Here is a 144,179-nt window from a genome sequence, read left to right as displayed (position 1 = left end):
GGCAGGAGGTGGTCCGCCTTCCGGTGAAAAGTAATCTCCCAACAGAATCGTCACCCACTCAGCAGCCTTGTGGCTTGTCTAAATAACATATACACATAAAAACATATATTATAATGAATATTTTTAACAAGACATGGGAATATTTCCCAGCTGTGTCAGCAGCAACACGACTGAATATTTTTGATGAGGCGAACCAAGTCCAAAACATGATCTTTATTGTGTGTTTTTTGTGCCTCAACCTAACCAGACCATAAGCATAGTTTTGTCAAATTGAAAATTGAAATTAACAAAACATAAAGTTCCAACATATATATAAAACATATCAATGGTTTGCAGAAATAGCCAACATTTATTCTGGTGATTGAGACGCCCTAAACATACCTCAAAGTCCTGCCTGGCCTGTTTGATGTCCAGAGAAGAGCAAGGAGTGCTGACCTGTGTGGCTCTACCTCCACAGTCTTAAGACTTCAAACCCACCAAATCACTCTGGGACCTTTTAAAAACATCACAGGACAGTGTCTGAGCTGCTCGCAGAGAGTGCTGGAATAATGTTGTTGTTGTCAAATTCTGCAGGAGAAGTCAGGAGGATGTTGACAAAAAATGATATATACCTACCTTTAGTGAATAGGAACTTTTTCTGCTTGTAGTGTATTTTTGTTACTATATGAAAGAGAGGAGTTTTTTTATAGAGGGCTCTCTAACAGTGCACTATAACAAACAAATGCTGAAGCCGGTCCATTAATTTCCCCCCTCTACTCCCACCTAAAGTGGTTTTAAAAGAGTTTTATTTATAGTTTGATCAACGACTTTTTACAGGAAACAAATTCATTCCTTCCATTATCTACGAGAGTGGGCAGCGGAAATCTTCTTGGAAGAATGCATCGCTTGCAGAACATTATTTCTGCGTGGGTGAAAAGAAAAAAGCTTATAGGGCCAAAGATGGCACATTCAGATGGATGAACGGTTGATGCAGAATGACCATCGCAATCACAGCTAGCAATGGTTATCAGAAACATTGGTGTAGAAACAGCCGTCTGTTTAGGACCTGTTAAGAAAGAAAACAGAGCTTGTAATTTACAGAGTGTCTCGTAAAGGCCTGATGATCAGATGAGGGTAACTGATATGAATGCCTGCGAGGAACGTTGGTGTTTAAAGCTTAAAAGAGTACCTGGAACCTTTTATGCACAATGTAAAGTGTTCATGTTGGCGTATTGGGGAAAAAATATTGACACCGTGGATCTAAAGAGATGATAAAACATGAGTGTTTTTTTTTATGTAGATGGTCAAAAAAGGGTAAAAGTGAACGGCTTTGCAGCACGAGGATATCTAAAGTTATGAAAATCATCATTTTAAGTGACAAGTAACCATCAGTCTTACCAGCTAACCTGCAGTCTTGGGGTCCATCGCCCCATTGAACACGCTAAGGAGCTCGTGAAAACAATAAAAAAACCTTAAAAAGCACAACCCATCATTATCAAGCAAAGAAAAACAGGCTATCCCCCAGTGGATAGAGTGTCATCCCTGGCAGAGCGATCTTGTCACTGATGCAGAGGGACACATGACCCCCCACGCCCCCGTCTCAGACCACGCTGATCTGACTGTACCAGATGGGAGTGACTTTCCCCCCGCCCCTCTCTCTAGGCCCTGTCACGGACAGCTGCAGGGACAAAGCAGCAGGGAGAGCGGGGGCGGGCTGGTCACCCCACAGGATACGTGGGCGCGGGGGGGAGATGAGCCACCGGAGAGCGGCACACGACTGTGACCCCCACTGTTTATCTCCATCACCCGTCTCCTCCCTGTTCGCTACTCCGAGCTCCGTAAATGATGTGAATGTTTAGGTGCTGGGACTCTGCTGGGGGGGTGCCGGAGTGTCTTTTCATGCCTCAGGCTGTCTGGAGGTCGCTGGTGTGGCGTTCTACCCCTTCGCCAAGGTTGTGGAAGTCACGCTCACACCCTCGGAGACAATTTTTTTGTTCTATTTCACACTCTCGTTTTCGCTCTAAGCCTCACGGTAGCACGTGTACAGTAGCAGGCGGCGGAGAAGGTCGAGCTCCTACCGGTACTCGAGGAAGGGAGTTCATTTGTGGACTGGAAAAATACAGCAGAAGTAATTTCAGCTCCGAGCTTAATAACATTCCATCTCCTCCAAGTCATTTCTCATGCACCCCCGCCCATTCTGATAAATATTAACAAATGAATCAGAGTTAATGCTTTAAATTAAGTGTCTGTGACCAGTCATCATTAATAAGTTCTATGGGGCTTCTCTCTTGCAGGCTCATTACAGTATTGTTCATAATTTATTACTGTTGACTCCCTAATGGCTTCTTAAAGGACTATTACAGAAAGCCATTGCTATTTTTTTCCTATAATAGCCACAAGTCAATCTATTTAAGAGGCTGGAGTGCCAAATATAACAAATTCTTAGAAGTCCATTTAGGACTCAGTTCCTGTAAGGAGGAAGATTAAATACCTGTAAAAAAATCACAATAGCTGGACACAATATGCAGCCTCCATGACACAGCACAACACAGCACAGCACACACAACTTTATGTTTCTTTAGGTCCAATTTGATGTTGTGGCAACACTGCTTATGGTCCAGTTAGGTTCACACACCCCCAAAAAAATTGGTTAAGGTAAGAAAAATATCATGTTTTGGCTCAAAATCCTGTTTTGGTCGCCTCAAACACAGCTGGAGATGTTATAAGGACTTGTCAAAAACACCCGGGTTTGTCGACACAAATTTGGCTGGATTTTATCCCAAGGTTCAAATTCTCACATTTATGTGGTTACACTGCTGTGGCTATGCTAATCCCACTTGGTTAAAATACCTGCTTTGATTGCCAAAAACACAGCTGGAAATGTACAGACCTCTCTCTTCAAAAATATCTGACTTCTGTCGCCAAAAGCACATCAGGAAATAAGGTTAAGGCACAAAACCCACATGGTTAGGGTTAGGAAAAGATAATGTTTTGCCTTGAAATACCTGTTTTGGCAGCCAAAAACACAGCTGGAGATGTCCAGACTCCCCGTCTCAAATATTTAGTACCTTATACTCCCAAAGTCTCCTGAAAAATATCCTGTGCTGTCATGCTAGAAAATGTTGAATGTTAAAATAACTCTACGTCCATCCCCTCCGTCTCCAGATACGTATGAAAGTCAGGTCATAAATGTGTAATGTGAATGTGATGTGACACGTATTGTAAAAATGTCAACATGGTTTGTACAAAAAATGTGAATGTATCAGCGGTTTGCAGCAACATTAAGTGCCAACGTTTTATCCTGGCAACTGGGCTGGGATGTGTTTGTTCATTCTGCAGCAGAACTAAATTGTGTTGGTAGTAACACAATTACAAGTGTCTGTGAACAAACAGACCATGTATTTCTAACAATTAAAGGAAGGGAAACTCTGATTTTTCTTTTCCAAATAAAATACAGACTATATCTCCACTGCGCAAAGTTAATACTGAGTCCAGATTCCAGGAAAAGTTTCAGCAAACGAGCAATCACACACTGAACTTCAGGATGAATGCGCAACCAAGAAGTCACTCAAATCAGAATGTGAATTAAAAAATATATATAAATTATTAAAGTTAGAACCTGCAGTCCTGTTTTCAAAGGAGAGTCTAATTCATCATCCTGGATGTTTCAAAGTGGGATTATAAAAGAAAAAATGCTGCAGAGAAAATCCAGTCTGTCCTGCTTCAGCAGTCTCCGTCTACCTGAGAGAAAAACTAGATCAAGCAGAGAAAGCGAAGGTGAACGTTTGTCCTTGCCTTCCCTGTCAGTGAGAGAGGATGCCTTAGATAATGAGAGGGGATAAATGGCTTAGTGGAGCCAACCCCAAACTGAACAAATGACTATTCAGTTTGTTTGCAGAGAGCTTTTTACATAATAAAGCACAGAAAGGAGGTGGGTGCTGCATTTGGGGATTAGATTGTATCTGAATGATATTACTCATCCTTGTGTTATCTTTTCTAATACCCCAAACCTTTATTTGTATAGGCTATATCGAAACCTGTGCATCTCCAAGTGTGGTTTTCATTTTCAAAGTGTTGAGACTGATTGAAAGTTGACATGCGTCACTGCAGGTCAACAAGACTACACGTCTACAGACATGCTAGCAGTTCTGTGAGTTACATGCTGATGTTAATATGCTAACATGCTCACGATGACAATGCGCACAGGCTGATGTTTAGCACTTATAAAGTTTACCGTGGCATGTTTACCATCTTAGTTTAGCCTGTTAGCAGTGCACATTTAGTCAGCTGTTTTTGATTCAGTCTTAGTCTTTAGATATTAGTTTTAGTAACATGTTTTAGTCTACATTTTAGGGCATTTAGCAGACGCTTTTGTCCAAAGCGACTTACAGTAATTCATACACTGATGGCGGTGGCTGCCATGCAAGGTGTCAACCAGCACATCGGGAGCAGTTTGGGGTTCAGTTTCTTGCCCAAGGACACTTCCGCATTCAGACCAGGGGAATCAATCCAACGACCTTCCAATAACAAGACGCTGGCTCAACCCCTGAGCCACAGCCGCCCACAGTCTAGTTTTTGTCCACAAAAAGTCCAAACTTTTTGCTCTGTAAAAGAATTCGATTGGGCTAATAAGCCTCAGGCTGTTATACTTAACAAACACTATTAAATACAATTAAAGTCCCACTAGTGTTGAAACGAATGTTAATTTCATGCTCTTACCTTGCCTTAGAGCTAAGAAATTAGACCCAGTATCCTCTGAATAAATTGCTGTGTAACCTGCTGTGTGACAGTTTGACTGGATAGTTCTTGCAATGCATTTTTGTTTCCCGACAACAACTGTCTGTTAAAGTCATAATGATGTCAGCGGTTGGACAGCATCACCTGGGATTCTGCGGCTCAATCAATGAAAGTTTATGTTTTGACAGACTAGACACACAATTGTGAGAAAACATTTAGTCCTGTCTCTTCTCATCAACTCAAACAACATACAACATCATAAGTTTTATTATAGAGGATCTATTTGCAGCTTGTCATCGTCTCGTCTAAGTCATGGAAGACAGTTGTTGGCAGAAATAGTTTTCATTAAAGAAATTAACGCTGCCTTTCAGCATGCTAACATCAGCATCAAACACATAATACGACAGCTGCCAAAGTCAGAAAAATGTAGGGGAACATTTGTACAAACTTTTACAGCATTTCAACAAAAAGTTGTTTATATGGATGACAATGTCAGTCTGCTGGTTAGTTAGTCCACTGGCTTGGCCCACACTGAAATATCTGGTCATGCCACTAGCACGGTTTAAACCTTTCAAAACCCATCTGATGACTTCAAAACTACAATGTTGTCAGGCTCAAAACAAAAACAGGCTGTTTTTCTCCTGAAACGCTGAAATTTTGGAGACACAAGGTTTCCAACTAACAACAGCAATATGTTCTGTGTATTAATCCGATATTTGTATGAATCTTCATTTTCCGGTAAGACCTTGCAGCATTGGCGTGGTATGTCTGAGTTTGATACGTGTCCTGCTTTCCATCTATTCAGATATCCAACCCAACGCTCAATCAATCATTTTAATGGATCTCCACAGCCGTTGCCAAGAGGCAGGAAAAATGTTTAGGACAGAGAAAAAAATTGCAGCCGTCAGCAGCACCCATAAAATCCCATAACATATTACGTTAAAATACACAATGAAGCAGAAGAAAACCATAGATTACAGTTAGCCAACAGAGTTTTCATTTTTCACTCAGCTGTTTGTCAAAGACCTCCCACTGTGACGCCACAAAACTGTTGTTGGGCCCTCATGTATCAGAGCCTGGGCATGTCAATACATTATCTGCCGGTGCCCCAGGCTGTTGTTATTTATAATTAACCAATTTTAGCACACACCTTTCTTTCCGTGAGGTAAACTACTGAGAGGTAACCAATAATGTGAGTGGAGGCGACAGTGTTGCTGGGGTGCAATAGATCTGAGACAGACACAGCGAGCCTCAGAGTCTGACAACATAACAGATGAGCAGCAAGCTTGTGCACACGCACTAGTTTGTCATGAGTGACATCTTCATTTTGCCATCAATTCCTTAAAGAATAACGGCTATGTCCTTAACTAAGACGTTTGAGGCGCCGCTCAAGCATGCCAGCTCATAGAGAGATTCCTCTGCTTTCTCAGTCCTGTAAAGCTTCAGGCCTGGATTAGAAACCAGGAGGGTTTTCTCAGGGGAGGGGCAGATACACCGCTCTCTTTGTTTAGAGACTTCCCATCCACGTAAAGACTTTACATTATTATTTTCATCTTTCTCACAGCCAGGGAAGGGACCGTGATTGAATCCAAATCAATCTGTCAGATCTTGAGAAAAGCCAATTGCATTTTTAGCGACACACTGAGGAGCGCTGCATTCACTCACCAGGCAAATCAGGAGGCCTTGAGGAGATTATATATTGGAGAGAGCAAGATTTCCATTCAATTCTAGTTTAATTAGATCTCTAGCCTCTAATTGACTTTCTAATTTTTCAATTAGCAATCAACATTAGATTTTTTTTTTTTTTTTTCCGGAGACCACATCACATTCAGACTTGCTAATCTGCTTGAGTGAGAGAGGAGACAGCAGTAATTGTAATGAGCGAAAGAGGAAAACATTTGAGAATCCTTTAGAAATGTTTCAGTGTGTGATCTTTGGGGTAATTATCAGTCACTCTGACGGGACGACATGATTTATTAAACATACATCTTAGCGAGCGACGGGCCACGCAGCATTAGCCAGCCCGCACATCAGTCACGAACTCTCCTCCGCTGCCTGAATGCATTGCTTATTGTGGTGTAAACACTGGCTCTCAATTAGCATCTCAGAAGTCATCAACACATGTTAATTAACTCATGATTATGGAACAGAAAAAGATTTCAATCAACATCAGCTTTACGAGTAAGAACCATAAATACGGGCAATTCTGAAGCATCTGCTGGAAACCGTTTTGAAGTTGGAGCATGTTGCACTTACCAGCCTCTCGACGAGTGGAGTTACAGCCAGACCTCATCTGTGTTACAGCCTCCACCTGGACCAGAAGAGCCTCATCCAGTCAGATCAGCTGGAGCAGGGCACCTCCTATGGGACTGGAGGGCCAATTACACCACATAATAATTCATAGCAAGCCGGTAATGAAGTCCCCATCCTCATCAGCTCCAATTAGAAAGAATGGATCTCTGCAGGAGGAAAAAAATGAAGAGGAGAGGGAGAATAAACGGAGGAATCGGAAGTGGATAAATAGTGCAAAAGATATTTAGGATGATTGTGGAGAGAGTTCTCCGTCCCCTCTCAGGATTCTCACATGGGTTTTTCCATTAGAGATTGTAATTGATGTTTTGTTGGAGAATTAACTTGGACTGCAGTTGTGACAGCGATAACAGCTCATTTTTAGGGGAGATGGGGGCAAAAGGGAACGGTGTAAACTGCAGGAAGAACATGTCAACAGCAGTAAAATTTGTGTCCAGGTCCCAGCAAAAACATTATTTGTGTCAAACCAGAATTATTTCTCTCATTAGCTGTGGGAAATGTTACTGGTCCAGAGGGTAATGAAGGCACAGTATAATATTTCTTCTGATGGGGGTCTGGCTGTCTCTTTGTGGCAAACCACCCACAGTGAGTAATACATGCTTAACAACCCCCCACATCGCTGATCTGGTGCTAGTGCTGAGGGAAAGACCCTCATTTGAATCAGGCTAAAGAATAATTTTAATTGGATTACTGAACAGTGGGACGATTTCAGTGCTGTTGACAGAAAATTACAGACTTTGCAGTTTCCTTGTGCCACATTCAAGGACATACAAATGGATTATGATCTCACTGTGGACAAAAACTATGCTAATACAGGGCAGAAGTGGAGCAGGGGGTGTGTGAGTCAAAAGGGAGGGAAGTAGATAAATCCCTCATTAGTCTGTTTGCACTTCGCCGTCCCGTGTTTGGAAAAGGCTTCGGTCCACAGGGGATTGAAGCGTGAGGAGCAGACACAGGTGGTGTGATCTCCTCAGGGAGTAGCAAGTTCTGAAATAACACAATTTAAATATTTTGGCAGGAATAGTAATGCCAATAATTATCCCAAAGTCACCATTAGGGCCAGTCTAGCCAATCCTTGGGGACATTGTGCCAGTGCTCACAACAGAAGTTAAAGGCAGTTCTAGCTCGTGATGTACACAGAAATATGACTGAGACACATCATGTTATGATGGTAATAAGAGTAACCTTTACGTATCAAGAGGAGACACCACAGGTGGCTGGTCAGGAAGTGTTGCTTGCTGAACATGTTTCCTTTCAGACTTGTGGTTAAAAAACATCCAAAACATACATTCAGGTGTTTAGTCTCTAGATTTATGGAGATTAGCACATAATTTAACTGCCCAATTTGCATAATTAGACATAAAATATCATCATCATCATCATTACTATTATTTAAACAGGAAAGGCCATTAAGAGAAGGCTCTGTTTTGCAACAACGCCTGAAAGCAACACATATAAAAACAATACATAAAGAGATTACAGCACATTTTTATTCCCGTCTATTCTGGAGGATTTTAATGGAAGGTTTTGTTCATATGTTATTCATAGGTTGATTTATATAACATTTTATTGACACCAATATGTGATCCAATTAAAACAAGGATTTTAAACCTGCTATACAATGTTCAGATTTTTGTTCTAGTTATTAACGCAGATAAATTAGTATTTGATTAGATAATGTGTCATTTGCGTACCTAAACACAACATTTCAGAAAATTTGTAATTCAGAGGAAATAATGTTCTTAATATAAGTAATCAGTTGGGAAAGTTTCATGGTGATATATATCAAAAAGTTTAATTTTTTAGCCCACTCACCTGCAAGTTCACCCAGAAATGAAATATCAGTCATTAAATACCATCATGCGGATGGAAAGTCAAGTGAAATGTTCTGTGGACTACGAAACCTCACCTGACTTTCCATCAGCATGTTCTTGAATGGATGGATGGATATTGACTGTATTTTTATGTTTCTTCAGTTGATTTACCCACTTTACTTTGGGGACTATCTATTAGCAAACTGAATAAAGCATAGGCAAATGTTCTGATCACTTCACGACTGTTTTTCTTTCCACTCTGATCCTCTTTCGCGTTATTACATAATATTTTTTACTTATCCTTTACACTAATTACTAGGAGATATGAAATAAACGCAGTGTATACTAACTCCTGACTTTCTTCCTTCTAGTCGACGGTGCATCTCGTTTCTCTTATTTCATTTCTCCTTTGTCCTCCACCTGACCTGGAAATCGATGCTGGTCCGCCATCGTTACCGATCGGACATCTCAATTCCTCTTAATGCTGTTCAGAGGAGCAAGTAAGAGACACAAGCAAGGGTACGAAGGAGACTAAATAAGACGCACCTGCTTTCACTGAAAGTAATGGGTACACATGACCTGAATGAAAAATGGAGTGTAAAATTAATCACTCTTCTTCTCCTTATTCATCAAGGCATTGATTCATTCTAATGTGATTTTAGTGGTTGGTAGTGTTTACGCTCAACCGCACATACAATACAATACTGTGGCCTGTGTGTGATTTGTTGTCAGGGAGCAAATACACAGAGAAACTGAATTTCCAAGCAGAAAATAATATAAAACTTAGACCAGTTCATCAAATACTTTCTCAATTCCAACGACTTAGATTTCCTTCCGGGGCCAATTTAGGGCCCTTCTTCGTTTAGAGAGCGATATTGCGCGGCATTATTCATATACAGTAATTATATTGGAGCGCCATAACATGACAGTAATATGTGGAGGAGTGATGGTGATGTGTCCCAGTCATATCATTCTCAACAAACATATTCCCAGTTGGTCTAGTTAGATGCAGGGAAATTGCCTGGAAATTGTTACCTCATTGCAAATAACAGTAATAAGGTGGAGGAGATGAATAAGTGTAGTCGCACCACGGCTTTTAACTGTAAACAAAGCCATATATTACGGTAATGTTACTTTGTGGGATTTGCCACACAAGCACTGAGGAGGCCCGAACTGAGGTTATTAAAGGGTGAACGCTGCGTCGCTGCTATGCTAGCCTGGTCATTAGTGGGGAACAATTATTTGCAGCATGTGGTCTGCATGTTGTATGTTACATTTAATAGTTTGTTTGTCATATCAAGTGAAGATACTGTTTCACCATTAGGCTTTTTTGAGAGTGCTGTGCAGGGGAAAAAGGAGGAGAGTCGATAATGAACACCTGAATCTGCACATTAAGTGAATTGACTTTATTGTCTCATTTCAGGGCGTGCTTGTTAAGGAATTTGCGTCTAGATGTTGTGTGGGTTTAAGAAGATGCACTGTAGAAAAAATCAATGACTATAAAATAAAAGTAACCACAGTATGCAGCCTTTCTTTTCATTCCTGTAAAACAGTTAAATGCACTGTCAAGGAGGCTAATAATCCTGACACGGAGAGCTGCATGGTCAATTTGCTGAATTCAGACTTTCAGTGACTTTTACACTCACTTTTACTTCAACCGCCACATACGTCTCGAGTGCCAGTGGGAGGTGAGGAGGTGCGATGAACATAACTACCTCCTCAATGTCAGACCACAGCTGCTTTAATGTGCTGCTTAACTCTTTTGTCGCCAGCTGCACACTGCAAATACTGACCAGCAGGACTTTAAACAACATTAGAGAACATCTACTCCCCATCGACATCCAAGCCAGCATTATACTGTACGTATTACAACAACAGAAATTCTAGTGCATGATGTAATGTGATCAGAAAAAGAGAATATAAAATGTATTTTGCAGGAAAGAAACATAGGTCTAAGGATGAGATTTGTGATGTTATAAGGAGATTTAGAATGATAGAGAAATCATTGAATCATAGATGACAGGACTCTAGACTTCAAGTCCAATATCCACACTCCTGCTTCTCAACAGACATTTTTTATCTCTTAAGCTGAAAAAGGAGAAAGTGTTGGTTTAAAAATGTTCATTTCAAAGCTGGTGAGAGGAACACAGCAAGTGTTATCTTTGTTCGGACAAAACGATGCTGTGAGGTTTGAATCAGCCCCAGAAAGGAGAGAATGATTTTTTAATTTCCTCACGTAGAGTTGTGTGAAAATGTTCACATTTTGTACCTAATTAAAATAAAACAGATTATGTATACCTCGTATGTGTTGGGCGCAGACCAGCTCTAGCTTGTTTGGCAACCAGATCATAAGCAAAACCTGACTCACAGGCTGTGATCAGAATACTAACTGCATGTGGGTTTTGTGTATACGAGAAAAACGCCCGGATGTCGACTACATTAGCAAGAATTTCTGAATATGCGCCACGAGCACATACTCAGCAGCCCCAGAATGCATTGCTTCTCTTCAGACTGTCCAATAGGCAGTGAGTTCAAGCATCACACTAAAGTTTTATTATCAATTTCCATGTGCTACTCTGAGAACATCCTCAAAATATCATCAAATATTATCAGATATTTTCAAATATGGGCAGTTTTACCAAAATTGAAAATATGCTGCAATGTGTTTGGAGTTGAGTAGCTGTCCTATGGTCACACAGACGACTGCAGCAATATTCCTGTCTGCTAAATCACATTTACTCTGTTTATTTTCCATTATTATAGCTAAGCGTTGCTCGAGGTGAACCATATAAGATAAGACATAAGACACAGCGAGAGACAAATCCTCGTCCTCCTGGCTCTTTTCACTTGCAGTGGCCTCCCTCAGCTCAGCAGCTGCTCTTCTGCTTCTCGTTAAATTTACTGACGGTAGCTGCTAGCATCGCTTGATCCATCTTTGCAGGTGTGAGAGAAAAATATAAAGGTCCAGGACATTCTGACAATAATATCTCATAAGATAGGATGTCGTACGTACCCTATATGAACGTCAGGCCCGATAAGGTATGGATGAGGGCAAAGTGACATCTGATCTATGAGTTCATATTTCTCATGGTCTTTGCAAACTTAGCAGTATGAAGCTGCTGTAGATATGTCTACAGAACAGATCCCCGACAAACCAAAGCTGATCGTTTGTGTAAACTCGTAGGATGGCCTTCGATCTATCGATGGTAGCAGATTTACTGTCTTCTACCCATTTTCTTTCTATTCCTCACTAGGCCAGAGGTGAGAAGCTCTGCAGTAACTTACTTATTTGTTATTAAACAGATAACCATGTATGTGAGGGATGCTTTAAGAGCTGTAGATATGATCTGAACATTTGAGAGACTCGGGAGGATTAACATGACATCGCACTGTGCAGACAGATGTGCTGTCATTTTGTTCCTCCTTGCAAGTTTGTATAAACTACTTCAACATAAGTCATCGGTGTCTCTGAGTCTTCTTCATCTCTCCTGAATGGTCAAGCGAGCCGAAATTCCACAACAGGAAAGAGACATTGCTTGAGTATACTTCATTTAGTAGGCAGGCAGTACATTAATGTGCAATTTCAAACACAGTCATTGTTTGCTTGAAGTGTTGGTGTTGAAGAGAACACTGCACCATTCAGTGGTTGGGAAATCAATCCTTCACTCAGCAGGAGTTGAATGGATGACGATCATCTTTGCATCCCTTTATTTGTTTATGGTGACGAACATGAGTGATGAGTTTATCCATCGAAGTACAAACATCCACAGTGTTGTTACTCAGCTGGTTTTATCGTGTTTAATATGATTAAATATGACAGTGTTACCATGTTCACAGCTCCCCGCAACACTTTTCCACAGACCGTGACAACCGCAGGTCATCAACAAACCCAACAAAGACCTGAGAAGCTAAAAGGTTACGGAGTGATGCTGCAGCTCCGGCCCACATCTTTGAATAGATCACACCTCGCTCTCAGCCATCTGACCTTTAAACGGACGGGGAAGTTGTAGACACGCGACGGAGGCGCCTTAAATCTGCTTTTATGATCTTCAGAAATGTTTCACTTTTTTTTTCTTTTTTGTTTTTTTCCAGTGGGCACGCTGTCGAGGGTCTGGTGAGGGTGTGTCTTCTAATTTGAATGCCGAGCAGGAAACATCTGCCTGGAGTCAGGAAGATTCATCTCTCTGTCATTTTCGATCACGCACAGCATCCAATCCAGCCCTCCTCCTCGCAAAGTGGGAGGGAGGCTGTGAGGGAAAAAAAATTAAAAAAACAACAAATATTAATGAGGTGTTACACTGAGAAATAACGATGTGTGCACTCCCTGATAGCATCTGTACTTCCTTAATGGCATGCACAATTATGTGGGCTTCCATTAATATCAAGGCTGGAACTGTCACCGCTAAGGGCTTCACTTCAATCACTGCTGTGCCTCCACTGCATGTCTCTATAAGTACACAGAAAAAGAAATATATGTGAAATACAGCTTCAGTGCCTGGCTATTAAGGCACATAAATAGCTGCTGGGGGGACCATAGCCAGCAGCGGCCCCAACTCATATTTGTAATGGAAAAAATAAAAATGATTTAAATTTACAGTAATGTTCTCAAACATCTTGGGGAACATCTTGTACAGGGCCGGGTAATATCTGCAGAGCCAAAAAATCAAGACTTCTATGAAATTCCAGCAGTAATGAGGACCTGTGAGACTGTCAAGGTTTATGTGTAAAAGAAAAAGACAGAAAATTTGATTATGTCACATCAACTTAAAGATACACAGCTCACACAAACAATCTCTAAGCAGTATAGAGGCCACATGTGACTCAGTGGGTGGAAAATGTAAACGTTGTTTTCTTAAATATGTTAATTTAAACAATATATTCTTAGAAATATGAGCACATTGGAAAGCGGTGTACTGACAGCTTGAGCAGTTACATATAATCAAGCTAATTGATATGCATTAATTACACTCGGGGTTATTTTATCAGGTAATGGTGTCAAACTGAGTGTATTTCAAGACAGCATCAAGACACCCATTGCACACAGCATCGAGATGGCGGCATAATTACACCTCTAACTGTGAAATGATTGCATGTCAGCTATATAACCTTATCTTGATGTAAAACTGCAGATGCATATTTTTGTTCCTTAAACCACATATACAGTGTTTTAACATCCATAAAGCCTCATAATGCAGCACAATGTACATCTTAAATATATAGCAAACTGACAGTTAAACGCCCGTCTGTCACCTGTGTAAGGAGTTATCTGCGTTAATCAATTATACTGCACTGCACTCTGCTTTAAAACAGCACATCCCCAAGTGTTTGAAAGGAGCCAGTGTGACCCTTAATTGCTGAGTTAAGTAGAAAAGTACAGTATTTGCTGGTGGGATTGGGATAAGCTGAGCGAATGTGCCAGAGGGGGTGATAATGCTGGTGACATATTCAGGTGTCAGCTCCCCGGAGTTTTTACTGTTCGGGCCGGTGTGAGTCTTTTACTTTCACTCACACTGACTGACAGGGACGGAGTCAGGAGGTAATTTAGAGGACCACACTGACATACTCAGTCCATTTACTGCAAATCATGTCTACTGCATGTACTATATTGTTAATATGTTTCAAATCAGCATGTTTTTAAAATAGCCAAATGTATGTTTTCCTTCTTGATGTTGGTTCCTGTCTGTACATACTGTTAGTAGTTATCACAGCGAACATCATGTTGCCTCTTTGGATGTCATATTTACTGTAAATAACAGCAGGATGGAGTTGACAGCAGGGTTACAGCATATTTTTTTGAAGGTGCGTTCAAGTACTTGTGGGAACGTCCGATATTTGATTCTTTTTAGCTTATAAATGGTAAATATACAGTTAGATAAACTTTAGTTTAGAGTAATGTGACAGTTAATAAACAACAAAATGCTTTATAATGCATTTATTAAGCAATTAGTTGTTATGAAGTTGTGTTTATAATACTTTTATATGGTTAATATATACTGTCATATAAACATTATTTTGATGGCCTTTATAAAGTTCCAACTGATGTTCTTAAATCTTTACAATTGCTCAATAAATGGTTTATAAAGCATTTAATTGCTTGTTACGATTACATAACTAATTTACCATTTATTAAAGGTGCAGTTTGTAGTTTTGGGGAAGAAAAATCTTCATTGACTTGAATAAACAAACTGTTGACAGCCAACCCAATCGCCAGAGTAAATGTTAGCTTAGCACGCTTCTGCAAAGCCACAGAGGTTAAATTTGACACTTCTTTGTGAATTTTCTATTTCTCTGTCATCACAACACTGTGCTCGGTTTGCTTAGGTGTCGGCACATAGAGCTGGTTAGGGTTCAGAACACATCATGGTTTGGCTTGAGATAGCCGACCTGTTTTGGTCGGCACAAAAAAGGCTGGAAATCTCTCCACAGAGTTGAACTGCGGTGCCCTGCTTGGCAGCCTTGTGGATTGTAATAATCATAGTTAAGTTATGGAAATCTATTTATCAAGTAAATATGTCTGAGTTTGTATTATAACCTTATTAATATTGTAATTATTATCTTTTTGTATTTGAATTTATTTTCCAAAAATACATATTGCACCTTTAATGGTGGTATTATTAAGTGTTACCAAAGCAATTGTTATTCAAAAAGGTGTAATGTGAGAAAGGTTGCTGATGACTCAGTGATTCCTGAAAAACTGAATGGAGGAAAAAAATTGTCAGCAGTGATATAACAGGCAAAAAACATTTAAGAGCAGTGTCGGTTCAATTCTGAAAGGGAATATTTGTTCAGTGAAAATATTAAGCACATCATAATTTAACTCCTTCCACACATTATCTTCAACACAAGTTCTTGAATCTGTAAATTTAGTTGCACTGTTGGAATAATAATGTTTGAAATTGAATCATTTTTAATGTCTGTGGAAGAACAAATGTTAACACAGAACTGAAGATGAATATTAGCAAACATACAGACTCTGATCCCAGGAGGTTTTTTTCTTCAGCTACCTTCAGAGGTTTTAGTGTTATTATAGTATTTAAATCTTCAGGCGTTTGCACTAAGCTTCAACAGTACAATCATCGTACCCAATTCACGTGTGCAGGAGGATGAATTCTGAATACAGCAGATTATTTTTCAATAAAAACTCATTTGATAAGTGATAATTGAAAATTGTGTTTGTCTGCTGAAGGATCAGATGAGACTGAGATATCATCCAGTCATACAAAAGACAGATGTATAGAAAGTCTTTGCTTTATGTATTGTTTACACTACAGCCAGCCCAAGGACTGCTACTCCACTCAAGCACAATATCTTTATGAGTAGCGAGACAGAAGCACATCCCTCACTGTGATCTTAATTAACTTCTACTCTCCTGTGAGGACACCAGCTGAATAAATCTCAAGGACAATAGACGGGATTAATTCATTTATTTACCAAGCAAGTGCAGCTCATCAAACTCTGATACGGGCACGTCTCCCTCATGCAAATGGGCTCTTTACTGGAACGCCACCCTCACTGCGCGGCGTGATACCATGATCCCTCTTTGACCTTATGTTTATTTAAAAAGGACTAATCAACCTGGATGAGTGTGGAAGGGATTTAACATTGTTTGACGCCTGATGCTAAAACTAAATTAGCAAAGCAGATATGGAGAAAAGGAAAAAAAAGTCTTGTGAAATCCATTTTATATTGATGTCAATGCCGAATGTACTTAAAAAACACAAATCTATTCTGAAATATTAAGTGTTATCTGCACTGTAAGGGGTTATATTTTATACATAGACATGCTTTTTTCTCATTTTTCCAAGGCCAGAATTTTAAACCTGCCTGCAACAAAAGTAAAAGAAAAAAATGTCTTCCCTTTCCTTCTGCCGCTTCCACAGCCTTGCCGCTATCCTCAGTATACAGTATATATATATACTACTGTGTTGTAATCAAACAACCATTTAAAAATGCTTATCAAGGACAACCACAAAGTTTTATGTCAACAAATAGCTCAGGATATATGAATATGCTAATAAGCCAATCCAAGGATTTGCTGTGGCTATGATTACATACCCCAGGGGTGTAAACCAAATAAAGAGTTTAAAAAAAAAATGTCAGCCTCCTCAGTAATTTAATACTCCCCCAATCTGTTCTACCCTCGCTGTAAGCTTCAGCAGAAGTAGAGTCGCTCGCTGCTCTGTGTGGAGGAACATCAGAGAAATGTGTTATTTTCCTCTACATAGGAAATAGACATGGGCATGATGGAAATTGCCTCCTTCACAGACCCCTGTGAAGAGCATTTTCATATTTTCATGCCTTCATCGTTGCCTTTGAAAGCCGTGAAGGGAGGGGTATTCGGATCCTGCGTGGCACGCGGCGTTTGATGCGTTCACCACTGTGTGTTAAAATGGATCAATGGAACAAGACAAGAAAGCTGTTGGCAGAGCCGCGCTGTACCCCAGGGTGAGATGACAGTTGGGTAGGCCAATGGGACAGGAGGTGGGTGGGGGTTAACAGCAAGAGTGAGTCTGTGGTGGTCCCCTTTATCTCCTCCCTCTCTTCTTCCCCCCCGTCCTCTTTGATTTCTGTTGACCAAAAATCGACTTGGGGACATTTGCTCATTGATGGGTCCTTTTTTTATTTCCACTTTGCTCTAAAGAAAGATACGAGAAGTTGCCCCACAGCTATGGATTAGCTTTGATTATGTGACAGAAGTTATCACTGCCCACAGCTGTCTCGGGGCCATCCTATAGGGCCCAGACTATATACGTACATACAGGAACTGGAGGTGCATTACATGGAATACTAATGTTATCAGCACTGAAGTCGCTGTTTTTTGCATAAGAATACAAAAAAAAAAAAAAAATCACACTTTTTGATGATCAACAAGACGGATAAAGGGAAGTGTGAAGTTTTTGTTACGGTGTGATATTTTCCTATTTTTTAAAGGGTTAATGCAAATAATCGTCTGCACACAATTACTGTGAAACTGTGGCACCGAATGCCAAAAAAACAAACAGAGTAGGTGACAAAATCATCAGACGACAAAAAGCACTTCGAAAGGAGCCAACTGACCAAGCTGTCTCAGTCCTGAGACAGAGGAGGAGGGTGGTGGGGGTGTATGGAGAGGGACAGAGAGCCCAGAAAAGTCTCCGAGGGTGCGAATGTGATTTAGAGATGGTGTGCACTGTTTACACGGACCTGCCTGGAGGGATGCGCTTCTGTTTGGCGGGAGAATATTGTTAGCATGGGAGGCACGTCGCTTCGACCCCACTTCCCTCTCTGTGTCTCACTCTCCCTCTTCCTCCAGCTGCTCAGGGGCATGCGATGGTCTGGGAAAGATTAATGCATCTTCAACGGCATGCCGTGAAATCAAATTAGTGTACCCTGATCCAGAGACGTGGAGGGCTTAGGCCAGGGCTGCAGTGAGGGACAATTCCTAAATAACCTACAGCTTTTCGTCGCCCCGTGAAAGCTACAGCTACTGTTGATTATTCGAATAGGTGATGTGCATTTTTGTTTAGACTTTTTAATGTCAGACTGTGTTATTGATTTACAGATTTATCCACAGAATTATCACAACCTGTTGGCTTCTGTGTGTTTTTTCTTAACCACGTAGATCTTCTAACTCAGCAACGGGTCATTAAATTACATCAGGAGAGAAATGTGGAAAAACAAAGCCACTCAGGGCAATGTCACTCTGCATTATCTCAGGCATGCCCACATGTTATTGCAGGTTTCCATCAAATTCAGTCAAGGATGAACACCTATCCGGACACAATATGCTGTTAAAATTGGATTTGCTGGGGGAAATAAGGGGATTATTACTACTCCAGTGTTCCTGTTGCTGTACACTGCTTTTTGTCACTCTTGTATTTGATCATGTAATCAGGCAAGAAAAGATGGAGTCATTCAACAGAGCTTACAGAGTAATAACCTGAAGATGTTACCTGTGGTGGTGTGTGAGGAGTGTGTGGATCAGTGTGGAAGGCTGCCCTTGGATATGGAAATTCCCAATTATCCCATGTGAGCTGCCAAACCAAGCAAGGTCAAGTTGTCCCACCTTTAACCTGTATCGCTCTGCGCTGAATACTTTTCATCGCTCCGCTCACACTGGCTCATCTGTATTGATCATCGCCATGCTGTGTAGCTCCTGCTTACAAATGTATCCAACATTATTAGCCTTGTGATTAGTATTGCGTGACCTGTACTCTCCCACTGAGAAAGAGGTGAAGTGATGAGATTATTTAGCACGTTAGATTTATTCTCGTGGCGCATGGAAAAAATGTAATCATCCCTGCTCCTCTTAGGGAGGGAAGAAACGTATGAGGGAAATGCATTTATAAGAGGGTTGACAGTGTACAGTGAATCATCATACAGTACGAACTCCTGACCTGCAGAGTGAGATCGGATTATGCCTAATTGATTTTACAGCTCGGGGGATAATCAAGACAAGATAAGCAATAATGACTATTGACATCCTGATAAAGTTAACAACTAGTCAATATAGAGGAGCTTTATGTTTAAACAATGAGGAGCAGCTAATGTATGATTCATTCAGATGTAATCGTATAATTCAATGAAGAGATATCAGAGCCTGAGACAGATTACTGTTGCTGTGTGACAACTTTTTAACGACAGTTTTGTCGTGTTGTGTTTTATGTAAAAAGTATTTTTGGTTCAACAAAACATGGTTTCAAATCCTAGAGGATAAACTAAGAGAGTTTTTCTCCAGCTCTTTTGGTATTTTAAAGATATACATTTTTCACCCAACAGTAAAACAGCAGGGATTACAGACAGATTTTAAAATGTTTAACATTGATTAGTGGTGGGAAATGAATACTCATGGTGAAATTACTCTATAACAAGCCTGCATTAAGATTTAAACTTACAAAAACAGATTTTTGTCCACTTGGAGGAAGCAGACACAAGTTTTTGGATATATTTTCACCTTTTAAGTTGTTATGGCGCGCTCGTTAGCAAAAACTTCAGCCCAGTCTCACGCCAATGTGCAGTAGACCCACTGATCCACTAGAGGACGGCATGTGAGAGTGACAGTTTGGCTCGCCAAGGCACAAAAACTACATGCATGTATGAAGGTGAAGTAGCAGCAGGGGGCCATTAAGATAGGAACAATGCACGGATGCAATTCAATGAGCCAGAAAGTCCTCGTCTGGAAGAGGTCGGGGATGATTAGGACTTTCATCAGAGTTCAAATACCATGTGAAGCAAACAGCCAGGGGTGTGTATGGTGTTTTGCATGTTTTTGTTTTGTTTTGTTTTTTAAATGTAACAGGATGTAGCAGGTTTGTTATTCATTACAGTACCACAGAGGATACTGTGATTTCTTTTTAGTTTGGTGTGATACCTGATTTAACAGCTGCCTGTTTGCATATCCAACAGATACAGAACAAGCATTCATGGAGTCATGTTTTTGTCGAAATTAGGTCCAAACTTCACCCTCCTTTTTGCTCTGTTTTTGGTTTCCACCAACTATTGGGAAACACATGCCTCTTGTCTTTAACTACTAAATGCTCCTCTGTGTTCACCAGCTAGTTGTTAACTTTTGTCAACGCCATTTGGGTCAGGCCAGTCAGCATAAAATAGAGGTTGTTGCACCATATGAATTATTGAGCAAATAAAATGTCATTGAGCAAAGTCGCAGCATAAAGCTAAACACTGGATAAATATTTAGGGTGGTAGCACAGACAACTTATCCGGAGGTTTGTTGGGAGAGGATAGTCTGGGTGTTGTACATGCTGCTTCTCCGTCACACTGTCATGACTCACCAGACAGAACTGAGCCATCATTATTATTAACACCTGTGCAATTCCAGGTGTGACGCATGTATGTCAAAATGTCTGCTGTGAAAAAAGTAACATCGAGGACAGAAATAAAAGTCTTATAAACTCAAATTAGTCGAATTAAGTACTTCATGTACAGTGCTTTCTCAACAACCTGTGTATTTAACACGTATTGTATGCAAAACATCTCAAATTTGCTTTATTATTTCAATTTCAGCAGATTTTGTGAAGGTGGGGGTTGTCACTATACGCAAGGGACAGACTTAAAGTGCCACTTGGTGACAATTACAAAGTGCATGTGAATTGTTTTATTAGCTGCAGCTGCACAGGCTGGTGGAGATGGCGGTGATCAGTCTTAACCAAGGCAGGTGCGATAGGCCGCGCAGCATGCCTAACAAAGACAGATTGGGACCTGGAGGGCACATCGCTATAACCAGCAGATCCTCTCACACACTCCAGCTTAAAGCTCTGAAATGTGACTGTGCATGGATCACCGCCGACAGGACAGAGATACCACACACATAAAACACGGGTCCAACGCGAGGCAATAGATATCTGTGAATGTTCAGAGGGATTGCATGGGAAAGTTACAAGGTTGAGTACAGAAAGTTACCCTGATGGTGAAGTGAATTAACTGTTAGCAGAATGGTATTTCTTAACTCTTAATAATTATTCTTTTCTTTACATTTTCAGTCCAATAAGTTGTGTTGTCACGTTTAAAGTCTAGAAATTTAGAGAGCTCGGATGAAATTGCGAAACAAATCAAAGCCGAGCCCTATTTACAAAACATTTGTCAATCCCTCCTTCAATACCCTTCACTCGAGGTGAGCTCCAGTTTAACATTCGGAGCATGTGCGCTCGGACCAGCCTTTGGACAACTGCACACATCCCTCGCATGAGCTTCTCTTTACCCTATTGACTGAGGATGAGCCTGTCACTGGATCCGGATTAAAGTCTTAAGACTATCTATAAAAGGGGGTCGGGCAATGAGGGGGGACTTGTCAAAGATTTGTTTGCTGTCAGGGGCTTGTTAGTGCCAGGAGAAGGTATGGCTGCAGAATAGCAAAAGCCTCGATTTTTCTTCCTGCTCCCAAAGTCACTTCAAGATCAAACCTCTCTCTTGCCACAGTAATAATGAAAATCAGGCTCTTAATTAATCATTAGCATCCTGTCATTATATTAACAAGTCAGGAACCTGGTGCCACCAGAGACTTTATATCAAATCTATAAAACCCATGAGTTCTAATTTAGCCGTCCCCCAGATGCTCGGCAGCCTGCTCCGTGTGCTTGTCTGCTCTTATGCAACACGCGATTTTTCAACAGTGAGACCAGAGAACATCTGAAAAATTATAAACCTGGAGTGTGAATGCACAAACTATGCTGTGTGTACCTCCTGCTGATAAGATGGACTCCCCTGTTTGTCGCATAACTCAAACTTGTTTGGGTTTAGTGTGCTGAGCTATGTGTGGCAACTAGCATAAAAAGCCTAGTCAAAAAACCAAGGATGCCCAGAAGTCATAGCATCTATTTGCCAGTCATTCCCCTCTTCATATAAGGTCTAATCTCCTTTAAAAGCAATTAGAAATTACATCTATTCTGTTTGCCTTGATAAGAGATCAAACGTTACCTGCGTCTCTGTGTAAACAAAATGCTAATGGAAGGCCCACCCAAATGGATGCCTAGCGGGCTAGCACGCCTCTGGAACCCACATGCAGATTTACCTGCCCGTCGACCTGTTCCTAATTATTATTCATGTTTACAAACTTTCATCTCTTGGGATGGGCTGCAGAACCAGCTGCATACGAGATGAGCAAACAGAGGCTGCAGCGGCACACAGGAGTGGACATGAATTTATTCATGGTGAAAAAAGAGCCCATCCATGCAAGGGCCCCGCGTCTCCCCTCTGCCTCCCCAGAGAGCAGACATTTATGAAGACATTCCCTCAAAATCATTATAACAGCATTACCATTCCAAGCAGCCACTACCTGCGTCATCAGTGCATTTGTTGCTCTGCCAACCCTCCACCCGACCAACCGAGCCACACGCCGCACCAACACCACCTCGATCCCCTATATCCTACGGATGTAACCAAGCAAGGTGAGGGAGAGTGCAGCGTCTGCATTTCCTTTGGGACGTGTGGAGAGGCGCTTAGCGGAAGCACGTTTTACACCTGCTCTTCACAGTCAGAGTGCCTCCATCCACCACCCGGCATCGGGGGAGCAGACGGCTGACTTGCAGCTATGGCACAGCAATCTGTAGGGGGGAAAGGATGAATTGTTAAAAAGAAAAGGAGGGGAAAAAACGTACAGTCCCAGTAGACCGTGCTATCTCTCACACACACATATCAGGTACACAGTGAGAGGTGCAAAGACAAATGATGCATAGACACACATTCACATAAACTGTAGAAAAGTATGAGCTTTGTGAGGCTTCTTTAAAAATGTAATTTGTAAGAAATGGCTCTCTGGATTTGTAAAGTTGCTCCAAAACTATACTGAACTTTCTGTCTTTGGCTGCAGCCACCAGCTGCTAATTCTGTTAGCCATGGAGCTAAGTAGTAACAGACCATATTCACATGATGGGAGACTGCTGGCACTGCAACCTCGTTGACCGGGGGTGTTAAGGAAGCACAAGACTGGGACCGACGGATGTCAGTTTGAAGATGGGGGATAAAGTATGGAGGCGATTTACTGCAGTTCTGATCAGGGCTATGACTTTAAGGACAAGAAGTCATGACAGGAGGGGCATGAAGCAGCAGAGGGGCCGAGAGAGTCCATGCGTAGAGTCAAAATATTTTCACATCTTCCTCTGTGAATTAAGGATTTGTTCTGACCAAATTGTGGAAAAACAAACGAAGATTGTTGGTGAGTTTTATTTTGTTTGTCAAGTGTGAATGAAATGTGTTTTACAATGAGTTAACAAGGCAATAAAGCTCATCTTGAAAGAGAAAATTTAATTTAGACAGTGCATGATTGTATTTTTCTGCTTACTAAAGAAAATAGGTGTAAAAATAGTTCCTTTCTTGGCATTTTGTGAATTTAATTATGTTACTTAACATTGACGTTGACTTTTGTTTCACACGGGACACAGATAAGCAATCTCCTGGGTGAAGTTCCTGTTTTTGACCCATCTATGGTGACTTTATTTTACATCACCTGACTTCCTCTTTTGCTCCCGTCAAAATGAATATGGCCACCAGAGGTTGCCACCTTTCAAGTAATGGAAAATATCATAATAAGCTTCTTGCACAGACAACCTATACAGCCGAACTCTACTTTGATATCTCCCAGCTGAACCTATTGGACTATCATCTCTTGAGTGTGTGAGACAGGACGGGCCGGGGCTAGCTGGTTAGCAAGCTAACTTATCTGCAACACAGTGCATAGACGTCTTTGACATAAAGTCAACACTGTTGTTTCTTCACACTGTTGATCATTGGAGGTCTTTTTCTTAATGTTTCCTCCTAAAAGTCTGGTCCTATCTCACAAATTGCCCCTTTAACTTCTTTCATATCTACATTAAACATCAAACATTTGAGATTTTCTAAAGTTTTCATACACCACATTTTTGTGCCGATGGTTTTCATGTTGCTTTAACGCATCTTTAAAGCAACAATGGTTAAAGATGCCTTTTTTCCTCTGCTTTTGTTTGATACATTTCAGGTGTCCCCGAATCAGTTCAGCCCTATGAACATGTAGACAATGTCGGTGGCTTCATAACTGATGACAGCCGTGTGTGCTGTCAGCTTCGTGTCAGTCAGCTCTATCAAAACAAGAAGCTCGGTCCACAATTACGGCTTGCTGTCACTGTTTGATGAGGCATTAAGACAACAGAACGAGTTGTCAGATTCGAGCTCACGCTGCTCCGATATTGTCTTCATGACATGAAATACATGACGCCTGCTTTTGCTTTCCTCCATACAGCACCACACATCTTGATATAAACAAATAATAAAAGGCGAAGGACATTTTGTGTGGAAAAATTAATCAACAATTGTGTCGCAGCATATTAAATAGAAGCTGTTGCTATACTACGTGATCCAGCTATTCAGAAGTTGTGAGGTGGTCTCCCACACACCAAGGCAAATTATTTTTTGTTTGTATTAGCTATTAAAAGAGAGTAATTCCCATTAGCTAAATGGGTGATTAATGCACTAATGAATCATTAGAGAAGATCATTCCGGGTTAGAGAATGCCATCTCATGAAGTAATTGAGCTCAATTAAGCCAATCTCCGTAGGGCTCGCCTTGTTCTCCCTACGTCTGACCACTGTCTGTGCTCCGACCTCCAGACAGCAGCTGAAGTTGTCCAGCCAGGGCAGCACCAGAGGCCCAGTGTGAGCAGATAAAAACCCCAAAGAGAGACAGAGAGAGGAGGATAAAGAAGGAAGGAAGGGGAGTGAACGTCTCCAAAATAATCCGATGCTCCCAAAACAAATTGGCACTCGTCTCCAGTCTAAGTGCTGCAAGGATGTACCACGGGGAAAAGAATCAATTCCACCTGACCTTCCAACTTAATCACCGCTCGCTCCTCCACTGCTCTGTTTAGACCTCCAGCACTGTGAGATGATGCGGAGGGCGAGGCCTGCGGTGGGCCAGGAGTCACTGGAGAGAGCTACAGTAAGCATTTTTGATTCCTTGAAGAGCAATGTTCATATTTCCACTCAGTTTTAAAACTTTTAATTAGATGAACTAACTTAAAAAACATGTTGATTTGTACAATATTTTAATAATGGACTGCTTTGATGCAGTACATTTTGCATTACCCAAAGTTAATTCATTTATTATATACTTATTTAATGGAAATTAAGCTGCTTTGTTTGTATGCATGTAAACACTGGAACAAATATTACTTGTCTCCTTTACCATATAATGTCATTTTTAATCATTAATGCATGTATAATTATAAAAAACATATACATTTCAGTTGTGGAAAGCCTGGACATTTCTGGATCTTCACAGCAAAACAGTGTTACAGTATCCTGCTAAACAACTGAGGTAGATGGGGACTTGTTTTAAAATGTAAAAAACATAATATGGCTCATGTCATCTGGCCTAATCCAAGTCTCGGGAAGCCCAAGATGCAAAAATTCATTTGAAAAGATGTTATACAGTACACGCCTTTTTTCATTTGCCAAAAAGAAACAGAAGTTTCTAAGCTAAAAGCATTAGCCTGAAGTGCCCGCACAAACTTGCACAACCTCACGTCTTGATGGTGTAAATACGGTCTTTGTTTTCATGTCTATTCCTAATAATTAGTTTTTCGTTTCCCCTTACTCTCTTCCCTTACTTTGATAAAGTACTGCCATTTTTGACAAACCCAAGCAGTATTTTTTTTTTACTTTATTTCAATTACACTGCAAAATGTTCCTGATGCAAATCAAAAAGACAAAATATTGCAGAAACCTGTCTCGACCAAGGATAGCTGTGTGCTCGATCCCATTTAAAAAGACGGTTCCACGGCCAAACTATTTCTCATCTCTGCTTTATACGACAAGAATCTCATCCCGTGTCCCCTTCAATACCACACTTTGCAGTATATTTGTGACCCCCAAGAAAGCGCCTCAAGGCTCCACTCGGTTACCTTCAGGTGCATCCCTAAAACCCTGTACTCCAGCAGCATTAGATAAAACTGAAAACAACCACAGAATCATAAAGTTTTTGAAAACTAAGACCAGGACACAATGTACAGTTTTATTAATTATGGAGCCTAGTGCTCTCCCTGCTGAGTCTGCCAATGCTTTTCCTCTCTCTGAAAAACTCGTATTTTCATTACAGACAAAACTAAAATACTTATGAGAAGTGATGTACTTCAACCTAGACCAAAACAAATCATTCTAAAGTGTATAACAAGTTTCCGTTTTGCATTTTGCATATTCATTTATTTTAATTTCTTCTCTCTTTCTGTAGTCCTGGTAGCCACATGGACTTATAAAGCTAATCCTACCTGTGCTGGAGCCTCTCCAGGTGCCCTTCATTGAAGGATAGGGGGAAAATAGCTTCTCTCTTCCGCTTGCTGATAAGCACACCCAGGCGCAGGCATGCCTCCAGAGACCACACTGCTTTTCTTCCACAACACACGAGCGGCAGCCTGCCCTGCAGAAGGTCAACGAGAGAGAAATCTGCCTCTGCCTGCCTGGGGACTGGGATGTGGAGGAGACTCAATGACCTGACACCACAGACCAGTGGGCTGCACGAGTCCATCGAGGCAGAGAAGTAAATTATGTATGATCTGGTTTGCAGACAGCAAATTTATCTTTGTTTAGCTTCATACACCTGAGAACACAAGCTGTACGATAGAAGGAATGTGGACTTGTTAAGTCAAACATATGGCAAAAGAAATTGAAGTTATGCTGCAGATTGCCTCAGGAGTTCGCAGGGACTATGGCTCCCCACTACATTTCACAGGTCAATATTTGCTGGATGTATTGGCCTCTGTAAATACAGCAGTCCACACACACACACACGCTCATTCCAGCAGAGTCTGGGAATATAGTTCTCAAACCAGCTGTACAGTATGAAATTTGTTGTGTCCCAGTAATGACACAACACAAAGCCAGGCAGGTGGTAATAAAAGATTCTCCTTCTGCGGAGATACCTCATCCCCTCACTCTCCCTCACCCTTAATTTATTCCCCGAGGTGCTATGAGTGATTTTGTCTTTTCTCTCCCTTATATTAAACATCGCACACTATTAGCTCTCAATAATCATTTGCTGCAGCCCAGGACACAATGATTTCCCATGACACATAAAACTGCAATAACGTCAACTCGGTTTCAGAAATAATATTGCCAGCGTTCTTTTTTTATGTGTCTCCGTCGGCTGGAGAAAATACCTCCGCATGACTCCCCCACACTCATATGGAGAAAAGAGATTGCAGAAACCATTTGTAACTTTCAAAAGTTACAAAAAATCTAGTTTCTGCACATTTCACTGAAAATTCATATCAGAGTTCCAGAAGCAAAGGAAACATTCAGGAGGGAAAACAGGCTCGGCGCTGAGAGAGACTGATAGTGAAATAGTCTCATCCATTGCTTATGAAGAAAGAAAGTACATGAACATACCAGAGTATTCAAAAGTTCTCTAATCCTAAATAATTACTACAAACATTTTCTCTGATTGTATACAGGAACCTTCCTGAACTACTGTGCAGCGTGCGATAAAATCTATAACAGATTATATTTCATATTGTGATGTTGTTGATTATTGTTTATCCAAGACATTTCCTCTGAATTGAGAGACAAAAGGTTTCTTTCTCCTCTGTTTGGTGAAAATAATGAGGATCCTCCGTTAAAGCTTTGGTGTGAAATCACAGGGCTGGATCCTGCTGTACTCAGACTCTGTGTCAAGTGTGTATTAGAGGGAGCTAAAGAGCAAAATTAAATTAGATGTCAGAAAAAAAAGGAAGAAATAGTTGGAACCTTTTAAACAGGAGCCGGGTGGGCTGTTCACTTCACTTCTCTCCAGGCGCGCAGTGTGGACACACCATGAATTTCTATGGTAATCAAACGAAAGTTCAAGTGAGGCCTCAGACAGTCGGGGTAAGAAAAGGTCCGAGAGAGTTTCTCACATTAAATCAGAGTGGAAAAGAGCAATTCACACAGAAGTTCAGGTTGCTAATAAGCTGTTATTGCAGTGGCCCGTCCAGTGATGGAAAGTAACTCAAGTGCTGTACTTAAGGACAATTTCTGAGGTACATGTACTCCACTATGACATCTATAGTTACCTGATATTTTTAAGATTTCAGATGACTAAATAGAGCCTCAAGAGCTCCAGCATCTCAGAGCAAAACAAATGTGCACATCTGCTCAGAAAACTCAGATCAAACTGTAATATTAGGCATTGCTGATCAAATATGAATCATGATTTTGATGCTGCATGTGACTGCATAGTCTATTTCTTGCTTCAAATGTTGTCTGAACCATATTTCAGTATACTGGAATATACAGCTGTAATATGAGGAAGTTGTAACCCTTTACAATGATGTACAAAAAATATGCATAGTAACTGAGGAACGAGTGAGGAATGAACCAGGAATGACCTAATAATTAATCAATAGTTAATGAGTAATTCCTGAATAATTGTGATTCAAGGGCTATATAGTAGATAATGATGAATTACTAGAAAACAGACTACTGTGTGAATCATTAGGTAATGATTAGTTCATAAATATCTGAATTGACAAATTGAACAATTTCTTTATGAGTCATAAAGAAGTGATTACTCCTTAATTAGTAATTCATTAATCATTAGTTACTCTTCCCTCCCGCTTCTCTTTCTGTTCTGGTTGGAGCCAGTTTGTTCTGTTCTTTGACAACATTGTGAGAACTTTAGTTTCTTGGCAATTTCTCATACAGCCTTCATCTCTCAAAACAAAGAATATACTAATGAGTTTCAGAAGAAAGTTTTTTGAGGCCATTTTGAGACCCACAAATGCTGACGCTACAAAAAACTCAACTAGCCTAAGTAAGGCCAATTTACAACAGTTTTTCAGCTGTGCCGACATAATTGCAGGATTTTTCTTAGGATCAATTAGCCTTTTAACTTGACAAATTTACATTAGCTAACGCAATGTGCCACTGGACCACAGGAGGGATGGTCTGCTGAAAATGGTCCTGTACTCCCATATAGATATTCCATTAACATTTACCACATTAAAAATGTCTAGACTGTATTCTGATTTATTCAAATTATTTTATTTGAAAGAAATTTGCTTTCAGGGAAACTGAAAGCACACTGATCATTTATGTAGTTAAGCTTTTGCCCCCTCACACTTCCCTCTCTGCTTCAGTAGATGGCGCACAAGTGCATTTTCAGTCCGAGTTGGTCAGGCAAACCTTACACTTGATGATTTTCCTGCAGGTCATCAGTGTAGGTCTGCTGCTGAGATTGTTTTTGTCCTTTTTGTAACACACTTTGTTTCATTTCCCACTGGAATAAATTGGCCAACTCCAGGATGAGTCTTCACTAAGTATTTTTCCTATTAAAGGACATTGCGGTCATGTTTGCCTAATTCAGAAATCTCCCTTAATCTTGATCAGCATCGAGGCAGATAATGGTCAAGCGTTGCTGGTGTTAAAGCTTAACTACCCTGGCAAAATGAGGTTTCAAATTGTACATCATTATCAGGGACTCGGATCCCATTACCTCCACGGAGATGTGTTGCACTGATGCATTTTGATGGTACTCCCACATAATAGAGAGAGTCAAGAAGCCTCAAACTGTTATCTACGCTCGAGGCAGGCAAACTGTATTACCTTTCCATTTCAAAGAAAATCTCACAACTGGATCAGGTTTCAGAGGCAGGCAGGTCCAGTGACTTAACCAGAGCTGATCACAGAGGACGAGAAGCTTTACAAAGCTGCGGCTCATGTTGCCCTGTGTCAGCATCGTTCGGGAAAAAAGTAAAGGCATCCTCCACTCTGTCACATTCCTGCAGTAACCTCAGTAGGATACTTCAGCGTGCGAGGAATGAAGGTGGAGGAGGAGGTGAAAGCAAAACAGTCAGTTGTGAGTCAGCCTGAAGCTTTGCTTTGAGTTTTTTTGATAAAAACCTCGGCCTGAAACTTTTCCTCCTTCACAGCCGCGTGAAGTATATCTGTCACTTTAGCTCAGAAATACATCAGAGACTTGAAGTAACCAATCAGCACAGCAGCAGATGATGTCATGTGGTGAAGTTTCAGTAAAAATTCTGAGAACTTCGTCTTTCTCTGTATTTATGCACATCAATCTACTATCACCACCACGATCCCTGAACCGTCAGTGTTTGTGCTAGTATACAACTTGTTCACTTGCTAGAAAGTGAACTTTTTTTTTATGTCTTGTGTGTTTTTATGTCAGAGCATGCACAGACACTTGAGGACATGCTGCGTATATTCTGCAGATAGTCACGAACCGGAGACATGCTCCATCCTGTCAGCATTCCTCAGTCCTGCAGAAACACTCCTGGAAAATTCCTGCCTGAGAGATGACAGAAAAAAAATGGGGGTGGAGAATTTAAAAGCACAGTAAGAAGGATAAAATGCATCCTTAACATGTTTCACTAAGTGTAAAATAAATCTTTCATTGTGGGTCATTCCTTACGACTAACTTCAGCTTTATTCCATGGAATCTGTGTGGTTTTGTTCTGCTGCAGGTCACAATAAGGTGAATAAAAACCTCGCCCTCCCGAGTATGAAGGCGTCTCCACACAGCAGATGTCCAAATGTCATGAATCTCAAGCGCATCTCCGAGTTGACCACATAAATTCCCATTAATTCTGTGCACCGCAACAATTGAATACAAAAGGCCATGGGATGAATATTTATCACAGATTAGATAGCGGCGCTTTCAATCAAACCCCGAACCCAAACACTATTCTTATCCACATGTAAAGTAGGAAGTATTTATTCTGTCTCGGCGTTCTTCAGCAGGATAAATAGGCACTTGCAGAGCCATACGTCTGCCATCCATGTTGCCCTCTCCTCATCCAGAGAGCTTGGCCTATGGAGAGGAATCAGCATTAGATGTTGATACATAATTTAGTTTCCCAGCTGCGTTATCCAACCTTTGCTACCAAATAAATATGTAAAGCCGACGTCTCTGGCTCCTATTTTCCAAAAGTCAGAAAATCATTCTGATCCTCATGTTCTATTCAGATAAGCAGAGGCTGGGAAATAACCAGTGCCAGATTACAAACTCCAGATTTAGTGCCAGTGTCTTCTTGAAATAGAGTTATGTAGGAATCGTCTCTGGGCTAAACAGCAACCTGTGTTTCTCAGGCAGGACCGTGTTGATGATAAAACATTTTCAATAAGTTTTGGATGATTCAATATCCTGACAGAAGTCTTTCTGATAAGTTTCCAAATTTTATTTCCTGTTGTTTTCTTTCAAAGTTGGATGATATCCACAGCATATCCATAAAAATGAACAATCACCACTTTGCAGAAATTTAGGGATTTAAATCACTGGCACACTCATAGCAAATGTAAGTGTCAGTGCCAGAATAAAAGTCTTCAATGTACGTTCCTGCAAACCACTGATAAGTTGAAACTTACAACTTTGTTAAGGCTCAGATTATATTATATAAAATACATTTTATGTTGCGACAACACTGTGATTTGGTTCATTTAGGAACAAAAACAACTTGGTTAGGGTTAGGAAAAGACACACAAACAAACACAGCTGGAAATCGTACTGAGGTCTCTTTAGAAATATCCAGTTATAGCACACTTACAAATGTTGAAACACAGTCTTGAACTGCAGTCACTGGCTTCACAGCCTTCTTGCCTGACTCCACCATCATCACATCTGCAATGTGTCCCATTTACGTACACATCTCCCTCTTACTACACTTTCCCCTCCAATGGGAACCAAACAGTCCCAGCAAAATATTCTGAACGAAAACCTTCCGTCACACATTCACAACAATTCACACCTCCCCCCATGGGAACCAACATTACACCTGTTAGTCCAGGGAACAAACACATAATTATCACCTGATCAGTTCTCGTAAGATTGGATCTATAAATAAAGCTTCTCCGGCCCTCCAGTCGTTCTGTGGTAGTACAACATTGAATAAGTGACAGAGTGTCAAAGAGGTGTTTGGTCACATGTCGGCCGTGATGACGATGAGAAACTTGGGGAAGTGTTGGAAGAAGAAACATCTGAGATGATCCACTGATCTGTACAGGCCTTTTTCACATTTTCACATTTTGAGTTGTCATAGTAGGAAAAGCACAGGTGTTACTAATAACATTAATGCTGGCTCTGTTCTGTTCAGGTGCTTCTGAAACCAAAGCAGTGTAAAGGCCATCATTAATATCATTATTTACACTTGTGCTTCTCCTACTGTGAAAAAAGCCAATTGATCTGCCACTCGAGGGCATCGCACGAAGCTGTAGAATAAACACTGACATGTCACCACCCTATTGGCTTAAGATGATATGATAACCGGGTTGGCAAACATGGCTTATTCAGACATCAGGCAAACATGTAGCAACATTAGCATCAATTCGGAGCCGCTTTTATGTCGAACCGGTGAATGTAAATGTATATTTATTCTAATTTTAGATCTGCTTTGGATCATCTTCTGAGGGGAATATCTGTTGTTTCAGCTGCTAAATGCTCCACCAGCTATTCACTAATCTTGTCTTTTTGCGGCTCAGAGGGTTTTAAGAGACTTTCCATTGAAATCAGCCTCCTTTTTGAAGCTGAAAACAACAGCAGTAAGAGCGAACCAAAACAACGAGCCCCAAGAAGCTAAAACGCTCAAAAACAAATTTCACTATCATGCATAGAGTGATAATTCTTTGTGGGTTTGTCATTACATAACACCCTCTACATGTTACACATAGTTATTTGATGTACTGTTAATGTAAAAAACATTGATTATAGCAGTAGTAGTAGGCATACACACATTTAAATGAATGACAGCCTTGGCTTGGTGTGTTGTTCTGTGAGATCATACTGGCCCACAATGCCTTGTGCCGTGTTGGGTGAAATAAACCCCGTCTCAACTAAGGGAGGCTCCTCATGAAGAAGATCTCATGAGATGACAGCACCTTCCCACACACACCAGCCTCAGCTCTGCCTCTGCGGCAGCTCCACTCGTCAAAAGGGGAAAAAAATATATATAATAACGAAAAGATGGCAGCTGAGCACCCCAAGAAATGTGAAATCAACATCAAGTGCCACAAATACAACAAGTTAATTTGAAAGTGCATGCCAAGTCTAGCAGATACTGCAACTCATATCCACACTCACAAACTTGAGGCAATATGACTAAATTGGGCTCCAGGTTCAAGAAGTTAAATGGGACTTTTGTTTGTGTTTATCATCATAACAATTTGAGAGATTCAATGATGGGATTTTTTTTAATTAAAAATATCATAATGCTGATGTCAAAACACTTTTAATAGACTGGAAATAGACATATAATTAACCAGAAATGTAAAATTCTACATTCCTTGGCACATCTGAAATGATCACAAGTATTTGGTAACAACTATCAAAGAAATAAAGGCACCGTTTGTCCAATTTCTACAAATTGAGACCTGTAAGAACAAAAATACAAAAAATGTATAGAACTAAATGTTTTTGTCAAATGTAAAAACATTATAACGTCTCATTATTCTTTTGTAAAGGTGGAAAATTCTGGCACAAACAGCTTAAACATAACAAAGTTGAATCACTTTCTGGTGTTCAATTGTTACAATACTGATTATTAAACTTCTAATGGTGACAAATCGAATAGAGAGCAAAGACGAACGCTTACAAATAAAGAAATAAATGTTCCAACTCTTCTGAGGTTGTTACGGAGCATATAACAGTCGACATCCACAGGGTATCTGTGTGTTTTCGTCTGAGGATCATCTCCTCTTAACTGGCTCACCACTAAACATTTGTTGTCCCCACTAATGTGCTCTCTCTGGCTCAGCTTGGATAATCCTTTAACTCTATATAGAACTGAAATGTGGAGACTTTGAGGGAAAACAGCTCCATGAGGGCTAGTTTCCTTGACAGTAGCCTTGACATCCTAAAAGCTGTGCAGGTCCACCACCAATCCTTTCAGAGATCATGAGCTTCAGAGTGACGTCTGAAGGGTTTTTTTTGTTACAAGTTTGAAGCTGCTGCTGACCTTTTGCCAGAACATCTTTCTCAGGTTGTTAACAGCCTTGTTATCAGTTTTTTTTCTTGACTATGTGAAGTCACTTTCACTGTAACTGACCACTCACTAAATCTCGCCCCTGAACAGAGATTGTCAAGTAATAGCAATTATAACGAGGCGCAGCAGGCCTGTCAAGCGTTGGATTTCTCCACATGCCACACTGCGAGTGCACAGATAGCCTTTTTCTCAGCCTTTAGAAAACCAAAAAAAAACACAACAGCAAAAGAGTAAGAAATGGATCAAACTTTGTATTTATCTCAGTCGTAACCTTGCAGTTCCTCCAAAGGCAGTCTGGAACATATTGTGCTGGAGCAAAGAACCTAGTATTTCAAAGTCTAGCCACTCTGCCCTGCTCTTTATTAAATTCACACTTAAGCTGCCCCAGCCAAACAAGCATGAGACTGCATTACACTGCTGTTGGTCGTCCAAGTGTATCTTCTAAGTATTTAAACAGTTATATTAGCTCTCCGATACAAGAGCCGAGCTGCAGTATACTGTATTTCTGTGTCTTTTTTTGTGTCCTTTTACATCAACTGCTGTCTTTTTTCTTGGGACGTGTAGCTTTAGCCTCAGTCTTTAAGGATTACATCTGTGTTGCCATCATGTGCATATTCAAAACAGGTAGTGGTCTGAAGATATAAAGCAGGAAAGGTTGTTTGACTTCTGCTAACCCCTTTAACGCTAGCCCAGCTAAAGCTTCTAAAAATCAATTGTCCGTTGTGCTCACAAAATCCACAGTAGCTGGCAAAAATTAGAAGCCTGTTTGTTATCTTCTGTAGAAAATGTAAGACATTGTTTTTTGTTTTGGTGTTTTTTGGGTGTTTTCTTTCAGAATTGCAAATTTTGAGTTGTACATCTGCAATTATTGGCATTTTAAACTCCACTGAGCATATTCTCACACGGTGGCCATTTTTCTCTGATGTCATATGCAGGGTGGTAAGATCAAATGTTGTGGCCCTACCACTGTTTTCCAATTAGCACGTCGTTTAAAAGCAGAGAATCTGACAAATTGTTATCATTTCAATACTTCCTGATTGATTTACAACTGAGAAGACATGGATAGTGAAAATTCAGAGACATCGAGCCATTAAAACAACATATTTGATAACTTATCAAAGTACCAGTAATGTTAGCGAGGAAGTGGTGAAATGCTAAAGTTAGCTAATGGGTTGTTTTGCCCTGGAAACATGGTGCAAGTCCCTCAGGATCAAAAGGAAGTTGAGAAATGTCAATGATTTGTCAGATTCCCCACTTTAAAAACGATTTGAAACCTGATACGCAACATCAGGACATTTGAGCTCACCGCCCTGTGACCTCGGCATGACTGCAGTAAGGAAGGGCCTCAGGTAGGCTAACTTAAGACAGTAACAAAGGCACAAATGACCCTTAGTCAAGGGTCATAATTATTCACTATTCACTTATCTAAGAGAACAAGAGGCTTTTATTTATCATATTAAAAATAAAAGTATGGGTCACACACAGAAGCCTGTTGTTGACGTGGATCATTACAAATCCAGCACATTATTATACTGTTCACAGTACTACAAGAGTTATTATATATTTTTTTTCTTTTTCACACCATTGCCTATATAATCACACAGACACTTTCTCACATGATATTTTCCTGCTGCTTTATGACAAAGCTTTAAATACCCTCAGGTGAGATCATGCTGTGCGCTTGAGAAAAGTCTGGCATTATTTACCGTCTCCGCTTCTGTTCTGTCAAGGCAGCTTTAAAAAAAAAATGAAAAGAAAAGAAAAAAAATCTTGCTGCTGAATTGTTGTTTTCTATGGCTTCACAATCACACCTCCTACACATTTCACAGAATCTGTGCGCTTTGATTCAATTAAGAAATGAATGGCTACCATCAACAGTACAGCATCATTATTTCTCGTGAACACACACAAGTATGGAAGTATTCTGCACATCAAAACCTGGCAACACGATGAGAGGAGGTGACATTTCATCAACATTGTCGAAATAGTTTTTGATCACAGACGAGTGATGCGACACAGAAGAAGCCTCCCCACTGACTGGACATCCATGACAGAAACTTTGTTTACTCAAACTCCAACATATCTGTTGGATAAATATGAAGCTCCAACAGCTTAGCTTTGCATAAAGACTGAAAACGGGGTGAAATAGCTAGCCTGGCTACAAAGATCGCAGCCTACCATCACCTCTAAATCTGCAATGAAACAAGAAAGATGCTACATGTTATGTTACGAGTTCACGCTACACACATGTAGCTCTGAAAAACACCAGAATGGAAGCAAATCAGCTTTTGCTTGGTGCTTGATCACTGTTGATGCGGTCTGAGAGCTCCCTTGAGTTCTCTGAAACCACATATAAACATAAAATATATATATTTATGGGGAAACTGATGTAAAAAACTGAAAACTGAGGTGTATAGAGAGGCTTGGATCTCAAGGGGTTCAGTTAAATTGAAAGGCAAGCAGCTTGATTGCACAAATAAGAACAGCCCTGATGCAGGTAGGCTAGGCTTGACTTCTGATGGTCACTTAACTGGGTTGTATAATGCACACAACTCTCCTTAACTAAAAAGAATAAGGGCAGCAGAAAGTCTCAACAGGGCCTAAACAGAGCAGAGTTTCTGGCTGACAATCTGTTTGGATCAGGTCTGCAGTGTGTCAAGGACAGAATCAGAATGAGAAACAGATCAGACTGACCTGGGTGTCGTTCCCCACCTCTCTTAAGCCTACACAAAAGGGCGTTGTCACACCCTGATTGGCTAAGAGGGGGAACGCCTCAAGCTGCTCTCACTCATTAATTAGGAGCCAGTCTCCACACCCCTGCACACAGGTGATCTGAATCCACTGCAATCAGTCCAGAGAGATTTGGACATTCAGCTTAAAATAAATAAAAAAAGATAGCAATACCACACAATGGGACTGCTACACTCCTGTAGGGGAGACAGAAGTGCACTGACGCAGAAGCCATGAAATATGACAACTGCAACATGGCTACAAGAAAAGTTCTGCAGACTTCTTAGACCAGGCCATCCCTAAAACCCAAATCTCACTGTTTTTGAAACCTAACCAAGTGTTATTAGTACTTAAACGTAACCAAACTCAAGCGTACTATATGACTTAGGTCCGGTACGCCTGTTGCTGCTACGATGCAGCGGTCATGTTGTTTTGGGAAGGCTTATATGTCATTTGGGGAGCCGCTGGCCATCCACCTATTCAGTCATTACGGTGTGAGGATGTGTTGTTTTGGACCCTAACTTGGCAAGAGCCAAAAAATACTGTCTGGTGCATGGTATTATGTCTCTTTGCATGTGTTTTTGTGACAAAACATGGTTTAGAGAACATACAGCCTCTTTTGGGACTCCTCTTGGGGAAAGATCTTGTACTGTGTGACCCCCTGTTGCTGACAATGATGACTTCAAGATTCCTGATTACAACACAGAAAGTTGTGTAGTGTGAAGAGCACAGCGATATAAAGACTGAAAGTTACACAGCGTGACTAAGGCATTTATTAGTGAGGACTGGCCGGGGGATTTTATTGCCTTTGGACAAATTCAGGCTTGTTGTTTCCCAGTTGTTTCCAGTCCAGTCTTTGAGTACCTGAATTTTACCACCTGTCAACAGCCATTATTATACAGCTCATTTATAGCTGGTGCTTTGTTGAGAGACCAGTTTGCTATCTTTTTAAGATGGATGTTCAGCGAGAACAGACCACCGACTGATTCTCTGTGTAGTTTGTTGCCTTCCTGCAGAATTTGACCAAACGACCTTTGCAACAGGGACAAAACAGAGCAGTGTGCACCCAGTCACACCTTGCTCACTTTGTATTCTGCCTGTTTTTGTCTCTACATTAACTTTTGACTGTAGAGGCTAAGGAATCTAAATTGCCTCTCTGTGACCCCTCTCAGTCCCTTTGGACAGTGTATTGACTGTTTACGTCAAGGTAACCAAACCCTGTGATCTGAGGTTAGCGGGAAAAGGGAAGAAAAAAAATCAATTCTTCTGTGTACCTGTGTATTTGAAAACAAGGATTCAGGAAATACACCTCGAACCTTTGCTTTATTATATGACCTGGGGATTCAGATCTGGAGTTACGTCTGAATAGACGAGCGGAGCTGCACATGAATGTTAGATATAAGTTATTTCCATATCCTTCAGACAGCACAGCTCAGCTCGATATACAATGTAATCACATGCACGACACACACACACACACACACACACACAGACAGACAGGAAGCCTGAATCCTCGCCCAGATCACGATTAGACCTTTTAAAGAGACAAAACGAAATCTGACCCAGGCGCTCCATGTCTGTTCTGTTGTGTGACCAGGTTAACTAATGGACTAGCTAATCAAAGGGTGTTGGTCATGTCTGTCTCACCTTTGTCAATAGATGAGTGTTGACCTCTCGACTACGCCTGCCCCCCGCTTCCCTCCCCACAACACAGACACAGAAGCCCCCGTACGCTCTCTTTCAAAACAAACCAGGACTAATCAGCACCTGCAAGCCAGCTGGAATGTCCCCAGTTTCAATAGAAGTAAAGGCTTAGTGAAAAACCAGACAGGTATTCTGAACAGAAGACAAGCCCAGACTCATTCACTGATGAGGCTGCAGTGCACTATTATAAAAAAAACATGGGAGTGTTTTGTTGTCTCACTGAGAGAGAAACACACTCCTGGCAGAGGAAATGTTGCAAATTCTGCAAAATGTGACGACCAGTGCAGCCAAACATAATGAAACAATGCCTCTGATTATGACTTAATGTGTTCAATCCCCATGGCAACAGAGGTGATGTGTTTTTCTTGATGGTTTCGGACATAAGAAAATAATTAATCCGGTTTTTCTGTGGCGTCTTGCACCGCAGAGATTGGGGACTGACTGAGCCATTCACTCACCAGTAATATTCAGATAAGGCGCAATGTTGCAGCAAAATGGAGCGTTTTCAATGATTCCCGCTGCGATGCCGTCCCTCCACTGTTATTACTGCACGTTCCATTACACCATGTCAGCGAGAGAAGTACATAAACACAGGGTACTGACAGACCCCCTGTCTCACACATGAATGGGGGAATTATCCAGTTCCCTCCTGCCCCAATACGTTCATTTATGGGAAGCAACTTTTGACAAGAACGATTTTCAAATCATTTTGAGGTATTTTTTGATGTGCGGTCACTCAAAAGTGGCCACTAGATGGCACTGGAGAGCACCTGGCCTATATCTTAAATTTGTGTTTAAGAAAAAGAAGTTTCCCTTTTACTTAAAGTAGCTATATTCAAGTTTATAATGAAGACAATGGGTCAAATGACTGTGTTCAATGTAAAAGGTTTCTTCAGCTCATTTAGTTTTCCTGTTCGCACCTTTACTGTTTTTTGTTCACTTTCGATGCTCTGGTAGTGTAGTTTCAGGCTCCGGCTGCGGAAAAGCTCTCAAAAGCTTACTTACCTACCTACTTATGCTACTTATGCTACCTTTCCAGCACCAAACAGCAGAGTTAGCCACTAGCTGGTGAACATAGTGGAGCATTTAGTAGCTTAAGAGACAAATATTTTCCTCAGGAGGTGGTGGAGACCAAAACAGAGCTAAAATGAGAATGAAATATGGCTCCAAATATCCTAGTCGCCAGGATAAAATGGTGGCAGTTAACGTTTCTACAAATCACTGATGCATTCACATTTGTATGTGTCATAGGCTATGTGCCATGTTGACATTTCTACAATACACGTCATATCATGTTCACATTACATGTTTAAGACCTGGCTCTTATATCAATTTATAACTATGTTGGTGCTAGGTATGTATGCTGCTTTTTAAGCCAAAACTAGATGTTTTCCTAACCCTAACCAAATGTTGTTTGTGTCTCAACCTAACCACAGCATAAGCACAGCATCATCACATAAAAAGCTGCCACATATTTATGGTTGGCAGAAACGTACATTGCCGACATTTATTCTGGCGATTGGGTTGCACCGAATGAATGCATATGTTGCTCCACATGTGCTAGATGTTTAAAAAAAGCAACTGTTTGCTCGCTTGCTATAACTCTAACTCTTAGAAGATGATGTTGTGTTAAAACAGCTTGTTTCTGCTGCCTCCAAATCGTAATTTACGATAATTGATGCATTAGCATTTTAATGTTTTATCTGGTTGATGTGAAGCTGATCATTTGTTTGGTATTTAAAATGTTGATCTTCAAAGTAATTTTAATGGAGTCAAGTTGGAGTAAAACCATCCAGGTTCTGTACCTCTGATATATTGTGAGTAACTGAATAAGTACAGTACTTGAGTGGTTTATACTTACTGTCTTCACCAGTATAACATGGAACTAGTTCTAGATCTATATGTAAAATGTAATCTGCTACAGTTAGAGAGTTAATCACCAAATGCATGTTGAACTCACGTATTCACGTACAAGAAGACATTCAAAATGATGACAAACAACTTTTAAGGAAAGTTGAGTTCACTGAAAACTACCTGAAACTGTAAACTTTCAAGATCTCCATTCGGTGTTGTTTTCATCACTTTTGAAGTGAAAGGAAAAACATTTAAAAAGTGATTTATAAAAACTGTTGGACATTCAATAATTGCTTCTCCTGGCTGCTGCCAATACTTGAAAATGTTGAATTTGATTACGATTCACACTCTTTATTTATTATTTTTGTTGTTTTTTTTACAGTGACAGTGATTCTCAATAAGACCTAATCGCATTCCACCATATTTGTCCAGAGCGCACACAAATCATATTCGCACTGTGCCGCCGTTATTTTCCACGGGAGAGACAGCCCATTTGTATTCTGGGCGTGACAGCTCAAATCTGCATCCAAATGGGGAATGAAATATTTATGCTGCAAAATGATGGTGCTCTTCATTGTCAAATTGCTTGAACATAAAAGTGCATTAGAAAGGTAGGTGCATTCCTGCCCAGGCAAGTCTGAACATAATCAGCCAATGAGGCATCGGCGAGAGAGGGAGAGAAAGAGATGAGGGGAGTATCAAGGTAGGGAGACAACCTCTGGGCGGCCTCGGGCTAAAGTGCCTGCAGACGAGGCCGACACCCAGGAATCTCATAGAAAATCATTCAAATTGCAGTAAATGTCAAAAGCCTCTGAAGCAAACACCCTCATTTAAACATGAAAAGGAGCCTTTGTTTAATTATTTAAAAAGAGGGGATTATTATATACATTTATTCTTGTACTGAAGAGCGGGAGTAGAAGATGGAGAACATAAATATGAAGCAAACGACAGCATGAACGATGAAGTGTGCTCATCGCGCCGCATGTTTCATGCTATATACATGAATAAAGAATAAGCATCCGTGACACAGCTGTGATATGTTTATTTAACGCTAACGTGTGTCATTAGTGAACAAATTTCTGAATTAGTGTTATCGCCCAACATGCCGCAATTTGCATTTTAATGCAGATGCAGATTGATGCAAATTTGATGGTACACTCCCACATCATACAGTAGCTTTGCCATTTATGATGAATGTAACATTTTGATCAGAATTATGTGTTTCATTTGTAAAAGTTATACGATAGACAACCGAGGTTAGCACTTAACATGTAATCCAAAACCCAGTTTCTTCAAATATTATAATTGTTAACAAACAAAACAATTAGAGAGCAACTACAGAAAAATATGAATTAGATTACTTTTATTTAATCTTGATAATGTGTCTTATACTAGTTAAGGACTACTATATCATTCTTATTTTAAAGTTGTAATCCTGTTAGTAATCCTCCTCTTTTACTGAATGTATCTGTAATCTAATTACATCTTTTTTTTCCTTTAACGTTACCAGAATACAGTTACCTCTATTTGTATCCTGATTACATAATCCCTTTACATGTATTCTGTTACTCCCCAAGCCTGTTTGTATCTTACACAAACAGCAAGTCAGGTAATTTCATAGATCCAGCAAACAAAGTAGCAGGCACTTACATTGGTAACAGAAGAATATGTAACAACACCAACTGAAGAAAAGGAAAAAAACACACAAAACAAATAAAAATGAATATCTAACTAATCGAGGGAAAGTAAATAAACAGGATTGTGAGTCTCTGCAGCTCATAAACGCACGACTGCAGCGAGTGCATTAGTCCAACTGCATATTTTATTAAAACACTAAATATTTATTTAGTAGCTATCCCATCTGTTGTCTTCAGGATGTTGCAGCTAAGAAGGGTGACCATATTGTGTTATACTCATCTAGACAGCCTATATTCATGAGATTTACTTTTTCAAGCTTGGCTATTTGCAGTGCATCAGCCCTGTCTTTTATAGGTGGAGCATTCTCCACTTACAAAAAAATAAACAACTGTTTGGCAGCAGCATGGCCACATTATAATGATGTTTGCATTCAGCTATCTGTTGAGGATCAAACTGATGACATGTTTCCACATTGACATGCATGTGCCATGACGGAGGCCTTCTACAATTGTGAATTGTGTGTTGAAGTTCACATTCCTCACAGTGACGTGTTGCAACGGAGCCTTCGCTCTGTGTGCCGCTGCCTTCAGGGGCTGGAGTGCTGAAATTCAGCACCTCTTCATTCAACAAACCTCTCTGTCTGAGGGTCAGCGCTCTGCCCAAAGCGTCTCTGAGTGACTGAGTTTCCTAAACGGTAACCTTGCTTGTTCATTCCAGCAAAAAAAAGATGAAGGTGGCCAACATGTCAATATCGAGGTTTGTCTCCCACTGGGACAGAAATACAAGTTTCAGCTCAAACGAAGACTTTTATTCTGAACAATTGAACTCTGTGAGACACCCAGGCTTTCAAACTTTGAGCAAACATATAGATTATTTCCCAGAAACCCTGACGAATATTAAATGTATAAAACATATACAACAAGAAATGATGTAAGACGAGATCTGTTGTGAGGCACAGTCATAAACCAGCAGCATTTAAATCCACTCAGCAGAGCTTGTTAAAGAGGCGAACACACTTTGTGGACTGCTTGTTGTCATCCGGTGTTTGATGCTTACATTTTTGCTATATTGTTTGAACAATATCAATAAAAAATATATTGTAAACAAGGTGCCTTTTTGTGGATAGCAGTTGCTGTTTATCAGTCGGCCTTTTCATCTTATCTGAGGCAGCTTCCCCAAAACAGCACACACCTTTTGTCAGAGACTTCAAGGAGACATCAGTTGACTGATACGTGCTGCCAGTGTGGTATTAATCTAAGCTGTGAAATAGGCTTTATTATGCAGTTATTTGCATACACATTTAAAACAAAGCGACCCTACGAGTTCAGACAGTTCAGAGGTGCGAGGCGACATGGCCAGTGGAGCTCAGAAAAATCCTCCTGCAGAGTCGTTTTCTGTGTGGTTAGTAAGCCAGACGCGGAGCTGCCTTCGAGTGTTTTTAGAGGCTCGTTTTTCAGCTGTCACCTTCCAGAGGTCCAAAAGATTACCTCGAACAAGTCACACTGTCCAGAGCTATCTGGCCCACACAGAACACAGAAGTAAAGCAGCGTCTGTCTCTGGAGAACAACAGCTCATAACTCATAGATATTGGTGTCCTTGTCAATAAAATCACATATAAAGAAGATTGGGCTCAAATGAATGTGCTCTCGAGAGAAATATCTTGTCAGGTGAGGGCTGGTGCAGCTCTCTACCTCTGGAATGTGTCTGCGCTGTTCCTCCTCACCCATCCACCCACCCACCCCCCAACCCTGCCATTGTGAGGGGAAGGAATGCTTTTCAAAAAGTCGCTCCTTTCACGGTGAAGGATGTCGGGTGTCGCCCCATTTTTCATTTAAGGCTGAAAGGAGGAGAGAGCAGAGCTGCAAAGTTTCTTGTTAAGAAAAATGCACGGATGTGTTTGGGATTTTCTTTCAGCATAAATCAAGGTACAAAATCCGGTTTAACAGATGACAGCTCAATCAACTGCACTGTTATTTTGAGTTACTTTGATAATGTTACACAACACGGATTGTAGTGATTTTACAGCTACGTGATGAGGCAGAATATGCTATTAAACAATCCGCAAATGCATAGTTGTCCTTGTCACATTTGCAAATTATCATTGGAATATTTTATGAAAATGGCTTTGAAGGGCTTCTGAAATGCTTCAGAGATGCTCCGGCCTAATGAAGAATGTGCTTTACCCCAGAGACAGAAATGAGCAAATTACAGCAAAGACTCATCAAATAATGAACAGGAGGCCCTTATTAGATGAATATTACATGAAACTCTCTTATTTCATTTGTGAGTTTATGGCTTCCTTGGAGTGTTTCAAAGCCTTTGAAGTGAAAAAGATGTTGTGTCTGTTAATAAGAGACTTAAGAAACTGACGATTTTACTAAAGCTGTTGTGTGTTCACGGCGGTTTGGGGAATACTACCTTTACTTTGATTCCAGTTCTTGTTTATTATTTCTTTCTCTTAGTACTTGGCAGTAAAAACCCACTGACGCCACATGGCAGGGTGTGGCAGCTTTTTTGGGGGCTGAAAAATGGGTGGTCCTCCTCAGGGCCAGCTCGTATCTCATTGGACGACAGGGTGCTCTAAAACACCAATACCTGACTCAGGTAGAGAAAAAAGTCAGAGAGAAGACAGATAGCACATTGTCAGTTGTCCCCTCAGTGTCCTTCTGAAGACTGCTTTGAGCGTTTTTGTAGTTTGATTTGCATCGAATTCACAGAGTCACCAGGGAACTAGAGGGAGGAAATAAGGTGAGTAATGCATTTTAAGCAAGGTAAGGCATTCATCTTTGCACAGACAGTCTTCTTCAGAGAACAGATTTATCCAGAGCTACAACTGTAACTAATATTCTGTTAGAAAAGTACTTGTAACCAATTTATTTAGATGATAAGATCAGCTGGAGAAACCATGTGCTTGAAGCAGCATTTGTATTAAGATTCAGCAGGACACACAGAGATTTGTGGGGCGTAGTAGGGTGGCAGCTGTGTGGAGAAGTGTGGTCTGAGTGCATAAAAGTTGGGGAAAGCACGATTATCAAAAAGCTTCAGGTGTGGGGAGTGAGCAGTGTGTCGAGTTGGTGTTGTGTTTCCCCCTAGGAGCGTGACTCTGAGGCGGACAGATAGCGAAGGCTGGCTGCGGAGTCTGGTGGCAACGGTGGGATCGAGCAGGGCTGCGGTGGGAGTTGCATCACTGATGACTAAACAGTCATTCAGCTCAGGCCTGTGATAACGTGCCAGAGCCCAGGATTTCAACAGCAGCCCTGAAAGCCCGGAGCCACAGAGCAGGGGCAGGCCTGGTCTCGCTCAGGCTCAGGCTCAAACTTAAACTCAAGAAAAAAGGGAGAGGCCAACATTCAGTTCCTCGCCTCCCCCTCAACCTCGAAGGCTTTCTCATAAATCATACAGTCCCAATCGCCTGCTCTGCACCAGGTGCCGGGGTTGGCCTCCATCCTGAAGCTTAACATTGAAAGTAGAGCTTAAACGCTCAGAGTTAGGACTCAGTGTTGCTGCAATAAACACACTTATTGCAGTGCATCATTTTTGGGGGGAAAACTGCGTCTATCACATTTCGTGTCTTGTGTTTCAGAGTCTCTCTGCAAGAATATTCCATGTGTTCTATCCTTCATTCCACCGGAGTCTGTATGTGTATTTAACCAGATTTCAGTGGTGTGAAGTGTAAGAGACATGGGGATACGACTCCACAGACAGTCAGAAAGCCAGGAGGCGAAAGTCAAAGAAGTAACTCAATTTGTTCCATTTTGAATGTTGGCAACTCTTTTTTTTCCCAGCGAGATCCTACTGTTTACGTGGTATATGATACTTTATGTATTTTTCATGCAATATAAAGAACGAAATATGCTATGCATGTATTTTCATCAATAACAAACTGTACTGAGCAACTCAGAGATATGAATAAATTATCTGACCTTGTGCCCGGTGTTTCTTTTTTTTTCTTCAACTGCAGCATCTCATATCATTACAGGGCCATTATACCACCCACACCTAACTTTCTGTGGTTCTCAGCCCCAGAGCATGATTTTTTTTCATTAGCCAACACCGAGAATTTGAAAGTCAGCCCACACAAACAACCTTTACTGTTTGGCAAATGAAGCTTATTAACAATTTAAAACATGCCCTCACAGAAGCCCACACAATAATGTCATTAAACATGTTTCTCCCTGCTACAGAGATGCATCTCAACTACTCCCAGCGCATTTCTCTCCAGTAGTGCACATCAAAGACAAACATAATAGCTGTTGCTGTTTCACTTCGCCATACATCAATATCATTTTATACTCTATAATACACACAGTACATTACCCTCTTTGTAAAGCTGGTGATACAGATTGAATATGTAGGATAGGCTTTGCAGTTTTTGTAAAGCTAACTGCAGGGTGTTTCATCCAGACCTGGTCTGGATGAAGCTTTAAAGTTCAATAGAATTTTAAATAAGTGTTGTGAGCATGCCCCTTCACTGCTCGGGTCTGTTTTGTTTTTGTCTCCTGACAATCAGGAACCATTTGAAATGTGAAATAATAATAATAATAATATTACCACAGAGGAAAGCAACATATTTCTGGCCCGTGGTTATGCATGTGGCTACACTCATACAAATATAAATGCACCCTGCGAGTCTCAGAAGCATGGCATGAGTTTCCCTCCAGTGGTATCTAAGTGTATTTGAGTTACCTAACAGTGTCGGGCTTTTAAGTGGATGGCTACAAGCAATGTTTGTCTCTCTGACAACACAACAGTTAGTAGAGTCAACAGTTAGGAGAGGAGACAACGTGAAAGCTGCAGATGCCAAATGAATGTTGTGCTGTCTGGTTAACCAGAGATGGAAGGTAACGCAAGTGCTGTAATTAGGTACAATTATGAGGTACTTGTACTTTACTTGAGTATTTCCATTTTCTGCTACTTGACACTTCTACTCCACTACATTTTGGAGGCAAATGTTGTACTTTTACTCCACTACTTTTATCTGATAACTTTAATTACTAGTTAGTTTGCTGCATCGGAGCCAAAGTGGCACACTGTTAAATTAATTTATTTTATCGGCAATGCTGGGGAAGGCGCAGTAGATCCATAGTATAAAGTATATGCATACATGTAAATATGTGTATTTACTTTTACTTGTTTCTTTAAATTACTTTTGCTTAAATACATTTAATATCAGATAGTAGACTTTTACTCAAGTACAATTCATACTAGTAATATCTTAACATGATAGCTTTACTTATATAGACTATATAAGCTGATTGAATATTGAGGGTTGTGAACAGGAAATTCAATTTTAGTTTTATGTTTGGACATTTCACAGAACAAATAATGACTTATATGAACTAAAATTGGTTGATTAATTCATAAGATGATAACAGTTGCAGCCCTCCAGTAAAATTAGCCAAATTTTGATGCTTTTTCTATCTCTTACAAAACTGATAATGCATCCATAAGCATATTCTCAGTGGCATGAGTATCTGTTGCCTGGTGATTGGCTGTTCCAGTAAAAATACAAAGAATGCTACTTTGAGTGTTTATGATTGAAACCAATCTTCCATCATTTTTCAAGCTTTGAAAACAAATTTCATAGATTGCTAGCAGTGTGTTTTGAGTCTATACTATTTCAGCTAACATGAAAGTCTTGATATTCTGTCCTGTCTTCGTCTTTCTACTTCTGAGTCCAACGCTCGGGGAGGACACAGGTGAGAGCAAATGTTCCCACAGCAGATTGCAGTTACATCAGCATTCAGCATGTTGTAAGAAAAAACTCTCAGTGAGACCAAAATCTGCTGATCGTTCTGTTTTCTGTTGTGAAATGTTGATTATTCAGTTTCTATTCTCTGCAGCTGAGGAGGTTAATATGACAGTTTGACACCACACAAGCAGTTCTTGCTAATTGAGAGCACAGGCATGCTGCTGTAGTGTCAGCATCGTGCTTCGTTAACTAGAATTTACAGTGTACCGTCTGGTCATGCCTTCATCACTTATTGGATGGTGCGTGTTCTGGCTATTAGTGGCAGAAGACATCGGTGCCCATCAGCTGGAGCGTTTAGTGGAGCTGCTGACATCTGAGGAGTGCAGAGACCTTCTGTTAGCCCTCTCTCACCCAGAGGAAAACATCTTCCAACACCTCGAGCGCCTCTCGTCGGAGAGAAATCAACTGGATCTCAAACCTCGAGCCAGGAGAGACACGTCTCCAGCTGCAGGTCAGGACTCATCATCATCTGAGACACGTCTCACCTGACACCTGAGGCACTTCAGACCACAGAGATCATACAGGTGTATAATAATATATGCATAGGAAGATACTGAAGCTTATCAAGTCTATATTTGAAAATACTTAAGGCACAGACCCTTAGTGACACTGAACGTTGTTGCTGTATTGCAGTGGTGTTTTATCAAGTACTGTACTTTAGTTGAGAATTTACATTTACATTTTATGCAACTTTATACTTCCACTCAACTGAATCTCAGAGGCAAATAGTGTACCTTTTACTCCATTACATTTATTTATCAACAGCTTTAGTTACTTGTTCCTTTGCCGAATACAATTTTTCATTGCCTTCCTGTCCAGTGAAAAACAGTGATTTGAACTTGAATTAAAAGGTCCAGTGTGTAGATTTAGGAGGATGTATATATATAATATTAATAATTATGTAAAATAAGAATCATTGTCTTTTCGTGACCTTACAATGAGCCTTTTAAATCTACAGAGGGAGCAGGTCCTCTTCCATGCGGTCCACCGTGTTTCTACAGTAGCCCAGAATGGACAAACCAAACACTGGCTCTAATAATGGCCTTTTTGCATTTTTAGACAGTAAGATGTAATAATAGCCCTGGAGGGATCCATTCTTCAAGGACCAATTTCTAGTTGATTGTTGTGTCTCATTCCCAACTCTTCAAATAGTGACGCTTTGGGTTATAGGACGGGCCAGCCTCTAACCCAAAGAGCCAGTATTTGATGAGGTGGGAATGAGACTCAGCAATCAACTGTCTTATAAATTGGACCTTTAAAGCAATCAGCAAACAGTCCTCATTCTGTGCCAAAATGCATACTAATGTTGGACCGAGGCCTCAGTCTGTTAAACAAATTAAGTTCAGAAAGTTACCAACTTTCCTCTTTGTGCTAATTTCACTTTAGTGCAGCTCAGCAAGTAAAAAAAAACTGTCTGGCAAAACACCAGGAGGAAACTTTTTACCAAAAAAGATGGTCTCATATTCTCTTCAACTGAGCTCTTCTGCACAGGGAAAAGAGGAGGCCTGTAGAAAGTCATCCATCACCATCGACTGGGAAAGTTTCACCGTGATATTTATTAGTGAAGTTAGTTAAACTTCATGATTTTTGAGTAAAATTTATGAGAATTTACAATATATATATTGTATCTTTAGTGGCAGCCTTCTCAAAATGTTTGAATGTTCGTACTCCGAGTCAAAATCTCCTCTTCAGTAGCACTTACATACACACCAGACTTTCCACTTTTATTTGTATCTGTATTCTGAAGGTTTTACAGAAGGGCTTATTTATACGTCATCCATCTTAAAAACATGGTGAAAATTGATTTTTTTTGGGGGGGGGGCTCTTGACAGTATTTTCTGATTTATGGAGTGCTAAAAAGAGATATCCAAAATTCCCTCTGTAGAAACCTCTGACTCTGATGTGTCAACAAAATAAAACAAGAATCTTAAAGATGTTTTTTACCCAATCGTCAGGTTTCTGTTCTGGATATGTAAATGCAAATTAATGGATCTAATTTCATGCATAATTATGCGTCAAATTTCAGAAAACTTGTTTCATGGTGATGTCTATTAGTTCAATTTTTCTGTGAACCTATCCTCTCAGTGTTAGAGGCTTCAAGCTGCAATAAGGTAGAGATGAAGAAGAGTCCACCCTGTGACCTGTCTGTTTCTCACACGTCCAGCTCAGCTTGGGGAGTTTCTGGCAGCGGGCTGACTGTCAGAGACCTGTCTGTCTGAGGGCCATATGTTTTGTGTTTACTAGATAGTGAAGCTCAGTGCCGGACGGCCCTGACAGACTGGCTGCTGAGGTACGGCGAGCAGACATACTACGACAGGCTCACTCGCGCCTTGCAGCTCATCGGCAGAACAGACATCGCCATCGGTGAGAAACGAACTGAGACGACAAGAACACATGTGCCCTGTGTAGCACCGAACAATCTTTTTTCTTGAATAGAGTAATTGTTAGAGGTGCTACTGAGGTAATGGGGTTCAAATTAAAATGGTTCACTTCTTATGTACAGTGTTGTTGACAGCAGCAAATGTCATGAGCAGACATCTCAGCAGGTCCCTTGACAAAAGGAAAATTGGAACAAAGCCTCATTTGGGTACACGGCGGTGAGTTCTCAAAAATTGGTTTATTTCGGTCAAGAAGACCTCCTCGAGACTTTAACAACAGCGCGTAATTGCTTCATTACTTTGAGATTCGTTTTAATTGGAACCTCAGAAGTGGCATATTTTGCACACTGCCAGTCTTTGGCATGTGTTGCAGTCCAGTGTACACACGCGACTCCACAGCCGAGTGGCGTTGGATGGAAGGAGGTGTAAATGATCTGACAGAGGACTCAGTGGAGCTGACACCAGCCACAGAACAAACCATCTGCTCCTTTCATCAGCAGCTTTGGAGTAAAAAAAAAATAAAGAAATAAAGAAATAAAAAAGACAAGGAGAGGATGGGAAGAGATGAGTTATAAGACGGGTGGGGGGGCAGTGGCGGCTTTGATGAAATACTGTGTGGATGCAGAACGCGGCAATTATCGTACACTTGATTGCAGTTCTGAAGAGATGAGTAAAAACTTGAGTAGTTCATTTTGTTTTATTCTGAAGGACAACAGTTGCTTTGCTGCCAGAGCTAATTATGTTCAGGCCAGGAAGACAACAATTAAATTCAGCCTGACAATCATTTACAGGACTAATACACGTACATGTTTAGCACTCGAGGTGGCAGCGAACTACTTTTAAAGGCTGGCTCCGTGCTTGTGTTTTCACAGAAGTGGGGAAGAACATCAACCAGGAAAAAATACTGAGCCTGAAGCGCTACGTCGAAGGCTATCACGAACATGTCAGCTCTTTAAACTTCCCACCGGACTCAAAGAGCCACCAGCATGAAGGCCAGAGGAGCGGAAAAAGAAGAGGTAATTTGTCCCAAAGATTGAGATAGTCACATTAATTTGGTTCACTGTAGATGGATAACTAAGTCTCAACATGTGTGGCCACGTCTGAGCCCCAAATATCTTCGGCTATTGATGTCAAGAGGAGATTTTTTGGGCTATCCCTCTGGAGACTGTCTGAATGACAAATGATATAATGTTTCAACGAAAACCCTGAATCTATTAAGTGTTTAGATGAGATGCCGGATTAGATTTGGTGGCCGTGGGCATGCTTCCAACTCATTATTCCTCAACATCAACACTCTCACTGTATGAGGAGTATTTCCCAGGATGCCTCGAAATTCAAAAATGTAATTATCACCTGTCCGTTTTTTTTCTAATCCTCCGCGGTGTTTCATTCAAGTTAAAACTTGACAAAAGTGCTCCCACTGTCCTCTGAGATGGCAAGTGTGTCTGTCCTGTTTGTCCTGTGTGTCCTGTGTGTGTGTTAGTAAGGGATTTGTCTTGGCGTGACCTGGATCTGATTGTAGAGCGGGCTCCCGTCCCTCTGTACCAGAAGGGGCCTCTGGATGTCGCTCTGCCGTTCCTGTACGGCATCCTACTGGGTTTCGGCGGCACCTTGCTCGCGGGCGTCGCTGTGCTTCTCGTCTTCATCCTCATCTCCAGAAGAAACCAGCACGGACGTCTCCCCAAAGTCAGCAGCAGCTCCGGCTGGTAAAACTCATGGTTGGAGTTTTGATGCTGGAAAACGCAGCTTCTGGGCTGTAAGAGGCTGAACAATAGGGTTTTGAATGCTAAATAAAATGTCTTCATCGTGCACTACATTTAAATACATGTACAACTGGCATAAATGCATCGTTTTGTCTTCTTTTTTCTTGTTTTTCAGATAAGCCTACATTTTCTGAAATGCCAACACCGGAGCCAATACAGAAGCTCACTATCGATTCCACCTCACCATGACTAATTATGACAAATATGACAAGAATAATTCCGTTTCAGATAAAGTAATTATCCATGCTGTGTACTGCTAGACCGGTAAGCGTTATTGTCTTGCCAGTGGGTAGATGACTAGTGGTGTGACAGATGCGCTGGATCCCAGCCCTCACACCAAAGGTTGTTCCGGTGTTACTGTGATAGTGATGCCACTTTCCATTTCCCCTCCAAGTGACGGCAACGTGCCCGTCTGGCATCGAGGAACAACTAATTATCCAGCCTGGCGCCTGCTTCCCCCGGAGCCTGCCGATACCTCCACAGGCAATCCAAAAGACTAATAACAATGACAATGCTAGCAGACAATGGAGCACTCTTGGTTGTGATGGCAGCTTCTGGCGGGTGACCGAAGCCAAATAGAAAACACAGAGCTATATTTTTTTTTTCGACGTGTGAAGTAGCGAGAATCGTTTCGCAAGCTGAAATAACTTGATACGTGAGATGCCGCAGCGAAGTCGGTCCAGGAACTGACATCTGAGACCAAACAGAGTGAAAACGTCCATATTAGAAGATTCAAATTAACTTTGTTGACATGTGCAAGCTTTAATTAAGGAAATCGTTTGCTCACAGTGAGGATATTTTCATACTCTCTGCAGTGTATGTTTCATAATGGCATGAAGACAGAAAAACACGCTCATGCCACGGGACTACTTTCTAGCTTCTTGTTCCCAGTTTTCTCGCGCTATCCCTACTTTCTCCTTTCGTAATTGAAGTAATTACTTCATTATACAAATCTGGCCTAATGTGCTTCAGGAGGCAGACAGCTTGGATTAACAGTGGCACTAAGCGGCAATTACAGACAATTAGTTCATAAATCAACATTTAAACAAATTATAGTGCCGAGCAGAACTGTATGAACGACGCTCGACAAGGCCAAAAAGGGCATTTGAGTTTTGACTCATTACCGAAATAATGACCTAAATAATAACACATACTGCATGATGTCATTAATATTATATTAAATCCTCTTTCAAGATCAGAACAAACCAAAACCAAAGCACAGTTCTTTCATATTCAACAAAATACATTCTCTAACAGTTTGTGTCTTTCGGGCAACATTGTGTTTCACCTTCATCGCTGAGCTTCCCAGGTGGCGCAGCAGAACTCTTCACAACAAAACTTCCTCTGTCCTTCAGTTTTCCCCTGCTGGCTGTTAGGATCCTGCAGGTGCTGACTATGACAGGTTCACCTGCTGTGGGCTCACCTGTATTTCTGTAACCAGTGGAGAGGAAAGCCAGAGTACTGTATGCCTGAGTGACTCGCAGAAACAGCTTGCCACATGGGGCCTGCATCATGGTTGTGACACTCCTTAGCATAGCCAAGGTCCCACCAGGAAGCTGCTCTTAGCGGGTAAAGAAAGCTCTCAACACGTCGAGCCTGTTGAGGCGACGCCGCATACGTTTAGAAATATACAGTACAGCGCGCAATTTCATATTCTGCAAAGCAGAGCCTGATCATGTGATTGTCTGCCGGTCCTTTCAGATGCATTTCATTTACAGAGCACCATGAAGGAGCACCAGAATGGGCCACCGTTCATTTCAAGCCATTCTCATGCAAAGGGATGAAGCAATCATAGACGTCATGGATGAATAGAGAGAGGATCTGACATGAAATTGACATTTACAGCCAAGGCGAAGCCAACGTGTGAGGGTACGGTTTCCAGGCATAACCATTCTCATGTAAAGTAGGGCTTTCTCTTTTTTACTCGGGTGGTTTCTTTGGGTTATTTAATAGTTTGTGGAGCAGCAGCTTATCAAACTGGATTCTCTGAGGAGGGCACATCTGTCTCTTGTCATTGGCTCGGCACGGCAGAAGGAGTCAAGTGTTTGTCTGGATGAAAATGTAGACGGACGGGATGCGATGCGTGCCAGGGGGACGTTCAGACACAGGGGCTGCGTCCTTGATGTGCTGAGGCTGAGCGTTCTGCACCAGGGCCTCCGGGGTGTGCTTAGTGTCACTAAAGGCTTTAACTTCCCCCTCCCTCCATTTGCATCTTCATTCATCTGCAGGGCCACTGAGGTGCAGCAGTCCCCACTCAACCATCACTCTCCCCTTTGCTCAATATATATGGATCACAGGAAACAAGATCACAACACCAGCTCTTTTACAGTCACTTTTTTTTAATCGCCTCGGCTCCAGCCTTCACAACTTTGTCTTTCATGGCTTCCTTGGGGGAATCTGAGACTTCTTCAAAGTTTTTCCTGCTGATCAGACAAGAGCAGTCCTGTGGGTTTACAGGTAAAGCCACAGTGCCATCCTGTGGTCGTGGCAGGTAATTGCAGCAAACATAATTATTGAAATTACAGTTGAGGATTGTAGTTTTTAATAACTCTACTTAGGAGCAGTTTTAAAAGGCTGTAATAAATCCACTGCTTGCTACAAGTGTGGAAAATAATGTGAGCAGTTATAAATTGTTTTATTACAGTGATACACAGACAGAGGGCAATAAAAGTCATTCTGCATTCTGGTTCTCTAGTAGATTATGAAAGACATGTGATCATTTCTGCCGTAATTACCAAAGTACTAGTGTTTATTAAGTGAGCAACAGTTTTACTTAGTGCCTTACCTCCAAGAGCAGCTGTGGAGACGCAGTTACACCGTTAAAGATCTGTAGCTGTAAAAGGCGAGTGAGGAGGTGAGTAGTCATAATGTGGTGCACTTAGACAGCTGTTTAAAAGCAGTGTCATTGTCACAATAAAGGAAAATGTGTCCTGGGTACTTCTGTGCAAATCTCCCTCTTACAGGTTTTGATTTTTTAAAACGGAAGAAGGATATCTGGATGTTTCTGCTGCATGGCATAAAGCATAATGTGCGGAAGTTTAAAGCAATTAAAGATATAGTATGTAAGAATTCTGCATAAAAATGACTAGACCTTTGCTATATATTTTGTTGAGTTGTGTATTTTTGTTTATTCAGGTTACTCGCACCAGTTTTTCACAGCCAGATTACCTTACTGTGCATTAGCTGTAAGCTAGCAGGCAACAACATGCACACAGAGAGCACTCAGCAGAGACTCTTTCCTCCTTCCGAGGAAGATTACTGCCGACCCCTCACATGTCCTGTACTCTCAATATGAGCCGCAATCTCCCTCAGGACAAATAAATGAATCTTGAATCTTGAATCTCTTCTCTCAGTAACATTACGTTCATGTCATACGTAGGAGGTCACCTCTGCGGATCACTGCTGCAGTCAGGTTGATAAACAGGAGTGAGGGTAAATCCACTTTTTAGTCCAAAAAGTTAAAATTAATGTTTGAGCTCTCCTCCCGTCAGTAAACGGCTCCAGATGTTTATTCCTCCAGAAGTTCTGGCTCCACACCCGACTCTCTCCTCCAGAGACAGCTGGCTCAGCCCGGTTTTCCCAACGCAACACTGTCCATATATCTTTTGTTTTGTTTTGACACATTGTGCATTTAAAAAAAACAAAAAAACAGGATGTCTGGATATTTACAGATTGCATGAGTAGCATTAAAATACAACAATATATGATTAAACTTATAAAGCTGATGATTCTAAAAAAAAAAAGTTAATTACAGACAATATCATGTTTTATAACAACTGCTGTCTCAGTGTTTAATATCATGACACACAAAGTCCAGACAAGATGCTTCCTGTCAGTCTTCATGTATGAATTTAATTGAGCTCTAATTTAAAAGAGTTAATAAATCACCAGCACGGTTAAAATCCCCTGATGACAGGCGAGTCATGGTAGGATGGTAAACAAAAGCAGCAAAGGGCTTTGGATAATGGCTGCCTGGCTTGCCTGTTTATTGAGATAAAAGCCGGAGATTTCTCCTCTGAGCTTCAGACAGGTGTGTTTCCTCTGCACCAGAGACAGCTGGATACCCATGGGACGCCAGACAACAAGAGAGAGAAAACCAGAGCGAGCTGAACAACAAATTCAGTGGAGAAAAAAAAAAGATTTTTCCTGTCTCGTCTCATTCCTTTCTTTTCAGTTTGTAAGCTTTGTGTTTTGAGGTTAATGAGTTTTATATGGAGAACTGTACGGAGCGCTTTCATGTAGAGCTCGCTGGAAAGCTAATTTGCAAATGTTTGTGTTAATGATTCTGATATATTATGCTGTGGAGGCAGGGGGCAATTTCACTAATGCTTGTGTGGTTAATGCTGTCAGTCTGATCTGCCTGACAGACATCTGACGACACTCGCACACGGCTGGTCTTTGTCTCTGAAGTGTGACTCCAGTGTCAGCTGAGCCGCACTCATCACAGTTCACTTCTTCAAGCCTGACATTGATACAGTATGTCAACGTGTAAAGATGCATCCGAAGTGAAACTGATGCACTGTGGATCCAACAAAAAACATTGCTGTGATTGCTGTGGCTATAACCACATTTCACACCTTCTGTATATTGACATCCTGTCAGCGGTTATGTAACTCTGACCCTTGACAAATGGATTAAAGGCTCGTGAATCCACTCAACATGAAATGGCAATCCACCGCGGAATGATGATTCAATACACAACTTGAATCACTTTAAAAAAAGGTCCACTGTGTAGGATTTAGTTGCATCTAGCGGTGAAGTTGCACACTGCAACCAACTGAAAACCCCTCGTCTCACCCTCCCCTTACCTTGCGAGGCAGCTGTTTAACCTATCATCTTCCTTTGAGGAACTACTGGCGGCTGTGAGTGTGATTTCGGTGTGATGACCAGCAAGAGAAGCAACTTTTACTTGAAAACAACAATGGTGGCTCCTCAACAGGTTAGCGAAGATGCTTTTATAGCATCAGTTATATCAGAACTGGAGAGTTTATTTCATTGAAGGCAAAGAATGACACTGAAGGATCTTCGATAGAAAACATGTTTTTGGTCTCCTCCCGACTGATGGGAGAGAGTTTAATTTACAAACCTCTCTCCTACTGTTGATCAGATTACTTGAAGTTTGTCTGTGATAGACAGTGAAAGACCGATAGTTCGTCCAAGAACAAGAGTAACAGCCCGTTCTTACTCCCCTGTTTACTCCCTTAAACAGTTTCTTGTGGCTTCATTGCAGATGGTTCTCTGAAACCAACCATTTTGTGAGACAAACCATGTGGTACGTCAGCTTAACCCTTATTTTTATGGTGGCTGTTAAAAACGGTGCAACATGGCAGACTCCTCCGAAGGTAACCAAAATGATTCTCATTTTCAGGTGATTATACAAACATAACTTTGAATATTATGCTCTACTTCTGCCAATAATATCTTCCACTGCTGCCCCCTAAATCCTCTGAAAGCCTACACACTGGACCTATAAGCTTCAGCAAATCACGAGCTCCTATCAGACCAAAGCTTTCCCTCATTTGTCCTTTTTTCAGCCTGTGAGTTTATCATGCAACATCGTCAAAATTAATGAAGTAATTGTGCACAAGCTATCAAATTATGATTGTGTAATAACACTCACAACACCCCTGATGACATGTTGCAAAGCATCATGCGGCTTCCTCCCATGCTGTAGTGTTCTAATGAGTTCCCTTAGCGTTGCACCACACTGCGTTGTTTTGCATTGTCTTGTCTAATTTCCCCGCTGATACTGAACGGCTCAGTAAGGAGCTGGTATCTGTAGTCATCACACTGCGGTTTTTATCTAATAAGAAGACAGGAGAGCAAACAGTACCTGCCGCTCTGTTTAATGAGTTGATGGGAAGATAAAACACCTCACTGATGACACACATTTGCATATCTGTCCAACATGATAGCTGCAAATCAATCTTTGTCTTGATGGCACACTCAGGAGGAAGGTCAAATTTGTTTATCTTTCTGAAGCTTTATCTTCTTTAGGATACTGTTTATGAAATCTAAATAAATTCCTTCCTTCTGTCTCCACGAGAAACCAAAAAACGAAAAGATACAGACATGAGGTTTTATTTCAAAGTCTGCTCGTTGTTTTTAATCATTTCATAATAGGTCAGCGGCTTTTTGAAATAATTAACACACTGATTGCTTTTAATGCAATGATGGTGCCGTGAAATGAAAGAACTCATTACATCCACAAGTTGCTAAAGAGAAAAACAAAAAAATGGCGAGCAGGTTGAGCAGTGTTTTCCATCAGACATGGGGTTGTGGCTTAATTTAACAATAACTAATTAATCATCCAGTTAGAGACGCAGACTCAATAATTTCACGCCTTAATTAATTACCAGACAATGTTCAATTTTTTGGTGCATTCGATTGCTGGCGAACTACTGGAATGAGACAATACGCAACATTAATTAATGCCAGCTATCAGCGGTCAGATTTGCCTTCAGAAACTTTGTAAACAAACCCTGTCCAAAGACAATTTGCTGACATTTCACAATCAAGATTTATGATTCCCTGGCTGCAAACCGGTTTGTTAATGAAGCAGAACAGATCCCCAAACGTAGCTCTGCAAAATGCATATGCAAAGCACCAACTGCCGTCACTTGATCAATGTCAAACAGGCATTATTTAAATTTCCAGAGGTGGTTTTGGCTGCCCTGTCATCCTCATTCCATCAGATGGCTCTTCAAAGCCCACGGCACATTTGAGCAATGTTCTTTTTATACAATTTTTGCTTCTTGACTCTTTATTAAAGCGCTCCCAATTTAAATATTGATTCTGAAAGGTCAGAGCTGAATATTCTCCAAGGGACAGCTCTTCATAAAAGCAGGCGCAGTGCTAAATGACAAGGTCCCATGACTCAACGAGGAGATACCCTCTGACACCATGCAATTAGTCTCAATAGTATGAAACCACTGGGCGTGTAAACAAATTTAATACATAAATCTCTTCTTCTCAAATTTTCTAAAAAGGGACCTTGTTAATTAAACCATCATGGTCAATGAATGTGCACAGGGTGTAAAATTAATTTTTATGTGAACTTGCAATTACAGGGATTGAGAAGCTAGTCCATTATAACAGTATCTCATTTGAATAAGGATTTAGCTAGAAGCATTTCATAATGAAATGTAATCATCATTTGACCTCCAGAAGGGATCGGGGGTTTTTTCTACCTATAGCTTTACTGATAAGAGGTAATTATAAAAAGGAACAATAACAAGAAGGTCAAATTGAATAGCAAAATAGGCTTAAGCCTATAGGAAATTTAGATAAAAGAAAAAAAAGTATAAAAGTTCAACGTAACTTTAAATGTAATGAGGGCAGGGAGACTGAGCAATAACAAAGGCTTGCCTGGCACTCGTTGGTGGGTGTATTTCAGATGTGAGCTGGCAACTAAAAGGGCTTTACTGGTGTTAAATCAATCTCTGAAAAGTGCCTCTGAGCAAGGCACTGCAAGCCTATAACTGCAAAAGGGTTTTACCCTAATATATCCTGCACTGTAATCTCTGACAGAATGGACATAGACAGGAGCATGTGTCCCTATTCCATACTACATACTTGTGGTGGGACAACATATTGATTCAGTTATATATTGCATTACTTCCTCTTATGATCATTATCAATACACTGGTGCCAGATATCGTCATTTTTATTTAAACATACTGATGCTCTAAATAGATTCCCCTGAACATTTTGCTTAGCAGATTAACTCCTTCATGACTCCTCCTGGTTGCGATTATCAAAAGGAATGAGGAGGTAAACTGGCAATAGACCACTTTTGCTTTAAAGAGGTCATATTATGCTAATTCTCAGGTTAATACTTTTATTTGGGGGTTTTAGTAGAACAAGTTTACATACTTTAATTTTCAAAAAACACTTACATTATAACATTATTTTTCTCATATGGTGCATTGCTGCAGCATCCCTTTTAACACTGTGTCTTGAATGCTACGTTTTAGCTACAGAGTGAGACATCTCGCCTCTGTTCAATCTTTGGTGAGAGTTGCACATGCGCATTACTTAACAGGCAGGATGTAGCCAATCAGAGGAGGGCGGGTCATGCCGAGCAGACTGACAGGAGTGAATATATTTAATAATAAATGTATAAAGATTTATATTTATATAACGCCTGTTACATAGTGACACACATAAGTTACGGAAGTAAAGGCTTGACTCCAAACCAGGCTTTTCAGTCAGTGCAGAAGCAGTGTTTTCTGTGGGAGAGTCTTTCACTTTGCAGACCTTTTACTTGCACAAAAATGCAACATAACACACTAAAGGAAAAACCCAAAAAGCATAATTCGACCTCTCTAACTTCTCATTCTGAAGTAAATACTGATTGCACAGTGTAATGCCCGCAGAAAAATGACATCATCCGTTTATAGATTGGTTCCCTAAAAGCCTCGCTTTCACTATGCTGGTCGGTCTGCCACCGAACCACGTCTGCCATTGCGCAACCAAAACAGGAGGAGGAACAAATGGAATAACTGTGGACACCCGCTGATGGAGGAGGCACAGAAGGTGAAGAGGGAGAGCGTTAGAAAAACGAGGTAAAACAAGAGTGACAGAGGGGCATTCACTCGATGGAGACTGCTGCTATTGTGTCAGTCTGTGTTTACCCCTACCAGACAGTTCAAAACAACATTGTTTCTACTAGATCAGTAAGTAACAGTTGAGTTTTTTAATCTGCCTTTTCAGAGCGCAGGTTTTCGAGGTCTTTTCCATCGTTGCTTTGGACGGTAACCAGGCTTTTAGCGGTAGCCATGTTGCTAACACCGTTAGTTGTCAGTTTCTACTTTAGTTAACTTGAAGAAACACTAAACACATAACATACTCAACACCTGCTCAGAATTAGTGTGTAGTATGCATATGGGACGTAACTTATGTTTATAATTAGGACGCAATATGTGAAAAGACAAAGACAAGTCAATAAGGAAGGCGGGACAGAGGGGCATGACGGCTCATAACCATGTGACAGACGATGGTCAAACTAATTCTTTCTAATCTGAATATTTTCCTAATTCAAATTAATTAAATCAGGCCCAAACACAGGGCTTCTACAGATGGTCTGAAAACAATGGAGGGAGAGAAGAAAGAGAGGGATGAGCTGCAGGTGATGAAACTGAACACACACACACACACACACACACACCATTAAGTGATGAGAGACTTTCCCAGAGCTCCAAATTAAAGCTGATGGCCATAGAAACCTTGTAATCACTTGTGGTGCCAATTTGCTGCAGATATGAAGGAGAGCAGAGGAGCAGATGTGTGCCAGAATACCTTAGGATGATTTCTTAATAGCTTCATAAATCCATTCATGCATCACACGCATACCAACACCACTGTCAGCCTGCTGCTAGGCGAGACACCACAGGCACTTTGAGCACCTGCTACCCAAACACAAGTTAGTTGGCCCACATATTTGTCTTTGTTACAGTCACTCTGCTGGTGCAACCCGCAAACAATTAAAAGTGTTATTGTGGTTGTTGAATCTTCACTCCGCCTGATGGAAAATGTTTGTGATTCAAGTTTTTGCGAGACAACGATATCACGAAACTGCTGATGCTATGTATCTCCTTTCATTTGGGTTTAGCCCCTCTCAGTGTCTTGCCTCCACTGGGACTCAGCCAGACTGCTCAGCTGGCTGGTACCTCACAGCTGTGGCCCATGCACGCTCTCAGTTAATTACAAGACGACTTCTGTATGACTGCGCAGTCAGCAGGTTCACTCCACGGTTGCTGAGGGCTGGCTGAAACTGAGCCTCAGAGTTCCTCCTCATTATCTGCTCAGCGCTCACTTGTTATTGGCCGTCTCTCTTGTGCTGGTATGTACCACCCTCTGTCAGCGGAGTCGAGTACTGATTACTGTGCCCGGTCGCAAAGTAAAACATTTTATTCAGATAATTGACAGTCAGGGAAAAGATACAAGATCAAGTACATAATATAATTTGGCAGCAATACATTTCCATAAATTACAGCGACTTTGAAGATTGTTGTCAGCATCTTCGATGCGTTTCCTTCTGCTCATCTTCGCTGCAGCAATCAGTGCTCAAAACATTTCCTGTGAAAGCAAAACTGCTCTTAGATACAGAATAATGCCAAAAAGAGTAAGAAGTAATTGTCATTCTGTCTCAGTTTGTATTGGCAAACCAGTGCATACCTGCTCCAGATCCTCATTAATGTTAAAGGCGAGTTCCTGTCTTGCTTTCTCTGCCTGCAGCCAACAAAGTGAATGCACATATTTAAACAGGCAAACACTAACTGCACTTCCCAGTGCAATAAAGACCGCGGTAGCAGAATAAAGAAATATATATATATATATATATATATATATATATATATACACACACATACATACATATATATACATACACACATATACACACTTTTGTTTATATTTGCTTCCCCATGTCCATGGGGAATGCCGACGGGCACTTATACTTGGATAATAATCTTGAAATATAGTTATTTCACTGCCTCGTTAGTCCACAATGAACTGGAACAGGAAGAACTGAAGGTGAACAGAGGGGCTTGGATATCAAGGTGTTCAGTTAAGACAAACAACAGAAGAAAACCAGGAGCCAGTCTATTGAAGCACATGCAAAACTCTTGACAAAAAAGCCCGGCCCTGATGCAGGTAGGCTAGTTGAAGGCTGACTTTTGATGGTCACTGAACTGGGCTGTATAATGCACACAATTTCCAGAACAAGGGCAACAAAGAAATCTCAACAGGGCCCAAACAGAGCAGAGTGTCTGGCTGAAGGACAGAATCAGAATGAGAAGCAGACTGGCCGGGCTGCCGTTCCCCACCCCTCTTAAGCCTTCACAAAAGGGCGTCGTCACACCCTGACTGGCTGGAAGGGGAACACCTCAAGCTGCTCTCACTCATTAATTAGGAGTCAGTCTCCACACACCTGCACACAGGTGATCTGAATCCACAGCGATCAGTCCACGGGGATTTTGACACTGCTACATTATTGTTTACAACTGAGCTCTTCAAATCCACATCCTGAGCATCCACCAGTTTTAGAATAGCAGCTTTATTTCAAAGTTTCTTTGCAGCCCAGTTGTCAGGATAAAATGTAAGAAGTTAACATTTCTGTAAACCACTGATACGTTCACATTTATATGTTTCACAGGAACGTACCATATTGATATTTTTTACAAGACCTGTCGTATCACGTTCACGTTACGTCTTTGTGACCTGACTTTCATATCATGAGGCAGAGGGGATGGTGGTGGAGCTTTAGGTGAGAAGGTTGCCAAGCCAGTCGCCGCAGTTTGAGACTGCGTTTCAACGTTGTAAGCATGACACCACTGGATATTTTGAAGGAGGCCTCGGCACATTTTCCAATCATGTTTCTGTGACAAAGAAAATTTAAGTTTTTTGGGACATCTCCAGTGGCATTTGTGGCGACCAAAACAGGTCATTTAAGCCAAAACGTGATCTTCTCCTAACCCTAACCGAAATTTTAAAAATAAGGAAATGTAAAGTTGGCAAATGGGTAGTTTTTTTGACTTGCAGCAGCTGGAGAGGGAAGCTACAGGGCAGTACTTCGGTGTTGCAAGTTGAGACTGACACATTCGTGACATCCTTTAATGAATCGTGAATTAAAGATGGTCAATTTTGTAAAAATGTTATCCACATTAAACCTGTAGAGGACGGTATCTGTCCTGTCAGATGCCTGAAAAGTTGCTTGTGCTTATCATGCAGTAAGAGAAGACAAAATCAGGCACACAGCACACAATACCCAGCATGACCTTGGTGTAACTTACAACTCTGTTTGTTGTGCCGTTTAATGTGTCACACAAACCTTTGTGATATTTCTGTTTGCCCTTGTTGAACCAGATAAGGTGACAAAGGCTGTGCTCAAAGAGGAATTTGTTACATGAGAGCATAAATCTCACTTTTCTACTCCTCTTAATCTCTCCCTATATCCCTAACCTTAGAAACCTTTGAACAGCAGGTGTTTGTATGTGATGTTATGAAATGGATTTGTATGATAAGGTTATTTTATACACCGGGGGGCCTACCTTTAGGGAGACTCGCCTCTCTGCGGTGGTCTGCTGAGCAAACAGAATGGCATCGTGGACAGAAAGGAAGAGATTACCGCGGCCAATATTGCCTTCATCAAAAGCTCCTCCAGTCTCCAGCTCCTCGTACACCTGGGCTGCAGGCGGCAGGAAGACAAATATCACACGAGGACTTGGACACTGTGACGCAAGGGATTTTGCATCAATGCACTTTACAACGAGTCAAGACACCACAGGTGAAGAGGGTAAAAATTTTAACTTTCCATGAAACTTTCCCAGTTGATTAATTACTTTAAGACAATTGTTTTTTCCAGTCACGCCCTGGGGAAGACCCAGTTTGGTTAGAAACCGGTCAGCAATTTCCTCCTGTGTGATTTTTACTCTGATACGCCCTTAAAAAAAGGCTTTTTAACAACATCCTTGACTGAGTGGAGTGTGCCTGAAGTAAGCCAATGTTCCCATTCCTTGTTTCCTTGTTTTTTTGCATCAAAGTTGCAAGATTGTTTGTTTGTGAAAATAAACAAATTATAGGCAACATTATTTTTAAAAATGTGGCGATATGCAAACATATCCAGAACATAGACCTGAACACTGGATAAAGCCAGGTTCTGTCATTTTGTCAAAGACTTTTACAGAGGGAATTTTGAAAATCTCATTTTTATCACTTGGTGAATCAGAAAATACTAGAAAACATTCATTATCACCATGTTTTCAGGAATAAAATGTCATGTTAATCAGGCTATGAATTGCTAAGGCTAAGACAATTATTTTTGCTATTAAAAGCTTTCATAATGCATTATCTAATTAAATATGCAAAATTTCCACTAGTCTGAAAGAAGACATTTATAGAAGCAAAACAGGCCAAAATTTCAAAACTGACCACTGCATGAAAAAATGATTTTTGCCTCTAGTGTCTGGCCATTAATCATCCCTGTGGATCACCTCTTTATCTCACTAGAAAAATGGAAGGCACGTGTGCCCAATGACAAGTGTGTAGACGTCTAATCTTTGGCTTACAATTGTACTCTGTCTCTCACAGGTGTCCTTCACGGACCTTTACGGACTTTATGTTGAATGAATGACTAGCTTACTGTTGCCATGACAACTGTTCAGTCTAGCCAACAAGTGTGAAATGCACTTAAGTCATTTAAGATGTTACCTTGAACATTAGCCAGATATAGTTTAATGCCCAGCATCGCGTAGCTTGAGTTCATCTGTGTGGGGGAAATAAAGAGAAGAAGACATGTAGGAATAACCATGACTGTAGGCCAACACACCCACAATATTACATTTTCTCTCATATAAAGGTTCAGTAAGGAACGCCAGGGTTCAATCCTCTGAATAAAAGAACATTTTGTGACAAACAGGCTCAATATTAGATCTGTGCAGAATACATCAGGGGCTCTTTGACTTGGAGGAGAGGAGAGCTACATCACTGTGGAGAGGCTGTCTGCGGTAACAGCTGTGTCGTTAACTTAGATGTTTCTCTTGCACTTAAACTATCTTTTAGTTTCTTTGAACATTTTAATATTACACAAATTGAAATGTCGAATTATGCTCCGATTACGCTTGTGTCAGTAAACCTGGATGTCAGTTACGGCTAACCATTAGCTTGTCGATTCTATCTAACGTTAACTGTCAACTGAAATTTAAAAGTTTCATGTCATCTTAATGCATTTTCAAGAAATTAGGTCAGTCACACTGCAGTATATAAGTATAATAATGTATAACAGCTCCACAAGAGTTTTTCTAAAAGATGTTTAATTTAAGAACGTATAGCCGGGCTAATATAAAGCCTGTGAAGCTGCATTATAACATTAAATGTGTAACATCACATAAGAAAATGGAAAACTCAGTCATATACCCATGCTGATGGAAAGTTTTATAGTCCAAGAGATCCCAAATTGATTTGAAAAGACATGATTTATGCCCTCGATGCAAGTTATTACGTGATTCTGCTTATACTTAAGTTATTATAGCCTAAAAATGTTGTATGTCATCATAATCTTTATTGTTGTTACTGTAGGTGTTTTAAGAGTGAATTTAGTGGTACTGTAAACCTTTGTCAACACTTTGATGCCCATCAGGTCTATGAAGCAGACTCCTGCCAGGTCGAGGATGAGGGTGTGGAAGGGCACGGGCTGGGACTCCAGCGTGACGGCGGTGGGACTGGGTGGCTCTTGGTCAGGCGCCTGCTCGCCCAGCTCAATGTCACCACAGTGGAAGTTGACATAGCTGGTGGGAGGTTCGGGTTTGCTGGCGCTGCCATCGTTCATGTCAAAGTCATTTTGCAGTTCAAGCTGAGATATGGTCTGGATTTAGAGGAAATACGTAGAGAAAGGTGCACAGAAAAGGTCACGGGTTTTATTTTCAGATAACTCTTTTTTCACGACCCATTGAAAGTTTTTGTATATGTTTCTGGCACTCTGTTGCTCAGTTAAACATGTGTGTCGTGTGTCATATATCTGATCCCACCTGAGACTTCATGGTAACCAAAGAGCTCGGTTTCCTCCTCCTCGTCTCCTTGTCCTTCTTCTCCTCTTTCGCTTTGTCCTTCTGTTCCTTCTCTAAGAACTTCCGCCTGGCCAGGATAAGTTTGCCAGGGTCCAGGCCGGTCTAGACACAAACACGACTATGTAAACAGCCATACGTCACACGAACACATTGATTCAAACCTCGCTAACCTTGAGTGATGGCAAAACACTACCTTTCTGATGACCCTCTGGCGAAAGATTTCAGCATTTGCGAAATACAGCGGCGAGCAGTAGTTCACTATTTTCACACCTGTTATTGACTTGACCTGTGGAGTTATTACAAAAAAATCCCCTTATATGATGTGTGACGACAAAAATACACAAACAAATGTACTTTTCATACCTTACTGTACACCTTCGGGTTTTTGTAGATATCTGTATCCATAATCTGAACCACTGCCGAACCGTTACGACTGCAAGAAACACGTTGTTAAAACGAGAAATACATTAATACACAGTTAACACCCTGATGCATTGTCTTATGGCTAAAAAATATAGAGCGTATTGCAGGGAATGTACTCACAACTGTGTCTTGAATATCACCACCAGGATGGATGAGCCCACTCCAATAGCAACTCCATAAGGCAAGCTGAGGAAGAATGTGGCCAAGAACGACACAACCCACACACACTGGAGGAGAGAGAACGATAGAATAAGATAAAATATGGAGAGAAAAAAGATGATACAATATTGCGTGCCAGGCTTTAACTCACGCAGTCCAATTTGCTCTTTTTCCACAAGTAATAGGGGTCGGAGAGCTGCAGGAGCGTGTTCTTCAGGTTCACTGCAATCAAGGCTCCGAGCACCGACTGGGGAAACCAAGATTAGATATTGCACAAATGTATGTCTCATTTTTAAAGGCGCTAGTATCACACTCTTATGTCCACCTACTTTTGGAAGTGGCTTCAGGTAGGCTCCCAGAGCAAGCATGGTGACCATCACGACCAGCATCACACACAAACTGGCGAACTACGAGAAGGAAGCAACAGAAGTTGGCAAGTTTGAGGTATTATTTTCCTTGTAGTCCATACAAGTCCTTGAAATGCTTGATTACAGTTCCTTTAAGTGGTAACACAGCACCCACCTGTGATGTTCCACCTGCACTGTCGACAGCCAGCGTCACAGACAGGGCGCAGCAGATCACGTGGATCTTAAAGAAGGAGCCGAGGAAATTGCTGCAGCCAAGAGCCAACATTTCCTGTACGAGAACATGCATGTGGTTTTTTTTTTATAAAATTGAATAAAACACATTTTTTTAAAATAACAGAAGATATGCTGTTCTTCTACCTGGTTTGGATCCACGTCGTAGCCGTGCTTGGCTGCCAGCGTCCTGCCCATAGCCAAGTTGATGACGTACCCCACGATTGCCAGGGAGAAAGCGGTGCTCAGCATGTCTTCCCACTGACTCACTGTGGGCAGGATCGGTGCAGGGAATCTGGAAAACAGAGCCAAGAAATAAAACTAAATTGAACAGTAAAAAAATAAGATGCACGAGTAATTTTAATGCTTTTCTTTTTACCCCAAAGGAATTTCTCCCACTATGTCCATGTGATAGAGCTCAGGAAGATGCAGAGGGCCTGAGATGGCTGTGGCCACCACCACCTGCAGAGGAAAGGAATAGAAACCAATCATCACTTTCAATCTTATATAAAAATCCAAGCAACACCTACATGACTGAACTTTTGTGTCCTCAGAGAAATGACAAACTACTTACAATAATGATCTCCATCGGAACGGGGAAGGGCAGCTTGTGGCGGTAGCGTGCACTCAGCTCCTTCACCACGATCAGGACTACACTGCTGACTAGAGCAAATACTAATGACGCTATGTTGGTATCAGGGAGGCCACGTATGATATCCACCAGAGTCTGTGACAAAAACAACAAGATTTTATTGGCAAATCAAAGTGTTTTGATGTTCTTTGATTTCAATATGAAAGAGTGACTCACATATATGACAGCCAGCGGACCACTGTAAGGTGGCACACTGATGCCGAAGATGTACTTGAGCACTGAGATGAGGATCTGCAAGCCTGCAGCAGTCATGAAGCCTCTGACGAAGGATTCGGACAGATAGATGGCAACGAACCCAAACTGCATGAAGCCGAGGCCGATCTACACAGAGGAAAGCAGATATCAGCGTGTCACTGTTAGATTGAACTGTACCTCACATTTCGAGCCTTTAGTGCCATGAGTACCTGTATGATCGCAGTGAGACAGGCCAGGGTTCCAGATATTCCCAAGCGAACGTTATTCATTTGGTCTGTGTCCACTACTGTAGCATTTAGAGTGGCATTGAAGTGACTGAATTCTGACTCCGGGGCCAGTCTGAGACACACGATTCCCACCATAATGCTGAGGACAGCAAACGTACCTGGACATTAAAAAAAAAGCAGCGTGTCACATCTATTTTCAATGCAATTCTGCAAACAGGGCAGAGTCGAGGCTGAGCGCAGCTGATCTGCACCGTGCAGCTCTGGCAACTTATCACTGTCATCATATGAAATCGCTGCAGATAAATCACTCTGATTTACCCGGGACCATCTGGTGAGCAGTGCCCATGAAGAAATACGGGATGAGGGGGAAGAATGAGGAATAGAGACCGTTGACAGGAGGGAGGCTTGCCAGGAGGGCAAATGCCATGCCTGGAAAAGAACAGAAACCTTTTTAAACTTGTCACATAAATCATGTAACGTATAGAAAAAATACAAAAACTATGCTGTAAACTGGAGCCAACACTGCAGCAAGCACGAGTCAGAGTGTATTATAAAGAGGCATCAGAGGAGAGAGAGGAGAAGCAATGACCGACCCTGGGGGACCTGAATGGTGCCAGCGCTGACCCCGCTGATGACATCACACAGCAGGTTTTCTTTCACTTTATACTTGGGGAGCCAGCTGAGTACAGGCAGATGTCTGAATAACAAGCCCCTCAGACTCGACACGGAGCATCTGACAGAAACAAACACGGGAAACTCTTTGAAGAGCTCAGGTTTTCTGGTTGTTCACAATACACATCCAAATACATATCCAAACTTGGTATGAAGTCATAGCTACAGGGCTCTCCTCTATTTGATCGCAACTCAAAGCTTGTCAGAGGTGGAGTTTGTGTGATAGGAAGACATGTAGTTCATGTTGACTGTGCGGAGAGATTGCAGTTCTGTACCTGAAGAGTTTCTTCACCTTCTCTCCGACGGGGAATTGTCGACTCTTCTTGTCGAACTCTTTGTCGAAGTCTGGGAGGTTGTATGCCGGCCTGTCAATCACATAACGCTGGCGGTCTGGTTGCATGGCTGGAGCATATTGAAACGTAGTCAGACAATAACAAGTTCTCTTTTTAATACCATGACCTCAAGGTGCATTTAATGGACAAGCAAAACACATCTATCAGTTGAAGTAATAATAAGTCTCTTACTGAGTTTCATATATTTTCCCAAAATTAGTCACTTGACAAGATAGCATCAATATAATTTTACTTAATCAGCATACAAATTTGAAAGGAGTGGAAGGAGGCGTGTTCAGATCCTTTGCTTAAGTAAAAGTACTAATACCACACTGTAATAATACATCAGTTGGCTGCTATTATCCACCGATACTGGCCTGTCACAGGTATATCAGTATCAGGATATATCTTGTCCCATATGCACCGATATGCAGAAAAAGATTATTGTAGGCAAATAATAATGATTGAATTCACAGTGAAGTTGACTGTTTCAGTGCACTGATGTCATTTTAGGCAATAAAATGTGTTGTTTTCCTGTAAAATCTTCTGCCTCTGAAACAAACTTTTAATAGCGACATTTAAGGGATCATTGCACAAAAATGTGTACATCGGCCAATATATGTCTATATGTGAAATTTTCAAACATCGGCCCAAAACATCAAGTATCAGTCAGGCTCTAGCAGAAAAATATCCCCGTAATGTAACTGTAACTATGAATCATATAATGACATATCTTGAGATTATTAACGCATTAATGTTAATGCACAATTTTACCAGTGAAGATTATATCATTAAATAATTAAATAATAATGAAACACAACAAAGCCTCACAGCTGTGAAGCTGGAACAACCTTTTTTCTGACAGTCGATTAATTGATTAGTTGACTGATCCTCCAGCTGTATTATTTAGTTTTTGACAAAACAGTGTAGTTTATAACCTTTTCATATGTTTTGTATTCCAAAATTAAGTTGTAAAATAATCACAGCTGTCAGATAATTGTACAATATTTCCTTCTGAAATGTACTGGAGAAGAAGTACAGTAATACAGTATCTGAATGAATGTAATGTAACAACATCACCGCTGCTTTGTTTGCACGTATTCGACATAAGCAAGATTTAAGAATTAAAACCCAGTCCGACTGGTTTGAGCTTTATGTAATTATACATAATTCAGTTGTGGGAACAAGGGCATCTTTAGGACCGCACTGCTGTGGTCTTACATTTACGTGACCCATTACGAGTGCAAGGTCCTAATCTAACCTTGAAGGGTGAAGGATCAGCCAACAGGTTGGTGGACTGCTGAAATATTTGCTCAACACCAGGTAAATATGAGCACACGCTCAAGTTCACTCTGTGCATCTCACAGTCTGCCCGCTGTGGACAAGACTTCTCAATCTTCCATCTTTTATAAGAAAGTTTATATTACAGATACAATATTTGCAGCATGGGCATTTTACTAGTTAGGGCAAACAAATGGTCGAACTAGTGTTTAGATGAAATGTCTGGGAATTGCTACCTTTAAAGTATAATTTATGAAAGGTAAAAGAAGAATAGCAAGAATAAGTCAATATAAAATGGAGCTGCAAAGAGATTCAGCACTATTTAAAAAAGGTTAAAGGTTAAAAAACATGTGTGGAGGATAATTATTTTCAATCACTCAGTCAACAATGTGCATTTAGCTTTTGTTTTGAAACTCTTAAAGATTTGTCCTCTAATAATGTCACTGATAAATGAATCAAAATAGCAGCAAGTCATTGGCTGACCTTGATATCAAGCTCATTCTGTACAGTTTAATGTAAAAGTCTAAAAAAATCAGCACTGTACCTTACTGTTGAAGCACAACGTCTGCAGGCATTTGGCTCAGATGTGTGTATGACCACTTGTTTGATTACTTATCAAGTTATGCTGCTAAAGACTCTCTACACTTCCTGGGTGGAGCTTGGAATCCAAAAAGCTTGAATCATTTTGAGAACATGCAGCCTTGAAGGAAAAACCTTCATCACTTTACTGTTAATGTGTGAGGCTGCGTCTGCGGGACAGAGCGAGAAGACAACGTGACGTAATTAACAATAAATGCAACTTTTAATGGGTTCAGTTTCTATATACATGTAGCATCCTCATATTCATTCTCTCATCAACAGAAAAATACATTTGAAGTTTCATGATAAAAGGTCGACACAAGCAAACAGCCTAGTTTAACTTGACTTACACAAATCATACTAACTGTAAAAGAAATGATACATATAAATAGCGTATTTCAACATTAAAAAGGGTGAAACAGAGATGACATGTGTAAAACGTGATTTTTCTTTTTCTCCCATTGTATCAGGATCTGTGTGCAAAACAATGGCATCAATATCAAAGACTAAAGTGCAATTATTTATTAAATCCATTTGTGTTTTCACTTAACAGGAATGTCAGAATTTTCAAATGGACTCTTGACAGGAAAAAAAAACAAAGTCGCCCCCTGGTGGTACACAAGATGAAAAGCACAAACTCCACAGGAATGCCCTTTCTTCTGTTCTTGTGCAAAGAAAAGGAACAAAGCACGTGAGTTTAAAAGTAATAATGATAAAAATATGTCTCTAATTAATTCACTGACACTGAAGGGAGCTAAGAATTTGACTCAGTGGACACTAAGAAAGCAACGGTTCAGAGATATGAGTACTCTGTGGTTCAAAACTGCAACTATGAAAAAAGCTCATTGTCACAAACATTCAAGCGCTCCAACAAACACCGTCAACCTAGCATGAGCAGAGTGGCCTCAGGTTTTAGGTTTGGTAGGTTTAGGGAGTATTTTCACTTTCATTTTACCAACGTATCACTGGATTAAAAGCCTGTTATGTCGGGGGTTTCCTTGTTCCTTGTTAGTCGTTTTAAGATTAAACACTCCCATGATAAAAATCTGTATGAAAAACCACCTGCGTGTCTCTTAATAAATAGCCCAGAGCGATTCAATCAAAAGCAGTTCCAGTCTTCAGAGGTTTAGACTTTATGACTACTTACAGGGGTATAATGTTTGGGTTTAAAAGTAGGAGAGCAGGTTACAATACAAATACAGAGCTTGTTAAACAAGTGCAACAAGTGCAACTCCATGTAGTAAAAGTCAGATGACTTTTTAATCTCGCCATGTCTGCTTTTCCTTCTCTTTGTTACAAACGCTCTTTGACCAGCTCCCGCCGGCAGCCTAAAACCCTTCAAAGTCCATGGCAGTCTTATAAAATCCGTACTGACTAGAAGTCGCTGAGGATGCTGATGTCGGCGAACTCCTGGCGATATCTGTACGAGTATAAGGCCAAAAGGAAGGACCATTTGAGAGTCAGGAAGCTCCACACACAGGACAGATAGAGGCTCCTCGGGTCAGTGGGAGCTGTGGGACAGAAAAGAGCAGAGTGATGAATACATGCATTAGGAAATCAATCATCTGAGTTAAAAAGGATATGAGCTGTTAATAATAAATGTTTGAGTCTTATTCTCTATTATACTGAAAATGAATCATGATGAACTATGAACAGTAGAGAGAGGATTACATTGCTTCTGTGTGATGGCGAGAGTCAGGAAGGCGATGAAGGCGACCACTGCCAACACTGAGAAGAGCACACCGACAGTGATGAAGAACTTGAGGCCTTTGAGCCAGGTGCGCCAGTAGTCCTGCAGGTACATGATGTGTGTGACGAGAGCCCAGAGCGCCAGCACTCCTGTCAGAGACAAAGACGCACACACTTTCAATGAGTGTATTTTAACACATCACAGAGACTATATCCAAATAACTGGAGCATTATATCCCTGTCTCAATCACCTAATGCCTGAGGAGATGGTGTTGATATCAATTAAGCGATTATATGTCCATAAAACTTTTATCCAAAAGCCCAAAATGATGTCCTCAAATGTTATGTTTTGTCCAAAACCCACACATAAAACATTCACCTTTAAGAAGCTGAAATCAAAGAATTTGAATACTTTTCTTTTACAAAAATGACTCAAGATGATTGATTATCGATACAGATGAAAATTAATTCAAAAGTTGACAACTAATCAACTCATTTTTGCAGCTCTATGGTGCTGGTGAATATGTCGGCCAATGCAGTACAGAAATGGCAAACTAGGTTTACCAGGGTGAAGTAAGTTTGCAGTTATTTAGTGTCTTCATCAGGGCCTGACCAATACATCAATATTATCCACCGATACTGGCCTATCACAGATAAGAAAAAGAAGCTGGGGTAGTTTATAAAGTCAAATTCTGACTGAAGTTTGTCGTTTCAGTGCACTGATGTCATTTATAAAGTTTATTGTCACTGTGAACTACCCTGCCACCGATACATATCTGTGTCACAACTGTTTGATAACCAGCTTTGAGGGATCATTGCAAAAAATGTGTGTGTACTTGCTGATAAAGCGATATCACAATTTTTCACTCCATAATATCAGTATCGGTTCCAGGAATCAGGTATCGATCAGGCTCTAGTCTTCATTAGATAGATGGTCAACAGCAGAGCACTGACAAGTTGATGCTTGAACTGTATAAAAAGGTCAGATTGTATAAAATAAATAAATAAATAAATGTCAGTCCACAAACCAAAAGGAGTGACACACAAAAATTGACTTTGTGGCAGAGTACAGTACATTCACGTGAGGGTGAGGAAGGGGGTGAGCTTCAAATCTGGTCATGTGCACAAATGTGACCTAAATGAGTGTGTTAACAAGGTGCCACCGAACAAACATTACTGAATTCAAACAAATACTGACAGTAAATAAAGTGTTGAATAGATTTCATGTGTCGACAGTGAAACTGGATCAGAACAAAACACCTTACGATGGCATGATTATGATGTGCTGTTTTGACCGTGTAGGCCTTGTACAGGGATTAGCCTCATTAAATGCTCCACAATCATGTGATGGAAGACAAATCTACACATCACAGGATCATTTATTATGACAGTTAAACCGACAGGTGTGTTGACATACCTGACAGGCCTCCCATGGCCGCCGTCCATGGCTGTTTGTATGCAATGTTCCAGACCAGGAAAGCCGACAGTCCAACCAGGGTGCCAAAGGTAGCATAACCTATGCTAATGTAAACTCTGCTGTTTCCCATCGCTAACAACAACTCCTGCTAACCAAATGTTTGTAACAGACGTAGCAGATAAAGGCGAAAACAGATAAAAAAAACAGGCTGGTGTTAAGCTAGCAACAGCTTACCGCCACATTATGTAACTAATATCCTTGATACTAACGTCAGGAAAACGACAGGATGAATCCCACTAAATCTGGACGACGTTAGAAATACTTAGCCTAAGAAATATCTAAATGTGAACCAGTGTTAGTGCCAAGACCGACGCACAAACTCCGATGGTACAATTTTAAGATCTCAAGCTAACAGGCAGCAACACAACACCGAGACGAGTGTTTATCTGATGTGCGCCGCAAAGATGGTGTGCGATGACTGAGAGCTCTCCCACCGCGGATCCCTGTCTGCAGCCGAGGCCACAACACATCGGTGACAACTAAAAGTCTTCACTTTTATTGGTCTTTTCGTGTGTTTCACTTGAAAACAAGACACGTAATACAAAATTGTTGTTGTTGCTGTGTAGAAAAAAAGCGAATCTCTCGGGTGTGTTTTCAACGATTTGCCCTAAAGTCATCTATCACCTGTACATGGAAATTTCTTTGCGCTGAGGAAACCCCCGACTCGCCAACATGGCGCCCCTAGTGGCGCACAGGGGAACTGCAGCTTCAGACCTAAATGCCAAAGCTGTTGTCATAATTTGTTGACTTCATGTACATTGGGCACATTTTTCAGGGTCACATAAAGGTCACCGAGAGCTCATTTTAAATACATTTGTTCTTTAATTTAGTTTGATGCATTACAACTAAATTACTACAAACAACAACCCTGTTACAAAAAGTTCATAAGGTCAGCCAAAGAAACAGGGGTGTCAAATCAACATCAAAAAGTTATACTTGAGTAAAAGTAAAGATATCATGTTAGACTATTAAAATATAACTTTGCTAAAACTGAAATTCACCCATATGAATAGTTCTTGAGTAAAAGATGTGAAGAAGGCCTGTCCCGCGGGCCAAATACAGCCCTTCAACAACCTCATTCCCTTTAAACATTTTAATAATAGGCATATTAGCCCATTCATTCATTAAGTCTTTTGCTTTTGTACTTTTTTTTTAATTAAGAAACCTTAACCCAGGCTGTTTAAGCACAGACAATATAAGAGTGGGAGCAAAAGAGTGGGAAAAAAGTTGTTGAATAGGCCTGATGTAAAGTTCTGGTAATAAATAGGCTCTTAAGTATGAGTAGTACCAGAAAGAGTATATTATACATATTTTTACATGCAGTATGTATATGCTGTATATTTTGGGTCATCCATTTATCTGCCGGGCTGATAATCAGATCCAATATTCAGCATTTTTTTTAAATCCCATTCCTGGTGATATACATTTAAAAAATGTTGCTTTTGCTTTGATGCAGCATGCAATCTGCAAACTAACTATAACTTAAATTTTTTAAATAAATGTAGTGTGGAAAGATTTACAGCATTTGCCTCCAAAATGTGGAACGGAAGCATGAGGTTGCAAAAAATGGAAATACTATGGTAAAGTACAAGTACCTCAAAATTGTTTGTACAGTAACTGAGTAAATGTACTTAGTTGCATTCCATCACTGCAAAGAATAAAAGCACTGTGTAAATACAAACAAGATGGACAGAAATAGAGACAACAAAAGATAACAAACATTAAACAGGAAGCATGATTTGCCAAAAATTTAAATAAAGTTGCATCTACAAAGATTTACACAAGAAACATCATGACCGAGCATGGGTGCGGGCAGGAAGTGGCTCTCTCTACAGGAAACATTAAATCATCACAATATTATTTATTCTGAGTAATGTTTTGTAGTTTGACTATACATTTTAGAAAATACTCATCATGCAGAGAGCACTGAAATCTGTGCTCCAACACTGAGCCTCAAGGCTTTCCTGTGGTTGTTAGCAGCTCTGCAGCTGTCGACTATGCAAATGAAAACCACAAAAAAAGCTGTGAAGTGAAAGCAAACTAAACCAAAGACATTGCAGTTGCTTCAACTCTGATGCTGTTTTCACACACTCTCTCTCTCACACACACACACACACTGTTATGTCTCACTGCTGTACTTAGCCCATGCCCAGAGGCACTCTCTTCATGACCAATCAGATAGATACAGGAAGCTGTGTCCAGCAGCACACCCCACAACTCACATAATCTGCACTGCCTCAAGATTCATCCTCTGACATGTGAACGGAGCTGTGAAGGGAAAGCAGAAAAACAACAAAAGTGTGAATACCAACAAGCTGAAGAATCCTACAGGAGCCGGTGGTGAGTTATGGTCACTTATCAAAATGATTTAACAGACTGACAGACTGTTCGGTTTATGATACTGTTATAAAGTTATTATACTGTAAGTTCATCACAAAGAAAATTGAAGTAATTCGTTATATGACATCCCGTGTGAATGTAAGATTGTGTGACCAATTATCAATACGTCTGACAAGATTTAACGAGCAGTTTTTAATATATACAGATATTTTTTTTATATCACAAGTGTTTCAAATTTCAAGACAAAACAAGTCATTCATTTTCTACATTATCTGTTCAAGTCATTTGTTGCTTCTGTTTATTTATAACTGAATTCACTGGGATGGAAATTGCACAAGTATCACCATGTGACTGCGCAGCATGAGGTGGACGTGTTAGAGCGATGCTGACAAACTGGAGGGTTTTTCAAGGTTTGAAGTTATTGTCACCGTCTGTTTTCATGGCTTCTCTCGTGTCTGCTTCACTTTTTGTCTTCAGTCCTCATTTGACCGAGGGGTCAAAGTAATAACAGATATGTCTCTCCCTGTCACCGCTAACTGGACAGGAGAGAGAGGAAGGAAAAGGTGTGCGTGTGTGTGTGTGTGTGTGTGTGTGTGTGTGTGTGTGTGTGTGTGTGTGTGTGTGTGTGTGCACCACCACACAGTCACAACAAAGACAGTTGGCAAAGTACACATTCCATGGGCGTAGATGTGTCGCAGGAAATCCCACTCCCTTTCCCAGAGGATCTAAATAGAAACACTTTGCACACTCAAAATAAATGTAGAAAGACAAGAAAGAGACACAGACACGAACAATACAGAAAAACATTATCAGCTTCAAACCTTCATCATTAAAACTTACATTTCTATAATTTTTTATTTGACTAATTTAGAGTTTCCCTTTATTCAAAAAGGGAATCAGCTGATAAATAATAACTTCACTGTCAGTGCTTTAAATTTACTTCTGGAACTTATAGTATGTGCGTCACTATGTAACAGGCGTTACATAAATATATATGTTTATATATTTATTATAAAATATATACACTCCAGTCAGTCAGCAGACATACAGTTGCTACTGCTGCCGTTATTTTAGATCACGCTACCTTGCTCGGAATGACCCGCCCTACTCTGCCTCTGACTGGCTACATCCTGTCCGTTAAGTAATGCACATGTGCAACTCTCACCAAAGATTGAACAGAGGCGAGATGTCTCACTCTGTGGCTGAAACGGAGCATTCAAGACGCATTGTGAAAAGGGATGCTGCAGCAATGCACCATATGAGAAAAATAATGTGTTTTTTTGAAAATTAAAGTATGTAAACCTATTCTACTAGGACCCCAACATAAATGTATGAACATGAGAATTAGCATAATATGACCTCTTTAAAGATTATGCAAACATTCATTGTTTTGTACGCTTGTTTGTTTTGCAAGGAAGAAATTGTTCATTTGTTTATTCAAAGCAACATTACGTAGAAATTGGTGTTTTGTGTGATTTGGCACCCCCCACAGTTTCTGAGTGCAACACCACTGTCATAAATACAAATCCCAGGTCTGTAACAGTTTGTCAGATGTAACATAAGTGCTAACTACAAACAAAAGTCATGACGTCATAACAATGTTATGTGTTGAAAACTTGTACCTCGGAGTAAACATGTATGTGACACCGTAATCCTCCCCTCTCACTGAAGTAACAAGTGATAGAGACCCTGTTACAAGACACCATCAGAATGATTTTTGAAGCTGTTATTTTACGGTAAAAAAAAGTTACATTATGTTGTTTTAATGTGTATTTATTGGGACAAGTATTGGGACACGCACCACAGCATTTATAGCCTAAAAGCTGATCTGCAATGCCCATCTCCAGGTGGACCTTTAAAATATATAAAACATAAAACTCAACAACAAGTACACAAGAGACAACACGAACACACTCAACAATATGACACGGACTGTAATACAACAAAACATGACATTTTTTCTTCCATTTCCATCAGAAAAATAAAGAATTTAAGGTTGGTTTTTAACTGAGGTTTGCATACATTTCCTCTCCTCTTGGTGCCATTTGCAGGACTTCCATGTCTTCAATAGAGGGCAGCATTCATTTTCAGAACGCCAGACACACACAGGTGAAGAGAAGCTTTGAGCAACACAAAGAAACCTGAGTCACTGCAGAGTTCGAAGTGTCTGCAGCCCAGATTCAATCTCCCATTGATGCTCACAGCTGTACAACAGTGAGCCTCAAACAAGGTCACCAGTGTTAATGAGCTTTCTTAACAATCCCGGCACCACAAAGCAATTACCATTGTTGAGTTTTCTGGCTCTGCTTTTCTAGATTATCCCCATCCAGTGTAGATTAACCTTCTGTGAAGCAGTTTGCTCCTTCAGTCTTGTGTGTTTGGTAGAAAACTCCCACAAATCCCTCAACAACAGTCATCTTTTTCAGATACAATCAAACAGACTGTCATACTGTGCTCTTCCTTATCAGCAAAACTATCATGTTACCTTCCCTCGAGAGGCCATAAGCAGCAAAACTGGATTCTTCTGTTGTGAACATACTTAATTAGGCATCCTAAGGTCCCCTGTGAGGCATTTGGAAGAAACAGAGAGGCACACAAGTTTAGCCGGATCACGGAAAACTTCTCAGCTCGCCTGCTTTAAATACTGGCTTTTTGGATGGATCCTCATGACTCCACGGTGGTCAAAAATTGGTAAGAGGCCGCTGTTTTTCTGAGAGATTGCATTAGATATGCTTCACAGTAGCGTCAAAGTTTGGGGAGTGTAATGCATCTTCTGTTCTGAGATGAAGAGGTGGGGCGGGTGGGGTTGTGATTCAAAGCAAACTCAGTACTTTCTGTCGCCTTGTGACCCATCATTCACTCAGCAGAAGCACTAATGGAGTGGGGCTCCGAGAAAGAAGCGATAATGTCTAAAACAGAGGTGACACACAGGAGCAACAGGTGCTGGACTTTTAATAATAATAGTAATACCCAGAAGAGGCGGCTCCAACTCATCTATTCCAGCTGGAGGAAGAACAGAATCAAAGCACGGGAAGCAGGACAGAATTCATGTTCTTGGCTGTGTGTGTGTGTCTTGTGGAAAAACCATGGTGAACTCACTCACGCATTGAGGTCAGTACAGGAAGGGCAGCCCTGCACTTGAACAATAGCTGGGATTTAAACAAGTCTTACGTAACATTGTCCAGCCTGCGGGACACAGTTGACCGCGATCCAGTTATAACTGGAGGTGCACGGGAAGTCAAGTTAAATAGAGGGTCCCCTTGTTGTTTGACAGTCTGCAGATTTACATCTCTTTGCTTTCACAATGCATTCCCATGTTTCTTTAATTGATTATTATTAGCCTGTTTCTCCATGTTTTCACACAGATCCATCGAGCCACCCCCACACAATGGAGAACTTAGTTGAATCCATCGGTTTTCCACGCAGACGTACACCAGAGATTGGAGAAGTAAGTCGTCTTCTATGATACAGAACAAACAAAGGCAATAAAGTGACATTTTAACCACAAACATGAAGTCTGAGCCGCAGAGCGAGGGAAAGATAAGGCTGCACATTACACCTGTTGATACAATATACGTTTTATGAATCCATAAACCAGCTGTGCTTATGTAACAGCACAGAACTGAACAAAACTAACTGATGAGAGACACTGAGTGCTGTTCTGTTCTCGACGTTAGCTGCTTTCTGCCCTTGAAGCAGGTTATCTGAACGTCCACCCGGTTGAGCCAGACAGCTGGACAACCTGATAAGTGTGTGTGTGCAGCGTTGTGCAGCTCGTGTGGGCTGCTCTGAACTCCTGCACTGAACAAACTAGACCATAAAGTGCCTGCATGGTACATTAGAGCCTCCTTTAATAACCTTGAGGCGGGTTTGGTAATCCTGCGGTGTCAGGTGGAGCCCGACAGGTAGTTTTGTTGTAGCGGTTTCACTGAGATTTCCAACACTGGGATGTCCTTCAGGCTGAGGAAGTAAATAAATAACATGTGATGAGGTATTCTCAAGAACATGTGGAGGATTAGCTCTTTAATTATGTGTCTATTTGGGGATTTTTAGTTATAGGTCCAGGTTTTGTCACCTTTAAAGGGGCACTGTGTAGTTTTGGAGAAGAAATTCAAACTCAGGATTTTTATATCTACAATATTAATGAGGTAATAAGACAAACATATCCCAAAAAGTTTTTTCTATAACTGAATAAACAAGAAAATACGGTCCCCAGAACACTGTTTGAAGCTAGAAAGGTGGCAGGGTCCGCCACATATAAACAAAGTAAAACAGTATGAAACTGCGCTGTCCTTTAAGGTCAGTTTGCTCACTTGGTTTTGGTTTTGCTTTAAAAATAAGCCAGTGAAGATCTTTCTCCGCAGATTAAAATGTCTTCCCCAAAACTACATAGTGCTCCTTTAAACATCTATTCTGAGTCTGTGATGAAGACACATAAAATGTTTCTGTTCGCTGACGTGCTGTGAAATAAAGGACAAAATGTGCAGTGCGCACCTGCCGACTTGCACACGGAGTGCATCGATGTCAAGTCTAATAAATCAGACGTCATTAATTAGGTAGTAAAGCTGCCGGGGGGAGGCCGGGGGGAGGCTGGGGGAGGCCGTCTCTTCTGATGACTCCGCGGTAGTTCCTTGGCAGAGCCAAAGTGCGCACACACGCAACTCAGCAGTGCGCCTGTGCTGCGAGGGGATGGCCGAGCTGAGGTAGACGCGTCCTGCCTGCCAGATAACCCCGTGTGCGTTTTTTTGGATGCAGGGACCACACACGCACAACCCAGCCCGGATTTTGGGTGGACAAAATGCGGAGTCCTGAGCTGACAGTGTCGCTGCGTTGTGTCCGTCGCTGGGCAGTAACGAGGTGGTGACGGCGCGGTCCGCTGCGCCGTGGATAATGTCTGGAAGCGCTGAGTCCCAGTGCACAGATCTCCTGACTGGGAAAGTTGTCCGCCGCTCGTGTTTGTGATCTGAGACAAAGATGCATCTGTTCCGGAGTCATAATTATCAAGTGTTCCCGGACCGCTTCTCAGGGGAGACGCCGACCATACGAGGCATCAGCTGGGTACGCTGCTTTTCATGTTTACTCCTGAGGAGAAGTAACTGAGGAGTAGTTAGGAGCGCAAGGCTCGTAAACTGAAGGGTGGATGATCAGGACAGGATGAGTGTGATGATAATACTCCCATTGTTATGATCAGTGGTGGAAGAAATACTCAGATCTTACAAGTAGTAGTGTAGTAGAAGTAAAAGTAGCAGTACAATAGCGTAAAAATACTCAGTTACAAGTAAAAGTCCTGCATTCAAAGTCTTATGAAATGTCTACTATAATAAAATATACTATGATATACAGTACTGTATGTTTAAAGCCCACTACGATCAGTGATGGAATGTAACTAAGTACATTTACTCAAGTATTTTACTAAAGCACAATTTTGAGGCTCTTGTACTTTATTCGAGTATTTCCCATTTCTACTACCTTACACTTCCCCTCCGCTACATTTTGCTGGTGTATAGTGTACTTTTTACTCCATTACATGTATTTGATTACTTTAGTTACTAGTTACTTTGGAGATGTCATGCTTCTTTTTTAAATGAATTCATTTTATTAGCAATTGGATAAAAATAACACACAAGTAAATATGTATTATTTACTACTTTTACTCCATTACATGTATTTTGCACAAAAAGTACTTATGATACTTAAAGACGTTAATATCAGATACTTTAAAGACCTTCACTCAAGTACTATTTGTATGGGTAACTTTTTACCAAAGTAATATTTTAACATGATATCTTTACTTTTACTCAAGTGTGATTTTTGTGTACTTACCAAAAGTAAAAGTACTCGTTATGACGAATGGCCCATTTTCGAGTAATATATATATATTATTGTATCATAATTCATGATGCATTAATGTGTTGAGGCTAATTTCATTTACTTTATATACAGTCGGCTGTCTTAATCCATGATTATACATAATAATTAATTAGTTGTTATAAGTAACTAGTAGCCTAACTAATAAGTAACTAGTAATTAATGATGTCACATATGTGTAGTGGAGTAATAAGTATAGTATTGACTTCCAAACTGTGGTGTAGCAGAGGTATGATGTTGCAGAAAATGGAAATATTCGAAGTAGAGTACTTGAGTAAATGTTCTCAGTTATTCCACCACTAATTCTCATCATCATCATCTGTATCATCATCTGTATCATCATGTGTCCCATCATCGCCACCATTGTCACACACAGGAGATCTTGTGTTGTTCACGACGTTGCAAATCTCAGGCTCGATCACAAAGTAATGACTCTAAGATGCGTTCTGTAAATGTCTGAGAGCTCCTGAAAAGTAACATTAGTCATAATTGGTTTTGGAAATTTGGCATGTGGTGAATGTGTGACACATGACGGCTTAATGACCTTAAAAGCCCTTTTGTTAAAGTGTAAGCCACCCTCCAGTGTACGAGAAAATTGCATGTAAAACACTCACTGCTGCGAATCAGGAACGCTCTTTGTCATGGAGCAGGCGACATGTTTATGTAACAATAGGTCTGAGTTAACTTCACAGCCCCTCACCTCCACTATGACACAGTTCAGGTCCCCCCCCAAAACAGCAGCGTGCAGATATTTTAAGAAGCAGATTCCCTCTATTGTTTCAGTAGCTGGGGCGTGGGGGACACAAGAAGGTAACAATGCACAAGTTTTTTGATCAAGCTCAGGTTAAAAATAGCGTATTGTTTATTGTTCACCTTCGCCCATTTCACCCCCGCGCTCAGTTTACAGAAGAGTTTGTAGAAGAATGTGAAGGGGAGGTTTTTGTTCTTGCGGTCACAGGAAGACACAGAGCAGCGGTGAGGCTCTCAGGTTCTAAATTTACTTGACTTTTAAAGCATCAAGAGGTCAAAGACAACTGTAAATCTCCAGAGGCTGCATTCTCAACTTCCTGCAGCTACCAGCCAAAATATCAACATCACATTTCACATAAAACAGCTCAAAAGGTTAAACTTCAAGGAACAAGTTCACTGACAGCGATGCTTTGGATCTGGCCCCGTTTGACACCAGACAACCTGAGTCTTAATAGCAGCACGACATCACATGCAACACATATTCTCTCAAATGGAAAAGGAGTTAAACTTGGTGTCACTGCACCGAGTGAGCTTATTCAGGTTATCTTACACATGATGAATTACATAAGAACACTTCCACAGAGACGTCCTCGTCGGGCCTATAATGAGATTTACACAAAAGTGTAAAGTTCAAGTTGACAGCGTACTAAAAGCACTCAAATCATAAAATATCAAATACATGGACCTGACATTACAAGTATAGGAGTACAGGAGTATACCGGCACCAAACCAGTGCGATCGTCCTCAATAACAACATTCATTTTCTGACCGTATGACTCGATATTGATCAAAGCTGCGTTAAAGATGCAATGTGTAATAATTTTAGTGTAAATTACCCAAAATTATCAACAAAATGTGAAAAAAATAACAGAGTTGCCCATCCTTTTCTCATAATATCACTTAGTAACACTTTCTGTGAGCTCCCAGTCTGGGCAGGTCCAGCTAATAGGACCGCTAGCCGCATGGCTAACTGAGTTATCTAGCTAACATTACAGTTAACAGCATTATAACGGCTACGCTGCCCCCTATTCGTTTGGGATATAAATTCGAAAGCTGGCAAATTCTTACATATTGCATCTTTAAATTTGGTGCAGCCCAGTTGCCAGCATATAATGTCAACAGTGCACATTTCTGCAAACCACAGACACATTAGTACAAAAGGTGGCATGTCAGGTTCACATTATATGCTTATTACCCACCTTTCACATCAGGAGGTGGAGGGGGTGGTGGAGTTATAACAACAAGGCTGGCAAATGGCCGACCACAGTTCGAGTCACACTACTGGATATTTTTAAGGACACCTGGGGATATTTCCAGCTGCTTTTGTGTTGACAAAACTGGGCGCTTTTTAGGGAGACCTGCAGACGTTTCCAGCCGTTTTTGTGGCAGCCAAAACAGGCTATATAAGCCGGACCACGTCTACCGTGATTGTGGCAACCAAAAGAGGTATTTTAAACTAAGCACAGTGTTGTGACAAGAGAGAGAGGAGTTAAAAAATGCACCTCAACATAAAGAAAGTTTTTGACTGATCTGTGGGTTTGGAGAAATGTACTCAGCTTACATTTATTCTGGCGACTGGGTTGAATGGTATCCGGTGTGTCTGTTCGCTGAGGGGTGATATCAGCAATTAGCACAGTTTCACTGGCACTGAGGCATTTGCTAATTCCTTCCCTGAGCTCACACAGGCGGAGACCTCTAACAGGGTCAAAACTGTCCTCATTCTGCTGTCATCATTAGAAGATGCCAGGGCATCGTCTCCCTGTCCCTGTCACTCTTGCATTCCAGTGCTGAGACACGGACTCGATGCAAAACAAAATGCCACACATTCATAAAGGTCCCTAAACGTGTCTGCCTGCCTGCAGACAGGGAAGGACTCCACACGATGTGTTTACTCACAGGGCACATGTGTCATTTTGGTCGGCTCATAAATGATAAAACTAAATATATGGTTTTATGGAGTCGTATACAGTCAAAAATACTTGAGAACCCGATTCACAACCAGTGAAAAATGTATCATGTTTTTCCAACTTCTTCACCCACAGCAGCAGTCTTGCAGTGGGAACTAGTTGAGTTGTTTTATGAGGGAAGTAAAACAACTTGCTGTGTGCCATTCAGGCTGTAATCATGTGACGTAGCTGGCTGCACAGCAGACCAAACAAAACATGCCACGGAGTCTGTCCGCAGAAGGGACTGGAGACGTTTAAGAGATGTGTATCAGAGATGTGATGAGCTGATCACAGCTTCCTGATCAATACAGACAGCTATTGTGTGTGTGTGTGGATGTCAGCTGTGCCATGTGATCACTTTGCATGTCTTAAATTCTTTGCAAGCTGCTCATACGATGCATCAACGAAGGAAAATCTGGTGTATACAGGAACCTGTATTTCTGAACGGTTTTTCCCTCTCAACAAGAGCAAAACAATGCTGAGACAAAGTGAAATATGGTGCCTATAAAACAGTTTTCCTTCCGAGATTGCACTAAGCACCCACAAGCTACCAGATCTGGAGAGAAAAACAATTGCCTTGGGAATAAAGTTGGACAACGGTAGCTGCAAGGGGATCATAAACACATCAAAACGAAGCCAGAAAGAGGAAATACAACTTAGGCCAAAGTACAGACGTGGGAATGTTGAATATTTGTCCACGGCAGCAGGTTTGAGTTCGGCCTGATCTGACATGTGTAAGCGCGGAGAGTAAAGGGAGTCTCCAGAAATATGATTAAACTTCATCTGTGGCGTCAGCTGCAGTGTGTTTCATCTTTAAATGGTGAAGACTTTCAAAAAGCCTTTTCATATGAAAGGACAGTCTGTAGTTAAAAGCGCCATTTTCACTTAACAAAATGTGCGTGGCAGCAGGTTATGTACTCTCCCTTTGCTGTCCACAGTGTGCACTCTTTCCTCCCACTTCATTACATCCACCCACATCACACCAGCGACAATGGCAGCACAGAGCAGGTTGAGGTAATGTATTTGTGTTGACCTTCATCCTGATGAAAAGAAAATAATTATTCCGTCTATCTGGACGGTCCAGCTTGGTTATAAGTGTTTATTTGGTTGAAACCGCAGCGAGATTATCATCAGCGACCAGTCCAGCTAGTTCCTCTGGAATGTCGTTTTCCAAAGCAAGTTATCTGCTTTATTTCAGAGGCTTTAGATATGCAGAAATGGCTAACGTCTCTCTATTTCTGTTTCTCTTAGACTCCGCTGCCAGAGGCCTTAAATTCAAAGGACACAATGAAGCAGGTGAGTTTATCAGAGACGGTGACAGTGCATCACCTCCACACAGCCGAGAGTAATCCAATGTTCTTACTGGTGTTTTAGGGCAAGACGCAATGCCAGAGGAGGTTTTAGCACTCTAGCACTTTTACATGATTGAACAGGGTGTCTGCAGGTCCTTAAAAGACATTAAATAGTCTTAAATTTGGATTTGTGAGGTTTTAATTGCCACAAACACTCATTTAATTTGTCCATCTTTTAATTCAAAGACTTCGACTCGAGGACTTCTTCGTGAAAAGTTAACATTTCGGACTTTGCAAATCTAAAATCGTCTAAAATCGTATCTTTTTAAATTATATTTGAAAATGCATATTAATCCATGCAGATCTAATAACCATGCATACCCGCAATGCTTGAATAAGAAAAATCAGTCTTAAATTTGGTTTAAATGATTTTCAAAAGGTCTTAAAGGCATTAAATTTAAGTGTCTGATAAGAACGGACATTTGAATAAGATATGACTGTAAAAAATTGGATTCTTTATAGCTTTAGTCATTGAGGTTAATTATTACTTAGTGTCTTACTTAGCTTATACTAAGTCATGTGGTATCCTTTTGTGCTTTTTTATGCAAGACCTCCGGGACAATTTCATAATCAGGTTCTTAATCACATATCAGGCTTCTGTCACTCTGCTAATTCGCTGACCACGATATCTGACGCTGGCATAGTTCCTCAGACTGTTACTCTTTAAACTATCACAGTCCAGCTGGCTGTAAGCCATACTGACCTCTCCCTCATCCAGAGTTGCAGCGCTTGCATCCTCTCAGACTGCTGAACTTGTTCTTTTGTTGTTATAATATCCTGCATTACTACTCAAGCGAGTCTTTAAAAAACACATTCCTAGCAGGGACAGGCAGTCACAAGGAGTCTAAAGGGCACTTCAGGGTCCACAGTTAATTGACCCTCCCCACCCTGGCAGGCCCCTCGCACTGCTTTATCTCAGCTTCTTCGACAGCATGTCAAGGAGAGAACCTTTAAAACACTGATAACAAGGACATGACATGGAAAGTGAATCCAGTTCGGGCTCAGTGGTCTCCCCCAAGACAGAGGAAGTAGACTTTGAGAGGAAGAGAGACAGAGAGAGCATCTCTCAACCCTAAAAGAATCAATGCCTCTTCCATTTAGTTTTGTCCTGAGAGTAATTGTGTCTGCAGGAGGCAGGTGTTGCTAACCTCTCGCAGCTTTGTTTGGTTGCCGAGCGAGTGTTGGCTCTGGATTCTGAAGGACACTAATGAGCGTCGTGCGTTGTGATATTGCTGCAGCAAGATGGATTGTTTTTAATAACCTGCGTTTGATTGGGCTCCGGCTTTTATACGCACAGAGAAATGGAGTTTTCCTCTGGAGACATGAACATGCTGAAGGAGGATTCACCCAAAAGTGAAAAATCAGTCATTATCTCCTCAGCCCCATGCCGATGGAACGTCAGGCAAAGTTTTGTAGTCTACGTCTACAATGCATTCACGGACTGAAAAAAACAACAACATTAAAATGGCTCCATACAGCTCGTCAAGTGTAATCAAGTCTGTCAGCCCCCTAGATCCCAAATTGATTTTTAAGACAAATCTTAGCTGCCAAGCTAAAAGTGTTGACGCACACCCCGTTTTATGAGGGTGCAAGAGCTCAACCGCATAAAAAATGACGTCTTTTCACTTTAATTTGGGATCTCGGGGCTTCCGGAGAATTAGATTATGCCTGACGAGTAGCGTCTGGGCTACGTCGAGACATTGTTTTGCTGTAAAGCTCCAGAAATGATTTGTGGACTACTACTTCAACTGACTTAATAAAGTCTAATAAAAGACACAACAGGCTCAACTCAAAGTTAAAACTAAACACTGGGTGCTGAATCTTTAAAAAAATAGTCATATGGAGCCATATTGAATACACTTCTTAGATACGCTCACTGAAAATGGGATGAATGAGAAGATTTCCTTCGCTTGTTTCTTACGATTTGAATATAAACAGTGTTGTCTTGTGTATATTGATGCCAGAATACATGCTGAAGAAGGGTGGCTTGCCTGAAACATCCATGTGTCACTATTAATGAGTCACTTTAAAAAAATACATTTGTCATTTGGGTAATAACAGCTTCATATGATGAGAACCAAATGACCTAATCGAACCAGATCCGTCATGTATCACAGGATGGAGACGTCGCTGTCTTTAGTGTGGGTCTTGTACTTTTCTCACGCAGACGGAGGGGAAAAGTCAGGTATCTGCAGTCCACACAGCTGCATTAATCTGCTTGTCGACTCGCACAGCGTTCATCTGTAGCTGCTTCTCACACGGCACAGCCCACCGAGGTCACACAGAGAGTGAGGAGCATAAAAAATGTCTCGCCCACAGAGGAGACACACAGTGGATAACTCTGCTCGTCATCATTCCACCCCACAAAAGACAAATGCAGGAAAACAGAAGCCACACACTTCAAAAAGCTCATGACTCTTTCAGCCGGGCCCAGACTGATGTTAAAGAAAAATCAAACACAGAATAGATGATGTGATTATGCTGTGTCAAGAGACAATTACAACCTTCTGCCAAGCAAAATGACTGTGCACTTCTGTCTGATAGTAAGCATATGCCTCACTGAAGAGACTGTGAGTAAACCGTAGAGCAGCTGCTCTGTAGCCAGTTCTGCATAAGAACGAGCGCAGTAATTCAGAATCATATGTAAAGAACATGTAAGTTTGACAGTTTAAGTGCAAACCAGTGTGAATTTTTATTATTATGATACTACATCAGCAGTCTGAAAGCACTTTTTGAATGTAGGCGCTTGATTGTAAAAATGACCTCAGTAGAGCGACAGACCCCGGTTATAAAATAGTTTACGACTGCCTGTCCAAACTTTACAGACGGCCCATACATCAGCGTTTGGTCACTGTAAACCAGCCGAACATGTATTGTTGCTCAGGAAGGGCTGTTTGCTTTGTAACTCGACTCAGTTGGAACAATAATCGTCGTCCGAGATAACGTGATTAGGTGGCCTACATGCAGACAATAAACAGCATCACCATGCACAGCCAGCTCTAGACAAAGTTTTCTGCAGGTTTTACATGATGGTATCGAAGGCCAGGTCCACTTAGTGAAAAATGGCTTTTGATTTTGTTTTCTTAAAGGCTGGGTTAGGTAATGGAAAACTGTCTCATCAGGAAAATAAATGTCTGAGCTGACATGCCTGAGAACGTAAGTACGGGAGTCCCAGAGGAGAACAGGCCCCTGGGAATACTGGTGACCTCCAGACAGCATAACTCCAGCAGGGCACAGCAGACGCCTTGTGGCGCATTTACTCTGGCGATGTCTGGGAACAAGCTGATGTGGGAACGAGAGGTTGAAGTGTGTGCTGCACTGTGCGACCCACAGTTGTCCGTTATAGTGGCACATTATAATTAGCAGTTCTGTGTGAACTTAGATTTAACACGCATGTGTCGTGACCCCAAGTCCAGGCGAAAGAGCAAAGGTGGTGTTGGTGTCGTGGTGGTATGGAGTCCTTGCATCAAGTCAGCAGCCGTTTTTTAAATCCTGACTGAGTTACTGGTAGTTTTTTTGGCACTGGTTGTCTCACATCGGCACTTTAAAAGGGACAATCAGACATACATATTTGTCCTGAGTGGCCTAGTTTTGGAGACATCGGCTGTAGAATATAATCGAACTAGATGGAAAAACAATTCTGTAAAACTCAACAGCAATGTTTCTATCAGGAAATCATGACCCAGTTGGTCAAGATAATCCACCGTCCTCGCAGTTTCATGTAGGAACTGTTTTTCTTTGTACCGTATTACACCCGCCAACCGAATCACTCTGCAGAAGGAAGCTTGTATCTGCTAATGGAAGAGATGCCCATGATAGCCCATATAACTCTCTGGAGGTCTGCAGAAAGTCCCCTCTAGGCCTCTTGTGGACTGAATGAGTTGTGGATCTGGACAGCCGTTAGCCCTCTCAGTCACCAGAAGCACGGTGAGTTCTAGATATTTGGTTGCAGCCTGTGACCTCTTCCTTCTGGGTGGTAGTACAGCTGATGGGTACAGTTGGAGTTTGGAGTTTGGATTTCAGCTTTATTTGCAATAAAGCTCAGTGTTTGTTGTTCGACCTGCCTGCCTCTGTGTCTGCATTTGGGCCCATTGTGATGTCTAGTTCCAAGGCAGGACGAGGCAGATATCTCTCCGACCAATATTCCTAAAACTCTTGCAACTCACATCAAAACAATCCAGATGGATAAACAGCACTACAGAGAAGAGGGAGAAATATTTTTGAATTTGGGTCGAGCTGTCCTTTTAAGGAGAAAGAACCGATGTAGGAAATGTTCATTGTTATGTTTCTGTGTGCATCTCAAGACCACCACCTTGGGCAAACAGCAGTGCCTCGAAGAAAAACCAAAGAACAAACATGCAAACCGACTGAGTCACTCGTGGAATCACAAGACTGGGTGCAGGAGATGTGAGAGGGGGGGAGATCAACAGGGAGGAGCATAATAAAAATGTCTACAATCATGAGTAAGATATATATTGTTGGGTGGTAACAGAGCAAATCTTGAAATGGCCTGATTTTTGGAAAGGCGCATTACAGCAGCAGACAAAGCACTTTGGTGTTACGTAAGCCTCCCTTCTGCATCAGCAGCTGACAAGTTTTTGCACCCTCGTCTGCAGTCTTTTCGGGTCGACCGGAGTGAGTTGCGTGCATGTGTGTCTGGTGGTGGTGGGGGGATGGAGAGAGGTTCAAAGGAAATGCAGTAAGGGTGGTCGGAAAGGGAAAGTTTGTTGTCGCTGCGTGCCGGCCACAGAGCGAGTTGTAGAGGCTGGGAAACTCAGCGAGGTGTGGGTGGGTTTTACATTTTTAACACATTCTCACCTCCCTGCAAACCCACCCACACACACACCCCACACTACACACTCCAACACCCACAGAAATCTCCACTCACGCTGCTGACGCTTGTGCCATCACACATATCTCCATGCTGAGTGGAAATAAACTTGTCTCTCTCTCTCTCTCTCTCTTGCGCTCACACATGCCCACTTGTTTCTTTTGCTAACTTCTGTCTGCCGCCAACACACAACTCAACCGTTTCGGTAAACAAGAACGCCTGTGTTACACATCCTCCTCTCTTATGTACTCAGCCCTCTCTCAGCCTGTTTCATCACATCATCAAAATGAAAACACAACTCAGATTTATATCTGTAAAGAAATATGCTAAAGGTTTAACTGCTTAATCTTTCCTTTCTTGTCTTTATTAAGTTTCTTTCAGATCGTGTCGTGAAGGCGGCGAGATCCCTGTATAGCATTATGGTCGAGAGGAACCCCGGTCTGGTCCGAGACAGAAAGTATCACCTCAAAACATACAGGTACCCACACTGAGGGGAGGTGGTTTCTTACTGTGTTAGAAGTGTGACTCTAACCTCTGGGAGTTACATGCAAATTTACAATGTTGAATTTTTTATCACAGACAATGTTGCTCTGGAAAGGAACTTGTTGACTGGCTGATGAAACAAAATGATGGCCTGCAATCAAGAAGCCAGGCAGTTGGGATGTGGCAGGTGTTGGTGGATGAAGGAATCCTTGTTCATGGTAAGAAACTAAAGACAGTTTTGATTGGAGTCCAGTATATCGGTTAGGTCGATATATTGGTTGGGCGATATTATGGGCCGATATGTAAGAGATATTGCCCGACAAGGCATCAATTATCAGGAATTAATGGATGATGTGGAGGCCGTTAGTTCCCGATAATGGATTTATCCCTCTCATAACATGGTCACTTGCCAAAGAAAAGAAAATGAAGACCATTAACTTTTTGTTTTCATGTGTTTTGTGAGTTTTTCACAAACTCTTTGACTAATACCTGGAACAATCATTACAATCACCAAAGGTTCTGGATATGTTATCACTCCAGTAATTTGGACAAACTATTCATGATACGACTTGACATCAGAAGATGAACTAGTCCAGCGGTACTGTGTCTTGGGTCGTTCAGCACCAGGCCACATTATTTATTTTTCTGGAAACTTTTTATTACATATCATAAGGAGAATAATTTTCATTTAACATAAAAATATCCCCAAAAAACTGATTTAATTCACATTTTCATGTGTATTTATACACTAGTTTGGGCTTCACTATCTCAACATGCCCAAAGCAAACGAGTTTATCGCTACCAATGTCATTTTGGACGATACAGTTTGGTGTTAAACTGTAAAATATCCTGCCTCCATTACATACCTATCGTTGATAACCACATTTAAGGTGATCTTTGCAACAACAAAAAAAAAGTGTTTATGTATATTCTGTGTATTAGTACTGTCATACTTGATATCGTTCTAAAATATAACTTTGGCTTTAAGTTTTCTCAGTTTTAATTAAAGCCTTCGGCCAGCAGTCAAAACTAAAGACAAAATTTACATAATATTTCTCATGTTTTAGGCGAGCTTGGCATTCGCTGTAGAAGTATGTGGAGTAATTCCACTTGAAATCCTGTCATATTCTGGTATTTTTTAATATATTCTGATAATAATATCTCAGGCAGCACTCGAGAATGTCCCAGGAGTGCTTGAGCAGTCTGGAATCTGTTGATGGAGCCTGCCAGGGCATGTGTTTTACATTTTGTTCTCACTCAGACGAGTGTTCACGAAGCGCTTATGCTCTTTGTTTGGGGGCTCTGTCTTCCTCGAGGAGAAACACTCCAATCAGGGTATAAATGCTTCATCATCAGAAGAAAGGGGTCACTCAGAATAGATTTGCACTTATTTTCATGTATCTTGGTCATTCTGGACTTTTGTAAAGTTATAAAAAGACAGTCTAATCCTCCTGAAGGTCGGCATTTACTATATCAGTCGCTGAAGGTCTAGTTACAATCAGGTGTCGTTAATATCTTCCCTTCTGTTTTTTTCTGCCTCAATCAAGTGAAACATGAGTTGAACTTCCTCGACAAGGACACCCAGTTCTACCGCTTCCAGGACGCAGAGTGCGGCCTGAACCACATTACGAATGAGAGGGACTCGGACGACGAGCTGCAGGAGAGTCTGTCGCTGCTGTCTCAGCTCGGTCCAGACGCTCTGCTCACTATGATCCTACGCAAATGGTCAGCATGTTAAACCTTCATACAAATACTATGCATGAGAACCTGTTGTTTATGTATCAGCTAGTCCATCTGTGGTTGATTGTACCTGTTGTCTCCTTCTTGTGTTTAGTCCCAGTCAGAGGAGCGCTGAGGACCTGGAGGTCATCTACGAGGAGCTGCTTCACGTCAAGGCCGCGGCTCATCTCTCCACCTCCGTCAGTCACTATTACTGCTCCTGACTAAAGCCACCATATGTAGATTTCTTTATGTGATTATAGCATCTTGTAAATTATTTTTAAGGCAGAATTTGTAGAAAAGTGAGATTGATTTTGTGTGCAGATTGTATTAAATTTGACACGAGAGCTCCATTTGAACCTGTTTTCAACAGAACTATCCATAAAACTCTTGACATTGTATGAAAAATGAAGAAAATTGTGTATATGAAGAGAATTTGTGACTTTTGCCCCATAATGCTTCTGCCATTTTTGTTCATTTGTGATAATCAACCAAATCTTTGCATCCAGTTCCCTCTCATTCTTTAACTACTTTGTACCACTAGTATAACAATCACACAATGAAATCAGGACTTATCGATTCGGATCGAGTTCGGTCTCATTTCTTGCCCTGTTGTTCCTGCAGGTGCGTAAGGAGCTGGCGGCGGTGCTGGTCTTTGAATCACATGCCAAGGCCGGAACAGTCTGTGAGTGCGACAGCTTTGCTGACGTTTGAGCTCGGCTGGTAGAGAGTCTTAGCTACACACACACACAGTTTCATTGTGAAGTTGAACCGCACTGGAGTACACTGACGTGCGTAAATGCCCTCTTAACATCCTCTTCTGCCAAACACGCCTGTCAGGTATATTATCGCTACCAAACCGTGTATAACATCAGGAATATTAAAACATCCTCCGGCCATGATTGATTCATTACTTCACTGGAGGTAATCAGGTCAACATGTTTGTCTCTCCATCACGCTGCCCATCTGGCCTTGAATATGGAAGTCATAGCCCAGATACATAATAAAGCCTATTGTATAAACATGCCCTGTAAACGTAATCTTAATGCCATTCTGATGATTATTCACACATAGGCGCGTGTAAATGATCACTGTCGATGCTGACGGTCTTTCTTTTTTTTTTGTGATGTAGTGTTCAGTCAGGGGGACAAAGGCACTTCCTGGTACATCATCTGGAAAGGCTCAGTAAATGTGATCACACATGGGAAGGTAAATCCATTTAGAGGAATTGTCACCTGTCAAATGCTTTGTTGCCTTTGAATTAGATGTCAGTATGATGTGATACTGACGGAGCTGTGTGCATACAGGGCCTGGTAACTACACTACATGAGGGCGAGGACTTTGGGCAGCTAGCTCTGCTGAACGATGCACCTCGCGCTGCCACCATCATCTTGAGAGAAGACAACTGCCACTTCCTCCGTGTTGATAAACAGGACTTCATCCGCATCCTCAAGGTGTGTATGACCGGCAGATTACTGAACGGGCATGCAGTGGCTGTAGAAACGCTGCAGGTCTGATTCCACAACTTTTCATCTCGTCCTTTAGGATGTTGAAGCTAACACGGTGCGACTTGAAGAGCACGGGAAGACGGTGCTGGTGTTGGAGAAGAGCTCCGACTGGGCCGAGCAGGGAGGAGCGGGAAACAACAGCAAGTGAGAAAAACTCTGACGCACACACGTCTGAGGCAATACAACAGTCACTTCACAAGCAGCTCCATTATCATTAAGACACTTCACCTGGGTGAGGTCAGATACTGTATCACACCAATAACACAAACACTGCCGTTGGTCACCATAACACAGTTGGTGAATAGCATACAGATCTTTTTGTCAAACGTGGTTAAGATCGTATTAATGGGCTGTTATCTGACAGCCGGGGAAGAAATGGACTTCAACCCTGCCTTGTTGAGAGACTCGTTATCAGTCTTGAAGTGTTTTAGCAAACATAGGTGAATTAACATGACGGTTGACCTCCCCTTCAAACTTAACCTGTTTTTACCTTGTTTCTTTTCTTCGCTTGCACACCTTGCACAATACAACCATCTTCTCTTGTTCCGTCCACTCAACCAAGCAACCAAGACTTCTCAGAGGAGCCAAACTGATATTACATTTTCTGACATGATGCCATCAGATACAGTAACTGAGGGAAGGCAAGGCATTCTGTAGTTCAACAGTAAACATGTGATCTGTGATTGACCCAGTGAGTGCTGTCCGGAGTTTGCAGGACAATCTACACAACGGCTACGTCATTTTTTTTTCTGGCTGTTGTCGCTGGGAGGTTATCAGCCAACGTACGTGCAAACCAATGATAGAGTAAATGTGGAGAGATGCTTCTCATCATTTATTTTTCTATTTATTGATGTATTTATTTAACAGATACAGTGCAAATCACACTACACTAACATGTGTTAGCTCCAAGCACCTCTGTGCCGAAAGACCAGCCTCACAGAGGAACCAGCCTGGCTGTAGCCTCTGCATCGTTCATCTGGGATGGGAGTCATTGAAAAAGCACATAAGCGTGCATTATAATAATTATTATAATTGTAGGCCAATTAATTTAGGCTCGATTCATGTTTGTCATTATTTTCACAACTAATCAATGAATCGTTTGATGCTTAATTGCGTTAATCATTTAAAAATTGCCCAAAATGCTACTTTAGTCTGAACCTGTAACTGACAAATGTTTGACATTTTTGCTTGAAAATGACTGAAATGTAATCGATTATAAAAATAGTTGCTGATCGATTAACTGACTAACGGGTGCAATTCTACATGATTAAAATAAAGGTAATACCAGATTATCAGGCGCTAATTCAAAAACACAAATGAAGAAGCAGAACGGATACACACAGAGCAAAACAATGGATTGATCTGTTCCTCTCTTGTACAGGTACACAGTTATGTCAGGAGCACCTGAGAAAATCCTGGAACACCTGTTGGAAACAATCAGGTTGGACTCTAATGGAAATGACGCTATAGGTGGGAGGCCCGCGTTCATCTTCTTGCCTATTCCCCTGAGTAATTCAACATAATCACATGTAGTCAGCTAGTTAGTTAACCGTGTGTTGTTGCGATGTTTGTCTCCCTGCAGATCCCTGTGTGAGCGACTTTCTGCTCACCCACAAAGTCTTCATGCCCTCCAGCCTGCTGTGTCCCGCACTGCAGCACCAATATCCTGGAATAGTCAATAATGATACACAGTGATGGTGATGCTGATCATAAGGATAATGTGTACTGCTACTGTTTGAAACAAGCATTTAACTGCCATGAGGAAATTATATTCTGTTGACCCACAATGTCGTTATTATCTCAGATTTTTGTTGTTATGCCCCTTAACCATCATTGCACGTACAAGGCGGAGCTCTCAGAGGGGTCGGATCAGGAGAAGGCGTCCTACATTCTCACAACAAAGCAGAAGGTAGTGAAGCTGATCGGCCAGTGGGTGGCGCTGTACGGCCTCCTGCTGAAAGAGGACCCTATTGCTATGGACTTCCTGGAGGTGAGATTGCAGGTTCGAACATTGCAAGAATAAAGATTATATTTATTACGAGGAGAATCAATAATTATGCTCCTGCTTTGTTCATGTTGCTGAGACAGAGGCTGAAGAAGGAGGTGGCAGCTGATTTCCGTCTGTACAGCATGCTGAAGGAACAATTTCGGGAAAGGAGGAGAACAAAAATGTAATATATAATCTTACAACATCTGCTGTTTCAACTAAATGTCTCGAATCATGAACATACGATTTATCTCTTTACAGACTGGAGAATGGATATCAGTCACTGAGCAGGGTAAGCATCCTCTTATCATTTTTTTTGCATCTTGCAGATGACAGCTGGTTGCAGAATATTGATATCAGAGTTTCATCTTAGTGAGAAAACAGTTCGAATGTCATTTTTTCGGTTTAATGTCACTGAGTCACTCTGATGCCATCGACAGAACCAGCAGTTTGATTGGTTTTCAAACTGCGAGGAGACGGTGGGGAGGCTACAACCAATCAGAGCACAAGATAAAGGTGAGCGAGGCATGAAATCACATACATCAATCAAATTAGTGGTTCTGTTTATGTACATGTACATCAATTATCTTGTTTTTATGTATATTAGTGTGCCGAAATTACGTTAGCATGCACTTTGGCAGGTCACTGAACATTTTAGAATATATCATGTAATCCAAATCTTCTTTTTTCTGGATGTCTGACACTTTTGTCAACTTCTCAGGGATCAATGCATCTAATGGATCTTAATCCATTAGAATGCTATTCTAGTTATTGAGAGAATTTCAAAAATCATTCAGTTTTCACACCGTATGGACCTTTTGTCATCATTATTCCTTCATATATTCATGCAAATATAAACCCAAACTTTAGAATAAAGAAATAGAGCAAATTACTTTTTAACAATAACATTCATAAGACAAATATGTCAGGGTGACAGGCGACCTGAAATCGTCACCACCATGGCAGGTGGCAGGTGCTAATTTCATTCCCTGGTTGCGACATAGATGAGTTTGCGCACGCTCACGTGTCTGTGGGTGTTGTATATGAATAACACATATCACCGCACCTCATTTCTCACGTCATCAGTCCTGAAAATCAGCATGTACTGACATTTCGGCTCCTGTCTCGTCTCGGTGCAGTGTTATATGAGATCTACAGGCCAGACAGCAAACCTCTCACCCTGATGCTCCCAGTGAACACATCTGTGCAGGATGTGATGTCAGCAATCGTCAAACCCGGAGGAGATCACGTCCTGGTCAAAATGAACTCCACGGGAGGTGGGACACAGAAAAACACATCTTGTGCTTAAAGATGTTGTCTGTTACTGTACATTTGTTAGAAGAAAGCAATCTAGCCTTTGTCATCTTAGATTTTTTTTTACCATTCACGGTCAGTCCATTATGCTGAAAATGAGTTTTTGATGTATTAAATCCACACAGAAAGAGCTCAGTTAAAGCTGGATGCCACTGCGGTCTACACGGCCCTGGGACTCAACGAGAGACTGTTCATCTGCACAAGCAGCCAAGTGGAACAACTGGTGAGGAAACCAAAAGAGGACATGTCATCAGTTCAGACATATTTTAATTATCAGTATTTAGTATGTTTTAAGCAGTTTTTTACAGTTTTCTTCCTCTGTCTCTTTCCCCCAGACGCCACTGAAGGAGCAGCAGGGTCCGGAGCGAGGAACGACCGATGTCCTGGAACAGATGAGCTCTAAAGACATCGCCACTGAACTCACCAATTACGACTGGGAACTGTTCACTGCCATGCACGAGGTAACACATTTTACATCTGATTACAGCATACAGTACAAACCGATACCAAAGCAAAGAGGAAGTTGCTTAATTGCACTGGTGATGCTTCATCATGGTGAGACTCAAGTAGTCTATCATGGGAGTAAAGCCAAAGCTGAAACCGATACGCAGACATTTCCTCCTTCCTACAAAAGATTGATCTCTTTGATTAAAATGTTTTCCTATGACACACTCCTTGTCACTTCTTATCTAACAGCCTTGAGATCACCTGGTCGTCCAGTACAACTTCCTGCATTCTTCACATGTCTCTGAAGCAAATCACATTCATAAAGTCACCTGTAAAAAACTGTTACTTAACTAAAAAGTCAGTGGTTGTGACTCACTCTCCCCGTCTCTCCAGGTGGAGCTCGTCTACTACGTATTCGGCCGGCACAAGTTCCCCGGCGCCATCACAGCTAACCTTGAGCGCTTTGTGCGCCGCTTCAATGAGGTGCAGCACTGGGTGGTGACCGAGCTGTGCCTCTGTGAAGACCTGGTGAAACGAGCCATTCTGCTCAAGAAGTTCATCAAGATCGCAGCAGTGTAAGAGTTAGTTACAAGAAACCTCGGCCATGTTTTGATGGTTATATGCTAAAGGTCAGCCAGTCCACCGATTTGTTCCTGAACTATCTCAACATCAAATTCTGTACAAACCTTACGGTTCCAAGATGAATCCTACTGACTTTGGTGACTCGCTCTAGCGCCACCATCAGGTTCACATTTGGGGTTTTGAACCCTCAACAAGAATTGGTTTTAATTCCTTGTAATTTAGTTCCCTTTGTCATCACTTTTGGGATCCCGTAACTTGTCATATAGTGCCAATATCTGGTCAAAGATCGAGCTAGTTCATAACCAAGTACCTGGAAAATGAATGTCCTTACCATCACGGTATGCTAACATGCTAAACATTGTACTGTGACCATGTTAGTTCGAAGCGTCAGCACTCAAAGTACAGCTTCACAGAGCTGCTAGCATGGCTGTAGACTCTTGTTTTCATATAACATCTTTAAAACCTTGTGTCCTCCCTGTCACAGATTAAAGGAGCAGAAGAATCTCAACTCGTTCTTCGCCGTGATGTTTGGTTTGAGCAACAGTGCCGTGCACAGGCTTTACAAGACCTGGGAGGTGAGAACACGACGTTCATGATGATATTTAATGACTTGAAACACAACTTTGATAATGACTCGTGAAACAATTTTGCTCGGTTGTCTATTACAGAGAATCCCCAGCAAGACAAAAAGGATTTACTGTGCATATGAGAGATTGATGGTAAATTACAATCCCGAAACTCTTTATAATCTCCCTGCGTGGAACATTCAAAGACAGCTTACACTTTCTCCTGTTTATTTTCTGCTCCTGTCAGGATCCCTCACGAAACCACCGGGCCTACAGACTGGCTGTGGCCAAACTCAGTCCTCCCTACATCCCCTTCATGCCTCTGCTGCTCAAAGGTAACAGATACTAGCAGTGTCGCCTGTGAAGCATTAGACGTGACTCTCCTGTACATTAAATCTCTAATCACTTTTTCTTTTGCCTGTGCCCAGACATGACATTCATCAATGAGGGAAATCCAAACTATGTGGAAAAACTGGTCAATTTTGAGAAACTGGTAAGACAAAAAATTGTTTTTGAAACGTTGCTCAGCTTATGACATTTACCTAAAAATGTTTCCCTTTCCCTCCCGTTCTCACAGCGCATGATCGCCAAGACGGTGAAAATAGTACGAGGATGCAGAAGCCAACCGTATGGTGAGTGATCCAGTCGAGCTCGTCATTCAAGCACGACTCACTCACAGTGCTGGCAAGGATATATACACATTGGCTATGAATAATACATGCAGGATACGTCAGGTGAACAACAGGTGTCTATTTTTTCTTCTGCAGTGCCGGCATCTCCACAGAGGGGCCTGGCAGACCGGATGTTTCTGGAAGGGCCTTCGACACGCATATCTACATGTAAGCTACATATATCTATACATTAACTGTTGTATACACTTTTTTTTATAATACTTTTATAATACTTTTATTTTTTATATTAGTCCAGAGGGTTTCTTAAGTTATCGCTGTCATGGTCCTGTTCCTCCCCGGCCTGCTTTTACAACAGAATGCAATTATCTGCAAGCAAACTGTGTTTACTGATAACAGTTTTAAGAAAGTGTTCCTGACATCCTTTATTCAATCATGTGTTTGACTAAGTGGTGAACCTCGCCCCATCCTCGCATGTGAACAACAGAGGATTCCCCTTTTATACCCAATCGTGATACTACTACCTGTTGCCAATTAACCTGTTTACCTGTGGGATGTTCCCAACAGGTGTTTATGGAGCGGTCACAACTTTCCCAGTCTTTAGTGGCTCTCGTGCCAACTTGTTTGCAACATGTTGACTTCAGAATAAGCATATATTAACACAAATCAATGGAGTTGATGAGGTAGAACATTGTCCTATTTTCAATTGAGTATATGTCAGAAAGGATTTGCAAATTATCACACTTTACACGGTTTTACAGTGAGCAAAAACTAAGCTGTTAAACTACCAACACTCAAACATGCGCTGACTCAAAAATGATTTCTTCTCCTTCTTCCTATCCAGGCTCGAACCACGCCCTCCCTCTGCAGAGTCCCACCAACATCCGGCACTACATTCAGCACCTGAAGGTGATCGACAGCCAGCGCAAACTCACACAGCTATCGAGAACGTTAGAATGCTAGGACTTCAACCTGCAAACGTGCAAAGACTCTGAAACTGTAGCACAAATCTGAAAACAGAGAACGGATTGTAGCTGGATGAACAAAAAACTTCCACACCTGCCTAAATAAGAAGGATCTCTGGAGGACTATATTCATGGAGACGCTGTCTGTGCAGGACAACAAGAACCAGAGAATCCAGTTCTGTGCCCATGAGACTTGGTGGACACTTTTTTTATCCAGGAAGCCTTACATCACACCGGTGTATACATTTTTATGCGTATGTGCCACAGTTGAAACTGATCCCCCTCACAAAGGCAACGTTACAACATGCTGAGTGACGTCCGTGTAAAAATTCACTCATATTACATTTTATATACTGCTGTCTGTGGAAGCATCACTGTGGTGATACCACTAAAAAGGCCATAAGAACACACACACTGCAGATATTAGCCATAGCTTATCACTGTAGGTCAGTTTTCTGTGCACTAGTATTTTCACATTAAAGCTAATATATTGTATCGGATCATTTTTTGGCGACAAGGCCACGAACTGACATGCATATAATTTCATACAATGTTGTTTTTTTCTAAATAAATTATTTTCTCACATGTGTGTATTCAATGAAAGCACAAGAATATGTAAAAAGGGAAATATTTTTTATTTAAAGTACAAACCATAACAGGTACAAATTGACCCCCAAAGCCCATCTCGTCCTTCCCCCCCTGACAAAAATGTTCTCCCCAATATGGGGTGAGAAAAATTCACAACAAATCAGTTATCCTTTGTATTCAAACACTATTCTCCGTGTCATAAATATGTACAACTTCTTTTTGGAAGTCCCGGAGAATGAAAATGGGTTAAGACGTATAAAAAAAAATCAAAAAGAAAAGAAAAAAAACCCAGTGCCTTCTCCGGATGTAACCATGGAGGAAGTAGTGAAATGATCCCGTGTCATTATAAATAATGGGTTGACATGTTCAGTAAAGAATTTTGAGGACCATTTGACGAATAGTAAATCTCTATCCAATGAGAGTGAAAGAGAGAGTGATGAGGCAAACAAATGTAAAACATATGGTTGTATAATGTTGGCGTTTGGACAGGTGCAACAGCAGAGCACATAAATTATCAAACTGTGTCAACATACCCCGAGCTCAACTCCGATATGTTCTGGTATTTGTGTTTCTGTGGCAGTCTGTGGTATATAAAAAAGTGGTCCAGCAATGAAGTGGTGAGCGTATCTGAAGTGGAAAAAGTCTCTTTTTTTTTTTTCTTTTTCTTTTTAAAGTTTCACACTTTAGTGAGAATTTAAAGCAGGTGAAAGTGAAAAGCCAGAACCTCACACAAACGGATTTGGACTATGTGCTTCTCACATACTTTGATACAAAAAAAGTTCTGATTTATCACAACAATAAAACATAAAACAAAAAAGAAAAGCACTGTAATATTAAAAAACAGAGTGAATATAAATATTGCACTTCCAAACAACATTTAGTTCCCAGTGCCTAGTTGTTATCCCTTTTGTTAGAGGTACAAGACATCCTGTTGGATGCAAAATCTGGACGGCAGCCTTAGTAATTTTTTTTATATATATATCCACTGAGGTTTTAAGTATTTTAATTACTGCCTTGCATGTAAAGGTTCAGTGTGTAGGATTTAGTGGCATCTAGCTGTGAGGTCGCAGATTTCTCACCCTCGTCTACAGCGGCTGCTTAAAACACGAAAAATACAAAAAGCCCTCTCTAGAGTCAGTGTTTGGTTTGTACCTTCTAGGCTACTGTAGGAAATAGGGGTTACACATAATAATCAGCCAGTCAGCTATGAAAACCATTAGTCGACAACAGGAAGAGGACATCATTTAAGTTGTTGATGAACATATATTTGTAATCAGTTTCTATGTTATGTCATGTTTAAAAATTAATATATTTAGAGAAGGAAATACTCCTGCTGTCCCTGCAAGAAAGCAGTCGAGTGATTTCTGCGGGAAAGCCCCGTCTCCAGCTCGGATAAGCTTCCTCGGGGTTTAGTCCAATCAGTTCGCGGCTCTGCTACCTCACCTACCCCCAGATTCTGTCGAAAATTACTACAATTAACTGTCTACTTTATGGGATTAGTTGACGACTTCTTATATCCAACATGATGGACTCTATATATGAAAAGGGCTCATTTTAAGGTAACAAAAACACAATGATTTTCAGTTTCAGGTGATTACACACTGATAAAAGCATAATTATGAATATTATATAATATTTCCGCCAGTGGATCCTCCTAAATCCTACACACTGTACCTTAAAAACAATCCTGAATACTGACTGAATCGATGACATCACGACTACTAGAAAAGCAGAATGGCTTAACCTCAATGATCTCAAGCTACAGAGGTGACAGGGATGAACATGACTAAGCAGTGGGAAAGGTAATGACCGATTCATACACGAAAACAAGCATTCATAAATATCCCATTCACACAAATGCATGTACGCATGAAATCACACATATATACACGCAAGCCCTCACTCGAACCCACAGACATTAAGTATTTACATTTTAAGGCACGTAACAATCTATGTACACGACAAAATTAAAGAAACCAACACAATGTTCAGTCCCTGTAGCCTTTTGGTAGTGGGATGACTTCAGCCACTTCTCTTTTCTGCACACGCGCAGCTTCGACTCAAAAGACAATCAAAAATACAGTATCTCACAGTAACACACACACTGTAAGCTGAAAAATGGATCCTTCACACTCAAAGAGAGCGACGATCTCAGACTTAAACTCTCTGTCAAGGCTACAACATTGCTGATTGTCCCGTCTTTGGTTCATTACGACATGGCCATTAACTCTTTGGTTTTTTTCCCCCTTAAGAGTAATAATTCTTTAGGAGAATCGCCACTTTTTTTGTGACAGAAGCACCACGCTGCGTCAAGCTCTAATGTGAGGTTTCACAGGTCTGTGGTGGTTCCAGTCCCATCCCAGTCGACTACACAACAACGATGATGATGCCGGCAAACTCTGAACATGAACAAAACAGGATTTAAACAAAGTGATCAGTAGGAGTCAAAATCAGAACTCAAAGGAAGGTCAGTCAGTCAGTCTTTAGGTGTCATTGGAATTATATCAGTAGATTTCCTTTGAGTGCAAAAAACAACTCAACCCAGCGCTGTCCACCAACCTGAGGCAGAGAGAGATCATTTTTCATGAACAGTTGAGAAACATCCATCCATGCATTTTTTTTCTACGCCCACTTCATGCTGAGTTAGCCTATCCCAGCATGCATCAGGGCAAAAATCAAGGGGGGAACACCTCTGACAGATCAGGTTTAGATTGTGTAAAACTTACAATTTTGTGAGTCTATTAAATAGATTTCAACATCTAGCAGGTATTATTGTCTTTGCTGTAGCCACTGATCTTTTTGAAAAATAAAAAAAATGTGTTCAGGAGATTCGAGAAGAATACTTTCAGGCCTCAGCAGGCAGCATAATTCACAGCTCCTGGCTGCCACACGCTACATGTGGCCATTAACACATCAGAAAATCATCATTAGCACCAAAATAAAGGCAGTTAGGGGTGATACAGATACTCTCCATCACAAGAATCCACAAAAGGAAACTCAACAGGCATCTCACTGCAACGAAAGGCTAACGGCAGCCTTCTGCAGTCACTTTCTTGCCAGTCTCATGTTAGAAAAAAGTTCTAGTTTTCTTTTTTTTGGGTAATAATCCCAACCTGCCAACAAACAAGACATAAATTAAAAAAGAAAAAGAAAAACATTCATTTGGCGTGGAGATCTTTGGATTTTTGTCTTCATCTAGTGCAGCACAGTGGAGTTCCAGTGGTCTCTCTTTCGCTTCAACTGCTCTCTGATCCGCTCTACATGATCCATCGCGTTTTCTCCGTTTGCAATCATACGGCCGTGTAACTGGGGTTCTGGTAGCTCCGGTTGTTCATCTAGGCTTCAGAGGCAGCCTGTGGTTTGAGCTGTGCTTTCTCCATGGCGGTGCCGTAAGGTAGAGATCGCTTGAAGAAGCCAAACTACAAAGAACATTTTAAGAGAGGCAGAAATTAGAAGCGAGCACAGACCCTAATTAGTTTAACTGCAGACTGCATAAACAAATCTTCTAGTACACAGTGTAACGGCAGAGATAGAGGAAGAACTCAGATCTCAACATTTTTACTTGGAGTGAAAACAGTTCTGGGAGATTTTGTGCTCAATGGCAAAAACTGCACAGTGAAAGAGTATAAAGGGGACCAATCTAAATGCATATGGTGTCATTATTATATAGGCATTACATCATGCTTGAATATTATTTCACAATGATACGTTAAAGCAAAAAAACATTATTCACGGCCAGTTTTAAGTAAAAGAACAAAAGAACTGGCATCATAGTATATTTAAAGTATATCAAAGTACTTCTTATGCTAAATGGACCATTTCAGAAAAATGCATATTATAATACTGGACCTTCCATACTTAATCTTCTGGGTAGCTTGTGAAGTTTTATCTTAATCCATAATATTATATCATCATAATGTATTGTTGATTCTATTTTGCATTATTCATCTGAATCTGCAAGTAACTAGTAGAAAAAAATGATAAAATAAATGTAGAGTGGAGTAAAAAAGTATAAGATTTCTCCCTGAAATCTAAGAGAGTAGCAAAGTTGAAGAAAATGGAAATAGGTACAGTACTTAACTTTTGTAAAACAGTATACATGAACTCTAAAATCCTTATTTCACTGACCTTGTATAAGACGTAGATGAGTAGAGCCAGAAGCAGTAAACCAGCCAGAATGGCCAGAATGATGATCCACAGAGGAACCGAGTTTTCGATATCTGGCTTGTTCCACACCACTGGTGTCACCACCTGAGGACAAAAAGCACAGCTCATGAGTTTGACTGGACGAAATGAAACTGAGACGACACCTCTGGTGTGAACGAAAAATGATCTTAAATACCTTTTTGTGTCCACTGGGAGAGTGTTTGGGTAGAATGGCGTAAGGCATCTTCTCCACACTGTATCTGGCCAGGCACTCCAGCACATACTGCTTGTAGGCTCTCTGAAGGACAAAACAATGCAAGTTATAAAAAATAAAAAAATACAAGTAATTCAGTGATCATACACTAGGAGGCGACAGAGACCGTCTGCCTCTGCAAAAGAAAATCCCTCCAGCATTCCTTTCCTATGAGAAGCTGTGATACCGGATAATGAATTTTCAATGCATTCACACATAGGCCTTGTGTTACAGCGTGCAGGGGGTGGTAATAATGTTTAGCTCAGACATGGCAGGCTGACAATAAACATAAACTTGCTGGAAACTACAGTTGAAATCTCAGTTAGCAACTGCTGTCCCATTTGTTGAGGCAAATATGTGAGACGGCACATACTGGCAGCCTTAAGAACTGATCCAAAACCAGTGCTGATGCCTAGTCAACACAAATACGTGTGTGAGACTGACTACTGCCACTATGTATCTCTGCCAGCTGCACATTTTTAAAATCTCAGTGTTTTATTTTTTAATGAAAAATTGCCTCTTACTTCCTGCCAAAGCCTGACATGAGAAAATACACAGGCACCGGTGGGAAAAGACTGATCTATAGTTTCCTCTGCTGTGCCTCTGTCATCTGGTCGTAACACGTGTTCATCTACAGTACATGTCTTAGTTTGTAAGGCAAGGGTCATCTCCAACAAACCTCGATGAAGGTCTCAGCCCAGACTCGGGAGCGCACTTTAAGGATAGCGGTGGTTCCCTTCTCCAGCAGACCCACATTGCACTGGAGCGTCCAGCACTCCGAATTAGAACAGGACTGCAGGAACAGAGAGGAAGGAGTGAAGACGATGTTAATTAAACGCTGAATAAGTTTTATTTGAGTCATTCTTGTGCATAGCAGCTATTCTGGTATGAACACCACCGCCTCTTGTCGTAAAGATCAAGATCTGGCTAGCATGTGTGTTTGTTTTTGAAGCAAGGGAAAGAAAGAGGAAACATTATTAATGCTATGTTGCTTTTATAAAAGCACAGCGATGATTAAGACGATGGTGAAACAAAATAAACTTTGTTTTAGTAATATTCCCGTTCATACACCTACATTACATGTAATCCTACAGCTAACAGATTAGGTTGCTCAGTAATAGTAGTTTTGTTGAGAAAGCTTAAAGGTGCTATTTGTAAGAAAGGACAACACAATTTCACACTGTTTTACTGTTTATATGTGGCGGACCCTGCCACCTTTCTAGCTTCAAACAGTGTTCTGGGGACCTTATTTCCCTCTGAGAACAGCTTCTTTATTCAATTATGGAAAAAAGTTTGTATTATCACCTCATTAATATTGTAAATATAAAAATTCTGAGTTTGAATTTCTTCTCCAAAACTACATAGTGCTCCTTTAAAGCTTCTACAAGGAACTTTCATTTTCTTTTGTTTATTCTGTGAACAAAGCAAAACAAAGTCATCTTTGTTTTCGTGCTCTACCACCAGACTACAGAGCAGCTTCTTTCCTTGGATCGATGAGACCCCTCCATTCATCCTCACCACTCCCCCATGGAGGTAGTTTTAATTTTATGACTTTTCAAAAGTGGACTGGGTTACAGGCATTAAGAACTAATAACTAATAACAACTGTTTAGAAATATGATCCTTGTGCTGCTGGTCTCGTTTGCTTAAGTAGGTCATGCCGAGGAATCAGTATTAAATTGAGTTATTTCACAACCAGTTCATATTCTTCAGTGTGTTTAACTAACAAGATCACATGACTGCATGCAGGTGAAGGACAAGCAAAAGTGAAAACTGGCAAAAAAAACATAAGTGAAGGACAAATAAGAGCCACGTTAATGCCGCAGGTCGAATAAATATAACAAAGAGCCCAATGTTATGATCTGTATTCCACGCCTGCTTCAAATTAGATCGAAGGAATGTCATGAGACTGTAAAAATGCAGCACGCACCACTCTCCACATTATTGCCCAACCACTAAAACCAGCCCATTTTTCTCAAGACTGTATAATACACAGTCCTAATTAGATCCCCATAATGCAGCTTGGTATGTTTAACATTTAAGAACATGCAACACACTGTGTTATGGAGCGGGTGCTGTAGCTCTGCCACCAACCAGACTGAGAGGTTTCGGCGGGTTTCCTGCGGCGGCGCATTAGTTTACTTATTACACCGAGTAGGGCAAACAAAGAGGAGTAGAGAGTGCCTGCCTGGTTCCTTTAGGCTCAGTATTAGACAGACTTAATGAGGGTATTCAGACAGACAGGGAGCATATCAGTCCACTTCCTCCTGGTAGACCTCCCTAATGCCCCAGGGCACCGGGGCCACGGAGGTTTGTGGAAATGACATGAGCATGGACCAGTGCCAAAGATGCCTCAGCCCCAAGTCTCACATATCCTCCCTTGTGGGATTATGTGGTCAAGATCTGTTCCCACAGCTTCATAAAAAATCACTACACAGCTGCAGACCAGCGCCAGGTCGACACTGTAAGAAGCCAATTAATCACTGAGTCAGTCAAGATTCTACCGACGTATCAACCAAACAACTGCTGGTCCGAGCCTCTTGGATCTGAGGATCGCTCAGCTTTAATAAAGGCTTTATCGATGGTTAGTACATGTGATACTAATGTTTTATAGATCAGTTCAAGATAGATAGATGGCTCAAGAGTTTTTGTGTGCCAGATTGTTTGTCTGGTGTTAAATTTGTTAATAATGCAGTTATACATTTTAGTTATCATTAATAAATACTGAGGGGTTTTTCCAGTCTACAGTTAAAGAAGTTGTCAATAAAAGGACGGGATTGTCCATCAGAGGACCCTGCTGATGAATTATAAAGCTGCCAGAGAAATATATCAGAGTGGTGACCCACAAAGCTGTATGTAATCTGACAAAATGCCTCTAGTGATGTCTGTTAGTGAGTTGCATTATGGGTAATGTAGGCACAAGGTCTTGAAAAGCAGTCAACTGGTCTAGCATTGCAAACATTGTTTGGACGGTTTAAAAATAAGATCAACTTTACAACACCAGAGAAATCATCTTTTTTATTCCACACATTTTTCTTCCTGAAAACCTGGTGCCTACATTACCCACAATGCAACTACGCCGCTGAGTGACATCACTCCTCTGGAGCCATAATAGGCTTTATACCTCTATTTTTACATGTGCAGTGTTACTCTACAAGACCAGTAAACACACATATGTTACCCACTTAAGTACTTACAACACAATAAAAGTACTACAACAGAAATTTAAAAAAGTTAAATTACAAAATGCCTTTTGATAATAAGTGTAATTAAAGTCGGTCCTTTGTTCTCTATGCATAGCACCGCTCTTCAAAGACTAGGCTGGTCATTTTAAACTCTCACGCTTTGACCTAGGCTGACAGCTTCGTTCAAGCATTGCTAAACGCTAACACACTCAGATCAAGAGACACTTTGAACAGAGATGTCTGTCCTGCTGAGCGTAAAAAAACAAAAAGTGCAGACGCAGGAGAAAAACGGGAGAATGGGGTCCTTCATGCTAACGTGTCGTTGGACGCGCTTGATAAACGAGCGTGCTCGGGAGCGACGGGCGCTCGGACAAAGACCTCTTTGGCTGAGGCAGGTACGCACAGACGCAGGCAGAGGGAGAAGCTACCTGCAGCTGGGTGGATCAATAGGGCCAGTGTGCGGGGGCCTCCGGGGGCCCTCACACCACCCAGAGCCCAAAATTAAAGAGCAGTCTGTGAAGTAACCAGTGCATCACTGACAAAAAGCCTCCCATGTCTTCTCAGCCTCTCCACCCCTCCACCACTACTAAAGGGCTCTTTAATGTTAATCACCACAACGGGACAAGCCTGCGCCCTTTGACCCCTCCCTTTTAACGACATCATAACCTAATTACCCAATCCCAGGAGCCTCATATAAGATCAGGGCCAGTGTCACCAAAATAGATCCAGACCTACACACTTAACTTAAGGCGATACAGCAAAACATATTGTTTGAACCTCTTTGTTCTGAGCAGCGTCCTGCTGTTTAACTACATAACCTCATTTACCCTTAACTGTAAACTCAAGCTCCTCATTCTCTCACTTTCAAGTCACCTATTACGTTAAGACTTCACCTTTTGGCCTGACGATGTTCATTCATGCAGACACCATCTTGTATTTATTGAACCTGACACTTCCCCTTCAAGCCTCTTACCAGGTTAGTCAAATGGGCGAGTTGATTCTTGTGGACGTCCCTCCTCTCGACATGGTGCTCGCTGGCCTTCAGCGCCAGGATAGGTGGTTCTGTGGAAGTCCGCTGGAGCTACAGGAGGAGAGAAAACGCACACAACACCCATTAGGACAACACAGACACTGACCTCACTATGCAGACGAGCACACCACCCTTTCTGTCAATATAAGACCTAATGTTAGCGTGACCCCGAGGCTTTTTGTCATTAATCAGAAGCATGTGAGCGCTACTCCTCATGGATTCCCGTGGTAAATACACCGTACTTAGCTGTGAGCTAATGTTTTTTTCCCCCTGTGAATTGCTGAGACTGATGACCACCCTGCTCAACATCTGTCAAGCTTCAAAATGTAAACACAAACACGAAAGCTACAACTTTGTATAAGGGGGGGGGGGGCGTTGCTGGATGTCGAAGATTAGTGAGTGTATTGCTGGGTGAGGTGGTTCATCGAGCTGTGCGGGACATAGGGAAGAGCTGGGACTTCAAAGTGGTGGTGGGGGAAGTGTCCTGGGTGGGGCTGAAAAAGCTGGGAGGAGGTGGGTGTGGGCCAACCAGTGGGACGATCCAGCTGTTAATCATACAACTGACTGGGAATCGGTGGGAGATGTTCGCTGTCTGCTGTAGCCTCATTTGACCCCTCAGAGGTGTGCAATGTGAGGCACTTACTTTGAGGCTATGGTGGTTCATGTGTTTGTCCGAGGTGCAGTTAATGGGGCCCTCTGTGGAAAACTCCAGGGGGTAAAGGAGGGTTTGACCCTGGACACTGAGGGGGCAGCGCAGCTCGAGCTGGGTGTGGCTGATCCGACTGGGCCCGTTGTTCACCAGCTGGAAAGAGGAAACAAAGAATAGGAAACTTTAGTATGTGAAGCATTAGAAAACTACAAAAGGGAGGTTGCAACAGATCGTCTTTCTCATGCTGCAACTTTCATATTTGACATATTGTCTTAATCTACAAATAGGTCACCTAAAGTAGAGCACTGTTAAAGCTCATCCAAGAGAAAGTGGATCAGGAAAGCCTGAGAATAAATCACGCTGCGTAATCTGGAGAATGTTTTCCCTGAGAAGTCAGCTCACTTTAAGAGAAGTAAGGTTTGCTTTCCAACCCAATCTGCTCAGCCCCACGATGAGTCTGCACAGCTACGAACATGGCTGATTACCTCATAGATGTGTTCCACCGCAGGCCCGACGTCCTGCTCCACCTCGTAGCTTTTGGTCACCTTCCAGTTGGGCGGCGGGAAGAAGACCTTATCTGGTCGAGACACACTTAAAAAAGAAAAGAGAAGGACGTTAGAAGATGTGTCAAGGAGGCAGTGGAGAGTTAATGAAATTCCAAAAGTTCAACTGAGCTCACCCCTGGAGGATGACATCAGCCTGAACAACCACCTCCAGCTTGTAGGGAACAACCTCACTGTGGGAATTATTCTCATTTTTACTGTGGAAACACAGAGGAGAAGAAAAAAGATTCTGATTAGCTGACATCATCTGAGAGCTGCGGAGATCAGAAACCAAACATGTTCCTTAACATGCCGTAACGTGTGTCTGTTGCATGATGACTTTAAGTTTTTACCTGCGAATCTGCAGCTCAAACTGAACAGTCTTGTGCGTGTCCTTCAGCCGTGGCACCGTGAAGCGAAGACCTGCCCACAGCTGCAAAGAGGAAGATACAACATATTGATCATCATTACGTGATAAAAAAAAAGATGCTTATCAACATTACTATGCGTAGAAGTTTCTTATAATTGTTTAGCCAACAGTAAAACAACGTTGGTATCACGTTGTATTCGCGTTTCCTCAGCGATCAAAAGTCTTGGTAGTTGTTAGTTTGTGGGAAAAAAACATAAAAAGGCCTGAGTTGTACAGTCTGCACCCAGCACACTAACCCCAACTCTAACGTTGGCTAGTTAGCGTTAGCAACCTTAGCTGGTGCAACAAACTGACAACCACTTGAGGAGGCAGATGATTCGAACAACAGCGGTGTTGTGACGTGAATGCAATGGAAGAGGGGAGGTGGGATGTCACTTTTAGTGGCTGAATGTTATCAATAACACCTTTAAGTATGCACTTATTAACAGTCAACTATGCTATTTGCAGCTGCCCCACCTGGAACAAGCACCTCATGTTGTCAAGGTTGATAAAATGTCAATAGAAATGACATATAAACACAATATTTTAACAGCGAGGCACAAAAACACACTTTAAGACAGCTCTTAGTTAACTTTCGGTAGAGCTAACTCAGACTCTCAGCCGTTCCTCCCCCCTCCACTTTACTCTTCCCATCCTCTGACAGATATGTGAAGATCTTGGGTGTGTCGGCCTGTGAGCTTCTTGTCTGTCCAGCAGGCAGATTCATTACAAGCGGGCATGTCCGAAATGTATCTGAGAGTTCCTGCTCTGCCCTTTTCTCTATTAATAATTTCAGATCCATCTCTTTCCCACACAACTGGCCGGTCACTTTAGATCAATAACGCTGCAGTCTGAGATCTTCCCAGAGAAACAAGTCAGCAGATTCTGTGACAACAAGCCTGTGTGTCTCTTCCAGTTAACATGTTGCTGACGGTTTTCCTCTGCAGACCAATTAAAAGCCTGCCAGCTTGTGACTCCATCATTAAAAAAGGGAACTCTGCCCAGCAGGAGGCCGAGGGGCACAGATGGAGTCTGTGCTTCCTGTCACAACATTTCCTAACGCATACCAACTTTTCCTGTGCTGTTCACACCTAATCAGGGGATGACACAGACACACAACTTTTGTCCTTTTACAAAGAGCAGGAAATCATGATGTTGTGTCAAATGTTTATCTCTATTAAAAACACTCGAGACATAGGACTGAGTCATAAAACCTGGAAATAAGATAGCGTTTTTGCACTTTTGGTTTCCCTTTCTCAAACTTAATAGGGTTTTATGAGTTCCTTTTGTTGTAATATGTCTGAAATTAAGTCTGTGGGTAACACAAGCTTAAGAAATCTTCACGTATTGTTCTATGACATAAAATACGTCAGTAAATACCCGACTTTGACGGTTTCACATGTATTAAAAAACTGCAGTTGCTAACAAGTGGCTACAGGAGATTACAGAGGTTGTCTGGGACGTTCAAAAATCATAAAAGTGGCGTTCGTTTGTGAAGATTATCTTGCCAAACAAAGCGTGAAAAGTATCATTAACTTTTGTTTGCCACAGAGCTTAATTTCCACAATAATAAAGAAAAAAGCAAATGGAATAATCCCATAGGCTTTATGTCGAGGGAGCCAGGGCGATGCCAGCTTCCAGGGTGGCCTACAAACATGCATCATCCCTGCACGACTCTGTATCCTTTAACCCTTAAACTCAATAGACATAGAGCCCAAAAACTGCCAAACGACAGCGGTGTGCTTACATTGGTACCAGACTTCATTGGGTTGCCCAAATCACAGCTGAGGTATCGGGTCTGGTTCTCAGACTCATAGCTGCAGGTCAGCTGGGTCAGGCTCTGAAAACAAGAGTACAGATTGGTCAAACCACAGCAAAGGACAAGCATAGAGAAGCAGTTTAACAGCCATAATCAGGTCCAGAGAGGCATATTAGTTGCTGGAAGTTGTGGGTTGTTTCTGCATTTCTAGTCACCTCATTACCGCGGGCGATACCGCTGTAGTCAGCTTCAGGGGGGAGCACCACGTACAGCTCTGCCTCGTACGCCCCTCCCTCACCCTCATTCTTGGCGTTGAAAGTCAAGGTTAGCGAGTTGTCATCACCCAGGTAGACTTCCTTCCTGTTCCTGTGGAGCCAACCAGAGAAAAAAAAAGATTACTAAGAGGGTCAACGGTCAGGATGAATGGTGTCACGACTCCTTCGACAAATAAATGTATCGCCGTTAAGAGTAAACAATGTCATTCTTTGTTTGTGTTGTGGGGAGAAGAGTCTTAAACAAATTGTAGTTGCGTTAATGAAACTGCAGAAGACTCATCTCACAAAGCCCCTCCCCCATTAAATGAGAACTTTTTCCAATGTGGTAATAAACTCATACATGCATGTATATATGTACAGGGTCTAGGAGTGGGAGTGTAAAACACCTCCCCCTTCCTTGCTTTCTCTCACTCCCTCCACCCTCGCCCCACAGCTCAGAACAATGAGAAATTCCATATGGAGGGCCACACAGACGTTTTTAATTACAGCCTGCTCTCATAAAGCAGCGCAGGAGAGAGGAGACTTCTGCAGCCGATCCTCGAGTCGGCCGCGCTCTGATTCTAACTGGCATCGCACTTTTCAAACCAAACAAAGGCTCAAAATTAGAAAACTCCACGAAAAAAACGTAAAGCTTCCCTGAGGGACCCTCGGTCTAACAGGTTATGTGTTTTGGCAGCGCAATAAAAGAAACAACACTGCAGGAATGATGGACGCTTCTTTTTTTTTTTTTTCTGACATTCCACTAAATCATGGCCTTCCCGTCAACCCCTCAAACTAATTTAGGCTCTATTAATTTACTACAGGCCAGACAAAAACATCAAGCTATTATTCTAATTGCACTAATCTTTGCACTTTTCTACGTCTCAATTTCTTGGATGGAGCGGCGGCAGGTTGTTCCATATGTGATGGATCAGCCATACGTTGAAAAAAAAAAAAAAAATGGAGGCAGATGGTAGATAAATATAGGAATGTGAAATCAAAATGACAGAGCGGAGAAGGGAGTATCAGGGAGGCTGTTATTTTTGAGGAAAATGCTAACAGATTTCTGGAATCAAAGTGTGGCGGGCAGGCTGCTCCTGACAGCTTCAGAAGCAGGCGAGGTCGAGGACTCTGGCACACAGCTCCCATATTTCCTTTCATCTCCCCTTGATGGTTTGTCATTGCACCTGTAGAGCCGAGCTGCTTCCTGTTTTCAGAAGACGGTGTACCTCTTCTCTACTGCAGCACTGTGGCTATTAACAGTCCCACTCTGGTATGCTAGGCTAAACAAAGCAGCGGAACAACAAAAACAGCTGTATTTGTGCTTTAGCGCTCAAATCCAGAGAGGAGGTGAAGAGTTCAGGGTCTGTGACCCCGTTCACAGTTTACCATGGGACATCATTCTAATATATTCCCTGAAATCCATATGGATTATAAAGAAATATATAAGGAAATGAGCACTCACCCGTGGACTGCCAGCTTCAAGTCGGGAACGCAGATGTTGTCCTCGCCACAGTCCAACAGAATCTGAGCCTAAAAGACACACATTGTTGGTGATAAAGTTTTAATACAGGCTGCAGATCATCATCGGTTCTGACTACAAACATACTTCTTTTACACGTGAGAGGAATTAGGCACACATGAGATACATCAAGTATCTGTTTAAGGGAGACAACAGGATGAGTGTAGCAAGATGCGACATGTGGTATGACTAATACATTCCACCCCCACCTCCCGACCGCCACCCAGCACACACCTGCCCTGCAGTCCCCATTATCTACAAGACAACATCAGACAGTAAAAAACCATGTTGTGGCTCAGAAGGACAATGACTGACTCAGTGAGGTCATGACAGGCACAGACACACTCCCCCCCCCGAACCAGCTGTCCCGACACACACACACACACACACACACGCTTTTTGTTTGCGACGTAAGAGAAGGAAATGATGAGTCCAAGCCCAGAGGAGATACTCCTGTGGAGCTTGACACAAAGCCGCCTGCTCTCGGCGTCCCACATCACAGCCCCGTGCGGCAAACCGCGCTTTCACCACACACTACACCGCCCAGCGAACCACAGCAGTATCTGATCATATGGCGAGGGAGGAGCCTACATCCTAGAGGAACTGACTGAGACATAGGATATCTCTGTTGACCTGAAAAGCAGAAGCAGGGGGTTTGAAGATTACAGTGCAGGGAGAGACAACAAAGCAACAGAAACACTGCTGGATAAGTGGATGACCGCTGAACGTGTGGCAGGGCCGCGGCAGGGAAAGCCCTGCGGGATTGCTAAATTGCATCCCGCTGCGACTGTGACAGTGTGATGATACTCGTGACGATGAGGATAATAAATAGAAATGGAGGAGGAGATTAGAGAGTGCCAAGCGCCCCCCTTGTCATTACACCATCCAGGGGCTCTAATTATGGACACCATGGTAACCACCATGCTAACATGGCCACATGTGCACCCCGGTCCGTATGCCCGCGAAGTGCAGGAAAACGACGTCTGTAGGCCCGTCAGTGTAGTTTAACAACAACAAAGCTGACCTCAGCGTGTGACATAATGAGGGCAAGCATCACATTGTGACTTCAAAACGCTAACTTGGCAAAATGAGCGGAGCACATTAATCAGAATCACACAAATTAGGTCAGATGTTATTATTTTAAGAACAATGAGGGCACTGATGCACAATTTTGGTCGTTTCCAGGTTCAATAAGAAGGTGACGACAACTGGGATCCCTGCAAGTTTCGCACAAATGTATGCTTTTGTGCAAGATCTGAGAGATTATGGCAATTAAAAGATCCTCCACAATGTCATAACTCCTCATAGAAACATGTGGGATTTGTTAAGAGTGCAGAGAGAGAGTGAGAGCACATCAACCGTCTCTCATTCTCACTCGGGCTCAAACAAAGTAAGAGCTTGGCAGAGTCGACGAAATGTTACATGGCCTGCCACATAGTCTCAAAGCATATGTGCAAATCAATAAGGCATCATGTGTCTGATGAAGGCCGAGGCTGCGGTGTGATAGTCACCCATAGACTGAGTTACATTCACACAGTCTAAAGCCAGATTAATGAAATATGTTGGCAGGCTCTCACTCCCCTTTTACACAGATTAGGTTGGCTCTTTTTGGGGTGTTTGGCAAAAAGTGTCTTTTTCAGGTTTAAGGTTGACATCTTAGCTCAGGCCTGTCTCAAGGTTTTGGTTCAGCAAAAGACCACATCTGTCGGAGGCCTGACAGCTTTGATATCATGGAATGACTTCAATGACAGGGTTCAGTCCTGATCCAACAGGAATAAGAGCAAAGGAGAAAGAAGGGGGGGAGATAAAACTATGCTGATTGCCATTCCCTTAATGCCCCAACCCTGTGAACTCACACATGGTGCATGCTGTGCCACAGCTGAGAGGATGCCCACATGTCGAGCCAACTCCGCTCACTGCCAGAGGAAAACTGGCAAGATGCCGAGAGATTTCAACCAGATGGGCAAATCTCCTGCGCTGAAATATCTACCGATCTTTCTGTGCCTGCAGCTCTGGAACGAGTCACCTACGCAACGTTGTGCAGCAAAGCAGGCTGAGAACAACTCCTACTGGGACAGGGAAACACTCCGCTCTACATATGCCTCACATTTTCATTTTGAAAAACAGCTTTCCAGACACCCTGGACCTCTTCCCAGCAGAGTAGTTGAGAGTTTACATTCAAAAAACAGACTCTTTCATCAGGGACAGGAGAAAGTCAGTGGTTACAGGGAGTGATTACTCAGTGTGGTGGATACTCTTATCATCAGTTCAGGGAGAATGAGCCTAAGAACCATATGTACATTATTAGAGGAACACTGCTCCACCATATATCGACGCACTCCAGAGTTAGTTAAGTGTGCTTGATAGAAGACGTGGGAAGTGCAGTGCACGTCAAAGCTACAGTACCTTCTGCTCAATCACGTTGGTGGTCTGATAGTTGAGGATAGGCCGCAGCCCGTGGGAGTCAGCTGCAGCTTCTGGATCCAAGCTGAAGTTCAAGGCCACGTAAATGGAGGAGAGTTTATCCCTGAACTCTTTCTCATCCTGCAGACAAAGAAACACAGAGTTTGTGTCAGCGGCAGTTTAGTGCAAAAACTGAGAATCTGTTGGTTAAGAATGTCCCAGGATGATCTGTATCGTTTGATCCCAGGACAGGAAAGAGTTAGCTGGTTGCCTGCTAGCATGATACCTTCACTAGATAGCTCTGCAGCACAATACATAGTCATGAGAACATCAAAACTGTTGTTTCTTTGTATTTACTGGGTGAGTATAAGTATGAAAGAGGACTCACTCGTAGGTAGATCTTTGTGTTGCTGCACACACGCTCGCCATGCCGCACCGTCACACTCTTCTGGAGCAAGGGCTGCTGGGAATCCAAGAACAAAGCCCTCTTCACGGCACCTTTCTGCTTGTGCTTATGACTGTCGAGCTGCACCTCCACCTGGAAATCTGCACCACATAACACACACATGAGCATTCATGGCATGATGAATGTTCCCGAGTCACGTAATGACAGGTTTTTAAAAAAAAAGACCTCCATAAATATTCTGAAGCACACACACAATGTAGTAACTTTAACTTAATGGCAGTTGTTTATAAAGGAAGGAGCAATTAGAGATAATAACTCGGGGTTGATAGGGAACGGGACCGAGCACAGATGAGGTTTGATCATTAAAAGGTGGATCACAGAAGGTATTTTGCACACAGGCACTTCCTTTTTGTCATAACAAAATCCGAAAAGCTGCCAAAACACTTTAACCTACAGACTGTTATGGGTTTAAAACATTACCACTGGTGGCCTTTTTGAAAGTTTCCTAACTTGTAATAAAGTGCAGATGTGGAAAATTGGCTCACCTAGGACGTCTGGGAGGTGCTTCCCATCGGCAGATATGCAGAAACTCAGGTTGACACTGTTTTGGACAGACGGGGACAAAGACATGATGAGAGAAGCATTGCTCATTTATGGCAGAAACTCAGTACAAATATTCTGTACACACAAGACACCTCACTTGCCCTCGCTTGTTCTCTCACTTCCCTCTAACGGCCCGCTTCTCTTGTGTCAGCTCCTTACATGGTTCACATTACAAGGCACGAGACGTAATGGGAATACAATGAATAATATGAAAGAAATGCCAACTGTTCGGAGACGTGCTGGCATCTGACTGCTTTCACCAGCCAAGCTGATAAATCGCTGGGTCTACATTTTCACTGACAGAACCCACACACACACACAAACGCATAGCAGAGTTAAGAAGGGTGAAATTGGGCAACGACTCAGGTTTCAAGGCTGACCAGTCAATGGCTGTCTATATAAGCCTGTAGCTCTTCTCCCATGACATCAGCCGCACAACACGCCGCTGCTATCCAAAAGTCTGCAACCCCAAAAACCCCCAATCCTTTTTTACTAGTAAACCCACACAAGAGGAACAGAGCTGGAAGAAGCGCAAAGAGAAAAAGAGAGAGTCTGTTGGAAAAAAAACACAGGAAAGGGAAGAGAGGTGAAAAACGAGACAGAGAGACATATAGGCTACAAGGATTTCTATCGAGGAGTAGTAATAACTTTCTCTACTCCTGTTCCTGTGCAACCGTGTGCGCACGCTCACGGGAGTCGACGTGTCCTGATGTTTCCCAGCTGTGTTCCACCACCAAACAATATCTCATTCAAAGCAACGGCGAAAAAAAACCTTCCAGCCCCTGCCCTCCCGCCCTCCCTCCCATTATCCCCTTGTGCTCTCCTCTCACCCCCACCAAAAAACTCCTCATCACCAGGCAACGTAGTGTAATCAAGACACATGTGTATACAAGAGTTTCCTTTATGGATCAGGATCTGGAAAAGGAGGGGGCGGGGGGGAAGCAGACACGTGAGCGCAGTGTCAACCATGTCGAGCAGCAAGCAACCGTCGTCTGTTTCCTCTCTCCTTTCCTGGACCTGAATACTGTGCACACGAGGCCAAAAACGGCCCAACAATGCTGCTATTCAGCACGTTATTCCTCTGCTCCGCAACAGAGGCAGTGTGATGTGAAGACATTTGAAAAATAGGTCAGATAAGAGCAGCCCTCGGTACATATTAATACCGTGACTGCTGATGGAAAGGATATTCCTTATCAGAGCTTCCTGCCAGGATAGGAGTGTTTATGCATGCGGAGGAAATGGGGAAGCCCATCTTTTTGCAGTGGGGTCAAACAGAGCAGTACTGAGGCCTGAGTCAGAGGAAGCTGAGTGACGGTACTGGACAAGCTGCAAAACTCACCAGGAAACAGGAATGGTCGTGTTTCCGTTGGTGACCATGCAGTTCTTCTCTTCGGGGTTGATCATGGTGGGGGAAACTGTCAGAGCGGCACTGGTGTTGACAATCGGGCGGGATCTGTTGGTAACAAGAGTAGACTTAAGATTCAATCATCGGACATTTAAGTTCCACTTTTATTGCCTTAAAAGGTGTTGAGTGTGTTTAATGATGAGTAAATGAGGCTATAAGGTTGTATTTTTCTGGTTAGTAATGAAAACAGGTGTAAAAATATCTAATCTCTTCATGTTTTGTGAGTTTATTTCATATACTTCATATAGAAGACGAATGTGAGCTGGTAACAGTATTTTAACCTAAAGCATCAGAGAAGAAACTCATTATAAATGCATTATTTGGCAACAGACATTTTGGAAAATGTAAAGAAGTTTCACCTTTTAGGAAATATGCATCTTTACTTGGTGTCTGTTAGGGATATGGTTAGCTTAGCTTAGCATGTGGACTAGAAACAGAGGGGACAGGTAGCTAGCTCTGTCCAAAGGTAAAAAAAAACAAAAACCTGCCAACCAGCAACTCTAAAAATCACATTTTTACACTTTTTACACAAACGGGGTATAACGTAAAAGCTAAAGTGAGCTTTGGAGGCGCTAGTAGGTTGATTTGTTTTACCTTTGGACAGAACCAGGCTAGCTGTTTCCCTCGGTCAGTCACCCAGTCTTTCTTCTAAGCTAAGCTAACTTTGTTTGTCAGAGAGAGATTCAAAACAACTTACCTATAGAGAACGGCCTTATTCACACCAAAGGCACCAACTATGAGATCTGAGGAAATAAAGCAGCAGAATTAGAAAACATAATAAAAAGATAAAACGTGGTATGGTTATGGTTGGTTATGGTTATTGTTATTCTCCCAGCAGCCGCCTCACTCACCTGGGTATCCATTCATGTCCAGATCCTTAGCACCTCTGAGGGCAAATCCAAAACTGGCAGGAATCGTACCAGCAGCCCACTGACCACTGATCACCTGAGATGGCTTTTCCCTGAGTCCTTCTGAGTATCCATTGAAGATGTAGACCAGTCCCTGCTGATCCTCCCCTCCAAACGGACAGCTGATTGCCACGTCTGCCAAAGAGCAAAAGTCAAGAATATTATCCCGGGTTCAAAATTTCCAAGTACATTGGGTAGAAATGGCTTCAGAGTCTACAGCCAGCAGCTCTGGCGCAGCTTTGCTTTGTGCTAAATGCTTAAGTTAATGCAAATTGGCAGTAAACACAAAGTAGAGCTGATCCAATTTGTGTAAAAATTTCATGGTAATACAGCCAATATCCTGGACCAACCAGCCTACCAACAGGAGCACGTTACTAATCCCACTACTACAATCGCCCGTTCTTACCATTGAACCCATCCTGGTTCAGATCTCCCAATGGTGCAATGGTGCTGCCAAATCTCCCAAACACCTGGGTGCCTGTCAGGTGAGGTAGGCGGAGCTCCAGGTTCAGGGGGCTTCGCTGCAGGTAAACGTAGACGCGGCCCATCTCTTCCAGACGGCCGTCGGAGCCTCGGACCATGAACATGGGAGCTCCCACCAGCAGGTCGGTCATCCTGCAGACAAGACAGGAGATTTTACTCAATCAAGGCTCAGACACGTCGACGCCTGTAATAAGTTGTTGGTGGCATCCAATGTAGATCCTGCAGCTAATTATCGAGAAGGAAAGAGTGAAGGAGACAGAGGAAGACAGGGAGGGTGAGATAAACAGACACAAGGCTTCTACTCACCCATCACCGTTGATGTCTGTCGTCGCCACTGCATAGCCAAAATATGATCCCATCTGTAAACAAAAGTGTTTCCATGTGACATTAGCCAATAAAAATCTCATTGTACGAAGACATTTATCATCATCAGGATTCGGTTTTGTTCTCAGATTAATACAAAACAGTGCTGCTGCTGCAAACTTCAGACTTTCTGCTTTACTAGAAAAGGAAGAGGCCTGAAGGAAACATGAAGAACTGATGCGTTTTACAGGTTCGGCCCAGTTTGCTGGCGCTTCTGTTCCAGGTCAGTTTCATTTTCTGAATTTCCTGTCGTGAACCTTAGTCCAAAAAAACACACTGGCGATGTAAGGAGCGAGTCTGAATTACCAGAGTGTAAGCATATTCGCTTGTGATTTTTTTATTTATTCAGCTGAGTCAATCATCACTGTTTAAACGAGCTCAGTGCGTCTCTATTCCCCGAACCATTTGCACAAATTGCCACTGCACTTTCCCCCTCAATAATTGAGCTTTACAGCAAACCACGAAAAAGAGACCCAAATCTAGTAAAGAGGACGCTGTAAAGGAAATTATTTTTGCTTACACTGACTCAACAAATTAAGAGCTCTCATGAGGAGCCAGGCAGTGAAAACACAGAGGAAGTGAAGCGTGGAGGAGCTTTTTCTGCAGAGGACGGCGAGAGGACTCACCTGCTCGCCAGTGTAGTTAATCATGGTCTTCAGATCCGAACCGTTCAGAACAGACACCTGCAACACAGCAACCACATGTGGTGAACGTCTTTTTTTTATACGCTCTAATATAAGCACAGTCTCTGTTCAGGAATTCACTGCGAAAATAATTCCCACTGTGACAATATCGCTACGGCTGTTTTCTTTCCCCGACTTTCCTGCATCGGTCCCAAGTCTAAAGCCCAGGGCTCTCGTTTCTGAAATGAAGAGTGATGATGAAGCTTTCTTACCGAACCGTAAAGCATGAGTCCTTTTGGAACGCCGGCCACAAAATCTGAGAGAGATGAAGCAAAGATTTAAGGAGGGAAAATATATGCAGGTCAAGCACGACAGGGGGGGGACGAGAGAATTCCAGTACTGACGACGTTTCCAGCTCAATAATCGTGTAAAATATCGTAGCTGACCTCAGTTTATTTTACTTCAGCTGTAATATTTGAATTGCCATGTGACTTCCCATATGTGCTTCACTTACAGCACACCATCATCTAACATTGGCCACCAGGGCACATAACCTGCAGCCTGATTTAGTTTTAATTCAGTTTAGTTTAAACATTTCTCTAGAATTTCCAATCTTTTTATGCACCCCTGAAGTACGCATCGATTAATTATGGATCAATTATGTTATTATGGAATGGTATTAAGGTTTAAACAAGCAATACAGACACAGGTTTAACTGTTGTGATTGGAAACATGTGTTTATTCTACTTTCTGTTCCTCCCTCCCATCATATGTCTAGAATTAAAGGAAAAGTTCACAAAAAAAAAAGTGGGAAATCAGTCAATATCTTCTCATCAGCCCCAAGCAGTCCCAAAAAACATTAATGGAGCTTCACAGCCAAACAGTGTTGCAGCAATCTCCCGAACAAAAAATATCTTAAAAATAGCTCCACACAGCTCATCCGAAGTAATCCAAGTCTCCAGAAGTTCCCCGAGATCACAAATTGATTTGAAAAGACATAATTTACAGCCTTGACGTGTGGTCACGCTCGTCCCCAGCTTCTTCAGTTGTTTAGGGGAATTCTGCAACGTTGTTTTACTGTGAAGCTCCAGAAATGTTTTATGGAGTACGATACTTCATCAGACTTTATTTCTGTACAGTTTGTGAGGCATGCAGCAAGCGCAGTGCACGCTAGTTGACTTCCTAAGTAGATCCATACTATCCAAGAAAGAGGTTGGTTCTGACTGGATCTCTTCCCTTCTCTCTGACATTTTAATCTGATTATTCGTTGATAAAAGTGTCAATGGATTTCATCAGTGCTCTTCTCGTCATAAATACATTTTTATTTTGTTATTGTCTTGATTTCATCAGCAGAAAAATAAAACAAAATAAACAATGGGACCCCTTTTTATTGACTCACCTTCCACCTGATCACCACTGAATTCCCCAACAGCGACAGAGTAGCCTGCAGGCATAAAGAACAGATATCAGCCTCGGCAAACAAATGAAGATATGTGTAAATATGCTGTAAATAAAAGCACTAAGAATTATATCCCCCCCTCTCTCACCTTGGTAGCTGTCATCGTGTGCAACCTGGACCTGTTTGGTCTGGATCTGGCTCTTCACAGACTGCATGAAAAAGCCCGGCCAGTACGAGTCGATGATGTCCTCCTTAGCCGCGGAGATCACCTGACCTAAAGTAAGACCAAAGGGAAATGAAAATAACCTCAGACGGATATTTTGAGGCTTGGTTTTTGATGCTATTCGAGCCGGTGATTGGTATGCCCTACATACCTTGCCAGAAGTAGCTCCCCGGCCCTCCCAGTACCACTTTGCCATCCTGAAAGATAAAACCGGTGAATCACTACAATGAAAAAGGGAGGAGATTACCCAGGAAACCTCTGGTGGTTTAACAGGAAGATAGTTATTACCGTAGTGAAGTCAGCGCTGAATCCTCCCTGACAGTAACCTTGTCCCTCCGCATCAGTGATCTCTGAAACACAGTGAAGTCATACAGTGAATTACTTGATGTAATAAGTATTCAATAAAAGCCACAGTTTCCTGTTTCAAGGGGATTGCAACACATCAAGACATAATATTCAATGAAAATCATGGATGAGACAGTTTCACTATATCAACTTGGACTGACAGTTACCTGTGCGGCAGGGAGCGTACTCCACAAATTTGGTAAAATTACGGGCTGAGAGGTAGCAGGTTCCTGTTGCGTCAGAACGGGGGATATCCTTTTCGGTCCGCCAAGAGTAGAGCGGGGCGCAAGCCTGGAGTAGAGAGGAGGAGGTGGAGAGAGATGGGGATTGACAGGGAGGTAAAAGGGGGAGGGAGGGAGGAGATGCGGTGATGAATGGGGTGAGCTTTAAGGTAGGAGATGTTTTTCCAGTTGCAACAACACCCCGGTGAACTCAGGACGAGACCCGGGCCGAGGTCAGTGGTACATCTGGAGCAAGGGTAACTCGACCCAGGTCACAACCTTTACTATCAGACCAAACAAGAGGCGGCTCTACTTTGATGTCACGGTGGAGGGGGGTCGTGAAACATTTCTTTACAGTGTGTCGAGACTGGAGGTGGAAATTGAACTGGAATGACAACAACGTAATGGACGGTAATGTGGGAGACAAATATATAACTAAGAACACACACATTCCCACTGACGGCAGAGTGAGACATCAGTGAAAACAGTACAAAGACAGTATATTTAGTGTTTTACTACACATTTTAGTAGATGGGACGGGGCAACAAAAGCCCGGGAAAGTCAAGTCAGCAATAATACGTTATATGCAACGTCTGGTTAGACTTTCAAAGTGAATCTTGCTGACAAATATTTCACATCTTGTGACATATTAGGGCTTTTGGACTGTAACTAATGCTGTGAAACAGTCAAAGTTTGCTTAAGTTCAGGCACAAAAACTACTTGGTTAGGTCTAGGAAGATAATGACGATATGTAACATAAACTAAAATAAATAAATCTTGATAAACAGTCACAACTGGTGGGCAAAGTCCTGTGTCCGACCCATCCAAACACCCAAATTGGCCCCCAAATTGGACTGTTGAATGATGCTCGAGGGGAAAACTACAGCATCTAACTTAGAAGTGAAGAAGTCGGGGTTGTGCAAAGTTTTTCTCGCAGCCTTGAGGCCAGAACACGCTTTCTCTAAAAGCCCCGATCGTAACACAGGAGAGCACCAGTGGTGTGGCGTGAACCTGAAACTCTAGTGCTTCTCTACCCCACCCCCCAATATCTTCTCTGAGAGGGTCACCTTACCAGAATTGTGTCACCGTGAGAACGCACAGTGGCGCCGAACCACTGGTGGGACTTGAAATCGACCTGATGCTCTGTTTTGTTCAGCAAGACGTTTCGATCCCCTGAGAAAAACACAGAGAAGTGACAGTGAGTAATAGCAGTATGACAAAACATGTATTGCTTCAGCTGGACTCTGAGTACCCTCATTCTATCTTCCCTTCCCAGGCCCTTGGAAACATCTGGACATTTGGCAGAAAGCAGGCTATAAGACTCCAGTTAAACTATTTTTCAAGACAATCAGGGTGAGAATTTATCCGCCGCTCGGCCACTGTTCAGGACATGATAGCTCTCTTAGCTTAGCCGAGGTTTGGACTGGACTCGCCTCGCTTAACCTCGCTGACCCTTTGGTCTATTTGACCACCTGTCCGCTAACGCTGATCTCCCACATCGACGCTTTCGACAGCAGCAGGTGTCATGACAGATGGCGCGGGGAGTCGGGTTTAAACTCAGCTTTATTGGAAGGCAGATGTGCTGCAATTGAGAGTGCAACGCAAACAAATTGATTAAGCGAGGAAGCCGCATCGCTTCCAGTTAGCTGTCACTTTCAGAGTGTGAGGTGACATCTATTAGAGAGAGAGCAACCTCAGCAGGAAAAACTCCACCCTGCAGACTCATTTCCCCTGTTAACTGTCAAACCACAGTCGTGTTGCAACCGAGCAGAGCAGCATCTCTCAGGGACTGACGACTGCAGATGCATCCCGCAGGAGATCAAGACCTTTGTGAATGTGAGGAAAGCAGGCTGTGTGTCAGGCCTCTCTCTCTATCCATGCCTTTCCCGCCCCTTCGTCTTCCTCCCCCGGCCAACAAGGCAGCTTGGAGTCGCTCCGCGTCTTTGTGGAAACAGCTCAGGAGGCCGGGGTCCAAGCAAAACATACACACTCTGGCCCAGGCTTCCTCATAGCAACCTCTCAGTCATCTCTGTTTAGGCACACACTTCTGCCTCCCTTTCTCCGTTTTCATTTTCAATATTATCTTCGTCTTCCGATTCATTTTTCTTGCACTATCTCGCTCGAGTCTCCGTGTCTGTACAGCCCCTTTCTCTCCTTTGCTTTCAGGGAGTCCTGCTTCCCCTCACCCAAAGACGGTAATCAGAGGATTATAGTTTTTTAATAACCCAACTATTTCTGCTTAATCTCCAACACTGGGCTTTCCTGCTAATGTTATTCATCATGGGCCTACAGCAGCCCACCCCTGCCGCCACTGTGTTAAGTGGTCAGAAAGTGTGAAAAGAAGTGCTTTAGCCATATAGGTAATAACATGACCGGCACTTCAAACGGCTTCTTACGAGCTTGTTACTTTAACTAATCTGCCTTAGCTGCACGGCACCCTCTCTTAAAGCATACACCTTCTTAATATTTTCATAACTCAGGGGGTCTTTGTTTGGATAAGGCCGACGCAAAGCCACCAGAGAAGGGCAGGAGCTGAGGAGGGGACTGTGTTGCTTTGAGTCATGTTACCAAGGCAGCGAGAAAGTAAAGGCCTCTTAAATCCATACAGCACAACTGCGATCACTTATCTGACCATGTAAAGGCGAGGAAGCGCAGCGATGTGCGGTGCTCACATGGTCGCATTAGTTATAGCATTTCGTTCTGTGTCAGTAACGGCTCATGAAAAGTTCTGTTTGTTGTCTGCCAGCTGGAGTCACATGAAGTGCTTTCAATGAAAATGGAGGAGATCCAGAGCGGCGATAGAGGGTAGACCAAGAGACGGGTCACAGCCACATGCCATCCGACCAGAGCCCCCCGTCCCCCCGCCGGTGAAAGCGCAGTGTGCTGATGTGACAGTGCCCAATACGGACTCTCCCGGGACCAGCAGAGGAGCGTGGGGGTTCTGGAGCGCGTCCATATAGAAGCACTCTCGCCTTTGAACTGAGTGTGAGGGGGGACGGCCATTAGTGGAGTTAGAGCCCCTCGTTGTGTGTGTGTGTGTGTGTGTGTTTGTGTGTGTGGTGGAAGACAAATGGCCAAATTCACTCATCACATCAGCTGCCCCCCCCGTGGGACAGCAGGGGGGACAGAGCGGAGGAACAGGGCTCTGGTTTCTCCCTCTTTCCTCCCTCCACTCACTCCCTCTGGCCTTCTCACCCTCCCTCCCCTTCCTCCCATCCTGTATGAGCCCCCCCACCCCCCACTCCACCCTCCCTACTGCCCTCTCTCCATTCAGATCCATTGAAAGACTCTTATCTCGATGGAAGAGGAAGTGGAGAGGAGGATGGGGGAGAGTTCTGGCCACTTTGACCCAATTAGTTAGGCTAATTAAGAGGGTCTGTGGCCTGTGGGTCAGAGCTCAAACACACTAAGAGACAGCGAGACCTATGACACCACTTCGCTGGAGGAATATACTTCTAAGTAGCAATAATGTAGAGGAAGATAGAGCGACATCGATTAGAAAATGAATCGCAGGCTATTTTCATAATCAACGAGAATAGGACTCACTCCCAACAGTCCCCTTTAATTAAATCAAGCCTGATCCAATATCAGACTTGATAGCCTGGATATCACTTTAAATTTTTAAAACACCCATAACTTTTTTTTCATTATGATTCATACATTTTTCCCCCATCTTGCGACAGTGAGATAAAAAAAAAAATCTCTTGGATCTGTCCCTTTATCTGGATCTGCACCAAAAATGTAATGGGGTCTATTTTGGGCTAAGACCCATCATCCATCCATGTTTCGGGGAAATGTGTTCAGTAGTTTTCATGTAATCCTGCTGACAAACCAACCAACACACACTGCGATGGTAGAAAACATAACCTCCTTTGCTGAGTTAATGAATCATTTCATTTTTAAAGAAACAATGTCAAATCCTTGCTTGTTCCTGCTTCTTAAATGTAAAGATTTGCTGATTTTCTTTGTCATTTATGATATTAAATGAAAAGTCTCTGGGTTTTAAAGGTGCACTATGTTGTTTTAGACTTGTTTATTGATTTGGTTGCACTCTTTACACCTGGCCTACTGGTTGCAAAAGGGAAAGTAAATATATTTATATATTAATATATTTAACCCTAACCCTAAGACAAAACATAATGCAGCAGCGCTCCTTTACTCGAGCATTCATAGTGGATAAAGAAAAATGGCAGCTTCATCACTGAGTGTCTTTATTTATTGCTCTAGCTGTTACTATCCGGCTTGGCAAAAAAAAAAAAGTCACAGCTACAGTAAATGAACTACAGCAGTAAATGTCATCCATGTAACAGCTGTTTGGCAGAGCCACATTTGCATGCAGATGTCCATGTATTGAGTGTTCCTCCTCTGTGCGGCGGTTCTGCCACGATCCAGATGTCGGAACCGGCTCTGGCTCTCAAATCAGCTCCCTTCAAAGCCCCCTTGAAAAAAATATGAAGGACGTTCTCCGACGACCCTGGGGACCAACCTTCACTGTGAGGGCCTCGCCGCTCGCGCATGACATCACTCGCTGTGGGCCTCCAGCCAGCGCCCGTGGATGTGCAACACATTGTATGTTGCAAGAAAAACAGTGCAAAAAAAATAGTGGAGCAAAGGGTACCAAGCAGCGGTGTCCAATAAAAGAATGTTGTTAAACCAGGCTTGTGAAACACTCAGTGGAATATTTCTCCCCATTGTGCAGTATGGACAGTAAATTTAAGTTGGCCGACAATGTTAAGCTTTGATTTCTCAGGAAGGAAGCCAACAGCGCTGCGGTAAGTGTCCTTCTATGTTCAATCTAAAAAGCTAGTGCCTACACATTGTCCCTATCCTCACCTCACCAGGGCTACACTGTGCCAAACAGGCTGAGGGGTACTCTGTCAACACACTGAAACACGAATCCATTCATTAGACAACCTCACAGACTTCCTCATGCTCTCCCAAAACCACTTTACTTAATTCTGACTCAACCGGAGCCCTTTTGTCAGGAACCGGTGCTGTCTGCTCCATCTGTCATACAAACAGGACATTTCTTTGTCCAACCCTATTTGTTTATTGGTTGCTTATCTCCCAAATAGCTCCTGGGGCAAGACAACACAAACAGGACTCAGAGGAAAGGGAGGAGTATCCTTCAGAAACCTCTTCAGCACCCCATTATCCTTTTCATCCCCCAAAGAGAGGACACAAACAGGAAAAAAGGATCATCCAGGAACCAACGGAGCCAACAGCGGTTCAGCGGAGTGGAACACTGACGCCTGATCCAAGACCTGCTGCTGACAACAGGAGCAGAGAGGAAATGCTCTGCTGGCTTCAGGAGTGTATAAAGAAGCAGCAAACCTGAGTTTAAACAACCATCTCAGTCTTCTCAACCTCTCCAAAAACCAGGTAGTCGCTGATATATGCTTACAGTTCGACCTCAAAGTTAGCAGCGTGCGTACATTTTGCCCACAGTAGAGTTAGCTTCAGGGAAAAGACTGTTAAAAAAAGCATTTGTTGAAGATTTGTCTTCAGGAAAATAAAAATGAGGGGTTGATTTTCAAGCACTTCAAGTGACAACCTGGCGTGTTGCTAAAGTGATAAGAAATGTCAGAGGGTGCGGTGGTTACCCTCATGAAGCTTTACACCAGATAGACCCTTTTCATTATAGCGCACATGTCAGTCATCTGGTGTCAGAAATCAGGATATGCTGATGGGTTCGTTTAGTTTTATATACATATAAATACAAATATACAGAGAACGCTTACCTTCAACATCAAACTCAATGGCGTGACAGTCCGTTTGGCCGAGGCTCCAGGGACAGTAGAAGACGGATCCTCCCTCTGTAATGTTGACCTGCTTCGTGTCGGCCTTGGGAGCTCCTATCACCACACTCACACTGCGAACGAGAGACAGAAATAGAGACAACTGTTAAACTTTACAGGATTTAACATTTCACCTGTGTTTAATCAATGTCATAATGTCAACTCCTGGACATAAGTTGCTGAAACTTTAACATGTTTGATGACAATTTGGTGAAACTGTCCTGAAGATCTGTGTGCGTGCTCCCATTTTACCTTTGGATAATCCACGTTAGAAACAGAGACACGTTACTGTAATTCAAAATGTTAGAAGTTTACCAAACCACAGGATCCTTATAAACCTGAAACTCTCTACTTAGCCTGGCCTTAATTAAAAATCGCATTCCAGACCTCCCACTTGACGGCTTTCAACACGATGCAGTACGCACGCTTTACTGCCGTATTCTGACTCAGAAGCAAAACATTTTAACAGGTTGCAGCTCTGCAGCTTTACATAATCCCTGTTCAACCAGGGGGGGAACTGCTGCTATGACATGTGCACATGTGATGGTCAGAGACATATTTACTCCGCTTGTGCAGTCACACACACAAAGAGAAGCACTCACACGGTCACACATGAATCCCTGTGGGGCGGATTCGATAGGAAAACAAGAAAGCAGACAGGCTAAGTGGAGTCACACTCTTGTTTCTTCAGCTGTGGCACTAAACTTCCACGTCCTTGGAGCTACACTGTACAACCACAGGAAGAGCCGGCCGACCACTTTAACCGACGTGGAAAGAATCAGTGAGGTTACAGGTGAGCGCAGGACTAATTACATGCAGGACGGCCTTCAGAGATGAAAGAAGAACGGCCGGAGAATGATGAGACGTTAATGGAGAAAACCAGGATTTGGGCTTGGTAAAGTTTGAAAAAAAACGTCTCCCAGTAGTTAATGCGTCTTAAGTGGATGACTTAGGCATTACCTCATTCTAGACCCACTTGACCCTGACAAGCATCACAGACACAGTTTTCTGGCATTGATGTGGGCAAAGGAATCAAGGACCACTGAGACCAGACGGTGTCCCGGGGGGCTCCAACAGAGGAAGAGCACACCCTTTCCTGGCCGAGATCTTCCAATAGTCCATGAACGGTTTACATTTTGGCTAAACTTAGCATCCTGCCCCCAAGGGTAACTACTCAGCAGGGTCCAGAGGAAGCTGGGGAGCCAGCCATGACTCAAAAAGCAGTTAAACCCAGTGATATTCCAAAGCCTTGTGATCCACGATAATTAATCCCACTGAACCTATCTATTACCTCAGATGACAAAATGCTGAAAGTTATGGGACGGCTTATGGAAAAAAAAAGTGGGGCTGGGGTGTGTTGGTGGTCAGCACAAAGCTTTCGAATCATTTCAGCATCTCCGGTTTTGAAAACACACAACTGTGAGAGAACAAAGGAAGCGCCACAGAGGAGAAGTTATGAGTTTAGTATCACACCGTCACTGTGGTCTTAATACCTCAGAAGAGATACAGCACAATGCCAAGTCCAAATGTGGAGCAGAAAAACTCCTGGTTTGTGTTGGAAGAGAGAAACAGAAACAAACCAGTCTGACTCGGAGAGCCAAGAAACAGCTCCTGACCGCATGTGCAGACCCAGGAATCTCCCTGCAGAGCCGCGGAGCTCCACCTGTGCAGTAATCTAAATCACAGAGAGGCTTCCAGGTCGGGGATTCTCACGATGAGACAGCTGAGGATCTCCCTCTCGCTGTGTCCAAAACTCACGGATATGCGAGCAGTCAGTAAATATTTAACACGAGCTGACCACACTCTGTTAATATGTTTCGAACAAGAACTATGCATCTACGAGGCAGCACCTACAAGACCTCGAACGAGGGATCAACTGCTTTTTCTAGAAATAATCTGAATGCAAGTGCATGCACATGTATGCAGCAAACACTAACGAGGCCAAGGAAACTGGAAGCTGCAGCATCTTTTTTTTTTTTTTTTCGTTGAATCAGACCTGAATGCAGTCCAGCTGTAGCTGGCCGTGGCAGCTTTTCAAAGGGGAAAAAATACAGGAAATAACAAAACAAGCAGATCACGCTTTAATCAGCAAGCTGGCAGCTGAAGCCGGTTTTCACTACCTTGCACAGATGCATGCAGATGTGCAGACAGTCACACACGAACACAGTTTGATAGCGATCTTAAAGTGCTGCAAATTAGCATTTAATGGGTCTTTATCTGGCGAGGATCAGTCTGGTTCTTAACTAGCATTTGCCCGCCCTTCACCTTATCTGCTGGCCGTGAGCTCAAAAGGTAGAGCTTTTGTTTCACTAGCATTTAATGAAGCTCTGACTGCAGTCGGCTGAGTGCTGCACTGCAAATCCCTTTGTTTAAGTAGGTGGAGTGAATGTATGGCTCTTGGGATGGGTATGCAAATATATGTAATTGGCAGGGGAGAGGGGGTGAGCGATCCTCAGCTGTTCAGTTGAAAGACAAACTCATCGGGTTGCGTCTGAGCCGCTGTGGCTAAAAGTGAGTCTAGACAAAAGACCGTTCACAGAGGGATTGAAAGCAGCACCATCACAGCAGGAAGAGCTCAGGACACATCTGTGAAGCCATGAACAGTCGTGAGTGATGCTCTCTGAAATGTTTTGGCTGCTGGAGAATTAAACAAGTCCTTCCCATGTTGCTACGGACAAACAGCGTTTCACAAGAGGGGGACTTGAGCAATGTCCTAGTTAGGGTGTAGGGCGGATGAGAAGCATTAGCGGCTTCACCATGTCTAGCATAGCCAACCCCACCAGCTGCCATACAGCAGCCACTAATGGCCTCCACCAACCAGCTGACAATTAAGCATTAATTAAACTACTGTGAGTGATTTGGGCTGCGAGCGAGGAATGCGTAAACAACAGCTCCACTGTAAGTGAGGACTGAGGGTTTGTCTCATCAGAGGACACAACTCTACAAAAAAATCTCTCACCACACCATAATTGCCAGACTGCGACCACTTTTTTATGTGGGGCTGAGAGATTAGGGGTGATGGAGAGTGCTGGAACTTGCTGATGTGACACTAAGGATGCGGAGACATTGCTAATAAAGGTCTATGATGAGGTTACAGAAGGAAGTTGTCACGGGGCAAATTCCTCTGTTACCCCCCACCCTTCAGCCCCAACACTTTTTTTTTTTCATCCTCCATTCCACATTTAATTGTCTTCCATCCCAGCTGCAGAGCTGATGTCACTTGAACGCTATTATAACCAGTTCAAGCAAGAAAGAGAAAAATTACAATCGCATTTGTTAGGCCCCCCCAGAGCCGGCTGCAGTCACCATCTGCGGTCATAAACACGACTCGACGAGCGCTACAGCACAGATGCAAAGGGGGAAAAAATGGAGAAGTGGCCTTCACATCTCAGCAACACTTCAGTGTAAAAAAAAAAAAGTACAGCGACCCATGGAGTTCATACTGACCTATCAACACATGCTTAAACACTGGAGTGGTTCCATATCAGTAAAAGAAGTCAGACGCAGTGAACTGATTTGAGCCACAGGCAGCACTTGACCTTCACTGCTCTCATTCCAGCAGCAGAGAAATGGAGCATGCCAAAATAAAGGCTGCACCCAACGGTTATTTTCACTGTTGATTAATCTGTTTATTTTCTCGATTAGGTGATTTGTTGTTTGGTCTACAAAATGTCTAAAAATGGTGAAAAATGCCGGAGAGGACGTCCTCAAGATGTCTTGTTCTGTCCACAACCCAAAGATTTTCAGTTTACTGTGATAGAAAACAGAAAATATTTAGATTTTCTTACATAAATTTCCCCAACCGATTTATCTATAATGACAATAATGGCTGATTACTCTAAAAGAAGACAACTTCACTGATTAAAGCGTAACTTCACCAGTATTACCCGTTAAAGTGTGTTTACAGGTCTGAGGGAGTATTACTGAATATGTGGGGAAAAAAGTAGTGTAAAGCCTTTTGTGGCTCCAGAGGAAGCTGCATGTAATCTAATATATTACCTCCAGTGATGTCACTCAGTGGCTAAGTTGCATTGTGGGTAATGTAGGCATCAGGCTTTGAAAAGGAAGAAGAATGTGAGCATTAAAAAAGGCGATATTTCTGGTTCTGCACTATTGATTTTGATCATTCGTCGAGTGTAACCAGTGGACTTCTTTTCAAAATCTGGCGACTACATTACCCACAATGCAATATAGTAACTGAGTGACATCTCTCAAGGCAATTTATCAGTTTTGAACACTGTCTGACTCATTATGAACAGTTTAAAAACCAGTGATCAAAATTGACTTTTTTCACATATGGAGTTGTCCTGTAAACCTACTTTAAATTGTAAAATTGGTGGAGTTACCCTTTAATTGCTGCTGCTGTAGCCAAAAGTACAATCATCTCTCCCCCTTCGACTCTGGAGAATCACTTCACCAACATGATTAAATGACACCTGGATCAATGAGAGCGGAAATATGGAGCCGGACAGCGAGCTAACATGTTCAACAAATTAATGAATGGTCGATATTGCGGCGGTATGATGTCATCCTACTGCAATATTGACTTTTCAAAGCATGCGTGGTGACTTAGAGTGAGATCAGCTGAACGACAGACATGAGAAGTGTGCGATGACTTATTCTAGACCACATGGAGCCACACGAACCGTCTCGCGTCCTCTCAGAGCCAAGGCCAGACAGAAGCTGTTTGAGTCCTTACGTCTGCCATATGGACGACCGTCTCCTCACACACCACATACGCACATGTTCTCCGTGCTGCTGTCCAGGAGCCTGGAGATGATGAGAGTAGCAGTGCCTGCTGTGATGGCGTGTGCTGCTGACTACAGAAAGTCTACTGTGCTGTGCTGAAGCCTTATCCTTTGTTAACGGTCAGATTTTGCTGTAAAAAGCAGCGGGAGCAGATAAAAGATCTGTATGTTGCTCTACAGGGCTGCAGCAAGTCAGGTCTTTTATACCATCTATAGGCATTTCCACATCCAAGAGTGAACTTGAAAGGGGACATTGGAGTCCACACCAATCAGTGTTGATCAGATAAACAGTCCAATATGTCAAGGATCTGATCCCACCATCGCCATAAAATCATTTCCTTGTTATCCTCAACAGGATTACCGTGTCTGGCAACAGGTGGCCTGCAAATTACAAGTGCTGCTGGCCAAGATAGCAAAACAATGTTTTTTTGTCATCCAAACGACGTCCAAAGGCAATTCAAAATGATTGTTTATACGTGATGATTTTACGCTACTCTGCGGCCGGGTAGGAGTAACAAGTCTGGTAACTGAATCAGTAAGCGGACTCCAAGCTGATTTAGCGATTATTGTATTTAACCTTTTCTTTATTGCTATTCAATTTTTCTTTTCCTTTTTCTTGGCTTTATTGAAAGGACAGGCGAAGAGTGACGGGAAACAGGGAGAAAGAGGGGAAGGGGCCACAGGTTGCATTTGAACCCTGGACCATGGCGGCTTTCTTTCACCTTTTATTTTACCAGGAAGACCCATTGAGATCAAGGTTTCTTTTACAAGAGGCCGAGGCAGGAGCCATACAAAATCACAAAATATTCAAACACAGTGGCCTCTAGAGAAGAACGACCACATGCCTCCCTCACTACACTCCTAATGATGCCTGTAAATTCAAAAATGGATATAAATGTGTCTAATTTTAGATCTTTTTACGAGTTATTCCATGACAAACGTTCATAGAATGAAAATGCCGATTTCGCTAAATCTCACAAAACCTGGGTTTCATTAAAAAAGCAGCCACTCGCAGCTCGACTTCTTTGACTTTTCAGCAGGCAGCAATCATGGAGCCACTGTATTTTACCCTCCTTATGAGCGCTTTTTACGGTTATTGTGTGTAAACCAGCAGCTGTTCTGTCAAAACCACCAAACATGCAAAAAGCGATTCACAAGTGGCAAGGGAGAAATCTGAAACATCCTTCTAAAACATCACAATGACATGTGCTCAAGCATTTTCTCATACCAAACTGTTGCACCCCCACAAACACAAGCCCTCCCTCCCCTTTCACAGTCCAACTGCCCTAAAATCTTCCTGCAGGGAGTTTAACTGCCGGTGGTTCACACCTCTCCACAATGCCCACGTCAGGGGGTCCAGTCGTCTCACCTCAGGATAGAGAGGCTGTTGTATTAAACGTGCTGATTGGAGGAGGAGGGGGGGGGTGAAGCAGCTGTTGAAACACTTTAGTGTGCGCACCCCCCAACCCCAGCCGCACCCACACATGCATGCATACAATCGCACACACATCCAGAAGACAGTAACGGCCAGAGGTTACATCTCATTTCCATCTTAAATATGAGTTCTTATGCTAATCTGACTTTCAGCCAAGTAGGATCTCATTGTGAACAAGCTTGACGATGGCGTCATTTGCTTATTGCTATATAAAGCACAGCTTTTATCAAGTTACCATGGATGTGAGTCATCAAGTGACCCCGGGGGGTTAAAACAAACCAGACCTGCTGGTAGTCACAGATTAAATCTGGTGAGTATGAGTCAGGACGACCCTGACCAACGGCTAACTCCACTCCGAGTGAGACATGACGTCCTCGGGGCATTCCCAGCGCAGCAGACGTGACAGCGGAGGTCCACGGGCCCTTTACACACATCGCCACCATCCACACCGACAACTTTTTCCAGTGAAACACACACAGGCTCATTATTTAAAGCCCCCTTTTACCAACAGGGCAGTAAAAGCTAGACAGGCACTTTAAGTTAGAGACAGAGTGTAGCCATGCTAAGTATATCCCGACTGACCTTTACAGCAACAGACACTTATTTTCCCCACCTACTGGTCTGATTACCGTAGGTAACACACAAAGTATGACAACAGAAAATTAAGGCAACTTTTCAAAAGGCCAATAAATTAAGAAAGAAATGAGTCACAGTGAAAACTCCTCAAATGGAAAACAGTAAACAATTTCTGCCGTCAGACAAAGGGCCCCATTGTCTGCACGCAACGCCAAGAACCTGGACGAAGAAAAGTTTGGCAGCCCAAATATACAAGCTGCGCTCCTGCAGCTCAAACACTTACTGGTTTGATTTAGAGGCAGGTCCGTCGAAAAGGACACCAATGAAAACAATAACAGAAACAAGACTGATCATATATGGAGAGGGACTTCGGTGTAGACAGAGAAAACATTGCAGCTTTTAGTGGCCAAAAGAGACCCGGTGCCAATGTCAATATTAGTTCAACTCTAACCCTGTTTGGGAGGGTAAACTGCAGGAGAGTGACCTACATGGACCGGCTGACCTCGGCTGTGTGCTCGTCATGGTCAAGCCATCCGTGAGCTAATGCGCATCAGTGACATGTCCCTGAAACACGGGACTGGTGTGGACTGGAACATATTACTTCATCAGAGCGTCCTCCATCATTAGACATAGCTTTTAAATGACATTATAATCCCACACAGGGACAGTGCTGTAAAAAGTATCAAAAAGTCATACTGGAGTAGAAGTGAAGATATTGTGCTTAAATACTACTTTGTTAAAAGTGAAAGTTACCCGTACAAATAGTACTTGAGTAAAAGTCTTAAAGTATGTGATATTAAATGTACAGTATCAAAAGTACAGTTCGAGTTAAAGTAATATTATACACATATTTTCATGTAAGTAAATACTGTATACTATGGGTTGGTCAATTATCCGCCCGGTCCATTATTACATATAATATAGATCCAAGAAGTGTTTTTTTAATCCAACTGCCACTTAAATAAATGAGTTCCTCCAACAAGGAGGTTATGTTTTCACCCATATTCATTTGTTTGTTTGTTGGTTGGTTTATCAGCCGGATTACACGACAACTACTGAACAGATTTTCACAAAACTTGGATGAAGGATGGATCTCGGCCCAGAAGAGACCCCATTAACTTTTTGGTGTGAATCCGGGTAAAGGGACGGATTGAGGAATTTTTTTCTCACTTTCTTTAGGAATAAAGGATAAAGACTCTACAAGACAATGGGGGAGGTCTTAAGTAGGGTTGAAGACTCGTGTGGTCCGATCAGGCCACACCATGGACAGACATCCCTCAAAATCCCATCAAACACACCTGGACCAACAAATCTACGCCACTGAATGAAAACATTTGACATTTTCATTTATTTCTCAGTGAATAATGCGTGAAACATTATGAAAATCAGGCATATTTAGATGGCTGGTGTCTATGAGTAAGAACAAAAGGGGACTGTTGGGCCACGGAGGTTATGTTTCTGCCTACATCAGTTTGTTGGTTTGTCAGCAGGATTACAGAAAACCTGCTGAACATATTATCACGAAACTTGGATGGAGGATGGGTCTCGGTCCAGAATTGAGATAAGACGTTTTTAAACACTTTTCATTAATTTCTCAGGGTTTACTGGATGGACTTTGATGAAAGAAAGCAGGCGTATTTAGGTTGCTGGTATCTATGACTGAGCACAAAGGGGGAATGTTGGGCCTTGGCAGAGTTAAGTAATTAGTAACTACAGTTACGAAATAAATGCAGTGAAGTGAAAGTACAATATTATTCTCCAAAGTGTTGTGAAGTGGAAGTATAAAGTAGCAGAAAATGGAAATACTCAAGTACAAGTACCTCAAAATTGTACTGAGGTACAGTGCCAGAGTAAAGTGTACTTGTAAAATGAAAAGTCCAAAAAAGTGTCTAAGTTTATGTTCCCTCACACGCCCAACATTCACTTGTGGAGAGGCACCAGGATCCGTCTCGTCCCTTCATACACTCCAGGACAGGTCTGTTATTATTTACAGCCCGTGACCTTTGGCTTTGTCTATCTCAGTATGATCCACTCCCTCATCTGTGCCTGGCACCGGAGACAGTCAGAGAGGAGTTACCGCTGTTTGATTATTAAGTGTTTGAGGAGAGAGTGAGCCCTCGGAAGTCCTTCCCATGATGCAGCGGAGGGCGTGCGTGGGGACTGGCATTACATGTGAGGAGTCAACCCTCGCTCAACATGAAATAACATACAGACACTACAGGAGAACATATATCCTCCTGCCCTTCCTGTGTTCATCTGACAAGAGCCGTCCGTTCACAGACTCCGTCCTCGGGCGTTCTTCCATGGTGGGCCGTCTACCAGTGTCCAAACTTAATTGTGTTAGGCCGGGCCGAAGGGCACGGCAGACCCGCATATATAAACTCATTGTCAAGATTGAGTGTCAAAGTGGAAGAAAGTCAGCCTTTGTGTTCGCAGGCCTGACAGGGGTTATTATGGATGGGAGAGCTATCTTCCTCCCTTATATCTGCATCTGCCATCAGTTTCATCTCCCACCAGCGATGAGTGCAAGTTTTTTTCAAAAGAAGCAACAGTTTCACTCATAAGGCCGGAGCCGGGCTGACAGCAGCTCATCCGGACTAGAAGAAAGTCTCTGTGCAACCCTCAGCTGACCTCACCCCAGCTACTCCCCCTCCTCTCCCCCATGTCTCCAAAGTGTTGGGCGATGATGATGTGACGGCAAAAACGAGAGATAACAGAAACTCCTTCCATGAGTCCACTGATATTGTTTTGATGTGTCGACTTCTAAGAAACTGTGAATGAAAAGCAGCAGATACATGTGGTTTACAGATAAAGCAGTGACTCACGGCCTTAAATCTGCTCTCTCCTACTTTGTTTTCTTTGACATTTGACTTCTGAATACATATCATCCACAGGAAAATTACAGGGCGCCGGGATGTAGGGAAGCTGCACTTAAACATTATTCCTGCTCTGCACACATACAAACCATTGTCTCACCTCCTCCTCCTCCTCCTCCTCCTCCTCCTCTTCCATATGCACGGCGGCTGGACTGCAGAAAAGTTCAGATTAAGTCATCAGTAAGATGACGTCTACTCTGCCTCACACTTAATGAGACGGGGAGAGATGATGGGGAGGGAGGCTAGACAGTGGGGGGAAGGTCTACTTTACGGGATGGATGAATTAAAAAGCCCCGCAGAATGACATCAGCATAGGAGGAAGTAAAGGAGGGGGATGTTGGAGAGAGAAGCCGGGTTCAAGCATTCAGGCTTCACGTCCTAAATCATACAGCTCTCCTGAAGCTCCTGCTTCCCTGACAGAGAGGTGAAGACCAATGGCAGCAGCAGGCTTTTAAAGAGACAGCTAAGGCCAGGGCTGGAGAGGGGGGGAAATCTCCCCATGTCTGAGTGTCTGCTGTCCAGGGAAGTGGGGAGGAGAAACAGGGAAACCAGAGCTGCTGCTGGCGGCCCACTCGGCACAAAGCCCTTTCTCAAATCCCAGCATGCTGGCTGGTTGAACAGTGGGCCGAGACACCGCTGGTGCTCAGCAGACACAGACTCAGCCAGGAAGTCTGATTACGTCTGAGTGAAACCTTGACTGCGGCTGCATAACCTTTTGTTAATGATTATTGGGATTAGAGGGTCTGAGGCTCACCAAAATGTACAGAATGTGTGCAGCAACACGACGTGTGGATCTGTCAGCAGCTACATTAACCCATGCCTCGCTTTTTGGTGCGTCCTAATTGATTTAAAGGTTCCTAGGACTGTCAGGATGTCCCACACTGTTATTTTCTCCCCATACGACTGAGGTAATAGACCTGACCACAGGCATGTATGTATGCGTTTAAGACCCTCAACATGATTGATGCCAAAATCTCTTAAAGAAGAATGCGGAGACAACCACAACATGCTGGGTGTCACAGGGATCAGACCCCACTGAGCCAGGAAGCATCAGAATTAAACGCAGAATTTCAGACCAATGAGATTTGATTACTAGAGGTTGAAGTTAACAGGTTTAACAGATTAAAAGGTCAGATTAAATGTCATCCTGTAGTGCAACAAGATTAAGATTTGAGGGCGATTCCAAAATCTTTTAGTCTTTACTTGGGTTCATTCTCTTATTCTATAATGAAATGGCCACTCTTCTATATCAGCATTATTGCATTTAATGTGGGCAATCATTCAGAGCACAAATGCAATTTCCTGAATCTATTTAATTACAGTGAGTTGTGTGCGCACCGAGGGCGTGTGCACTGTGCGTAAAGCATGTGCCCAGAGATCACAGTATGAACACAACACCCAGATTTAATATCAGAGCCGCAAAAACAACAAACCCCACAAATGATTTCAGCATTTCCAAAACAACAAAAGGAAACTTGAGCTGTAACTTTAACGGGCGAGTTGTAAATGTTCTGACGTCTGGCACAAGAAAAACCTGCGATATTAGCCAGTGGAAAGTTTGCACGCAGCATATTTGTGTACAACTGGGTATCGTGAAGTGCCCAGATGAAGATTGTAAACAAATGTTTCAGATTTCCTCCCGGAGCTTGTTGCTGAAAAGCCCACTTTCTTTTCTATTCGGAGAAGATAAATCATTGCTGTGTTACAGAAACTCACCTGGAAGAATCAGCCAAATAAAAGTCAACAGCATATCCGAAGTAGCTCCCTGTAGGTCCGCTGTAAACAGCTGGGTTCTCCACGTCCAAGTTGAACGCCTCGCAGACAGGCGGAGAAAAAGTGAGTAATAGCCCCGTTATACAAAGGAGAGAGCGGGCGAGGAGGGCTGCCATCCCCGGCGTCTTTACGCGAAATCGTTCCAAGCCCATTTTCTTGAGAATAAATTAATCCGCTAAAGTTTGTATTCAAAAGGCGAAATTGTCCCAGTTTGTGGTGCGTTCAAGTCCGCAGATGAAGCCTGAGAAGAGCGGTGGTAGATGGGTTAAAACTGCATCCCTGTAACTCTAACCGGCCAGTGTCTCATTAATGCTCCGTCAGCTCCTCTCTGCGTCCTCGCTCCTCTCGCTCTCTCTCTCCAGACCTCCACGCCTTCTCTGCTCACCTACTCATCATACATGGAGGAGCAGGGAGTTCCCACACCCGTGACAAAGTTTGGGAGAGGAGGAGCTTGTGATTCCCTTAAAAAAAAGGAGAAAAAACTTGAAGGGGGCTCTTCTCTTCCACTATCTGTGAGTACATGTTGACCAGGGTGGTTTAAACGTGGTCACTTTTGCGCTTTAGAGTTCAGAGACTTTCTTATCAGTGACATTAACCACAAGAACAATGAGCCAAAAAAGTCCTTCTTCCAGTTTTATCTCAGTTATCTTGAGCTTTTGAGATTGAAGTTGCCCTCAGAAGTTGTTGATATGAAGGTCAATGAAACTTCACGTTTCCACCTAATATACATCTGTTGTTTAGATGCTCCTGCTGTCCATGACGTGATAAGATACGACTTTATTGATCCAGGATCACTGGAGAAATTCAGTTCATTCAGTTTTTTGTTTTGTTTTTTTATCTCTTGAGGCTTTCACTGATAAGTCAGGAATTTAAATCATTATGAAGCACTGTCTCCCTTGTGAGCAGTAAAGGAACAGTTCACCCACAACAAAACTTCAGTCATTATCTGCTCAACCCCACGCAGATGGAAAGTCTGGTGAAGTTTCGTCGTCTACTAAACATTTCTGGAGCTTCACAGCAAAACAGTGTTGCCGCATTCTCCTAAACAA

The 144,179-nt window shown here is 42.1% G+C and overlaps 5 protein-coding genes across 6 annotated transcripts; 2 read left to right on the top strand and 3 right to left on the bottom strand.

The window, feature by feature from the left end:
* The first annotated feature begins 47,824 nt into the window (after positions 1–47,824).
* Positions 47,825–52,035, top strand: tmdd1 (transmembrane and death domain 1). Its single transcript, XM_073469665.1, has 5 exons — positions 47,825–47,894; positions 48,207–48,398; positions 50,192–50,311; positions 51,198–51,341; positions 51,809–52,035. Exons 1-5 carry the CDS (start codon positions 47,825–47,827, stop codon positions 52,033–52,035), a joined length of 753 nt encoding a protein of 250 aa, XP_073325766.1.
* Positions 52,036–62,588: 10,553 nt separating this feature from the next.
* On the bottom strand, positions 62,589–69,961 carry LOC140999317 (solute carrier family 26 member 9-like). The gene is made up of 19 exons (XM_073469663.1): positions 69,837–69,961; positions 69,483–69,622; positions 69,208–69,318; positions 68,872–69,047; positions 68,624–68,788; positions 68,390–68,542; positions 68,195–68,277; positions 67,963–68,110; positions 67,760–67,873; positions 67,567–67,644; positions 67,389–67,484; positions 67,199–67,305; positions 67,019–67,088; positions 66,849–66,941; positions 66,617–66,757; positions 66,202–66,453; positions 65,301–65,355; positions 64,142–64,278; positions 62,589–62,618 (listed from the first exon to the last, which is right to left on the bottom strand). The coding sequence occupies exons 1-19, from the start codon at positions 69,959–69,961 to the stop codon at positions 62,589–62,591; spliced, it is 2,274 nt and encodes a 757-aa protein (XP_073325764.1).
* Positions 69,962–71,954: 1,993 nt separating this feature from the next.
* slc48a1a (solute carrier family 48 member 1a) lies at positions 71,955–75,303 on the bottom strand. The gene is made up of 3 exons (XM_073471032.1): positions 74,860–75,303; positions 73,425–73,592; positions 71,955–73,264 (listed from the first exon to the last, which is right to left on the bottom strand). The coding sequence occupies exons 1-3, from the start codon at positions 74,987–74,989 to the stop codon at positions 73,128–73,130; spliced, it is 435 nt and encodes a 144-aa protein (XP_073327133.1). The 5' UTR covers positions 74,990–75,303; the 3' UTR covers positions 71,955–73,127.
* Positions 75,304–77,176: 1,873 nt separating this feature from the next.
* Positions 77,177–102,789, top strand: rapgef3 (Rap guanine nucleotide exchange factor (GEF) 3). 2 transcript variants are annotated; one of them, XM_073469376.1, is made up of 28 exons: positions 77,177–77,259; positions 80,625–80,707; positions 87,075–87,119; positions 92,378–92,484; positions 92,586–92,707; positions 94,037–94,214; positions 94,324–94,408; positions 94,833–94,893; positions 95,341–95,417; positions 95,516–95,662; positions 95,754–95,860; positions 97,098–97,186; positions 97,299–97,377; positions 97,556–97,706; positions 97,805–97,887; positions 97,965–97,995; positions 98,144–98,219; positions 98,843–98,980; positions 99,143–99,240; positions 99,353–99,478; positions 99,858–100,039; positions 100,531–100,621; positions 100,715–100,765; positions 100,860–100,947; positions 101,041–101,105; positions 101,190–101,244; positions 101,380–101,451; positions 102,086–102,789. In XM_073469376.1, exons 2-28 carry the CDS (start codon positions 80,648–80,650, stop codon positions 102,202–102,204), a joined length of 2,583 nt encoding a protein of 860 aa, XP_073325477.1. In that variant the 5' UTR covers positions 77,177–77,259; positions 80,625–80,647; the 3' UTR covers positions 102,205–102,789. The 2 variants fall into 2 exon arrangements, with proteins under 2 accessions (XP_073325477.1, XP_073325476.1); XM_073469375.1 differs by lacking the exons at positions 77,177–77,259; positions 80,625–80,707 and adding an exon at positions 81,911–82,317.
* A 3,106-nt stretch (positions 102,790–105,895) lies between these two features.
* On the bottom strand, positions 105,896–143,432 carry itga5 (integrin, alpha 5 (fibronectin receptor, alpha polypeptide)). The gene is made up of 30 exons (XM_073469374.1): positions 143,074–143,432; positions 131,666–131,796; positions 126,997–127,097; positions 125,871–125,994; positions 125,647–125,708; positions 125,510–125,555; positions 125,284–125,409; positions 125,136–125,180; positions 124,009–124,052; positions 123,740–123,796; positions 123,057–123,109; positions 122,674–122,882; positions 122,211–122,402; positions 122,057–122,102; positions 121,294–121,407; positions 119,897–119,952; positions 119,334–119,491; positions 118,949–119,086; positions 116,486–116,553; positions 114,982–115,132; positions 114,755–114,847; positions 112,952–113,031; positions 112,736–112,816; positions 112,542–112,647; positions 112,051–112,209; positions 111,351–111,458; positions 107,873–107,986; positions 107,137–107,238; positions 106,923–107,045; positions 105,896–106,213 (listed from the first exon to the last, which is right to left on the bottom strand). The coding sequence occupies exons 1-30, from the start codon at positions 143,280–143,282 to the stop codon at positions 106,130–106,132; spliced, it is 3,180 nt and encodes a 1,059-aa protein (XP_073325475.1). The 5' UTR covers positions 143,283–143,432; the 3' UTR covers positions 105,896–106,129.
* Between the last annotated feature and the right edge of the window lie 747 nt (positions 143,433–144,179).

This window comes from Pagrus major, chromosome 7, assembly GCF_040436345.1.
Source record: "Pagrus major chromosome 7, Pma_NU_1.0".
Taxonomy (NCBI): Eukaryota; Metazoa; Chordata; class Actinopteri; order Spariformes; family Sparidae; genus Pagrus; species Pagrus major.
The sequence above is the reverse complement of the archived record's forward strand: the minus strand, read 5'-3'. Positions and strand labels throughout refer to the sequence as shown.

Coding starts and splice junctions, on each gene's coding strand:
- tmdd1 (XM_073469665.1), top strand. CDS start 47,825: ATGAAAGTCTTGATATTCTGTCCTGTCTTCGTCTTTCTACTTCTGAGT. Junction 47,895..48,206: donor AACGCTCGGGGAGGACACAG/GTGAGAGCAAAT, acceptor TCTGGCTATTAG/TGGCAGAAGACATCGGTGCC. Junction 51,342..51,808: donor GAGGAGCGGAAAAAGAAGAG/GTAATTTGTCCC, acceptor TGTGTGTGTTAG/TAAGGGATTTGTCTTGGCGT.
- LOC140999317 (XM_073469663.1), bottom strand. CDS start 69,961: ATGCAACCAGACCGCCAGCGTTATGTGATTGACAGGCCGGCATACAAC. Junction 67,874..67,962: donor ACGACGTGGATCCAAACCAG/GTAGAAGAACAG, acceptor GTTCTCGTACAG/GAAATGTTGGCTCTTGGCTG. Junction 67,089..67,198: donor GTGATATTCAAGACACAGTT/GTGAGTACATTC, acceptor TGTTTCTTGCAG/TCGTAACGGTTCGGCAGTGG.
- slc48a1a (XM_073471032.1), bottom strand. CDS start 74,989: ATGGGAAACAGCAGAGTTTACATTAGCATAGGTTATGCTACCTTTGGC. Junction 73,593..74,859: donor GGCCATGGGAGGCCTGTCAG/GTATGTCAACAC, acceptor TGTCTCTGACAG/GAGTGCTGGCGCTCTGGGCT. Junction 73,265..73,424: donor CGCCATCACACAGAAGCAAT/GTAATCCTCTCT, acceptor TCTGTCCCACAG/CTCCCACTGACCCGAGGAGC.
- rapgef3 (XM_073469375.1), top strand. CDS start 82,234: ATGCATCTGTTCCGGAGTCATAATTATCAAGTGTTCCCGGACCGCTTC. Junction 87,120..92,377: donor CAAAGGACACAATGAAGCAG/GTGAGTTTATCA, acceptor GTCTTTATTAAG/TTTCTTTCAGATCGTGTCGT. Junction 100,622..100,714: donor GGCTTTACAAGACCTGGGAG/GTGAGAACACGA, acceptor TGTCTATTACAG/AGAATCCCCAGCAAGACAAA.
- itga5 (XM_073469374.1), bottom strand. CDS start 143,282: ATGGGCTTGGAACGATTTCGCGTAAAGACGCCGGGGATGGCAGCCCTC. Junction 119,492..119,896: donor GCACCTCCCAGACGTCCTAG/GTGAGCCAATTT, acceptor TATGTGGTGCAG/ATTTCCAGGTGGAGGTGCAG. Junction 113,032..114,754: donor CAATGAAGTCTGGTACCAAT/GTAAGCACACCG, acceptor TCCTCTTTGCAG/CTGTGGGCAGGTCTTCGCTT.